Source organism: Carcharhinus amblyrhynchos, chromosome 32, assembly GCF_965287045.1.
Source record: "Carcharhinus amblyrhynchos chromosome 32, sCarAmb.v2.hapA, whole genome shotgun sequence".
In the NCBI taxonomy this organism is placed as follows: Eukaryota; Metazoa; Chordata; class Chondrichthyes; order Carcharhiniformes; family Carcharhinidae; genus Carcharhinus; species Carcharhinus amblyrhynchos.
The window spans coordinates 11,802,071-11,916,717 of NC_137355.1; the positions used below are offsets into that span (position 1 = coordinate 11,802,071).

The 114,647-nt window shown below is 43.1% G+C and overlaps 1 protein-coding gene and 1 pseudogene across 1 annotated transcript; both read right to left on the reverse strand.

Moving 5' to 3' along the window:
- Window positions 1–19,696: 19,696 nt before the first annotated feature.
- Window positions 19,697–98,778, reverse strand: ppcdc (phosphopantothenoylcysteine decarboxylase). The gene is made up of 5 exons (XM_080216182.1): window positions 98,674–98,778; window positions 85,002–85,097; window positions 83,075–83,203; window positions 50,893–51,061; window positions 19,697–20,549 (listed from the first exon to the last, which is right to left on the reverse strand). Exons 1-5 carry the CDS (start codon window positions 98,758–98,760, stop codon window positions 20,440–20,442), a joined length of 591 nt encoding a protein of 196 aa, XP_080072308.1. The 5' UTR covers window positions 98,761–98,778; the 3' UTR covers window positions 19,697–20,439.
- A 592-nt stretch (window positions 98,779–99,370) lies between these two features.
- On the reverse strand, window positions 99,371–99,812 carry LOC145360658 (histone H2B type 1-A-like; annotated as a pseudogene).
- Window positions 99,813–114,647: the final 14,835 nt, after the last annotated feature.

Genomic DNA, 114,647 nt, shown 5'->3' on the forward strand with positions numbered 1-114,647 from the left:
TTGAACCTTGCATTAATTCAATCTTTCTCTCCACCCTAGCTACATTCTGCACTCTCTCCTTCCCTTCTCTATGAATGGCATGCTTTGTGTATATAGTGCACAAGAAACAATACTTTTCACTGTATATTAATACATCTGACAATAACTCAAATTAAATCAAAATCAAAATCATATCAAAGATTCTGCTATCATATGTAGTAGATGTTACTGCAGTACAAGTTCACTTTGGCACCTATTATGTTTGAGGTCCACTTATGAGAACAACTGACATTACGAAAGCAAAGAAGGCCAAATATTATACTTGCAATGTAATGTATCCGTACTCGCAAATAATTTTTAATTTTCCTCAGAATATTCATTTATCATTAGCTGTCTGGAAATGGTCTTCACAATGTTGAGTACTTCAAGTTACAATGAAAAATCTGGTACATTTCTTAATCATTGTATCCAGTGCTACACGATGATTGCTATTGGGTTTGATATCGAAATTCATTTCAAGGATGTATTGCACTACTTAGAACTTCAGCAGCGATAACTCCCACTATGCAAATATTTAAGACTATAGCTCCCTCTAATGGAGGGCCCCCCAGAGATCGGGAAGTGTGAAGCCATGAAGCCCCACATACCTTGGACACACTCTCTTCCACCTTCTTCCATTGGAAAAAAGATGCAAGAGTCTGAGGTCATGTACCAACCGACTGAAGAACAGCTTCTTCCCTGCTGCCATCAGATTTTTGAATGGGCCTACCCCGCATTAAGTTGATCTTTTTCTACACCCTAGCTATGACTGTAACACTACATTCTGCACTCTCTCCTTTCCTTCTCCCCTATGCACTGCAGCAATTCACCAAAGATCCTTAGACAGCACCTTCCAAACACATGACCACTTCCATCTAGAAGGACAAGGGCAGCAGGTAAATGGGAACACAAGTTCTCCTCCAAGCAATTCACCATCCCAACTTGGAAATATATCGCCGTTCCTTCGCTGTCGCTGGGTCACAATCTAGGATTCCCTCCCTAACTGCATTGTGGGTCAACCCATAGAAAATGGACTGCAGCGATTCAAGAAGGCAGCTCACCATCACCTTCTCAAGGGTAACAAGGGATGGGCAATAAATGCTGGCCAGCCAGCAACGCCATGTCCCACCAATGAATGAAAAAAAACATACTCCATGGATGGTCTGTTTTGCACGCAAGAAACAATACTTTCCACTCTACATGTGACATTAATAAATCAAATCAAATCAAAATCATGAGGATGCCAATGTTTGAATTTGCTTGATTGGGAACCAGTGTAAGGCAGGGTGCACGGGTAATGATTGACCGCAATAGAATCAGAGAAGGAGAGTGTTCAAAGAGTGCAGGTTTTTGGAGGGAGGAAAGCATTGGAATAATCAAGTCTGCATTAACAAAAGCACATCTGAGGGTTCCAGGAACGGGTGGGCTAAGGAAGAGGCAGAGATGGTTTTATTACAGAGATGGAACTATGTGGCCTGGGTGATATTGAGCATATGAGATTGTAAATTCATAGTATCATAGAATCCCTACAGTGCAGAAGAAGGCCATTCGGCCCATCGAGCATAAAGTAAAGTTTATTTATTAGTCACAAGTAAGGCTTACATTAACACTGTAATGAAATTACCATGAAAATCCCCTAATTGTCACACTCCAACATCTGTTCAGGTCAATGCACTTAATCAGCACGTCTTTTGGACTATGGGAGGAAACTGGAGCATCCGGAAGAAACTCACACAGACAGTGACCCAAGCTGGGAATTGAACCCAGGTCCCTGGTGCTGTGAAGCAGCAGTGCTAACCACTGTGTCACCGTGCCGCTCGAATAGAAGCTGCACAGTGCAGGCCATTCGGCCCATCAAATCTGTACTGACGCAATAATCTTAATTTAGAAGCAGCCGAAGGAAACTCACACAGACACAGGGTGGTGATTTGGGTGGGTGAGGGGGGCGGGGGTTAATTAACTAAGTTAATCTCTTAAGTTTTTTATTTTTTTATTCATTCTTTTCATTGGGGTGGGCACGGTACAGCGGTTAGCACTGCTGCCTCACAGAGCCAGGGACCCAGGTTTGATTCCTGGCTCGGGCCACTGTCTATGCAGAGTCTGCACGTTCTCCCTGCGTCTGCATGGGTTTCCTCCGGGTGCTCCAGTTTCCTCCCAAAGTCTATAAGACGTACTGGTTAGGTGCGTTGGCTGTGCTAAATTCTCCCTCAGTGTACCCGAACAGGAGCCGGAGTGTGGTGACTAGGGGATTTTCATAGTAACTTCATTGCAGTGTTAATGTAAGCCTACTTGTCACAATGATAAATAATCTTTGCTCCACGTTCACATCTTCTCCAAGACTGCTTACTTCCATCCCTGTATTGTCTTCCACTCTCCACCTTCAGCTGCCTGTCTGCTTCTGATGCCCTCATCCAATGCTCCCCTGGCTGGCCTCTCATCATCGATCCTCCAGAGTAAAACACAAGAACATTGGAATTTGGATCTCAAGTCAGCAAATTCAGCCCTTTAAGCCTGCTCCACCATTCAATCAGATTATGGCTGATCTTTCCCTGGTCTGAAATCCACGTTCCCACCTGTACCCCATATCCCTTTATCCCTTTTTTTATTAGAAATATATCTATCTCCTTCTTGGAACCATTTAATAATTCAGACCCACCACATTATGGGCACAGAGTTCCACAAATTCACTACCCTCTGTGAGAAGTATCTCAGTTTTAAATCCACTGTCTCTCAAGCTATCCCTGTGATCTCTTGTTCTAGACTGGCTCATAAGAACATAGGGACTAGGAGCAGGAGTAGGCCATCTGGCCCCTCGGGTCTGCTCCACCATTCAACAAGAACATGGCTGATCTTCTCGTGGACTCAGCTCCACTTACCCACATGCTCACCCTTAATTCCTTTCCTGTTCAAAAATGTAACTATCCTTGCCTTAAAAACATTCAATGAGGTAGCGTCAACTGCTTCACTGAGCAGGGAATTCTATACATTCACAACCTGTTGTGTGAAGAAGTTCCTCCTCAACTCAGTCCTAAATCTGCTGCCCCTCATTTTGAGGCCATGCCCCCTAGTGCTAGTTTCACCCGCCAGTAGAAACAACTTCCCTGCTTCTATCTTACCTATTCCCTTCATAATCTTATATGGTTCTATAAAGCTTCCCTCATCCTTCTGAATTCCAATGAGAATAGCCCCAGTGTACTCAGTAAGAGGAAACATTTGGTCTACGTTTACTTTATCAATCCCTTTTAAAATTTTATATGCCTTGATCACATTCCCTCTCACCCTCCGAACTGTCCTTCTCTAACTTGGAGCCATTCAAGTGTTGTCCCTGCACTCATTCACTGGGTGCCAGTCCAGCAAATTTTAAAATTCCAATCCTTATGGTTAAATCCTTCCATGGCTGTTCCTATCTCTATAGCCTGCTCCAGCACTATAACTTTAAATTTAACTTTGTGTGGTTTTCCACATGTCCTTCTCCTTCACACTGGTGGGCATGCATTCACATACCTGAGCACTGAACTCTGGAATTTGCTTGTTAAAGCTCTGGACCTTCAATGCTGTAAGAAGCATCTTGGCCAAAGATTTGGTCACCTGTCTTCTCCTTTAGCTTGACGTTAATTTCCATCTGATTGAGGTCGAGGAAATGCCTTTGGACGTTTTGAAACTACAAAACCATACCCAGGGAAATGGCCGCATTGAATTTAAATGTGATTCGATTTGATTTATTATTGTCACATGTATTGGGATACAGTGAAAAATATTCTCGCAAATGAATCAAACAGAAAAACTGATGGGACGTTCATCCGTTGTGGGGTGAGGAAAGCTGCAGAGATGCAAGAGGCCAGAATTAGATCAACAGAAATTTTGAAGGATTCTAAAGATTAAAGAGATTGGGAAGAGTGAGTCTGTAGTTGGATGAAAATGTGGATGAGAATCCTAAACTTGAGACATTCAGGACTGGATGCCAACGAACGTAAGAGTGAATCAGACCTGATCCAATGTAGGATACAGTTCACAAAGTTTTGGTTTATCTTAGAGATTAGAAGATGGGACCCCAGCCAGAGGGAATCGGAATAATGGTGCTGCAGTATCAAAAGCATGGGCGAGGGTTCCAGCAACAGGTGGGCTGGGGCACAGAGCTTAGGTGTTGAGAGAAAGGCAAGTTAAGAAAACTCAGTCTTCCACAGGGCACAGTTGTGATGCATGATCACTCATTTCTGCTCCAGAAAGACACGAAAGTATCTTAACATTTCTGAGAGTGTAGAACTTCTTTGAAGCCAACCATTTCTGCAAAAGTTGATTCACTACCTGTGGAAGAGGAATGGCCTTGTCTTTTGTTCAGTCATTCTGGCCACTTTGTCATATGTCATGCTCCATCGATACGCACACGTCTAAAGTTACTTACGCCAACAGATGTTCCGACTTGACGTGCAGGTTAGGTGGATTGGCAATGCCAAATTGCCCCTTAGTGTCCAAAGATGTGCGAATTAGGGGGATTAGTGGGGTAAATGCGTGAGGTCACAGGAATGGGGTGGCCTGGGTAAGATGTGATGCAGAATTATTTAAGATGTGATGATGGGCCGAATGGTTTTTCTTCTGCACTGTAGGGAATCTATGAATCTATGACTTCAGGGCTCATTCACCAAGCAGCACTTTCCAAACCTTGAAATTATAAACTATCCAAGAACTATTGATTTAAAAAAATGAATACAAATATAACTGTTACCTGGACAAACTCTGTGGCTTGTTAACTTTAGCCACAGGCTATAGCTGGAGGTCTCCATTATAGGAAGCAGGCTCCAGCTTCTTTGTGTGACTGTTGAAGAACAAAAGAAGATAACCTGAGACCTTAATGGTGTGATGTTCATTCATCCTCTTACAATTTGTTGTCATGCATGCAGCCCCTTGACTCATTATTTCCCTATGCGGATGGGCACACTAGATATAGTGAAAAGTCTGACAACACCAGGTTTTAGTCCAACCAATTTATTTGATAATAGACTCACAAGCTTTCGAGGTCTCGAAAGCTTGTGAGTCTATTATCAAATAAATTGGTTGGACTAAAACCTGGTGTTGTCAGGCTTTTTACTGTGTTTACGCCAGTCCAATGCCGGCATACCCACATCATGCACACTAGATATAGTCAGAGCTTTTAGTGACTAACACTATTAATTACATTAATAGCCAGGATGTCGCAATGTTTTCCATTCCCCCTGAAACAGTGTCTTATCTCAACTTGTTGCCCTCAAAGTTGACCAAGTTTACAATTTTACTGTCTAAGGCATCATGCTAAGGATGAGTGTTGTGACTCAGTATGTCATTTTGCCATGTCTCTAAAGCTCTGAATCTTTACGATTTTCTGTTTGCCTCTGTCCCAATCATATAAGTCAACTTCAGGGATCAAGGGTGCAGTCTCACTGCTTGGCTTCTTGCCCATAAAAGGCACTTACCTGCTTCCACACTACGTTCTGGCCTCCTGGATTCTTTCCCTTTTGTTGGTGTGATGTCACGCTGCTGAGTATCAGTATTGATTTCCACTGGAGGAGACCAGGCACCATGGCCACACCAGGCACTGGGTGGAATTGGAGGCCATTGTGAAGCCCCCAGGTAGCATAGCCAGGCAGTGCCCACCTGGCACCCTGGCAGTGCCCAGTTGGGGGTGGGGTCTGAGTGAGAGTGGGGCTATGAAGGGGGTTTTACACAAAGATGGGGGTGGTTATGTGAGGAGGGTTTATGCAAGGGAGGGAGCTCAGCAAGGGGTGCTCTGCAAGAGTGGGGCTTCCAAGGGGGTGGTTGGAGAAGGGGGCATGCAGGGAGATGGTTAGCATGGGGGGGGGGGGGTGTGGGTGTCATGCAGGGGGAGACGTAGGGGACTCTTGTCTGGATTCTGATGCCCTGATGCTGGCAAATTGTGTTCATTTAGGGGGATTTATTCGATTAGATTTTTTTAAACTTTTAGACTTTTAGAAACTTATGGGAGCGGCACAGTGGCAGGCTGGTTAGCACTGCTGCCTCACAGTGCCAGGGATCTGAGTTCGATTCCTGGCTTGGGTGACTGTCTGTGCAGAGTCTGCACATTCTCCCCATGTCTGTGTGGGTTTCCTCCAGGTGCTTTGGTTTCCTCCCATAGTCCGAAAGACGTCCTGGTTAGCTGCATTGGCCATTCTAAATTCTCCCTCAGTGTACCCAAACAGGCACCGGAGTGTGGCGACTCGGGGATTTTCACAGTAACTTCATTGCAGTGTTAATGTAAGCCTACTTGTGACACTAATAATAAACTTTAAAACTGCTTTTGCCTCACAATTGTGGCACTCATAAGGTGAAACAGTTTTAAGTGACGGCTTTGCACTAGAGTGAAGACTACTAGTTGCAGGAGCACATAGATTAGAACTTCCACTAGAATTGATCGTGGTAGATAAATTGGTAGATATGCTTTTATACTGGTTCATGAGTTACATCTTTCGGGGCAGATGGTATAATAGTGGTAATGCCATGGACTAGTAATCCAGACACTAAGGTTAATGCTCCGGGGCATGAGTTCAAATCCCACCACGGCAGCTGTCTACATCAATGGGGATGAAGTGGAAATGGCTGAAAGCTTCAAGTTTTGAGGTGTCCAGATGACCCCCACGCTCATGTCCAGATGACACGAGATGTCCCCCACCCCATGCTGACGCTATAGTTAAGAAAGCTCACCAATGCCTTTACTTTCTCAGGATGCTAAGGAAATTTGGCATGTCCACTACAACCTTCACCAATCTTTCCAGATGCACCATAGAAAGTATCCTTTCTGGATGTATCACAGTTTGGAATGGCTCTTGCTCTGATCAAGAAACTACAAAGTGTTGTGAATGAAGCCCAGTCCATCAAGCAAACCAGTCTCCCATCCATTGACTCTGTCTACACTTCCTGTTGCCTTGGGAAAGCAGCCAGCATAATGAAGGACTCCACGTACCCTGGATATTCTCTCTTCCACTTCATTCCTTTGGGAAAAAGATATAAAAGTCTGAGATCACATACCAACCGACTCAAGAACAGCTTCTTCCCTGCTGCCATCAGATTTTTGAATGGACCTACATCATATATTAAATTGACCTTTCTCTGCACCCTAGCTATGACTGTAACATTATATTCTGCACCCTCTCCTTTCCTTCTCCTCTATGTACTCTCCCAATGATATGCTTTGTTTGTATGATGCACAAGAAACAATACTTTTCACTGTATACTAATACATGGGACAATAAATCAAATTTAAATTCAATGAAAAAAATCTAGAATTAAGAATCTACTGATAACTATGAAACCATTGTCAATTGTTATAAAAACCATCTGGTTCACTAATATCCTTTAGGGACAGAAATCTGTGGTCCTTACCCAGTCTGGCCTACATGTGACTCCAGAGCCACAGCCTCTCAACTGCCCTCTGAAATGACCGAGGGAGCCACTTATTTCAAGTGGCAGTGCCCACCTGGCACCATGGCAGTGCCCAGTTGGGCACCATAAGTATGCCAGGGCAGTGCCAAGAGGGTGGGGTCTGAGTGGGAGTGGGGCTATGAAGGGGGTTATACACAAAGATTTATACACAAAGATACACAATTAGGGATGGGCAACAAATGATGGCCTAATGGGCAAATTATCACTTGGCTTTTAAGTTGGAGCAAATTGTACTGATCCTTCAAGGTAGAAAGTCTCACTCCTGTAAATACAGAGGTCAATTAGAGGTGAATGTTTTGCTTGCATGGGGGTTTGCAAATTCGGAGGTGATTATATCATAGGTTAAAAGGAACCAGTACGACTGTTTTATTTTTTGTAACATCATTGATTCTTTGAAGTGTAACGGATGTATACGAGACACAAGACTATCTTGTATACATTTATCTTCCTTTCAGTTGAAAGCTATATCCATGGGAGGCTTACAGACTTCCTCTTCTGTCTTAGTTTTGGCTTTCGTGTCCGGCAGGCAAACCGTCTCTTTACTCGAGAGATATATCACAGCAACGAAGAAGCTAGGCACAGCTGGGGACATTCAGAATTCCTCCCACTTTACAGTAACTGGGAGGGTTGGGGACACTAGAATAGCAGTTTGTATGGAGCAAATTCTCTGGCATCCTGGCTGCATTTCAGATAATGAACACCCGGTCTAAGTGGTTGAGAGTCATTTATATACATATATGAGGGTCTCTTGGCCTGACTGGGATTCAATAGCAATAACAACATGAGAAATAGCAGCAGTAAACCATTTGGCCCCTCAAACCTGCTCCACCATTCAATACAATCATGCTTGATCATGGTATTAACTCTACATTCCCACCATTTCCCGTATCCCTTGATTCCTCAGAGGTGTAAAGTCTACCTATCTCAATCTCATTATTGAATAAACTCAACAGTGAAACCTAAGCGGTAGGGGAATGATGTTGGCGTTTCCACAGGTGGTTCCAGGATCAGGGCAATCCCAGAAAGTTAAATCTTACAAAACGTTTATTGAGGAAACTTGAAGGCTGTGAGGGGCAGGGTGATCCCTTCGGACCCAAGTAGGAAACCCTGGGCTTCCACTGTCCTGGATCCCGTTCTGTTTTGACCCTCAGTTAACAATGTCAGATGACACACCACACCTCCCTGAAGTTCTATCTTAGTGCCAGGGACCATCTCCTTGGTCTCCTGCCACTGATTTTAGCAACTGAGGAGCCTCTTCCCAACAACTTTCAGGCTGTTTCCATCAGGAACCAGTCATTATGACCTGGTCATTAAAATTTGCTGGGTCATCCCCTGCTGCCTCCAGTCTGGATGTTCACTAGGCTACATTCTCCTTGCGAACTTAAAACCGTCCTCCAAGGCAAACTAGCTTTACATGCCACTGAGGACACAACAACCTGCATTCACATAGAGCCTTTCATGCAGCATTGCTGCCTCACGGCATCAGGGACCGGGTTTAATGCCTGGCTTCGGTGATCGTCTGTGCAGAGTCTGCACGCTCTCCCCGTGTCTGCGTCAGTTTCCTCCAGGTGCTCCGGTTTCCTCCCACAGACATGCTGGTTGGGTGCACTGCCCATGCTAAATTCTCCCTCAGTGCACCCGAACAGGCAACCAGGGGATTTTCACAGTAACTTCATTGAATGTTAATGTAAACCTACTTGTGACAACTAATGAGTAAACTTAAAAAAATCTTAAACTTGAAAAGCTCCAAGACATTTCATTGAAATCAGACTACTTACCAAGCTACTAAGACAGGTGACCAAAATGTTGGGAAGAGTTAGGGTTATAATGAGTGGCTCAAAGGAGGAGAGGATGACTGAAATATAAAGTTTCATTTATTCATTCATGGGACATGGTGGCGTGGCTGGCCAACATTTATTGTCCATCCCTAGTTGCCCTTGAACTGAGTGGCCTGTTTGGCCATTTCAGAGTCAACCACATTGTTGTGGCTCTGCAGTCGCATGTAGGCCAGACCAAGTAAGGACAGCAGATTTCCCTCTCTAAAGGACATTAGTGAACCAGATGGATTTTCCCTGACAATCATTTCATGGTCATCATTAGACTTTTAATTGCTATCTTTTATTGAATTCAAGTTCCACCATCTGCTGTGGTGGAATTCAATCAGGGTCCCCAGAACATTAGCAGAGTTTCTGGATTAATTGTCTAGCAATAATGCCATGAGGCCATCATCTCTCTGCAGTTTCAGGCCTAGGGAAGGAAATTCAATTCAGATAGCTTCTTCCCTGCTGCCATCAGGCTTTTGAATGGACTTACCTCGCACAGAGATGATCTTTCTCTATAGCCTAGCTATGACTGTAACACCACATTCCACACTCTCTCCTTTCCTTCTTTATGAATGGCATGTTTTGTCTGTATCACGTGTAAGAAACAATACCTTTTACTGTATACTAATACACACAACGATAATAAATCAAATCAAATCGGGGATGTGCAAGAGGTGGCATGGTGGCACAGTGGTTAGCACTGCTGCCTCACAGCTCCAGGGACCTGGGTTCAATTCCCGGCTTGGGTCACTGTCTGTGTGGAGTTTGCACATTGTCCTCGTGTCTGCGTGGGTTTCCTCCGGGTGCTCCGGTTTCCTCCTGCAAACAGAAGATGTGCAGGTTAGGTTGATTGGCCACGCTAAAAATTGCCCCTTAGTGTCCTGAGATGCGTAGGTTAGAGGGATTAGTGGGTAAACGTGTGGGGATATGGGCGTGGGGCCTGGATGGGATTGTGGTCGGTGCAGACTCGATGGGCCAAATGGCCTCTTTCTGCACAGTAGAGTTTCTACGATGCTATGATGAGGATGGATTCAGAGGAGTACAGAGTTTTGAGGGGTCAGAAGAGTGAAATCTTGTTACTAATCCCGACTCATGTTTGGTCACATACCTTAAAGCATGGTGTCAATGCCCCCCCCACCAAATCCCCACATCCTTCTAACTGGTTATCTTCTAACCAGACTTCGGTTAATGTCTACGCCTTTCACTGAACCACAGGAAGATTAATCTGCAGTAAACAGTGGTAACCACACATACTCTAGTGCATGATTCTCCATCTGACCTATTTATTTAAAGGTGTGGTTTCCCTTACATTCCATTACGTGCCAGATAATCCTCTCGGAATTCTCTCTCCCATATAAAGCAGGAAAGAGTCCTGCAACTTGCTTTTAAATCTTCAGATTCTCCTGGAGTTGGTGATTTGTCTCCTTTGCGGCTTCCAAACTCTGACAACACTGCACTACTCTTTAAGCTGAGCATTATTTTCTTCTAATCCTCGTGGAAAGTTCTGGATTCTCTTCTTTCCTTTGCCCTTGTAAACAGGAGAGAATGGCACACATATGAATTCTGTTCCATTTGAAACTGGGAGCTTTAATTGTACAAGTCAAAGCCTTGTCATGTAGCATGTAAAGACACAGGTGAATTTTACCATAGGAATCGGAGGGGGCATGGGGTGGACCATAGAAAGGTCCGTTGGCGCTTGGGCAAGAATTTCCAGTTTCGGGTGAGCGAGGCCGGAAAATCCTGCCCACAACATCATGTGTAAGCTTCAGATGAAACAAGGTTAGCAACTTTCAGAACGGAGCATCCATTTTTCATGGATAATTAAACAGCAAAGCTTCCAGTGTGCCTGGCAAGCAGTTCCGCTGGTTGGAGCACTGACATTTCTTGCTAGTTCAAAGTTTAGGAAGACGGATGCAAGGCTGAGGCACCGCAGTTCAGCTGCAAAGAACAGGTTATAATTAAACCCTGGTAGGTTTTTACAGGTAGTTCCAGTTATAAATATTTACATAGGGTTTCAAAATAGAAAAACCTAACACCTAAGCTACGACAAATCAGTTAAAATAGAATGCAAATGGCTGATGTTAACAGGATCCAAGCTAGGTGGTGAAGCGGAAACCAAGACAAAGGGCTTTTCTTTGTTGAGTTTACCGAGTTGTTCATTCTCACAGCTCTCTCCCACACAATTCAGTGTCCCAGCTATCCTCTACTGAAAAGCTCTTTTATGTGACATAGATTTTGAACATAGTATCAGGAACGTGAGTGGGCAACAGTTTAATTATGTTTTCTGATTGAAGATGGAATTGTGGCTGACTTTGATAGAGAAAAGAGAGGCCCAATAAGCCTCCAAATTGTCTTAACGGATGGGTGGCTGGAACAAGTTGTGTGGCAGATAAGCTCAGGCGCTCATCCCTTGCAATTGAAGAGTGAAGGAAGAGGCAAGAAATGGGGCCCGATTTTACCAACACATTGCGGAAACTTGGTAAAGTAGGGTGTGAGGTGAGTAGCGCTGTCCGCGCCTGCCTCCGCGCCGAATCCCCCTTTACCAAGCCCGACAATGGACACGATCAACACCGTGCCCAAAACGGGTGCAACCGAAATTTAAATGCATTTGAGTGCGTTCAAATTGACTTAACGGGCTGGACGCCCAACTTACCGGCACTTCCCTATTTACCACCGCATTCGCCAATTGGTAATTGGTGCAAATCAGACATGCTCAATAAAAGTCTGATTTGGGCACTCCATCAGTGAGGAGGTAAGTGTATAGCATCCGATAGCTCTTTATTACATACAGCTGTCCTTTTGTTACAGCCATTTTCTTTCTTGGGTTCCTTGGTGGCTCTGTGAGTGTATGAACGGGTGGGGGGGTTTGCTCAGCAGGGTCTCTGATTTCCGACTTGCAGCACAGACCTGGGTCTCAGCACTGACCTCAGGTCTTGCGGTGCTGCTGCATCCTAGTGCACTGAGCTCACTTCCAGCTGAAGGATGTGCACAAAGTCCTTGCAAATTGCACTGCTGCAGCCTCTCAACTTTGCAAGGAGCTGTGATGGTGGGGAACATGTGGCTGGGGGAATTGGGGGGGCTCTGATTGTGGGGAGCATGTGGCTGGGGGAATTGGGGGCACTGTGATTGTGGGAGGATGTGGCTGGGGGAACTGGGAGGGGGGCTGTGATTGTGGGGAGGATGTGGCTGCAGGAACTTGGGGGGGCTCTGATTCTGGGGAGCTTGTGGCTGGGGGAATTGGGGGGGCTGTGATTGTGGGAAACAGTGACTGTTAATATGCTAGGGGCAAGCAGTGTCATTAACCTCAACATGTGTTCCTCTCCATTTGTCCCATTGCCCCTTTCAGAGTGACGAGGTGGCTTTTTCAATGCAACCAGTCAATCTTGCTGTTCTTTGGGTTGCTGCTAGATCTGAGGAGGAGCTGGAGGAAGAATTGTGGGCACAGGACGCCTGGGCCTCACTACTTCCAGGATCAGAGGGAGACGACTACCTGAGGCAGGAGGTAGCCACCATTCACCCAGAGCGGGAACGCAGAAGGAGGGAGCAGAGACCCCGGCAGTTCCGAGCACGAGTGTCCTTTGAGCAGATGTCAGACACTGTGTGCCGCCGACGTGTCCGACTCTGAAAGGAGACAGTGCAACACATGTACCACCTGTTGCTGGACCTGGCGCCTAGGGGCATGGGGGCACCCACTCTCAGCAGCTGTCAAATTGACGGCCGCCCTGAACTTTTAAGCGATTGGCTCCTTCCACACCCTGAGCAGAGGTGTCTGTGGCATCTCCTAATCTGCCATGCACACCTGTGTAAGGTAGGTCACTGAAGCCCTGTATGTCCCGGCTGGCCAGTTCATCAACTTCAACCTGGACAGGAATAGCCAGAAGCCTGGGCTGCAGGGTTCGCAGCCATTGCAGGTATGCCAAATGTCCAGGGGGCGATCGACTGCACACACATCGCCCTCAAAAACCCCACGACAGAATCCAGAAAGATTTGTTAATAGGAAGGGAGTCCACTCCCTGACAGTTCAGCTAGTGTGCGACCATAATATGACTATTATGCATGTCTGAGCCAGACATCCAGGCGGCGTGCATGACAACTTCATAGTCAGGGGTTCAGATATTCCAGAAGTATTTGAGGAGGAGCCCAGACTGCAGGGGTGGCTCCTGGGTGATATGGGTTACCCACTTCAGACATGGCTGATGCTGCCTGTACAGAGACCTGTGACTGAGGCGGAGACCCGCTATGATGAGGCCCTCATAGCCACCCGCACAACAGTGAAGAGGTGCATTAGGCTTCTCAAGGTGTGATTCCGGTGCCTGGACTCCTCTGGCGGGGCCCTCCAATACATCCTCCTCCTCCTCCTGCATTGAAGAGGTATGCTGTGCCTTGCACAATCTGGCTCTGCAGTGAGATAATCTCTTGGAAGAGGAGGAGGAAGAGCATGCCTTGAAACACCACCCAGCCGGCCATCACTGGGGAGGAGGACTAGCAGGAAGAGGAGGAAGAGCACACCTTGGAATACCACCCAGGTGCTCGAGGGCAAACAGCTCAAATGAGGCATGTGATGGCAGCAAGGGAGGCCCTAGTAACCAGATGGTTCACTCGCTAGGGGATGGCTTCTGTGGGTTCCATCCGCCTGCTCTCCCCCCACCACCCACCACACACACACACACACACACACACACAGACACAATGGATTCTATATATCCTGCACATTGTTACACCAGAGTGGAGGGCCTAGGTACTCTGTGTTAGTGAGATTTTTGGTACGTAGGAGGGTGATGCCAATTCGCTAAACACCATTATGATGATGCACTGGTGCAAACTAGTCTGACTCCTACTTGGGCTCCGCATGCATGCTGGCACCTGGGCCCATGTCTGTGTAGTGAGTAAGGGATCTGAAACCCCCATACAGGGCCCTGGGGGAGGTGGAGTGAGGGATGGGAGGGAATTGCTCATGGGGTCTGGGGAACCAATGACTTCCTTTTCTTGGTGACACAACATTGAGGGGCCTCCCCAACTGGCATCAACCTGGGACATCCCTCCAGCGATCATCAATGGAAGAGGAATCATTATCGAGACAAATTAGTCACAGGTGAGTGTTGAAAAAAACATTTATTTACAATAAAGGTGTTTAAATAAGCTGTCGTAACATAAAAAGTTGTGAACAGAAAACGTAAAGGTGCTTACATATCTAACTCGTGCAGCTCTTCATCCATGCCATCTCAGTGCAACTACAACTTCCTAACCTTACATAGCCAACTACTACATCTCAAGTGATTCCCCAGAATGTGCATCAAAAATGGAGGGGGCCAGCCGCCTACCTTGCTCTGTGGCCTGTGCTACACGTGGTGGGCTTCCTTTGGAGACCCTAGACCTTGAGGGCCTTGGCTGGCCTCGAGGTGTCTGGGATATTTCCATGACACCCTCTTCATCCCGCTGCCCCTGATGCCCCAGTGTCAGGAAGGACGAGTCAGAAGGTGTAGCCACAGCTATAGTCTCCTGGCAGGAAGGCCCCAGTATGGGCTCGAGCCCTTCCTCCTTCCTGGGGTTCCTGTGGGCCCCTGGGTCGCTCCATGGGACATTGGTAATTCTTCAGTGAGCCCCAGAAACTCCGCCGTAACCTGGCTGTGCCAGTCCTGAAGGACGACCTGCCTTCTACCCATGGTGATTGACCCCTCTGCGACAGCCACTTGAAGCGGGGACCATCTCCCAATGGCTGCAGCAAATGCCCTCTGAGACTGGGCCACACTCTGCAAGCTCTCAGCCGTGGCCCTCTGAAATTGGGCCACATTCTCAAGGGCTGCTGACATAGCCCAATGTGTCTCAGTGCAGTCCTGCTGAGTCTCCTGCAAGCTCTTGAGCCTCTCAAACATGGGTCGCAGAATCTCAATAAGCCTGTTCAGTCCCTCAGCCGTGGCCTGCTGCGACTCGGCCATCGCTTGGAACCTGCCACTCATGATGAGGATTTACTGTCCCAGGCTTTCCACTGCAGATGCCATCCTTGTAGTGTTGGCCTGGGAACCATGCAAGACAGGCAATAACTGGTCCGCCTGAAAGCTTTAGGACTCCTCCCAACAGCCTTGCAGTTGGTCCAGTGTGGCTGTCAGCCCCTCCTGGATTCCCTGGCTCTGTTGTTGCATCTCTTGCAGTTGAGGGAGAAGTGATCTCAGAGGACCAGAATGTAGCCTGGGGTCAGCTGAGTCCTCGCCTCCGGCAGGCCTCTGCATGCCAGAGGCCTCGGATATTCCCTCCTCCACCCAATGTACACCAGCAATGTTTCGTGCTCACCAGAGAATGACCCAGAAGTCTCACCACTAACTAGACCCACTGACATGTCTGGGATGGTGAGTTGTGAGGTGGAAGCTGAAGCCAAAGCGGTGCTACCCTCGGAGCTTCCTTCACCTATATCCTCTGAGAACTTGTCTGAGCTGTCTGGACCAGGAGGGGTGGGAGCAATAGCCGGGGTCTGTAGTCCAGAAGGCCCCGAGGCGTCCGGATCTGTCCCTGCAACACAGGACACAAGGTTAAACGCAAGGGAGGGAGAGGAATCTGGGATGCCAAACACATGATTCACATGTCTCCATTGAACATAGAACAAAGCACCAAGAAAAATGCATCACAGGAACAGGCCCTTCTGCCCTCTGCAGCAACCAGGATGCCCATCTGATTTGTAATCTCCTATCCTTCCGGGAACCACATGCCTTTATTCCTATCCCATTCACAGAGCTGTAAAAGATGCCCCTTAAAAGTCACTAACATATCTGCATCCCCAACCTCCCCCGGCAGTGAATTCCAGGCACCCATTACCCTCTCTGTACAAATAAACATGCCTCGCGCATCTTGTTTCAGCGTTGTCCCTCGCACCTGAAACTTGTGTCCCCGAGAACTTGCCTCAAAGTGATTGAAGGAATGACAAGTGTTCATATCTGGATGGCAGCCCGGCCATTCTATTGCTGACAGCCCGCATCTCCCCTTCTCTGGAGAGGTCCAGTACCCGCTCCTCAAAGTGGGTGAGGACCCAGAGATCTGGCTCACCACCCCGACTTCGCCCTCTCATGGTGTTGTGCTCAGTCTTCTTCTGTGGAGACAGAAGGTGCCATGAAATAAATGGTGGCATGACTCCTTGAGAGAATCAGGTGGTGGCCCTTAGAGGGCAAGCACAGCCGGTCTCATTGCGGGGAAAGGAAAGAGATGCATGGGGGTCAGGAACTGGAAGCATGCAGGATGCTGGGGATGGGAGGGTTTGGGGGAGATATGGGGGAAGATGCAAAATGGGGTTCTGCACTCACCCTTGCTGCACGATGAGGTCATTGACCTTTTTCCGGCACTGCTTCCCGGTTTGAGGGGACTAGTGCCCTCGCGCTGACTGGGGCGGTGACTTTCTTCTAGGCCGCATTTCTATCAAGCCCCCTTGGTTCTGCTTCCTCCTTGGGGGGGGGAGAAGAGAGAGAGAGGTGTCCCATCCAGCAGTCTCCTCAGGTTGCCCTCACAGAGTCAGAGGCCTGGTGTGTGGGCATTTTGTTCAGGAATGCCTGCCTGCCAGTCCATCCGTCCTTTTTTTTTACGGAGCTGCCCATTAGGGCAGATCAGCTGCAAACAGCTTGGCAGAGCGTTCCAGCAAATTCCAAGCAGTTTGCCTGTTAGCATTGAGGGGGGGATGGTGGTCAGTGCCTCAATGATTGGGGATAGGGGAGAGATCAGAGCCAGAGGAGATGTGGGTCTTGTGTGGAAGAGTCTGGGGTGAGAGGGAAGAATGGATCAGTCTACCTGAGGTGAGTAAGAGGGGAGAGCAGAGGCCCACTACCACTCTGCCTGAGATCAGTTGGGGAGGGGAGGGGAAAGGGATGTCCGTTGCCTGTCAGAGATCATTAGGGGAAATGAAGGGGTCCATTGCGACTCTGCTTGTGATCAGTGAGGAGGAAGGGAGGTCTAATGCCTCTCTGCTTGAAATCAGTGAGGAGTTAGGTGGGAAGGGCCAACGATCGGTCTAGACGTGGGGCGGAGGGGGGGAGGGGAGAGGATAAGGGGGTTAGTAATGTTATGGCGTAGGACAATGTCTGTAGGGGTTAGGGGAGGCAGGGAGGCATTATCTTGCCCGGGCACGATGTGGTAAGGGAGCAAGGGAGCGGCCTTCTATCATTTTTTCTGCACATGTACATTTGGAGGCACTGATCAGAGCTGCAGGATTTCACCCACAGGTTGGGGCAGCGCAATTCAGAATTGTTTTTTTTTCAGGCTGAGTGTGTATGGAGGCACCGGAGAATGAATCTAAAAGTCAGATATGGATCACTCCCAGCTTCAACACTTCAGATCAAAATGGTAAAATCAGGCCCATGATGTGAAGATGCCGGCATTGGGCTGGGGTGAGCACCGTAAGAAGTCTCACAGGTTAAAGTCCAACAAGTTTAATTCAAATCACGAGCTTTTGGAGCAGTGCCCCTTCATCAGGTAAGTCACTAACATATACTGATAAAACAATTAAGAGGGATGCTAGCCCTGATTAAATTATTAAAAGGAAACTTAACTAATTCAATCAAAAAGGTGTTCCCAGGACTGACGATGCATTCCAGCCCTCCCGCTGGGCTAACTGGCAGCATACCAGTGGATAGTTCTCCATCTCCAGGGATACTCAGTGACAAATACAGCCGCAGAGGAGCAGACAGTCAGGCTGGATGCCCCCTTGCCCACCCGCTGCCTAGATGTGGCTCTTTGGCAAGGCCTCAGGAGCAGGTTTAAGAGGCACTCCTCCTTCTTCACCCCACCCTCTCGACCCCAACCCCTTCAGCGGGGCTGATATGAATCCAGAAATTGAGGAACATCCCCTTCAAATAATGAAAAGGGGGCTGCAACCTCTGGCAAACTATATAGACATGGAACATGGATTCTTTGAGGCCACAGAAAATATAGGCGATCCCCTATTTATATGGGCCCAAAGACAATTAATACCCATCAGCTGTTTCCCTTAACTGTAACAATATAATTGACATTAATAAACCATAATAATGTAATTGATCGACACTGGCAGCTGAAGCAGATCACTTCAACTTTCTCATATTGATTGCCATCAAATGGTACACAGCTTTAGGCACCACTAGGAATAAGATAAAAAAAAATACACAATTCCCTCATCTCCACCACTGATGCTCTTGCCTTAGGCAAAACTTTTACTTCCTCCCATTCTTGGTAGGAAGTCTCACAACACCAGGTTAAAGTCCTACAGGTTTATTCGGAATCATGAGTTTTCGGAGCAGTGCTCCTTCATCAGGCCAGCAGCTCCATATCATGTCTCCCATTCTTGCCTCTTCCTTCAATTGCAAGGGAAGAGAGTTTGAGCTTATCTGCCACACAACTGTTCTAGCCATCTATCAACAGGATCCATTAAGGCTATAGAGAGGATTATTGGGCCCCGCTTTTCTCTATCAAAGTCATCCACTATTCCATCTTCAATCGTAATTAAACTTATCCACCCAACTTCCTGATACTATGTTCAAAGGCACAATCTTCAATCCCTTCCTCAAAAAACCCACCTTCAACTCCCTGATCTTGCAAACCAACACCCCAACTCAAATCCTCATAAACAAATTATTGTTTTTCCCATATTTCCCACAAGCCCCTAATTCAAAGCTCTGAAACAAATATTCCACCCCAGCATATCACTGAGAAGGTCCCAGCGAAAGATACATGGCATGTGACACGGCACCATTTTGTCCTTTGTCTTTGTCTCATTGGGGTGAACCTTGTTGTTGGCATGGACTCTGCTGGATGCCTACGAAAAGCTGAGAATAAAATCCAAAAAGATAAAAAAAAGTTTACTTCTCTTAATTGAAACATTGCCCAATACTAATTAGTTGTTAAATCAACTTGGGTTAGCATGGTGGCACAGTGGTTAGCACTGCTACCCCGCAGCGCCAGGGATTTGGGTTCGATTGCTGACTTGGGTCACTGTCTGTACGGAGTTTGCACATTCTCCCCGTGTCTGCATGGGTTTTCTCTGGGTGCTCTGGTTTCCTCCCACCATCCAAAGATGTGCAGGTTAGGTGGATTAGCTATGCTAAATTGCCATTTAGTGTCAGAGGGACTAGCTAGGGTAAATGTACAGGGTTACGGGGATAGGGCCTGGTTGGGACTGTGGTTGGTAAAGGCTCAATAGACCGAATGGCCTCCTTCTGCACTGTAGGATTCCATGATTTTAATTTCTTTGAAGTAAATGCCTCCTGACGTGCCGTCTGACATTCATGGCTTGCCACCTTGCACCCCTTCAACCATTTAGGAGAGCGAGGTGGAAGCTTTAAAAAGAGCATGGTCTTCTCCTATTTTCTTATGGACTTGGTTATCAGCCTGGATCTTTATGCCTGAGCAGCACTAGGAGGATGTATTGTAATTGGTCCACTTACATTCTGCATTGATGAAACTGATCCTATCAGTTGGAAAATCTGCCTTTTATTTAATCTACGTCTCTGATTACCTTAAAATTATTTGCATTGGATAAGTTATCACATATACAACTGCTTAAAGTAACTGCAAAATCGAGCGCCTGTTTTAAGGTAATTCAAGATAGAAACATAGTACGACATGAACAGGTTTCTGATCTAATATTATACAGCGAATGATTTCGATTATAAACATTAACATCTGTTTTCTTAAATATTAATTACAAAGAAATGTATTACTATAATTCAGATTGAATATGCTATTTTGTTGTCTGAAACTGCTGATGGCATCATTAAGTGATGTAAACCTGAGGGAATTCAGAATCAGATATGATCGAACTGTCCAACTGCCCAGGAGTTACAGCGTTCATCACTGTAACATGATCACAGTCTGGTTTGTGTATCTTTGATTGGGGTGAAGTTAAAATGCTGAACAGGGTGCCTGTAGCTACATCGCACCTTGAAAGAGAGGAAGAGTTGTAGAAGCTGCTTGGTCTTAACAGAATTCGAGTAGAATTACTGCTAAATTTTCCACAGTGCAGGCAGTTTCCACCCACCAGTTGCCTTTTTAACAACACCTCAGGTTGAATTAAAATTGTTTGGTTTTCAGTAACAGGGAATAAAATGCACAGCTCGATTGGGACTATAAACAAAAATTGATTCCAATTTTGTTGTGATTAACATAAGACATCACAGGCGAAGGTCTCGATAAAATGAAGTGAGAGATTGTGGACTTTTCACATCACAGTTGGCCCTGGCATCCATGTTGGCTTTGGTACGAAAGACAGTTCCAAGCATTCTTTGACTTTTTCCACAATTGTTGATATCTCTGCCATTGCCCCCAAACCTACAAAATAAACAAAACAAGCAGTTACACAAGTGTCTAGTCATACCACTGAACTGTGAATGAACAGTAACTTCATACAATGTAGCTCAAAAAATAACTTTTACAGAGAATAATATATGATCAGCTGAGATAATAGGCAGAATTTTCTGATTTTTTTGGCTAAGTGTCATTTCAGGAAGGAAAAGTGGGGTGGAGCCTATCGGTGGCACTGGTGGGTTTTCCCGCCATATTTTAGAGAGTCAGGAAAAAACGGTTTGCACAGGTTTCATATCCCATCCGTGGTGGGTGGTCTTTGATTGGTCCACTCTGCTATCAGTGGCACATTTTCCAACACTTGTTCCAAGCCCACCAAAGAGAGCGGCTGCAAGGAAATCTGCCCCAAGATTCAATGGGATATCCCTCACCAGAATGCTGCATGCTGTTGAGGAGGGGCACCATATCTTGAACCCACAGGCGGGGAATGGAACCTTCAGCAGGGTCACCATGAAAGGAGGTGGCAGTGCTGGTAAGCGCCAGCATCCTTCAGAGGAGGAAGGGCAATCAATGTCAGAGAGGATGAATGATCTCCTCCATTCAGCCAGAGTAAGTCACTCTTCTCATCACTCTCCACTCACTCATTCACACACCCACAGAGAGTTCACCCACTGCCATCTTAAAGGACACAATCACTCACTCACTCTCCGAGTGCAAAAAATGAGATTTCATTGGCGCCCTGGTTTCAGTGCAGCCAGCTTTATCAGTGTGTTTAGGCTCCACCCCTCAAAATGACAGCATGATATCACATTACTGGAGGTGGACTTTTCAACACGGGACGGCAGGGGGTTGCAGCATGGAATCTTGCTCATGAGATTATAATGCATGTAAATAGGGCATCTGATGAACTCCATTTTATATCATGAGCGATGGTGATGGGGGTGGGGAAAAATTGTTCTGGGAAATCTTTTTTTGACTCTCCTGAAACTTTGTGCCCATCACCATTTACACCTGCACAAACAGGGGCACAGAATCCCAGCCCAGTGTGGAACTGTTAGTTACATAAATTGCCCATCATAAATAGTTTGTTTGTTTAGTAGTATGTTTAAAGCAAGTTTCCAGTGTTGAGCCAAATGATGCCAGCCTTAGTAAAATGGGACACTACCGCTGTGGAGCTTATGACTAAGATGGGGTCATAATGCCTCACAAAGAAAGTAAAACAATTCCTGAAATTATTCCAATTCAGTTTCCACTGAACAGTGTAACGCTACTGTGCCTTTAAGAAGTCTATTTTTAATCATCATCTCTGCAGTTTGTAAGCAAACCTGCTTTTTTGTTATTGGCTCTGTGAGGTCTCTAGTGGCATCTTTTATTGTTGTTAAAGTTATATATTATAAAAGATTTTGTGTTTATTTTTAATCTGGGCCTAATGAGATGTCCTGGCATTTTACAAGCCTTTTGAATGGGGGGACGGGGGGGGCGTAGAGTGATCGACAGGTCAGGTGGGAAGCATTCTTGATTTTCAGTTTTGGCTGCTGGCTAGTTAGAAGCTGTTGGACTCCAGATTGAAAAGCAGTATTTCTGTCTCACTCCCTGGTATTAAAAATTTTGCTGGCTAGTCAGAAGTAGTCGTTCTTACTTCTCTAGAGTGAAAATTTTGCTGTAGGTAATTTGCTAGCTAGAGGCCAGCAGTGACACTCTCTACCTCAAGGTGCTGGGAGTACCAGGATGGAGAAGCCAGGGTTTCAATTCTCCATCCAAAGGACTAATTCACAGCAGGTGTTGCAGAGCATTAAACTCCAGCATCATATAGCATGCTTATTTTCTGTGCTAAACTTGGGATGGGTGTATTGTAAGAGTCTTTGGAACAGTACATTGAGCTGTAAAGGTTTATACAATATCATGGTTTTTTTCCTTGTTTGTAATTGGTAAAAGTTATTGGTAATTTTCTTTCTACATGTTAACTGTACTCTTAAATAAACTCTGTTTGATAAAAGCTCCCTCATGGGTCGTTTGAATCATATCTGGAGTGAAATATCTTGTGTTTACCCATGCCAAATTCAAAGTGCAAAATCTATGATCTAGGCTGACTTCATAAAATATCTTGGATCTTTTGACCTTGGACTGTAACAACAAGGAGAACATGTTACCACTTTCCAATGTTCTGGCTGGGGAGAGAGGCAAATTGAACTCCTTTACTTTTCTTGCTGTTTGTGCACAGTTGACTCAAGAACAACTTCTTCCCTGCTGCCATGAGACTTTTGAATGGACTTGCCTCGCATTAAATTGATTTTTCTCTACATCCTAGCTATGATTGTAACACTAAATTCTGCACTCTCTTTTCTTTCTCAATGAACAGTATGCTTTATCTGTATAGCGTGCATAAAATAATACTTCTCACTATCTACTAATACATGTGACAAAAACAAATCAAATCAAAGGCACAGGTGTTCTAATGTTTTGAAATAATCCGTAGCGTATTTCCCCAAATCCTATGTTTGTGAGATCAATTTAGAATTGACTTGCAGCAAACTTTCTTTAGGGTTAAATCAGCAGTATTGTTTGTTCATACATTCAAACACAGAAAATGGTCACTGCACCTACACAAACACACACACACAAACAAGTTTTATAGCTAGGAATACCTTAAAACAAACCCCACCCCTGCCTGATCTATGGATATTAATTCACATGAATGTCAGACTCCAGAAAGTCACAGAACAGTGAAGGTTCCTTCACGTAAGAGTTAAAGTTCAGGTACGTTCAGCTAGCTGAGAGTGGGAGTTGCTGAGTTAACGATAGTTTTGACATATTAAACAATGATGACCCAAGTTCAGGAAACCAGGCTGTAGGAGCAGTTAGGGTTGAGGTGAAAAATGATAAAGGCAAGAAGTGGGAATGATATATTGGCCCACTAATTGTAACTATATGGTGCGGCACAGGATAAAGAAAGAGACAATGGAAACCCGTCAGAAAGATAGTGATAATCATGGGGGATTTTAATCTATATACAGATTAGAAACATCAGATAGGCAAAAATATCAGACAGTAGAGAATGACAAAAAGATTAAGAAGGAGGGAAAAATTAGTTGAAGGCAGATAGTAAAGAGTTTCTACTGACATTTAAATAAGGAAAGAGTTAACAAATGGTTTGGTGGCCTAATAGAAGGCGAGTCTGGGGGAATTAGTAATGGAAAATAAAGAGATGGCAGATTAACTGAACAAGTATTTTGCATCTGTTTTCGCTATAGAAAGTATTATCCCAAAGACAGCTATAAATCAGGAAATGGGAGGGCAGAACTCCGGAAAATTATATTCATAAGAGTAGTGGTACTTAGCAAATTGTTAGACTGCAGGCTGAAAAATTCCCTGGTCCTAATGTTCTTCATCCTAGGATCTTAAAAGTGGCTAGTGAGATAATTGATACATTGGTTTTAATTTTCCAAAATTCTCTAAATTCAGCAAAGGTACTGTTAGAAAATAGAAAATGTAATTCCTTTATTTAGAAGGGAGAGAGAGAGAGAGAGAGAGACATAAAGCAAGAAACCGTATGGCAATAAGCTGAACATCTGTCACTGGCAAAATGTTGGAAGCTATTATTAAAGATGTAATAGAAGGCACTTAGAAACATTCAAGGCAATCAGACAGAATCAACATAGCTTTGTGAAAGGGAAATGATGTTTAACCAATACATTGATGTTCTTTGAAGGAGACAAGGATGCTGTGGATAAAGGGGGACCAGTGGATGTACTGTATTTAGATTGGATCTTGGGGGACCACAGATGTACTATACTTAGATTTCCAGAAGGCATTTGATAAGGCACAAAATGAAATGTTATTGCAGAAAATAAAAGGTGAGAATATATTGGCATGGATAACTATCCATGCCAATATTAACTATCAGGAAACAGACTATAGCCATCAGTAGATCTTTTTATTCATTTAAGGGATGTGGGCATCATTAAATGGGCAAGCATTTATTGCCCATTCCTAATCATCCTTGAGGAGATGGTGGTAAGCTACCTTCTTGAACCGCTGCAGTTTCCTGTGGACTGCTGGCAAGAATAAGAGGAGCCTTGTGTGGAGCACTGGCCAGTTGGGCCAAGTGGCCTGTTTACATTCTATGCAAGTTATTTTGCAACATTACTCCATGTAACAAAGCACAGTATAGTATTAGAAATTATCAGGATTCAAGCATGTTGCAGATAAATTGATCTATCTCTTGCTAATTCCATGTTTTTTTTCAATCTGTAATAGTTGTCAAAACACTGATGTTGAGTCAGTGTGACTTGTCTCTTCAGTAAGTTATGAGCAATGCCTAAAATAACAAGGTTTCACTGAGTGTACATTGGTAATTGGTGTTCAATCACCATGTATCTGAATAATTTCAATGGAAATGGATTAAGTACACAGTAATGGAACACAAAGAACCATTGCATGAATGTGGTTTGATCGAAACAATAAATCTCATCACCAGATATTCATCAACTCAGAATGCTAGGATATTTAGGCAAATTGAATTCATTTTGAACAGGCTGTATTTTACCCCACACCATCTCCCCGACTTATAATGTAAGGAATTTTATATCAAAACGGCAAAGATACTTTTTTTTGGATTTCAGCATATACATTGAAAAGTGGCATAATATCAAATGTTGCACACTTCATCTCAAACCCGGGACATCGAAGCAAGAGTCCCTCAGGGTACTGTTTTCAGCCCAATCATCCTCTACTGCTTCATCAAATACCTTTCCTTCATCATAAGGTCAGAACTGGGGATGTTTGCATAATGTTCAGCACCATTCGTGACTCCTCTGATATGAAGCAGTCCATGTCCATATATACCAAGACCTGGACAATATTCAGGTTTAGGCTGATAAGTGGCAAGTAACACGTATCACACAAGTGCCAGGCAATGACCATCTCCAATAAGACAGGATCTACCCACCTTTCCTTGGCGTTCAATGGCATTATTGGATGAACGCTGAATCCCCCAGTATCAACATCTTGGGGGCCACCATTGACCAGAAACTGAACTGGACTAGTCATATAAATACTTTGGCTACAAGAGCAAGCAAGAGGCTGGGAATTCTGTGGGGAGTAAGTCAACCACTGACTCCCTGAAAGCCTATCCACATCTACAAGGCAGAAGTCAGGAGTGTGATGGAACACTCTTCATTTGTCTGGATGAGTGCAGCTCCAACAAGCTTGACACCATCCAGGTCAAAGCCGCCAGCTTGATAACACTCCATTTAATACATTTAACATTTACTCCCTGCACATCAACGCACTGTGGCAGCAGTGTGTGCTGTATACAAGGTGCACTGCAGCAACTCACCAAGGCTCTTCCAACAGCACCTTCCTTAAGCATTCATCCAATAATCCAAAGTGACAAAGTCATAAATGTAACTGTGGAAATTGAATTCTAAAAACTGTGAATTGTTTAACATTAGTAAAGAGCTCTGTACGTCACTGGCTTTTTAATAGTAAAATGTATCGTTTAGCTACATGTACCAAGTTTCATTTTCATTGTCCAAAGAGAAATGTACAGCCAATGATATGACTTTGGAGTAAAAACCTGTCCTGTTCCCAAGTACCACACTAAACCCAGTAATGTAAAGATACCTCACAGTGTGCAGCAACATTACCTGGTTTGAAATTAACCCAATTTATAATTAAAACATGATTTATCTTTCCAAACATTATTAAACTCTCAAACTGAAGCCGCTGTTAGCTTTCTAGTAAGCTAACAGCTGATTCTCATATTCATACAAAACCAGCTGAAAACGTTTTGGCAGACAAAATTAGTCACTGAACTACAGAAAATGATAGGGCATGTGATTAAAAATTTGGTCAAATAAGTAGTTTTAAGAAGTGTTTTACAGCAGGAGAGAGAGGGAGGCAGAGAATCCCAGAGTTTAAGGTCTAGATAATCACTAACAAAGGGGCAACTGAAATAGGCATAATTATTGGACTTAAACAAAGTAACGGCAATAGAATAAATCAAGGAAAAAGGGTGTTCCTTTGTACAAAAACTGCATTATTGCACATCCGTACTATTTAGATATATTGCTACAGGCTCCCTGAAGTACGATTGCTAATTCAAAATTAAATAGCGCGAGGAAGACAAAATATAATTATTCCAACAATATAACAAAAACAATTTACTTCAGTCAAAACTGGTATAAAATTCAGAATCCGAATCAAATCCATAAATTATTACACAGAATTCATAAGGGAGAAAAAAACCCAATCCATTTGGAGCCTTCCTGTCTTGCCTGCATCCCCAGTGACTACATCACACTTGGAATATAGTGTTCAATTCTGGTTGCCACACTACTGAAGGATGTAGAGGCTTTGGAGAGGGTACAGAAAAGGTTTATCAGGATGTTGCCTGGTATGGAGGGCATTAGCTATGAGGAGAGGTTGGAAAAACTTAGTTTGTTCTCACTGGAACAACGGAGGTTGAGGGTAAACTGATAAAAGTCTACAAGACTAAGAGGGGCATGGAAGAGTGGATAGTCAGAAGTTTTCTCCCAGGGTGGAAGAGTCAATTACTCAGGGCCATAGGTTTAAGATGCAAGGGGCAAAGTTTAAAGGAGATGTATGAGGCAGGTTTTTTTTTTACATAGAGAGTGATGGGTACCTGGGAAGAGAGTGGAATCAGATACGATAGTGACTTCTAAGGAGCGTCTGGACAAATATATGACTAGGATGGGAATAGAGGATATGGTCCTCGGAAGGGTATGGGATTTTAGTTCACGGTTGGTGCAGGCTTGGAGGGCCGAAGGGCCTATTCCTGTGCTGTATTTTTCTTTGTTGTCGCTAACAGTTTGATTGCTGTGTAAGGATTTTTTCACTAGAGAGGAATCTTCAAGATTAAATGTGACAGCAAAATATCAACAAATTTCAATAGCTGCCTCATCATCAAATCTTTGTAAAATACATTCAGTAGTGACAGACTGGAAGCACAGTTGAAAAACTATAATTGAAAGCTTCCAAGTTAATGCTTCACCATATCTACTCTCCTTTAAATCACAGGATCAGATAGCCCAGAAGTAGGCCCTTCTACCCATTGTTCCTATGCTGTTCTTTAAATTAATCCCACGGCCCTGCTCTTTCCCCAAAGCCTTGCAATTTATTTTCCTTTTCAAGTATTTAGTCAATTCCCCTTTGAAAATTATTGTTGAATCTGCTTCCACACCCTTTTTGGGCAGTTCAGATTGCAATAACTCATTGCGTAATAAAACTCGCCCCATCTCGCAGGGTAAAAGCCTCAGTGCAAATATTCGAGCGCAAATATTTAAGGCACTCATGAAGTGTCCTGTCTCTCATATACCAGAGGCGTGAATCAGATTTTAATAAACAAGGTCATAATTCTGTTCAACTAATGGATCAAGGAACATCTAGCTATCATATGCAATGTTCACAAACAGCTGAGTCAGCCATTTAGACATCCACAGACTTTTCAGGCTTGTGTTGAAGCCAATTTCAATTTAAATTTTCCTTCCTTTTGTACATTTCACATTACAAAACAGTGAATTTACAGCCAAGGAAGCATCAGTTGGAATGAGTAACTGTGTCAGACAAAGCAAGGGAGCTGAACTATAGCTTATGGCTGAATTGAAGAAACGTGAAACGCTTGCCGCAAGCCAGGAATGTAACTACTGATATATGGCAGACACTCAGCTCCCCTGCACAGGCTAGCACTGCAACTCCTCCAGGCAGTCTCCTGATAACATCATCGCCATTTAATTGAGTCACATACAGCAGGAATCAATCTAAAACATTCCTAATGATTTGACTGCTGTTTCTGGATGCTTTTTCACCATGTAGAAGAATCTTGGAAGTTAAATCCGACAGCAAAATATAAGCAAATATTAAGAGCTGCCTCTTCAAATCCTTGTAAAATACCTTCAGTACTGACAGGCTACAGTTGAATAGCTATCATAGAACCTCTGCAGTGCAGAAGGAGGCCATTCGTCTCATCAAGCCTGCACCAACAACAATGCCATCCAGCCCTATCCCCATAACCCCACGTTTTTACCATGCTAATTCCTCTAACAGGGTCAATTTAACGTGGCCGATCAACTTAACCCGCACATCTTTGCAATGTGGGAGGGAACCAGAATATCCGGAAGAAACCCACGCAGACACGTGAGAACATGCAAACTCCACACAGTCACCTGAGGCCGGAATTGAAACAGGGTCCCCGGTGCTGTGAGGCAGCAGTGCTAACCACTGTGCCATCATGGTCGAGCCATTTGCCTCAGTGTAGTAGCTCCAACTTAAGCCCCAAGTGGCAACTGGAGTGCAGAAATAAACAGGTTCACAACGGCAGTGCAGTTGAGCCACTTGATTCTGCTGAGTGCGGACAAACGTCAAGGGGGATGGAACAGAATTAGCACTTTCATCAGGACCTACCAGGTGTCAAAGGTAACTACCAGAGGTACCCAAATATTGCCCTGTGGTCAATATGATGCCAATATATTTTGGACATTTTCGTAGTGCAAGACATAATCCCCCAGAGCTGGACCATTTTTTACAACAAGGACCAATTTCTGCTCCAGAATTTGCTTAAGGAAATCTTTTGTCTCATCTGGAATTCCAACACTAACTTTGGCATGGTTCCACTGAGAAGGAGGGATACTGCCTGATGACACTGAACAACTAAACGACAATTCAAATGTGACTTCAGATTATTGGTACAGTTCCGTCTAATCAAATAATGCACTGGCTTCAGAGCTTACTGTCAGAAAAGGTTGTGGTTACAACATAGCTATTAGACTGGCTCTGACAGGGTTTTAAGTCGGGTCCATCCTGTTTACATTGCCTTAGTTGTAATTTATCCAGGAATGAATTCAGTGTAATACTGGTAAATTTTAAATGTACTGAGAATGTCACCAAGAACATAAGAAATAGGAGCAGGAGTAGGCCAACTAGCCCTTCGAGCCTGCCCCGCCATTCAATAAGATCATGGCTGATCTGTCTTGGCTCAGCTCCACATTCCCGCCCTTTCCCCATAACCCTTAATCCCCTCGCTTATCAAAAACCCATCAACCCGCGTCTTAAAAATATTTAGCGAGGTAGCCTCCACCACTTCAACGGGCAGAGAATTCCAGAGATTCACCACCCTTTGAGTGAAGAAGTTCCTCCTCAACTCCGTTCTAAACCACCCCCCCCTTTATCTTGAGGCTGTGCCCCCTAGTCCTACTATCCTTTCTGAGCGGGAAGAGTCTCTCCACCTCTATCCTATCCATCCCATTCATCATCTTATACGTCTCAATGAGATCTCCCCTCATTCTTCTAAACTCTAACGAGTACAAGCCTAATTTATTCAGCCTCTCCTCATAGCTCAACCCCCTCAACTCCGGCATCAGCCTAGTAAACCTCCTCTGCACTCCCTCCAAGGCCAAAATATCCTTGCGTAAGTACGGCACCCAAAACTGCACACAGTACTCCAGCTGCGGCCTCACCAATGCCCTATACAGCCGCAGCAAGACCTCCCTACTTTTATATTCAATCCCCCTCGCGATGAAGGCCAGCATCCCATTCGCCTTCCTGACCACCTGCTGCACCTGCAAGCTGGGTTTTTGCGACTCATGCACAAGGACCCCGAGGTCCCTCTGCACCGTCGCCTGATGCAGTTTTTCTCCACGTAAGTAATAATCCTTCCTACCATTATTCCTACCAAAGTGGACCACCTCGCACTTGCCAACATTAAATTCCATTTGCCATTTCCTGGCCCATTCGCCCAGCCTATCTAGATCCTTCTGTAGACTCTCCCCACCCTCCGCACAATTTGCCTTTCCACCAATCTTGGTGTCATCAGCAAATTTTGACACCCTACACTCGGTTCCCTCCTCCAGATCATCTATATAAATGGTAAATAGCTGAGGCCGCAGCACCGAACCCTGGGGCACTCCACTAGTCACCATCCGCCAATTTGAACAGCACCCATTGACCCCCACTCTCTGCCTCCTATTTGACAACCAGTCCTCTATCCATGCTAACACCCTACCCCCAACTCCATGCCCCCTTACCTTCTGCAATAACCTCTTGTGAGGTACCTTGTCAAACGCCTTCTGAAAATCCAGAAAGACCACATCCATCGGCTCTCCTCTATCCACCGCCCTAGACACATCCTCATAGAACTCCAGTAAATTTGTCAGACACAACTTCCTTTTAACGAAACCGTGCTGCGTCTGCTCTATCAAGCAGTTCCCCTCAAGATGCCTCGCTATTTCCTCCTTGATGACGGATTCTAACATTTTACCTACAACAGACGTTAAACTAACAGGCCTATAATTCCCCGCCTTTTGCCTGGCACCCTTCTTAAACAACGGCGTAACATTAGCCGTTTTCCAATCTTCCGGCACTTCCCCGGAATCCAGAAGGACATTAAGGAAGGAAAATAAAGATACCTTGTGTTCTTAGGGAGCGGGTGTGGTGTGGAGGTAAGGCCAGCAATATTGAGGAGGTGGAAGTACCTGGTCTTGGTGACGAGTTGGACATAGGATTTGAAGCTCGGCTCTGGGTCATACAGAATGGGGAAATGTGTGTTATCTGGTAGAGCGATGGAATCAACAGCATTGTGGTTCTCATGGGCTGAAAATGAAGCAGTCTTCCAACTATTCACAGTGGGGAATTCCAACTCCACAAGCGAGTGCGATGCATGAAGTCCTGCAGCGGTTTGCAAGGCTACGTTATGGAGCAATTAACAGCCAGCTACATCGCTGCATGACTGGAGTCACATATAAGCCAGATAAGCATGTTAGGTTTCTCTTACTAAAGGCATTAGTGATTCACCAGGCGACGTCAGTCCAACAGTACAAACTGCCACGGGATTAAGGAAAGTGGCGGAGAGGTAAAATTGAGCATTGGCTACCTCTTGTGCAGTTGGATGGATTATCCACGCTGGGTTGACCCTTAATGTCAGGGGGACATGGGGTTATGGGGATAGGGTCCAGGTGGGACTGTTATCAGTGCAGGCTTGATGGGCAGGATAGCCTCTTTCCGCACTGCAGTGATTTTATTTAATCTATTTATATTCTATCTGGAAGCTCACTTCATGCCTGCAAATGGGTTGCACTGGGGTAGAAGCAGCAAGGGTGAATCTTTAGGGAAGTGACTGCTTGGGAGGTAGAAACATGCTGGTTCTGTTGGTATATAGGTAGGAGTACAAACATGCAGGGGAGTTTGTGGATCACAGAGAAGTGATGAGGGTGATGGTGTGGCAAATGACGATAAGGTGTGAGGGCACAACCTCAGGTAAAAGGGATGATTCTTTAAAGCAGAGATGAGAGGAATTTCTTCAGCCACAGAGTGGTGAATCTGTGGAACTCTTTGCCACAGAAGGGTGTGAAGGCCAGGTCATCTTGTGTCTTTAATGCGGAGATAGATAGGTTCTGGATTGATAAGACGATCAGGGGCAGGAGAATGGGATGAGAAAAAAAAATTAGCCATGATTGAATGCAGAGTAGACTCGATGGGCCGAGTGGCCCGGTTCTGCTCCTATGTCTTACGGTCACAGACAACATCACTGGCATTTCTGGTAAGGGTTGTCTCAATTTAGCAAACAGGCCACAAATCAATTGTGAAAGGAAAGCTGTGGGAGATGAGATGCAGCTTTCAAGACCCACAGACAAAGAGGGATAGCTAGAGAACTGGTACCTGCAATAAAGTGGATGGATCAAATGTCATTTCTTGGAGGGAGAGGGGTAATGATAGGGTTTTATGAGAATAATTGGCAGTGCCTGAAGTACAAGGCAGTAACAACACAATTGAGTACAGGTCATTAGCTCCAATATTAGAAATGTAAGTCCATCATACAACCCCCAGAGCAAATCCACTCACACAGTGTACATTTTTGCCTGTCTGGAGTCACATATAGGCCAGAATTGGTCAGGATAGATCACTAAGTGATTTGATCTGTAGAATTATTAAGCAGGGAGAAACCAATTTCAAATTTTCTTCACATAATGAATGCAATATGGATATTTCTAATGTAAATACATAAGAAATATCCACACCTGCAAATTTTCCTGTTCTAACTTATTTTTAATTAGTTCAATCCTGCCCAGGCAGAGCAGCAAATGAATCCAAATTCTCACTAAAAAGTACTCACTACCGACAATGAAAACCAAGTTGTTTATCATATTCAGACTTGTTCTGTGCCATGACTCTTGGTCAGTGGGTGCTTGGATAACGACAAGGTTTATGTGCCACTCCTCTCTACTTACAGGAAGGAGATAGCTACCATCCAACAATCCATCGTCAGATGCCAAATTTCTGTAAAAGCAATTAAAAGACATTTGAGACTTTGCTGATCATTGGTAGTGTGGCTTCAACTGAGGTGTTTCAATAAGACAGATAGGGTGGCAAATGGAATCAGTAAGAGTCCACGGTGGCGCAGTGGTTAGCACTGCTGCCTCAACAGTACCAGGGACCTGGGTTCAATTCCTGGCTTGGGTCACTGTCTGTGTGGAGTTTGCACGTTCTCCCTGGGTCTGCGTGGGTTTTCTCCAGGTGCTCTGATTTCCTCCCACAGTCCAAAAAGATGTGCTGGTTAGGTGCACTGGCCTTACTAAATTCTCCTTCAGTGTACCTGGACAGGTGCTGGAGTGTGGCGACTAGGGGATCTTCACAGTAGCTTCATTGCAGTGCTAATGTAAGCCTACTTGGGACACTAATAAATAAACTTTAAATGCGTACCTGCAGTAATGTTTGACATTTTCGGCTTTACTGATTGAGAGTTTACTCCTTGTTTAATCATTAGTGCAGTAAGAAATATAGCATGATAGTTATAAAAGAATTTGTGTTATTTAGGTGTCATCTCTTGGTAGCATTATCACCTGAGTCAGGGGGCTTTGGTTGCTCCACAGCCACGAGTACAAAATCTAGATTGATAATCAAGTTCATTACTACTGCAAAGACAAGGTGCTACCTTTCAGATGAGACGTTGACCTGATATTTGCATTCTTAGGCAAATGATCCCACAGCCCAATTTGGAAAGCAGAGCAGCTCTGCCAAGTGTCCGAGCCAATATTTATCCATTGATAAATACCTAAAAAGAGATTATCTGTTCATGATCATACTGCTGCTTGAGAGCTTGTTGTGTATAAATTGGCTGCTGCATTCTTTTATTACAACTGTGACTACACTTCAGAAGTACTTCATTGGTTGTAAGTTGCTCTGAAATCTCCTAAAATCACAGAAGGTGTAATGCACTAATTACTCACATTTCTTACTTTTAAGACAGCCTTTCAATTAATCATGGGATACCATTCATCTCAAACTTGGAACTCTTATCAGCTTTGTAATGCAAACATTATTAACTTGACTGATTTTATATTTTCCCCCAGACACCTCAAAATTAAATCCCCAGACTGAATGGAAAGTTACATTATCTTATCGATTTAACATATTAATCACTTGTTATCAACATGCAACCAAGAGTACATATGCTTGCTGATGACAGTTTTAGATTATTATATCAGTCCATGAGACATCAGAAATGTTATCTTCAGAATCAAATTTCCGAATACATTGTCAGTTTGACCAACAGTTAGGGTGGGAGATGATATCCCAGAATAGGGTGGCACTGCCGTACTATTCTTGCCACCAAGCGCCTTTCATGTTAGCCTCAGCCACGGTCACTTGCCAGTGTCTTATGATGGAGATCCACTTGTCCCTTTTAGATGGGTGAGAAAGATGCCATGACACATTTGAGCACAGTGATTAGGAGCAGGAGTAGCCCTCACTCCCTCAAATCTGCTCCATCATTTAATAAGATCATGGCCGATCTGATTGTAACTCCACTCCACATCCCCAACTTCAGCTCCACATTCCCACCTACCCCTGATAACATTTCACAGCTTTGCTTATCAGGTCTGTGAATGTTTCGACCTCTGCCTTAAAAATATTCAAAGATTCTGCTTCCAGTGGCTTTTGAGGAAGACAGCTCCAAACGTACACTATATATTGGATGGCACTGTGGCACAGTGGTTAGCACTGCTGCCTCGTAGTGTCATGGACCCAGGTTCAACTCTGGCTTTGTGTAACTGTGTGGCATTTGCACATTCTCTGTGTCGTATAGACTTCTTCTGGGTGCTCCAGTTTCCTCCCACAGTCCAAAGATGTGCAGGTTAGGTGGATTGGCTATGCTAAATTGCCCTTTACTGTCCCAAGAATAGATTAGCTGGATTAACCATATTAAATCGCCCTTTAGTGTTCCAAGATGCGTAGGTTAGGGGGGTTAGCGGGATAAGTATATGGGGTTACGGGGATAGAGCCAGGCTAAGATGCTCTTTCGGAAAGTTGGTATACTTGATGGGCCAAATGACCTCCTTCTGCACTGTTAGGATTCTGAGTGAAAAAAAAATCTGACTTAAATGGGTGACCCCTTACTTTTAAATAGTGACTCTTAGTTTTAGATTCTCCCATAGGAAAAACATCCTTTCCACCTCTACCCTGTCATATGTTTCAATCAAGTCATATTTGATTCTTCTAAACTGCAGCAATTACAGACCTAGCCTATCCAACCTATTCTTATAAGGCAACCCTTCCATTGCAGGTATTAAGTCTAGTAAATCTTCTCTGAACCATGTCCAAATCATTTACATCATTCCTTAAAGAGGTGCAGGATTGGAATTCTCTCCAACTGGGAAACTGATGGAATATCAAACAGAAACCCATTGACATGCTTTGACCTCATGTTTTGTATTACACAACACAGGAACCAAGCTGCAGCCAACAGCAGAGGACTGTGCAGCAAGGGGTTAATTCAGACATTAGTATAAGACAGTGGTTCATCAAAAATATTTGGACATTGTTGGATTACTATCATGGAACAATGGTACTAGGGAAATGCCATTGCCTTCCATTGACAAGTAAGATACTCTAAGGGAGAGCAATAGGGTCATTCAGACCTTCACCAGTCTTGCAGGGTCCGGGTGCTGTTACTACACTGTCTCAAAACAGCAGGAGAACCGTTTAAACAATATGTTCACTGGGGATATATTTTCCATGGAAAGACTATTATTTCAACCCACATGAGCTCATCATATTTGTCTGGGCTATGTTTCGAGTACGTGGCAATCTCCCATTTTGAGACTAAGTGCAGCGGCAGCTTAGGCAGGGCCTGTCATGCCAACCAGAAAGATGGTGTCCCAAGCAAGATTCAACACTTAGATGCTCATTAATTATACACAGCCTAGTCCTGTCCAACTCTTCTGACTGGCTGACAGCTAGTTTGTTTAACCACTCTCAGCTGGCGGGTTTGAAACTACTGGCATCATATTTAAACACCAGTCCAGTCCTGTCGTATCACTCTCTCCAGCCCACCTGTCTTCAGATCATGCAGGATGTTCAGGGCCTGAGGAAAAAGGCTTGCAGCTTCAAGAAGAAGGCAGCACCAGTTTTTTTTTAAGTTTAAAGTCCAAAGTTTATACATTAGTGTCACAAGTAGGCTTACATTAACACTGCAATGAAGTTACTGTGAAAATGTGGGCCCACTGGCATGTCCTTCATCCAGGGATAGCTGAAAGGAGCACACTAACCTCACACCTATAGCCTGGGATGCAACTGCCCAGGAAATTAGTACAGCCGTAACTAGCCCATGAAACACCATCCAGTGCCGGAAGTGAATGAATGATCTCATCTGTTGCACTAGGGTAAATCCTCTCTCAGCTCCCTCCACTATGAAACTCCCAGCATGGGAAACTTCCAGCATGTACTCAAAGGGCTACTCTCTTCACGAATCTCACATATTCAAACATGGAAAACACATATCAACACTTACTCCCTCAACAAGACCCACCACCATCCCATCTGTCTTGTTACTCCAATATCAGTCCTGCGTGGGGAGGGCTGACTACGCACAGAGGACGTATATTTCACTCAGCCTTTGCTCCATTCCCTCTAATCACAAGTTTTTCATGAAGAGAGTGGCGGGTGCCTGCAATGCACTGCCAGAGGATGTGGTGGAAGCAGGCACATCAGCAACATTTAAGAGGCATCTGGATGTGTACATGAATAAGGAGGGAATAGAGGGATATGGATTGAATAAGGGCAGACAGGTTATTTTTTAGTGAGTTTGGGCATCGTGATCGGCTCAGGCTTGGAGGGGCCGAAGGGCCTGTTTTTGTGCTGTACTTTGTTCATTTTTTTTGCTTCTATATAGGGCAAATTTGCACAGAACAACTGCGAGCAAGCCCAGACATTGGGCGGTACGGCAGAGTTCATTGCCCTCACTGAGTTTGAAGAGGCTGCTGCAGAGCTTGACGATGAGGACAGAGATCGCTCCTGTGGTGACAAAGAGGGAGAACTGTGTTGGATTATAGACAGTGTTGCAGGAAAATCCACGGTAGGCTACAAAATTTTAAATACTCAGGGGTTTAAAATATTAATGTATTACTAATCACTGAATGAATGACCTCAGATCAGACTGACAGATTAATAGGAAATTTTCTCTATGAAGACAGAACAAATAAGTAGGAGATACTTTAATTCAAACATGTATTTCAGATTTTAGAATATATGCAACTACACTTTTGCGAACTTTGGCCAAGGGCAAGCCGTCGCATGGTACAATGGGACGAAACCTGATAAAGCAGACCGCATTCCTAAAAACAATGGATTTGCATAATCAGCATATATAAGTTTCAAACAGTATAGACCTTAATGTTACTTCATGCAAACAGTTTGGTTATTTTTTGAATAGAGCATTCAAGCCATTCGAGATAAAACAGCTTCTCTCAGATACAAGAATTCCATTGTCTGGTCTGGCCATGAACACAAATGAGAGTTGATGAGATAGATTAATGAAATCCCACAATGTCAGAAAGTGGAGTGCAACTGGCTGTAGTATATGACAGGCATTACTATTGATTGATTTACAATAATAATAATAGACTCTGCTGGAAAGGTGGGAAAAATATATAAATAATTTAGCTTTTGTAATTTAGATTAGTGTTGGAAAGCTCAAGACCTTCTCTTCTGAGGGGTCTTGGACTGAACAATACTGGTCACCCACCGATTGGTTAATAAAGAGATGTCTTTGGCAAGACACTGGAGTCGTGAGTCTTTGTATTTAAGCTGAAATTTTTTTTTTTAGCAATAAATGGTCTCTGAGTTAATCCTTCATCATACTGCATAAGAGGGGGTGGAACAGCTGGGACAGAGTAGAAGGTTACTGGGACATAGGAGAGATTGTAACAAAAACATAGCAGAACTGAAGAACCAGTGGCAGGGAGGAGGAAGAAAGGTTCTTGCATTGGGACAAAAAATGTTTGGGATATATTTTTTAAAATGTAAGGATGGAGGAGAAAGGCCACATTCTAAAGTTGTTGAACACAATGTTGAGTCCCGAAAGCTCTTTTCGGACAAAGCAGCAACAGACCAAAAGTTACTTTCCTTTTAGGTTCTATTTGGTTTGAGATCTTTTAACAATTTGGTATATTGCATCATCATATTAATTTACAATTATAACTGCATTTAAATAACATATACACATTAAGATATGAGCTAAACTCTACCATCTTGTTATAATGACTGAAGTATTCATTAAATAAGAAAATTAATTTGCAAACTAAACCACATTTATTGCAAATGTATTATTATGTACTATCCCAAGCCACTGGTTAGGGGCAAAAGAAGTAATTTATTAATATTCAGTATTTGTAGCTACGATTCCATCACTGCACCCAAAGATTATTTGTCAGACCTTTGCAAAACGAATTAACCTGTCCCATGTTTCACTAATATTTAATAATCATTTTACAAAAAAATGCTGCAGATGCTAGAAATGCAAATAAACACAAGAGGCGGGATTCTCCAAATTTGTCCATACCGGCCCCATTGCCAGCAAGAATAGAGAATTTGGTGCTCAGCCAAAAGTCCACTCACTGCAGCAGCACTGGAGAATCCCAGCCGTAGACGAGATCGGAGCTTTTTGGCGAAAGTGTTGGAAATACTCAGAAGATCAGGTAGTGTCTGTGGAGTGAGAAACGGTTAACATTCAAGTCAATGACTTCATCAGATCCCAATGTACTTGTTGATAAAAAAAAAGCAACAATCTGAAATATTAACTCTGTTTCTCTTGTTACACATACTGGTCTAAGCTTGCTGAAAGTTTCCAGCTCTTTCTGTTTATGAGAGATCACTGTACTTAATCAGAACTGAGTGCTCAAAGATTGAAATCAAGAAGAACGTAAATACATTTTCCTTGCTTCCAGATGTGTTGAAGCCTTCTGCCTTTACACAATTATTTTATAATTAATTTAATTTGAATTCAAGATGCTGGCTTCAGCAATCACAGTAGGCTCTATGATATCTGACATTTAAACTTCCAGTTGGAAGCTGAGCAAATTCTTATAATGCTGCTTAACCATAATAAATGCTTAATCAAGGTATTATTCTAAAACAAAGACAGTATATGTCTTCAAATCAAACGTAGATATGTGTTATGTTCCATATTTGCACATAGCTTATGGGTGGCATGGTGGCCAGTGGTTAGCACTGCTGCCTCACAGCACTAGGGACCTGGGATCCAACTTGGGTCACTGTCTTTACAAAATCTGTAAGTTCTCCCCGTATCTGTGTGGGTTTCCTCCGGGCGCTCCGGTTTCCTCCCTCAGTCCAAAAGACGTGCTGGTTAGGAGCATTGGCCATGCTAAATTCTCCCTCAGTGTATACAGACAGGTGCCGGAGTGTGGCTCCTAGGGGATTTTCACAGTAACTTCATTGCAGTGTTAATGTAAATCTACTTGTGACGAATAAATATACTTCAATTTATTAACAAAATTATCTCTGAATGGCTAAGTACAGTTATCCACACCAGCTAAGTCTGTTTAACGTGAAGACTACGGCTGTGCTGAGTGTGCAATTCCCCAGGAGATCAACTAGTACAACAGAATGAGATCTTGTTTCTATGTACAGCAATCTTGCTTTCTTTGCTCCGTATTTAAAGGAATGTGCATACTGCAATATTCATACTGATCCTCTGTAGCATCTCAGTCAAACAGAGAAATCTAAGAACTGAGTGCAAACAGGTCTCTATGTACGCGTATTATTTGATCCGGGTATAAGACTTCCATTTATATAGCTCCAGTGATGACCTCAGGACTTTACAATCAGTGAGGTATTTTTGAAGTCCTAAGTTCTGTGGAGTCAGCTTTTCCAAAATATAAAACTCTTCCATAACTTCCTATGGTCCCCTCTTTTGTTTAAGTATAATTTAACAATCTCCCCTTGCTTACTTATGAAACCCTACAAGCTATCCATTAATGTTAATATATGGAGTTACAGGGATAGGGCCTGGGTGGGATATCAACCAGTCAGTGCAGGCTCAATGGGCCAAATGGTCTCCTGCACTGGAGGGATTCTATGGACTCTAGTGTTCAAAACAATTATTTTCCTAGTCATACTGAATACATCTTAGCCTTCAAGGGAAGTGTGGATATTCCAACTACTGAATTGCACTTTCAACAACATTCTTGATGGAATCTTGACAGTATGAGGCACTGTTCTCTTCAAAACACTGGTGGGTCAGTGAGAGAGAGATTGAAACAAAAACTGAAAATGCTGGAAAATCTCAGTAGGTCTGACAGCTTCTGTGGACAGAGAATAGAGCCAACATTTCACGCTGTTTAGCCGCTCAAATTTAAATGTTGGCTCTATTCTCTCTCCGTTAGACTTGCCGAGACTTTCCAGCATTTTCTGTTTCAGGTTTCAGCATCTGCAGTATTTTACTTTTATTAGAGAATGATTGAGGCGCCTACAACTAGAAATTTGGACAAGAGAAGTTTTGGCTTGCTCACAATAAAAATGCATTTAAAACCTAAACTATGGAGTTCCCTGAATGTGAAAGACAGTTTAATTAATTTAGTTTAGTAATACGGAGCAAAAGAACAGGTGAGAGTAGAATGGCTTGGCAGAGCTATAACTGAGCAGCAGGGTATGATAAGCCCCATCGTAAAAAATAAAGTCCACTAACATTCATTTCCTCTGGTCATGAGTGAAAAATTATTCCTTGCATTTGTTACTAAAGTATGGTGGATGCCTTTACAGAATTATACAGCTGAGGGGGCCATTTGGTCTATCTTGCCAGTGCCAACTCTTTTGGTAGAATGAACTCACTGAGTCCCGCTGCCCTGTTCTTTCAAAGTGATGTAAAAATTATCTACAAGTGTTTATCCAATTCCCTTCTGAAGCATATCGTTCAATCTGCTTCCTTCACCCTCAAATTTCCCCCAGTTCCCAGAATGAATTCAACAACAATCATTAAATTATTCTATTGCTTCACTATTTATTTCTGGCTTTATACCCTTCTCTGAGGTAAACCAAATGATAGATATTTTGCTCATTCACACATTAGCATGTCATTCTTCAGGTAGAATAATTCAATTAAGGCCACAATTAATTGCTTAGCATTTTAACAGACCCAAAAGCATCACTGAGACTGGTAAAATTTTAATGTTAAAAGCACAGAAGCAGATATGCAAAGTTTTGTTTTTCATTGGATCAGGGCGTTGCTGGCAAGACCAGCATTTGTCACCCAAATTACTTTTGAACTAACCTTGCCAAGTCATTTCAAAGGGCAGCTAAGAGTCGATCACATTACTGTGGCTGTGGAGTCACATGTAGGCCATGTTTGGATGGCTTATCTCCCTCCCGAGAGGACATAAGTAAACCAGATGGGTTTTTGCAGCAATCGATGATAGTTTCACGGTCACCATTCCTGAGACTATTGGGAGAATTTTCCTGTCCCACCCAATCGTATTGGACCATGGAAAAGTCCATTACCTTGGGCGGTATTTTGGGCTAAGTGCGGTTGGAAAATCTCAGCCTATAGCTTTTGATGCCAATTTTTTAATTGACTGGTTCAAACTCAACAGCTGCCTTGGTAGGATTTGGCATCAGCCTGGACCTCTAAGTTACTAGCCCTGTGATATTATCACTATAAGAAGTCTGACAACACCAGGCTTCTTGTCAGACTTCTTACTGTGTTTACCCCAGTCCAAAGCCGGCATCTCCACATCATATTACTACTATGCCAATGTCACCCTGATGCCAACTTAGGGAAATTTAAAGCAAGAACAGATGGCTGTCAAACACCTCATGACCCCGGGATACAGTACAAGAAAACATAGGACAAAACTACAAATGCATTTTGTTTGAAAAACAAAGGTACTTTTAAGAGATTTACATTTGTATTGGCAAACATTAGAAATAAGATATAGTTTTAAGTGAGTTTAATTTAATGTATCTGTAAAAAGAAAGGTGAAACCTAAAGTTAGACTCAGCGTTTGTATATGTGAGGGCTGGTTAAATTCCAAATGTGATCTGATTGCATTTAGAGGAGGTTGCAGCACGAAGTATAAATAAAAATATCAAGAAGAATAAGTTATTACTAAACAACAGGGGACCACAATCCAGAGGGAAGGCCGTTTCCTTTGTTCTCAGTTTTAGCTGAATTAGTTAGCAGTTGAAGAAAGACACCAGGCAGTGAATATCTCTCAACTCTGCCGGAAGAAAGACTGGGGAGATGCAAAGAGGCGGGGCTTTCCACAGAACCACTCACTGTCCAGATAACCAGGGAATTGAGACAAGAAAGAATGTCTTAAGATGAATGAAGTTAAGAGAACAGATACCAAGGTACTGTTCAGAAGAATTCAAGGGTAAACAAGCTGTTCTGAGAATAAAGCACACGCACTCGCAGAAAAAAACTGCTTTCAGTGAAAGTTAAGTGAACTGAATGAAAAATGAAGCAAACAAAGACAAGTGTTGATGGGGAGGGGAAGTGATGGTTGTGTATGGTGTGAAGGATGCATGATTAATAGGCCCACAACAGATAGTGTAGTAGTCAGTGAACGAAGTCCAGGAAACATAACATTAGACGAGATGGTATAGGAAATGGGAGTGATTCAAGAATTGTCCCTGTTAAACAAAGAAACTTTGTAAATTCATGTTAATATGAGGTTAAACTCTAACCTGATGTCAAGAATGAGGGAGAACTGGGAGTCTTGGGAGGGGGAACCCCTTCCATCAAAAACGTAAGAATAAACAGGAGTTCACTGCTTTACTTTGGTAAAGATTATGAACAGGAATCATGTTACCTCCTATGTGTGATGTCACATAACTGAAGAACTCCATTTTATTCTCCCTGTTTCTTCATCTGTTGCACCTGTTCCAATTATACAATCTTAATTAACCTACATTTGCCCAAGTTATAGAGCAATACATCCCAGAAATCCTTTGGCCCATACAGACCATGATGCCCTCCCAGCTAGTCCCAATTGCCCGCGTCTGGCCCTTATCCCTATAATCCTTTCACATCCTTGTACTGATCCAAATGCTTTTTAAATGTTGCTATTGAACCTGCCCAACCACTTTCTCTTGCAGCTCATTCCACATATAGGGTATGAAGGTTTAAGTCAACTGTAGTTCATGGCAGGTGGAGAATGGGAGGCTAGTTTATAGCTTCTCTGAAGGCAAGAAAGAAATGCATTGAGTTTTCAGTAGTTGGTGGGCTGATACAAGAGTGGAGGCAAATAGACTTGGAGAAGGAAGCAAATAATCCTTGTGATGGAGACAATATGAGCTAGAAGCACAGCTCAGCATTAAATAAGACACCAAGATCCTGAATGGTGTGAAACAACGGCTTGGAGTGGAGAATTTCTCTTGTTAAGCAACTTCTTGGTTTTAAAAGTCTCATTCTTGTTTTCAAATCCCTCCATAGTTTTATCACTCCCTATCCCTAATGTTCTCCAGCCCCACAACCCTCTGAGGTATCTACGCTCGTCCAATGCTAAAGATCCCTTAATTTAAATGCTGCACCACTGGCTGCCATGTTTTCAGCTGCAAAGGCGCAATCTCTGAAATTCCTGCCCTGAACCTCTCTTTCTTCTTTGAAAATGCTTCTTAAAACCTACTCCTTCTGCCCTATATATCCTTGTCAAATTTTGTTTCCTAACAGCTGTGAAGCACACTGGAGCATTTTACCGGATTAAAGGCAATATGTACATACAGGTCAATGTTATTGATGAATCCAAGTGATGAGTGCAAGGTCGACAGGATCATACAACACAGGAGGCCATTCAGCCCATTGTGTCTGTGACAGCTCTTTGCGAGAGGTATTCAATTTGCCCTGTCCTCCCTGCTCATTCCACACAGCCCTGCCAATCTTCCCTTTCGAACAGTGATTGTTCAAGTGACTATTAATTTTGTACTAATTGTTTCTAGAAGGTTCATCACTACTGAGGTTAAACTAATCAGCCTGCAGTTGCTGGGTTTGTCTTTATACCCTTTTTTTGAGTGAGGGTGTTAACAGTTGTAATCCTCCAGTCTTCAGTCACTGCCCTTAAATCTAAGGAAGATTGGAAACCTATGACCAGATTTCCACACTCACTTCCCTTAGTATTCTTGGATGTATCACATCTAGGCCTTATGGTTTATCAACTTTAAGTAATACCTCCTCCTTACAAACTGAAATGCTTCAAGTGACCGAACTATCTCCCCTTTCACCATGACCTGCACAGCATCTTCATTCTTGATAAAGACAGGTGCAAAGTATTCATTTAATACTCGTTGCGTTTTATGCATGGAAGCAAAGGCATGGAGTATTTAATGAATACTCTGCACCTGCCTTTATCAAGGATGAAGATGAAATTTATGAATGGAAGCAACTTCCTTTTTGTTCCCCAGTCAGTGCCATTCCTTTACTGATGTGGAGATGCTGGTGTTGGACACAGTAAGAAGTCTCACAACACCAGGTTAAAGTTCAACAGGTTTATCTGGTATCACGAGCTTTTGGAGCACTGCTCCTTCATCAGGTGAGTCTGATACCAACACCAGCATCTCCACATCATGGCTACCACCGACACTGCAAACTGGCTCAAAGTGGAGAGGATCTTCAAGAAAGACCTAACTGACGAAGGAGCAGTGCTCTGAAAGTCATGACACCAAATAAGCCTGTTGGACTTTAATCCGGTATTGTGAGACTTCTTACTGATACTTTTACTGACTCTGCCTATAGAAGACTTTAGAAGAATTCCCTTTTTGTTTGTTGCCATTCTTTTCTTTTTCTCTTTGCTTCTCTTCTTTGTTTTTTTCAATTCTCCTCACAACTTCCTGTATTCAGCTTGCTTCTCAACTGTAACATTCACCAAGCATCTGTCATAAGCACATTTTTCCAGCTTCACCTTAATTATTAGCTCTTTTGTCACCAGAGAGCTCTTGATCTGTTTTCCTGATTTTTCCGCTTCATAGGAATATACCTTGACTATGCCCAAGTTATCATTTCTTTTCAGTGTTCAGTACGACCGTTGCCTGCTAATCTTTGATTTCAATTTATCTAGGTCAGATCCATTCTTACTCCATTGAAGTTGGCTACCACCCAGTTAATTGTTCTTACACTGCATGTCTCCCTTTCTTTTCTGTAGCCAACCTAAATCTTATGATATAATAAGCACTGTCCCCTAATTACTCTCTTACTGATAACTGATATGTGATCCACCTAACCCACCTCATTCCCAAGAACCAGGTCTAACACTGCCTTCTTTCTCATTGCACTAGTAACATATTCCTGTGGAAAAGTTTCTTGAACACTCGCTAGGAACTCTTGCTCCTCTATGTCCTTTACATTATTACTATTGCAGTCTAAATTCAGATAAAGACACTCATTATAACTACTCTATAACTCCTTTCGGCCTCCTTCCCCCATTCCCCTCCATAATGCAAATTTGTTGCTTTGCATCTTTCTCACTGGTTGGTGGCCTATAGATAAAAGGTGCAATTACTTCGCTCAGTTTAATATTTACCTCTTTTTCTTATCAAACACACTCTTAGAATCCTACAGTGCAGAAAGAGGCCATTCAGCCCATACTCTGCACTGAGCACAATCCCACCCAGGCCCTATCCCCATAACCCCATGCATTTATCCTAGTTAGTCCCCCTGACACTAAGGGAGAATTGCCAATCCACCTAACCCACACATCTTTGGACTGAGAGGGGAAACTGGAGCACCTGGCGGAAACTCACGCAGACATGGGGAGAACGTGCAGACTCCGCACAGAAACTGACCCAAGCCAGGAATCGAACCCGGGTCCCTGGTGCTGTGAGGCAGCAGAATTAATCACCATGCCACTGTGCCTCTTCTTCTTTGGTAGTTTCTCAGGGTCAAGGATGACTTGCTTCCACTCCAGGGAGGTGGGTTCCGCAGTGGCTGAATAGTCCAGTCCTGATACTCTACCACAGGTTTGGCAGATGGTGTTGATGAGTGTGAGTGGGTGGAATGTTCTGGATTTTGCACTCTCTCTCTGCTGTTCAAGTTTGGGTTCCGTGTGCTCCACCCAGTGACACTCGAGATGATTGGCACCTTCATGATGCCAGTTTGTGCATTCTAAGGCAAGTGATTCCCACATGTTGATGGGGATGTTTGCATGCATTTAGGGAGACTTTCAAAGGGTCTTTGTAGCGTTCCCTCTGCTTTCCTTGTGATCTCCTGCCACTGCGGAACTCGTAGTAAAGCAGATGTTTGGGGAGTTTTTTTTGAGTCGTGCATGCAGTCAATGTGGCCAGCCCATTCAGGCTGGGAGAGGGTGCTCACATTGGTACACCTATCCTGGATTTGACACACACACGCACACAGTCCGCATACTGCAGATGATAGAAGTTGAGGTGGTCTTGGTTCTGGCCTGGAGGTGTCAGAGATTAAGCAGTTTCTTGCTATCCAAGGTTAGCTCCACTCCGGGGGGGAGCTTTAGAGTGATGGGGTGAAGTGTTGCTGCGAGGAAGATGGAGAAGAGCGTTGGTGCAATGATGCAGTCCTGTTTGAACCTAGTTTGCACACATATTGGGTCAGTGGTGGTTCCGTTGGTGAGGATCATCGCTTGCATGACATCATGGAACAGGCAGAGAATGGTGATGAATTTCTGCAGGCGGCCAAATTTGATAACGTTCCACAATTCCTCACAGTTAACAGAGCAAAGAGCTTTACGAGACTGAAAAAGGCCATGGTACAAAGGTTGATGCTGCTCCCTGCACTTCTCCTGGATTTGTCGCACACTGAAGGTCATGTCCATTATGCCTCTTGAAGGGCGTGAGGGGGATCCATATCCATATTAATAATGATGGAGGAAAATAACAGCCACATTAATAACTGTCCAGTGAATGGGTTAACAAGGACAAATCACAAAGCTTACACAATGTGTAATTACAATCTAGTCAGCAACTAGTTCCAGACACCTGACCTTCAGGTAAAGAAGGGAGAAAGATACTATGCTGGGAGTAGGCTGTTAAATCATGCATGCAACAAGGGAGTGACCCATGTTTGAGTACATAGACACAGCTGGAATGTCTAAAGGTAGAAGAAAACAATACTCAATTGAGGAAAGTGTAAACCTCACATCAATTGGATATTTTAAATAAGTTTATGGTGACTGACTGGTTTTAAAAACTATACTTTAAATGATGTTGCATTAATAAGTACTGTGATTGGATAGCGATAACTCCCATTCTATTATTGGTACATGCTAATTACTTCTAATCATAGCTGAGACTATAACTGCTTTTGTATCTCTGATTTTTTTTGACTCTAAATGGACATTCAGGGTCCGATGGCTATAGTAAAGTTCATCTTCAAACCACTCTTATTTTGTTTGACTTCTTGAGGGGAATGATAGTTTTAAATACAAGAAAATTATTGTAACTGCACTGTAACAGGGAGAAGCCATATTGGGATTCAGGGAGGAACGGTGGGGGGAAGAGAGAGAGAGAGAGAGACAGACAGAGTAGGGAAATCTTTCTGTAACTTCCGCAGTTCAGACGTGTCTCTACTTTTGAAGATGGTCACAATTTAAGGCGTCTCTGAGATCTCCTGGCACATGCTCTGTTTGACAAGGTTGATGAGACTATGGCTTCTTGTCAAGAGTGCCTCTCCACCACATTTTAGCAGGAATTCCATCTGTGCTAGAGGCTTTGTTGTTTTTCAGCTGTCACGTGACCTTTCCAACATCACAGTGAGCTGGGGTTGCGCTGAGATGAATAGCGTGTTTCAGGGTGATATCATGGGCACTTATGTCGAAGGCCACGTCTTGGTTGAGGAGGTCTTCAAACTGCTCTCTCCAATAGGCATCTACTGCCTTTCTGTCTTTGATGGGCGCTTACAGGCAACTGGAAGCCAAGGTGCAATGAAGAACTCACAACCTAGGGTGACCTGATGGCACAGTGGTTAGCACTGCTGCCTCAACACCAGGGACCTGAGTTCAATTCCAGCTTCGGCTCAGTGTGTGGAGTTTGCACATTTTCCCAGTGTCTGCATGGGTTTTCTCCGGGTGCTCCTGTTTGCTCCCACACTCCAGAGACATGCAGGTTAGGTGGATTGGCCATGCTAAGCTGCCCCTTAGTGTCAGGGGGGGATTAGTGTGGTAAATACATGGGAGTTATAGAATCATAGAAACATAGAACAGTACAGGCCCTTTGGTCCTCAATGTTGTGCTGAGCTATGTCCAAACCCAAGATCAAGCTATCCCACTCCCTATCATTCTGGTGTGCTCCATGTGCCTATCCAATAACCGCTTGAAAGTTTCTGAAGTGTCCGACTCCACTATCACAGCAGGCAGTGCATTCCACACCCCAACCACTCCCTGAGTGAAGAATCTACCTCAGGCATCCCTCCTATATCTTGCTCCATGAACCTTACAGTTATGCCCCTTAGTAACGGCTACATCCACCCGAGGAAATAGTCTCTACACGTCCACTCTATCTATCCCCCTCATCATCTTATAAACCTCTGTTAAGTCGCGTCTCATCCTCCTCCGCTCTAAAGAGAAAAGCCCCAGCTCCCTCAATCTTTCCTCATAAGACCTACCCTCCAAACCAAGCAGCATCTTGGTAAATCTCCTCTGTACTCTCTCCAATGCTTCCACATCCTTCTTAGAGTGAGGTGACCAGAACTGCACATAATATTCCAAATGTGGTCTCACCAAGGTCTGGTAATAGTTGCAGCATAACCCCACAGCTCTTAAACTCTAACCCCCTATTAATAAATGCTAACACACTATAAGCCCTCTTTACGGCTCTATTCATTTGAGTGGCAACCTTCAGGCATCTGTGGATATGAACCCCAAGATCTCTCTGTTCCTCCACATTCCTCAGACCCTGCCATTGACCTTGTAATCTGCATTCAAGTTTGTCCTACCAAAATGAATCACCTCGCATTTATCAGGGTTAAACTCCATCTGCCACTTTTCAGCCCAGCTCTGCATCCTATCAATGTCTCTTTGCAGCCTGCAAGAGCCCTCTACCTCATCCATTACTCCACCAATCTTGGCGTCATCAGCAAATTTACTAACCCACCCTTCAGCCCCCTCTTCCAAGTCATTGATAAAAATCACAAAAAGCAGAGCACCCAGCACTGATCCCTGTGGTACACTGCTAGTAACTGGCCTCCAGTCTGAAAATTTTCTATCCATCACCACCCTCTGTCTTCTATGAGACAGCCAGTTACTTATCCAATCGGCCAAATTTCCTTCTATCCCACACCATCTTACCTTCTTCATGAGCCTACCATGGGGAACCTTATCAAACGCCTTACTAAAATCCATGTATACGACATCAACTGCTCTACCTTTGTCTACATGCTTAGTTACCTCCTCAAAGAATTCAATCAAATTTGTGAGGTAGGACTTATCCCGTACGAAACCATGCTGACTATCCCAGATGAAAGTGCATCTTTCCAAAAGGTCATTAATCCCATCTCTCAGGACCCTTTCCATTAATTTACGACCACCAATATAAGACTAACTGGCCTATAATTACCAGGGTCATTCCTGTTTCCTTTCTTGAAGACAGGAACAACATTCACCACTCTCCAGTCCTCTGGCACAATCCCGTGGACAGTGAAGACCCAAAGATCAAAGCTAAAGGCTCCGCAATCTCATCCCTTGCCTCCCAAAGTATCCTAGGATGTATCTAGGATCCTAGGATTATGGTGATAGGGCCTGGGTGGGATTGTTGTTAGAGCAGACTCAATGGGCCAAATGGTCTCCTTCTGCATTATAGTGATTCTATGATTCTTTACTATGACTTTATGCTATGACTCTATGACCTATAGAATAGATGGTGGTGGAAAGAGCGCTGGAGACTCAGCAACTCACTAACAATCATGACATGCATGGGTTCTTTAGTGCAATTAAAACAATTTATGTTCCAAGTACCCAGAAACCACCTGATTGACAGCTAAAAACAGGGAACACTCACCAAAGACAGAGGGGCAGTCAATGCCTGCTGGAGAGAGCACTTCAAAGACCTCCGCAACCAAGTTGCAGTCTTCAACACAAGTGCCCTTGATACCATTTTGCACACACTAGCTGCCACCATCAAACACACACTATAACCTACATTGGACAATACTTTGCTAGTTCAGTTACTGTTGTTTGATTCTCACTGTAAGCCAGAAAAAGCAACCAACTGCTGTTTTATTGAATGGCCAGAGTAATCTTATCAAAGATAAGTTGAAAACCTAGTTGTAATAAAGATATGGAACCTTCTCTATTATTTGAGTACAAATTGCTTTCTTATACATAGTAGGCCAGACAGTGAAAGCTTTGGAGGGCAAGTGAGAAGGAATTGTTCAAAAAGGGGCAGATTGTTATATTGACACTTCAGTGCAGTTCTAAGGGAGACAAATTACACAGATATGTTAAAGATTCAACATCTTTATTCAAAAAGGAGCAAGGAGTTCTCCTACGGACCTGGCCCATATTCCTTTCTTGACTTTGACATCACATTCCAAATCCACAATCTCTACCAGCCAAAAGAACAAGGGTAGCAAGATCATGGGGATGCCACCAACTGCAAATTCCCTACCAGTTCACATATCATCCTTACCTGGAAATACATTCCTTCATCATTGGTGGATCAAAATTCTGGAATTCCCTCGCTATTAGCAATGGGGGAAGATCTATACAACACAGACTGCAACAGTTCCCATCATCTTCTCAAGGACCACAAATATTGGACTTGTCAGCAGTGCCCACATCCCACAAACGAATATTTATTTTTCAAATAGTATTAGTGAAAATAGGTCAAATGGTCATTCATTCCATTTTTTTGAATGCGATTCTACAGACTGGCTGTTTTCTTTGCCCACATACCAACAGTAAATGAACTTCATAAATAGTTCATTAGTTGCCAAGCACTTCTTTGCATAGATTTGCTGTCACATTTCCTACAATATTACATTTCAAAAACTTGTAAAACTTACTCCAATATATAAATGAAACTCAATCTGTAGCACAGCAACGTGAAGCAAGTATATTTACAATGCACATAGCTTCACAAGAGGAAGAAATTGTGGTTGCCTTACCTGTGTCTCCACAAACCAGCTCCTTTGCAATACATGGAACTTCAATATAACCAAAGCTCTTTAGCATTTGGACCTGTGTTGCTGTGATGGGATGCTTCCACATTACTGTGTTCATGGCTGGGCAAAACAGCAGCGGCTTCTTAATATCCCAAGCTCGAACAATGCAGGTCTGCAACAGATAGAAAATTATCAAGTGAAGAATATAATGAACAATATAGCATATAGATTTTTATCTACTGTATTATCTTGACTTTCTCTTTGTGCATTTTATCTCTGGAACTAGAGCAGAGGATGCCCCTATGTCTTAATGAATTCATTGTACAATACTCCATCACAAATAGGAAGATCCTATATCTTATTTCTAGTCTGTAGTAAATCAGCCAGAGCAGCAGGAGTAATTGCACTTAAAGCAAAAGGCCTTTTTTTTTACATTTTTGTGTGTGATATGAGCATTGCTGGCAAGGCCAGTATACCTTGCCCATTCCCAACTTCCCTTGACAGAGTGGCGGTGAGCTGCTTTCCTGAACCGTTGCAGTTTACCTTCTGTTGTTCAGAAGTAGGTTCCAGGTTCACAACCCAGTGACAGTGGAGGAACAGCTATATAGTTCCAAGTCAGGATGGTGAATGGCTTGGAGAGGAATTCATAAGTGGCATTCCCATGCATATGCTGCTCTTGTCCTTCCCAGTGGTACAGGTTAGGGATTTGGAAGGTGAGCGTTATAGATTGTACACACAGCTACCAAGGTGGCTGATCCAGTTCAATTTTGGTCAATAACAACAACCAGGGTGGAGGGTTCAGTCATTGAATGTCATGGGGAGATGGTTAGGTTTTCTCTTGTTGGGAATGATCATTGCCTGGCACTTGTGTAGTGCGAATGTTACTGCCCATTTTTATCACATCACTTAGGAATAGCTAGCTCAGGTGTACTGTCCTCTACATGGGTTCAGGTAAGACTAGTTCAGCACAGAGAGAATTTTTCCTGTTTTGTATGGTGTCCTGGCACATCAAAGCAGAACAAAGGACATTAAAATTGTACTTCTCCTTAACTGATAACTGAAGTCAGCTTAAGTGCAAAGGATATTTACTCCAAATGCATTGATCTGTGAATATGAAAAATTAATACTGTCCAGCCTACCGTCAATCTTATTCGAAAGACTGATATCAATGATTTGGTATTTGACACACATTAATACATTGAAATCTGTGTGCATTTAATAGAAATACATCAAAGTGGCTCATTAACTGCAGTCGGTATAAAAGAGTGCAAATATTCCCTCTAAACTGCACAAAAAGTTGGCAATAGTTGATTCTTTCTTGTAATCACAATAACAACTCAAGACAAGACAAAAGGAAAAAGTTATGTTCCAAACTTCCATCATGACACATGTCATCTTGAAGCCACAGTGATCCCAAAGGAACCTGTTCATCACTCCCAAGGAGTACAGTGACTATTTAGTCCAGGAATTTGTGTGCTCACAATGAAAATGTGTTTCCAAAATCAAAACTAGGAATAGATTGTGTTCAGGAAGACATGCTCAGGATTATAAACTTCTGCTGAATTACAATACATAATATGCTAGACATTATGCAGACTTCTGGTCACATTCTCCAGTCCTCGCTGTAAAGTGGAAAACGCAACACTAATTGACCAATCTGAATATGCTAAATCTAAGTTTCAGTTACAGGCTGAACAATACACAAGGACTGAGAGACAAAGAGCAAGCTGCTGAGAAACTTATAAACAATAATTACTTCATAAAAGGGTAGAAAATAAACATTTTTAGATATTTCTCACATAGTTTGAGATTTAATAGGGCTTTAGGATGAAACAATTTGGGGCGGCACGGTGGCACAGTGTTTAGCACTGCTGTCTCACAGCTGCCAGGGACCCAGGTTCAATTCCCAGCCTCGGGTTACTGTCTGTATGAAGTTTGCACGTTCTCCCTATGTCTGCGTGAGTTTCCTCTGGATGCTCCAGTCTCCTCCCACAGTCCAAAGATGTGCAGATTAGGTGGATTGGCCTTGCTAAATTACCCCGAGTGTCAGGGAGACTGGCGGGGGTAAATGCCTGGGGTTATGGGAATAGGGCCTGGATGGGATTGTGGTCAGTGCAGACTCAATGGGCTGAATGGCCTCTTTAGGATTCTATGAATTTTAAATACCTGGATAGTACTGATACCCAGTGAATCCATGCAGTTCAATCTTCTAGTCAGAACTGATTGTATGAGCTGTGATCTGTGCCATGGGAAAGTTTTCACATACTTGTGGTCAGTAAACAAAAATGAGAACATAGCACATTTCACACATGGGATGGATTAATGTCTAGATATTACTGCTTTGTTACAGGTCTTTCCTTTAATAATTTAGTAACCAGAATCAAACTTTTCCTTCAATGCAGCATGTGAACCATTTCAAATGTTTGAAATCTGCCTAATTGAAACCACAGTTCCATATATAGCCATATCAAGTGAAACTCACAATCATCCCGGTAACCAGCGCAACTTAACTGCAACGACAGAACTTTCAGCTGATACTGTGCATTCCTATGCTAAACCTCTTGTCCTACTGCATCTGTCCTGAACTTCAAAGCCCACCTCATTAATTGAAACTGTTTAAACATCTCCATACTCACGTCTCAGCCGCTCAGTGCAACACTCTTTCCTCTGAGTCAGAGTATTCTGGGTTCAAGACAGAGATTGGAGCACAAAAATCTAGGTTGATGCTATCAGCACAGTATTAAGGGAACACTGCACTGTCGATGCTTCTGTTCACTCATGAACTATTATTTTGTCTTCATCAAAAGATATCATCAACTGATCTTTATGGCTCTTTGCAGTGGGCTTTATAAATATTTTTTCTCTGTAGCACTGGGCTGTGTTGTTCATTCAAACAGCATTCACTATCAGAGCTTTCTTCATCGAAAATAACCACTGTCTCCAAGATTTTTCAAGGTATAAGAACATAAGAAATAGGAGCAGGAGTAGGCCAACTAGCCCTTCGAGCCTGCCCCGCCTTTCAATAAGATCATGGCTGATCTGTCTTGGCTCAGCTCCACATTCCCGCCCTCTCCCCATAACCCTTAATCCCCTCGCTTATCAAAAACCCATCAACCCGCGTCTTAAAAATATTTAGTGAGGTAGCCTCCACCACTTCAACGGGCAGAGAATTCCAGAGATTCACCACCCTTTGAGTGAAGAAGTTCCTCCTCAACTCCGTTCTAAACCGCCCCCCCTTTATCTTGAGGCTGTGCCCCCTAGTCCTACTATCCTTTCTGAGCGGGAAGAGTCTCTCCACCTCTATCCTATCCATCCCATTCATCATCTTATACATCTCAATGAGATCTCCCCTCATTCTTCGAAACTCTAACGAGTACAAGCCTAGTTTATTCAGCCTCTCCTCATAGCTCAACCCCCTCAACTCCGGCATCAGCCTAGTAAACCTCCTCTGCACTCCCTCCAAGGCCAAAATATCCTTGCGTAAGTACGGCGCCCAAAACTGCACACAGTACTCCAGCTGCGGCCTCACCAATGCCCTATACAGCCGCAGCAAGACCTCCCTACTTTTATATTCAATCCCCCTCGCGATGAAGGCCAGCATCCCATTCACCTTCCTGACCACCTGCTGCACCTGCAAGCTGGGTTTTTGCGACTCATGCACAAGGACCCCGAGGTCCCTCTGCACCGTCGCCTGATGCAGTTTTTCTCCACGTAAGTAATAATCCTTCCTACCATTATTCCTACCAAAGTGGACCACCTCGCACTTGCCAACATTAAATTCCATTTGCCATTTCCTGGCCCATTCGCCCAGCCTATCTAGATCCTTCTGTAGACTCTCCCCACCCTCCACACAATTTGCCTTTCCACCAATTTTGCTGTCATCAGCAAATTTCGACACCCTACACTCGGTTCCCTCCTCCAGATCATGTATATAAATGGTAAATAGCTGAGACCCCAGCACCGACCCCTGGGGCACTCACTAGTCACCATCCGCCAATCCGAATAGCACCCATTGACCCCCACTCTCTGCCTCCTATTTGACAACCAGTCCTCTATCCACGCTAACACCCTACCCCCAACTCCATGCCCCCTTACCTTCTGCAATAACCTCTTGTGAGGTACCTTGTCAAACGCCTTCTGAAAATCCAGAAAGACCACATCCACCGGCTCTCCTCTATCCACCGCCCTAGACACATCCTCATAGAACTCCAGTTGGAAGGACTTTCTGGAGGGCATGACAGAATGTTACTTTGAAGATTTCTGGAGGTCACTTCGGACTCTTTGCAACACCCTAAGAATTTATTGTAGTGGGAATTTTTAAGCATTTTCCAGTGACAACTGCACATTTCCTTCTTTTTCCTCTATAGAGTTCCATGTATTCATTGACTGTATTGTTAATGTTTCCATTCATGCTTGAATTGTGCTCTCTCTTCAGGTTCCTCTTCATCAACAATGATCACTGAAGTGGTTCCACCTCCACCACACTCTCAGACACAGTGTCTTAGACCCTAACCACTGACTGCGAAAATATCACCAATGCTTCTTGATTTATACAAGTTCAACATAATCGCTTTGCTCTTGTAGTCTATGCCCAGGATGTTATTTGCTTTATTACCACGATCTCATCCTGTTTTGCTATTTTCAAAGATTTATGCACCTACTTTAGACTTGTACCCATCTTGGGCATTCTGTTTCTCCAGCACTGTAATGGTCTTCTTAATCAATACTGTCAGCCTTTTCCCAGTTTTCCTTGAACATCTTATATCTAGGAATATTTAGCACCTAGCGCTGCATTTCTTTGAGCCAGGTCTCTGTTATAGCCACATCATATTTCCACATGGCATTCTATGCCTGTAACTCTCAAATCTTATTTATTCACTCAGTTATTCACATATACGTACAGTAACTTGGATTTAGACTCTCTTATCTCCTCCTTCACACTGACTTCACCTAGTAACCTACTATTCCCTATTCTAGTGCTACCTACCATTCACAATATTGTGTGTACCTTGGTATTCCTCTCTGATATTATCTCCTAATTCCCACACCCTTGCTGAGTTAGTTTAAAACTTCTGCACAGCACGAGCAAAGCTCCCTGCAAGAAACTCAGTCCCAGCTCTGTTCAGGCATAACCCATCTGGCCTGAACAGGTCCATCTCTCCAGAGCCAGTTCCAATGTCCTAAGAATATAAAGCCCCACCCTCCTGCACCACCGTCATCTGTTTTAACTTTCCATTTCTGTACTCACTTGCACATGGCATTGGGAATAATCCAGAGGTTACCACTTTTGAGAACTTGCTTGTTAATTTTCTACCGAACTCTCTAAATTCTGAATGCAGGACCACATCTCCTTTTCTACCTATATCATTGGCACCAAAAGGGACTATGACTACTGGCTGTCCATCACTCCCCCAATCCTGATCCATTTTCAGCCACACAGTGACATACTTGACCCTGGCAATACACCATCCTGAACTGACATCTGCAGCTTCAGAAATGACCATCTGTTCACTTACTACAGAATCACCTAACTTTCCACTCACAACACAATTTAGCAGTTTTATGCCTTACTAACAACCCACGACTAGCATTAAGTGATTCTATGTTTGAACATTTATAGAATCCTACAGTGCAGAAGGAGGCCATTCGACCCATCAAGTCTGCACTAACCACAATTCCACCCAGGCCCTGTCCCCATAACCCTATGTATTTACCCTGCCAGCCCTCCTAACACCAAGGAGGCAATTTAGCACGCCAATCCAGCTAACCAGCACACCTTTAGACTTTGGGAGGAGATTGGAGCATCCGGAGGAAACCCATGCAGACACAGGGAGAATGTTCAAACCCCACATAGACAGTGACCCAAGCTGGGAGTCAAACCCAGGCCCCCAGTACTGTGAGGCAGCAGTGCTAATCATTGTGCCACTTATGGTCTTTCTTAAGATCACCATGAAAACTCCTAGCCTTTTCATTAATAAGTTTTAAACTAAGAGGCACATGTTACTGAGTTTCAATCTAAATGGTTAGCAGTTCTTTCCAAGCTCTTCATAATTCCACTCTTACTATTTCTGTTTAATCTAACAGCAGCCAAAAGAGTTATTAGCTGAAAAACTCTTTCATCCATTTTCTAAACAATTGTTCTCACTATTGTTGCTGTTAAGTCCAGATTTCCAGTGATGTCCATTGTATGATCGCCTGTTACGAAGCACTTTACAATATCTAACTCACTTGTTTTTGTTGTCTTTTCTCACAACACACTTCATGATCACTGGCTCTTTCTGAACAAATTAACAAATAATCTCACAATCAAGGTAGCTAAGATGTCAATGGGAAGGAATTTTTTTTTCAATGTGCTTTACAAAATTGTGCAAACACTCCAGTGTCTACAAGGCAGTAAGTCCTTGACCAGGGTCTTGAAAATGACCAGACCACTACAGTACTGTAACGTACAGTACATTGCAAGCTGGGAACACAGTTCCCAAGGATTGTCCAAAGCCTCCCAGTTTTACCTGCTTATTTCTCCACCCAGAATCCAGCTCTCAGAGTCTCATGGGAATTACACGGGAACATCCCAAGTGTACAGCAATATTAATATGAATCAGCAGCATAAGTCCTGTTATTAATTTAAGAACTATGTTCACGCAAAGTCATGTTACAATGGATGATGTTAGCCAAAGATACATCACATGAACTTACTGACACACGCAGGCTTCATATGAAACAATTAATATTCCGCTACGTGAGAAGGATACATTATTCTGCCTCTCACTTTTTAAACCTAATTCTGCTGGGAGTGTCTTCAGAAGTTTTATATACTTATTATCTGGGTTAGCCATTTGGGAGTCTCACTTTGAGAACGAAAGGGAGTTTCAGACTTGAATTCCATTCATCCACTTTTTAAGACAACATTAGCTTATAAAAACTAACTCCCACTTCAACAAGAATGCCGATTAATGTATCCATTCAATGATCAAGCTGCCACTGCTGGATACACTGAGAAGCACTGGGAGATAATCCCAATTCCCATCAACAGATATCAGTTTTTAAGGCATGAAGAAGTATTTCCAGCTTGCATTCATGGGCCTCATTTACACTGTTCCTTACATTCTGCAGCATTCGTTTTAATGCCATTGCATACAGTAGCTTATTATTTTGAATTCTATTTTCTTGGAACTTGGGTCATATCCCATTGATGCAAAGACTTAAGATATTGTACAGACGCATGCTTAAATTGGCAAAACACATCTACAACTTGCTAGCTCCCAACATTTCCGCCAAAAATAATTGTCTACTTAGATCTTGTATTGACTTCTCACAAATAATCTGAAAACACTGAACTAAGAAGCAGCAACTGGCAAATGTCCAATTATCAACTGGGTCACTCACAAAGTTATCTTTCATTAATACTTTGAAAGAGTTAGCACTTGGAAAGTTGACATTCCCTGATTGCAGGCTCATTCTCACTCAGGATTTGAGTCCATAATCTAGGATGACATTCTGGTATAGCATATTCTTCAATAAAATGAGGCCCCGTTTGCTTTGGTGGATCAAATGGACTTTGAAGTCAACTTTTCTTGCCATGACATAACCATCAATGAAGACAAATTAAAAGATTGCATCGCTAGCTGTATGCAGAATGGCCATCATCCATCTATAAAATAGTCACAGTGCTCCATGATGATCAATTATGTGAAGAATTTTTCAAAATGCTGTAATACATTAATGCAAATGTTTATAGCTACATGGCTTTGTTGCATAATCATATTAATTGGTTAAACAGTAAGTTACATTTGCCTGGCACTGGAAGAATCCAGGTTTCATCTTGTTCTGAATGAGCATATTCAAAGCTGCACTTGGTCACATTCCATCTGAAAGGGCTACTGAAAGGGTTACAAAATTCAGTTTGGTTGGAAATCACCCAAATTGCTAGCGGTGAGCAAGCACTCAAGGACACAAACAGCAGGCCGTTAGTTCTCAGGCAGAAACATTCATGGGTGGCAGCTCTCAAAGACTGTAAAGCATTGTGGAATTGTTCAGATACATAAGATCTGGAGATAACAGCAAGGAGGCAACAATACTTACAGCTCACACAAAGTATTTTTGTCTGTTGAACATTACCTTGGAAAATTCATTAAACACCAGGAAAATCAGACATGGGAGGCTAATTGATGCACACAAGTCAGACATAAATTATGTCAAGGACAAATTGTAGCCAGTAGTTAATTAGACTAGATAGCATGTACAGGCCTTTACGTTGATTGGATATTATAATGAAGAAGATGTGCACATGTTATAATTGGTTAATTATACTCATACCCCATGCATGATGTAAACCTAGTTAATAGTCATGATTGCACATAGATAATCCATAACAAACGTACACCTTTGATTCGTATACGCTAACATCTTATAACTGAACCCAAAAGTGTAACTGTCTGTGTAATCAGAGATCAGGGCTTTCTAGTGTGCTGCCAGCTGGAGCACTACGTCTGTTGCCGCGCTTGCAATAACTTGCAATAATTTCAAAAAACTCCAAAATTTCATCAGGTCTATCGAAAGGAACGAAAGACACAATAGCTTACTAGCTCTTTTCCTCCCACATTATCAAACTGGCAAATATTAATAATTCCAGTTTAATAAAAGGTAAACAAAGAAAACTGGCCTGTACACCAGCTGGAGTTAATATGCTTTGATAAATGAGAAAATTCAGAGAAGCTTTTCTGTACCAAGTGCTAAATAAAAAAGCTCAGTCATTAGCTTGACAAGAGGTGTGATACCAATCTGAACATTGAATTCTCAGACTCTTAGAGCTGGATTTTTATCTGAAGGAGGAAATTGGGAATTGGGAACTACAAGAAGCTAAACTTCTTTGTAGACCTAATTTCAGTGGATTTCCTTGGTAATGAGAATTAAGGTATTACTTCTGGCACTGTTACCTCTTGCCCACAGCAGTTTGTGCAATTGAAATCACACCAACATGCTATTCCATTGCTGAAAAGCATGTTCAGATCGTCTTTTTACAATGAATCAACATCAAATTTTCTGACTGTGCAAGTGAGTGCAGTGAAATAGTAGAATTATATAAAGCCCAGGTGCAGTTCTATTTTCAAATTGCTCTTGCACAATGTAAAGAGTTCCATTGTTTTTGAGTTGAGATATTACAGTGAAGGATGAATGCAGCCACTGCAGGTTACAATTACTAATACTGGCCCAAAGCTTGCCCCCATCCCTCACCCAGATATTCTCATTAAATCACTGTGCAGTTTCTTGATGGGCACTCAGACTACGTCCATTTTTGTGTTGTGAAGCTCAATTTTACTCCATTCAAGACCCATCTACTTGCACTGTTAAAATAGACACATTTGGAATTTCCTGAACAAATAATTACATTATCTTAAATTTAATGTCAAATATTTCTCAATTTCAAAATCACTTCCTTTTATTAATTTCTGGGATGTGAGCATTGTTGGCAAGGTCAGCATTTATTACCCACTTGAGATAATGGTGAGCCACCTTCTTGAAACACTTAGTCCATGTGGTGTAGGTACATACAAACTGCTGTGAGGGAGAAAGTTCCAGCATTTTGACCCAGACACAGTGAAGCAATATAGTTCCAAGTCAGTATGGAGCAAAACTTCCTGACAGTGTCCCCACGCGTTTGCTGCCCTTGTCCATATAGTTGGTAGATGTCACAAGATTGGAAGGTGCTATCAAAGAAACCTTGCTGCAGTGCAATCAAAGTAGCAACACAGGGACGATTCAAAGTTTATTTATTTATTAGCTACAAGAAGGCTTACATTAACACAGCAATGAAGTTACTGTGAAAATCCCCTAGTTGTCACACTCCGACGCCTGTTCGGATACACAGAGGGAGAATTTAGCATGGCGAATTCACCTAACCTGCACATCTTTGGACTGCGGGAGGAAACCAGAGCACGCGGAAGAAACCCTCATAGATACAGGAAGAATGTGCAAACTCCACACAGACAGTGACCCAAGCCTGGAATCGAACCCAGGTCCCTGGCCTGTGAGGCAGCAGTGCTAACCACTGTGCCATCATGCCATTCCAATTAATAAGAAACGTCCTTTATATTGCACAACTTTCCACTGTAATGTGGCTTGATACCATTATCTCACTACCAGATCTGACGAGGGTCTCAAAGAGTGAAATTCTATTATTTTGAAAGATAATCAAAATTCCACTTTCACATCAAGCTTCATCACACTACAATAGCCTTACAAAGAAGAGCTCACACGTTAACATTACAAAGTGGAAGGCTGCTTACATTGATGTTCTCAATTGGCCATTCTGTAATTAGGCACAAGAAAATATGGACCGGCAGGAAAATAGCACTACACACACACCAAATATTTTCACACCATAAACAGCATCTCCAAACAAGCTTATTTTGATTTTATAATTTGTGCAAGACCATTTTATGAACATTACTACCAAGAATTTATTTTGACCCAGAATTATAATGCAAGGCGTTTTAACATTGTGCATGATTTGTTATCATCATAAGATTATGTCCGCTATTCTGCATTATAGTAAGAAGTCTCACAACACAAGTTCAATAGGTTTATTTGTTAGTAAAAGCCACTAGCTTTCGGGGATTGCCCCTTCATCAGCTGAATGGGGGTTCTGATCACAAACAGAGCATATAAAGGCACACACAGTTTACAGAGCACTGATTAGAATGCGAATCTTTACAGCTAATCAAGTCTTAAAGGTGCAGACAATGTGAGTGGAGATAGCATTAAGCATTGGTTAAAGAGATGTGTATTGTCTCCAGACAGGTCAGTAAGCGAGAGGTTGCAAGCCCAGGCAAGTCATGGGGTTACAAATAGTGTGACATGAATCCAAGATCCCGGTTGAGGCCGTCCTCATGTGTGCAGAACTTGGTTATCAGTCGCTGCTCAGCGACTCTGCGCTGTCGTGTGCCTTGAAGAACGTTTTCCCGAAGATCAGAGGCCGAATGCCTGTGACTACTGAAGCGTTCGCCAACAGGAAGAGAACAGTGTTGCCTGGTGATTGTCGAGTGGTGTTCATTCATCTGTTGTCGTAGCATCTGCATGGTCTTCCCAATGTACCATGCCTTGGAACATCCTTTCCTGTAGCGTATCAGGTAGAAAACATTGGCTGAGTTGCAAGAGAATGTGCCGTGTACCTGGTGGATGGTGTTCTTGGGTTCATGTCACACTATTTGTAACCCCCATGACTTGCCTGGGCTTGCAACAATTCACTTACTGCCCTGTCTGGAGACAATACACATCTCTTTAACCTATGCTTAATGCTATCTCCACTCACATTGTCTGCACATTTAAGACTTGATTAGCTGTAAAGACTCGCATTCTAATCAGTACTCTGTAAACTGTGTGTGTCTTTATATCCTCTGTTCGTGATCAGAACTCCCACTCACCTGATAAAGGGGCAAACCCTGAAAGCGTTTACTACCAAATAAACCTGTTGGACTTTAACCTGGTGTTGTGAGACTTCTTACTTACATTATCCCAATCCAATGCTGGCATCTCCACATCATTCTGCATTACAGGCAGGTACACACCCAACATTCTACAAGTAAAATATTGAAATTATACAGCACCTTCTTGCCTCCTTGGGATAACCCACAGTATTTCACAGTCAATGAATCACTTTTTGAAATAGTGTCGTTAGTGTTTTTTTAAGCAAATGCAGACCAAATTTATCAATAAAAAAACCCCACAAACAGCAAACAAATGAACCATAAGTAGTGAGATCTGGGAATTAGTTTCTAAGATGATGATAGTTTCTTTCTAGTTTCTACTCATTTTTCTGTTTTACATTGTAGATACACAGAATGTAAACAAATGTTTTCAGCGTCAATATAAGGATATGAGAAAGACAGGTACTTTTTACTTAATTTCGATTCCAAACTGCCAATTTGTAAGTTTATTTAGAAAGCCAATGATTCAAAGATAGAAATTTAGATAAGAACGGCTGCTTTGGAGTGCATCCATGCAGTCCAGTATTTAATTATCTGATAGAATAACACTTGCACCTCCTTGTGGGGCTGAAGCTTACAGATTAGCTAAAGAATGACTAAAAAATAGGAGAAAAGGGACTGGTATATTTTAAATATTGGAATTTTGCAGAAACCTTTGCCAAAAATCTACTGATTTGATTTAGAAAAAAATAATTCTGGAACTTAATGGTATGAAGAGAGACTCAAAGAATTGAGTTACTTCTCAGAGGAGAAATGTTGGAAAGGGGTGAGGTGATCCATACGTTTGCAATACTGAAAAGTATTCCATTGTATGCATAAGCTGAATTTTCTTATCAGAACCACGAGCGTGATATGTTAGAGAAACTTACCCAGAGCTTTGAAATATATTGAGAGTTAAAATGGAAGCAACTTTCCACTACCTAATCTCCAAATAGAGGAGAAAAGGAGGAGAACAGAGACCAAATCAAGTTTGCCTTAGATCGAAGAAAGTTAAGGAGAGATTTTGTAGGCCTTTAAGATCTTCAAACGTTTTGGTAGTTTATCTTCAGTTTCCGGTTCTAGAGGACACACGTTTAAGGTAATTAGTAAAAGAACCAAAGTCAATATGAGCAAACCATTTGTTTACTCACAACCCAAAAGCAGTGGTCCTAATACCAACTCCTGTGAAGCCCCAGTGTCAACGTTCCACAGGCCGAAAACAATCTTTCATCACTATTCTGTTTCTTGTCGTTCGGCCAACTTCATATCCATATTGCCACTATTTTTCTTATTCCTTTGGCTTCAACTTTGCGGAAGAGCCCGTTATGTGACACTTTATCCAAATGCCTTTTGGAGGCCTATGAGAACCATGTCAACAGCATTATCCTCAACACTCTTTGTTATCTCATCAAAAAACTCAAGCAAGTTAGTTAAACACAATTGCCTTTAATAAATCATTGCTGGCTTTCCTTAATTAACTTGCATTTGTCCAAATGACTATTAATTTTGACCTGAATTACTGTTTTTGAAAATTTTCCCACTATTAAGGTTAAGCTGACCGGGGGATTGGAAGATTTTGACTACGCTGCCACAATTTTAATCTTTATATTCCTCCCCAATAACCTTAGATGAATTGTATCTGACCCAGGTGGTTTATCAACTTTAAGAACAGCCAGCCCCTGCCTCCATACATACATCCCTTCTCTTGGATCTGAATCAATCAATCCCATTCCTCCCTTTATTGCCAACCCATTCTCTAATTATGTGCTATAGAAGGCTTTTGGAATCCTTTCTATATTGGCTGCTGGTCTTTTCTCACACTCTACTTCTCTTATTTCATTTCTCACTTCATCTTAAAATTAAAATTTATTTATTAGTCACAAGTAGGGTTACATTAACACCACAATGAAGTTACTGTGAAAATCCCCTAGTCACCCCACCCTGCCACCTGTTACTTTACTTTTATTCTAATTTTTGTCATGGTCTTTGCTAATACCATGTCTTGTTACAACACCACTTTTTTGCACAAATAAATTCTGACTAATAGATTTATACAATGGTGTGATGATGAAAATTTAAAATTAAAGTTTATTTATTATTGTCACAAGTAGGCTTACATTAATGCTGCAATGAAGTTACTGTGAAAATCACCTAATCACCATGGTTGGGCATACATATTTCTAACAAAAATATCCTGAGAATCCCTTCATGTGTGTTCCATTGTCAATAATGGTTAAAGACGTTTTTAAAGTTTATTTAGTGTCACAAGTAGGTTTACATTAAACAACGCAATGAAGTTTACTCCCTACATCACTGACGCACCATAGCAGCAGTATGAACCATTTGCAAGATGCAATGCAAGAACTCACCAAGACTCCTTACACAACACCTTCCAAATACACATCACTACTATCTATGCAGCAGACAAATGGGAACAACATCACCTGGAAGTTTCCCTCCAAGCCACTCTCCACCCTGACTTGGAAATATATCATTGTTCCTCACTTTCACTGGGTCAAAATCCTGAAATTCCCTCCCTACCAACACTGTGCATATATCTATACCACATGGACTGCAGCGGTTCAAGAAGACACTCACCATCACTTCCCAAGGACAATTAGGGATAGGCAAAACATGCTGGCCTCGCTAACAACATCCACGCCCGTCAAAGCATTTTAAAAATTGTTAAACTCAGCACACTAATCTTAAAATGGCAAATTTCAAATCATAGTAGATTTGATCTGCTTCAAGAAAGCATCTTTCCTCCCTAAAGAAAGCATACACAAAAATGGTTGGGGAAAGGTCCAAAGCATCGATAACTACAAAATTAAGAATAGAATTATTTGTGACGACTCACATAGTCTAAAGGTTCGTCAAACTCTGCCCAGAACAGCCAACAGTAGGCCTATTTACTCTTTCTCTGTAAAAAGAGGCTAGATAAACAACGGGTAGAACAAACAAACATAAGATAGCAAGGGAAAAAACTAATCAAACACTCCATTAACAAGGTCAGTGGCCCTTGCATCGCACTTCATGAAAAGCTGAACATGAGATGCAATGTTAGTTGGACAACCTTGAGTTTTGCCAGATTACCCTGCGGGCTGGGAAGAAATTACACGGAACATAATCTTCCCAGTGAACTAGCATTCAGAAGTTTAGTTTTAGTGTGTCTAAACTGGACAGCAGGGAGCAGGGTGGAGTAAAATAAAGCCTGGTTTCCTGATTATGTTTTAGTGACTTAACAACTGACGTTGACATTCAAGACCAACTATTTTAAAAGGGTCTTGGTCAATTAGTGAATCACTGAAGTGAATATAACTTCTAAATGAAGAATGCTCAAAAGAATGTAGTTGCAAATTTGCATCGAATATAGTAATAACCTGGAGGCTGGGAGTGTGTTTGCAAGGTACGCACAGTTCTGCCAAGTATTCCACAGAGGGTGGGAGTCTACTTTTTTCCCACCTGATTTAATAGCTACACTGGCTCCATCCACCCTTAGACTTCATGCTTAACTGCCGCATAAATACCTCAGAACTTGCCAGTGTTGTTGATCTGCAGTCACTGTGTCCAACCATTACACAGGCACAAGCACATATTTTAACACCTCGAATCAGATTATTAATGCAAACTCATGACCATTTGATAACTCCATGATTTATTTAGAAAGGATCTGTTGTCAATCCAGATTAGTAGATATGAGAAAAGATATGTGCTAAGTTCAAGGACATGTGAGGTGTACAAATATATAGAAATAATTTTTAAAGGTGCAATGAATAATGTATATGGAAAGAAGGACTTTACTAAAGACCAAAACAAGGGTGTCAGATTATTGCAGGATCTAGAGCAAGCCAAAAGCAAATTCCACTGATCTATACACATTTATGTGAGCTTTGTTTCTTGTTTTACACATGATGTGTGAAAGGTCCAGGAAGCAATGCATATTGTTAAATTTAGTCAATGTATGAATCCTGTTAAATGTGCAAGCTCTGCTGGTATATGTAAAAGCAGGGGGAATGCAGAGGTTAGGGGAGCTGCTGACCTTTCTCTGGTCAAGTTTGAAAAGGAATGCTTAGAATGAATGACTAGACATAAACAGGAGCATGGCACAAATCCTGCAGAAGCAGAGATAAGTAAGCAATGTCTGTTCAGAATGTGATCTTTGAGGTTCCTGAGGAAGGCTGTGAAACCAGGAGAAATCTACATATTAAGAGCTTGTGGATATAAACAACCTTATGGATCAACAGCAAGATAATTCCAAGAATTAGCTTGTAGTTTAGCCAAGATAGTACAGTAGCACAGTAATTAGCGCTGCTGTCTCACAGCATCAGGGACCCAGGTTCAATTCCTGGCTTGGGTCACTGCTTATGCAGAGTTTGCACATTCTCCCTATCTGCATGGGTTTTCCCTGGGTGCTCCAGTTTCCCCCCCACAGTCCAAAGATGTGCAGGTTAAGTGCATTGCCATTTTAAATTGTCCCTTAGTGCCCCAGGATGCATAGCTTAGAGGAATTAGCAAGGTAAATATGTGGGGTTATGGGAATAAGGCCTGGGTAGGATTGTTGTCAGTGCAGACTCGGTGGGCTGAACGGCTTATTTCTGCACTGTAAGGATTCTGTGATTCTAAGATTCTATGATTAAGTGATCAAGGTATTTTAATCAATTAGCCTCATCTTATATTTTGTGCAAACATTGTCACACAGGATACTACAACACTACAAGAGGCTTGACTGTGAGGCATTCCAATCTGTCAGGTGAAAATACACCAGATGACCCTAGACTTGTACAAAGGTTAAAGAACCATAATTATTTTCTTTCAAAACATATTACAAATGTAGGTACTCTTTTGTTCTGTGCCTTTAAGAGCTGAGTTCTGCAATCAGTTTTTGTAGCTATGTTTTTTTTTGACTATCATTACTTATGAACATGTATGGCACTTTATCTTATTATCTCAGCTTTAACACACTGGTTATTCATATGCACTCGTGATTTTCAGTGTGAAGTGACTTGTAATCTCTAAATCAGGTCAAAATTGTGCGTCACGTTATATCTTTTGAATGAGCTTTGTTCCAAGCACTAACAGTCACTATAAGCTAGCAATATACTGATAAGCACCAGTCTTAATGGAAATTCTATAGGTTTCCAGTACACCAAATAAACATTTGGCATGATGGGCCCAGATGTTAATCATTACTACACTGGCATCACATGCTCTTATCTCAAATAAGCAAATACCAAAAATACCTTGAGATGCCCCGTTAACTCAGAAGAAAACCAGAAAACATACAGCAATAACGGAAAAAAACTATAATGAGGGAGACACCCGACAAGTAATGGACACCAGTCAGGAGGTAACAGGAAATGACCATCACCCTTAAGAAACCAATCAGAGACTAACCATGTGCTGCCTGAACCAATAAGAGCTCAGAAACATCATGAATCATGTACACTGACTGGATCTAAAAAGTATAAAGAAAAAGTGTTTGGGACATTTCAGCGCACAGTTCAAAGATGATGAGCAGGAAGAACATAAACTACAGCCAACAGAACACAGCAAAAGATTGTGCAGCCGTCAACTGGAGGATCGCAAGCTGGTGTTAAGAGTGATCACTGGAACAGCATGCCCATATCTATCACGGTTTGGTAACTAGTCTTAACTAAGGATCCAGAACTGCCCAGGCATTCTAAATTGGCACTGCCTTGTGAAGCCTTAATGAGAAGGTGAAAAGCTGTGGACCTAAGAATCCTATGAAAGAATAACTTCAAGCACTCTCAAAGGTATATTTTACAGAGCTAACCGAATACACATGATTAATTAAACTATCACATTAAAATTCATAAATTGGAATCCAATGGAGGAAATCAGGATCCACTGGCCAGCCAATCAGACAAACCAACAGAACACCATGCATTTGAGATGGTAATAGAGCAAATGTCTACTTACAACAGAGGAGTAGCAGATGCATAAGAGCTCACAAATATGATATTTGTTTTACAGTTCCTGTGGTCTGGGGGATTAGGACCCACTCTAAATTTTTATAATACATAGATATCCTTGTGGTTAATTTCTAAAATGTTAAAAACTAGACAAAGATTCTCCTTAAAATAGCTGAAGCTATGTCTATCTGTGGCACTTAAACAATAAGACTAATGTGGCAGGTTCACAGAGTCTGACAGCTTATTATCTCTGAAGAGATCCTAATGATCTCTTCTGGACTGCAGAGACAAATTCAAATGAAACTATAAAAAATCAATCTACATTTCTAAGCCAGGCCTGGTCAACTGGAGTCCATTTGTCTGCTAGGACAAATGACCCCACAACCTCTCTTTAAGACATAATAATTCAAACATTAACATCTCAAACAACGGGATATGCACTTTTTGTTAAAATCAAAACAGAAAGATGGGAGTCATGTGACATGATCCCCTAGCTGGTAGAATCAGTACTATTGCCTTGTGGTACTAACATTACTCAGTCTGCCATTTTTATCATCTACTTGCAGCAGCACAGAAAGGAGGCTCTGTCCAGGTTAGAATGCCCAGCTACACTGGAACTCCTATATCATCACCTAGAAGACTAATTCATCTCTGCATGCCTATCCCATTGTGGAAGCCAATTCTACTGGAAAAGTAATTTATCCAGCACCAGTTTGGTCCGTCAATCTCTAAAGTAAGGAATACATCACTGGACTTTGGTTCACTCTTACCTCTGTGGTTTTTGCTCTGTAAAACTTTTTTTTAATCCCTCTCTTACTATATGAGTGCACAGGTGGCAACATAGTAATTATCCACTTCCCACATTTTGAGTATGTGTAAATAAACTAACCCTCTGAGTCTTTCCTATCTCAACTTTGCTGTGGGGTTATTAATAGAAACAGAAGGAAATAAAAAGATCTTTCGTTTACAGATAGGTCATGAGAAAAGAAAGCTGGGCTGTTCATAAGACTTCTCAATCTGGAAAAAAAAGTTAGGATTAGTGAAACACAACTATCTCTAACCGATATTGCAAACTCCCCTTGGAACAAGTGACACTAGTCTATATATATAAAAAAGGTTCCAGCATCTGGCAATGTGGGAAGCTAACAAAGTTTAAGTTCTTACAAAGTTTGAACTGTATTGGAAAAGATCAAATTCCATGTCAATTAAAATGTATGCATTTGCTGCATAATACTGCTGATACAATTGGTCCAATGAGATTGTAATAGCAACAATTCTGACATAAAATGAAATGTATGACTTGCATTAATATAGCAGGTTTCACAAACTCAGGACATATCAAAGTAATATACAGCCAATGGAGTACTGTTAAAGTATAGTCACTGTTGTTACATAGACAATGAGGCAGTCAATTTGCTCATAGCAAACTCCCACAGAAGAAATGCGATAAGAACCAGATAATCCATTTTTGGCTTGAGGATCTGTAACCCCTGTGACTTGCCTGGGTTTGCAAAACCTCACTTACTGTACTGTCTGGAGACAATACACATCTCTTTAACCTGTGATCAGTGCTCCTTCCACTCACATTATCAGCCACTTCAGGTCTTGAACAGCAGGTTAGGTGTAAGGATTCGCATTCTAATCAGTAATCTCTAAACTGTCTGTGCTTTATATGCTCTGTCTGAGGCCAGAACTCTCCATTCACCTGACAAAGGGGCTAACCCCGAAAGCTTGTGAGTATATTAACAAATAAATAGGTTGGACTAAAACCTGGTGTTGTCAGACTTTTTACTGTGATCAAATGTCAGTCAGGGCACCATTTTTCTTCTTTCCCCCATTCTTCTCCACAATAATATCAAGGATCTGTTACATCCAATTGAAAGAGCAGACAAGGCCTTAGGTTTAATGTCTTATTCAAAAAACATATTTAGAGAGGCAAACATTCAAAATTCTTACAGGGAGAGGGAGAATTGGTGCTTATATGAAGGATGACTAAAAACTAAAAGGGACCTTGAGCAAAACAAGTAAGAATAACAAATGCCCGATATCTGAGACCAAAAGAGAAAAAAACTTTGGAAAATCTCAGCAGGTCTGGCAGCATCTGTACGGAGAGGAAAGAGCTGATGTTTCAAGTCCAGACGACCCTTTGTCAAAGCTGTCTGAGGCTCTGCTCAGACTACAATTAGGTCAATAGTGGGAACTAGTCATACCAAGTAGGCTACAAAAGAGATGGTGAAAATAGTTGTCATCAGACTAACAGCACGATTTTCGGTCATGTGAAGGTTGGTATATTTGAGCATGAGTTCATATTTCGGAGTATAAACAAACTGCAACTAAGATTACCCAGCAGCTATTCAAATTTGAATAAATGTTGAAAACTTTTATCAAATTCAAGACTCCCTCTGTACTTGGGAGCTTACCTAGTCAACTGATCTCTGAGTTATCTCTGAGTTAATGTCAAAGAAAGTCTGGCCTCTTCTGGCAGAAAGTAGTTTAATAATTTTTAAAAAGTAAATTTCATTGATCAGAGATTTCAGATCAATACTTTCAGCAGCTCTTTCACCTTTAACCCAACTATTCCCTCCTCCAAGAGCAGATTCTTAAAATCTCTTTTTTAAAAATATTAATGCGTTCAACCTAATTCTTTATTCCTACAAGTGAAATGGTTCAGGTTTGAATCTGGGTGTGCGCTAGACCATCTATGTTTAGGCAGACTAAAGCCAAGGGTGCATTTACCAGGCTGGAATCAGATATTCACCAGTTTGATTAGTTCTTACAAACCAGATATCATTTGAAGAGATAAATGAATTTGGACGTACACACTGATATGCAGCCAGTATGGGCTCCCTCTATACCAAAGGTACTTTTATTTAATTTACAATACCTTGCCTTTAATTGGCTAGAATATATTGTGGTTATATTGGGGCAGAACCATGGCACAGTGGTTAGTGCTGCTGCCTCACAGCGCCAGGTACCCGAGTTCAATTCCGGCCTCGGGTCACTGTCTGTGTGGAGTTTGCCACATTAGTCTTAAGCTCCCAAGAACAGAGGGAGTCTTGAATTTGATAAAAATTTTCAACATTTATTCAAATTTGAATAGCTGCTGCGTGGGTTTCCTCTGGGTGCTCCAATTTCCTCCCACAGTCCAAAGATGTGCAGGTTAGGTGGAATGGAGTTAGGTGGATTGCTAAATTGCTCCTTAGTGTTAAGAGGCTAGCTAGGGTAGGTTGTGGGGATACGGCTTGGGAGTGATAGTGGCTGATGCAAACTCGATAGGCCAAATGGCCTCCTTCTGCACTGTAGGATTCTATGATTCTACTTATAACAATTTGCTCACTCTTGGTGCTTTTCAATTGTGAAACAAACGCTTTTGCATTGCAAGCCCAATTACTTTCAAAGATATTTGTAAGACCATGGGCCTAATTGGTAGTTCGTAGGGGCATGGCGGCCAAATTGCCTGGTTCTGTCCTATATTATTTTATGATTTTAAATGTGTGTACTTGAATAGTTAACCTTCCTGAAAAACAACTGTTTATCATTTGCCTACATTTAAGGCAGAGAAGGCCATACAACTTGAGCACATCACAGAAGTAAGTTGGTTAAGAAGTTCAGGAAGCATGTTCAGGGGCTCATGCAATTGTGTGGCCTGACTGGCATAGGCAGTACAGTGCCAAAAGAACCAAGTTCTAAAATAAGACAAGCTTACCTAGTCAACTGAGCTGTGAGTTAATGTCAAAGAAAGACTGGCCTCATCTGGCAGAAAGCAGTTTAATAATTTTTAAAAATTAAATTCTATTGATCAGAAATTTCAGATCAATACTTTCAGCAGCTGTTTCACCTTTAACCCAACGACTCCCTCCTCCAAGAGCAGATTCTTGAAATCTCTTTTTTTTAATATTAATGCATTCAATCTAATTCTTTATTCCTACAGGTGAAATGGTTCAGCTTTCACTCCGGGTGTACACTAAACCAGCTATGTTTAGGCAGACTAAAGTAAAGAGTGCATTTACCTGGCAGCCATCGAGTTCATGTAAATAATTTTCAGGTCTTGCCAAAGCTATAATTATAATGTTAACATGGCCGGAATCCAATGAGACACCAAAGCATGGACTTCCAGAAATGGGGTGTCTTGCTTCCACTTCACTTTGCACTTTATTACACACTTTGCACTACGCAGGGCCAATTTCCTCAATGGGTGCCTGACTGGTGTGCAGCAGCTTTTAAGGAATTAACTTCCTTTGTCTTTTTTTTGCTCCTCTAATATTTGCACGGTAACTGCAACGCAGGTGTGAAATAAGCAGCCTTTAAATCAACTCTACAATGACAATTCCGAAAGAATGTAACTACAGCTCTGTTCATTTTTATTAAAAATTCAACCATTTCATCTATAGATATCAATACTTGGATTTACAGGTTTAAAAATATCATAGATCTAAGGTCCAGGATTTTATTATTTTGGGGCATCTGCATGACACTGGGCGAACCATGAAGCTGAGAAGGTATCTGGAAACTTCAGCACCACTCTCAGAGCTGCAAGTGTACTCTTGGCTGCTGTGGTCGAGCAGACCCCAAGGCCCACAGAGCATCCAGGGGAATTAGAAGTGGAAATAAACCATAAATGTTTTGCTTGCCTTCAGCTGCAGGCTCTCCATATGGCAAGATTATAGGACCAGGCCACGGTAGCAGGTTTTAACAGGCACTCTTGTGCTGAGGTGTAAAAATCGCAAGAAAATTAAACAGGAGGCTAAGAAGACTCCTTCCTGCCTCATTAAAATACAAAAGTTGGGCCTGTGCTTCCTACAGAGCGCAGGTGCAGGCCCAGTTGCACACCTATGGGAAGCTCAAACGTAGTAATAAGTCTCACAACAGGTTAAAGTCCAACAGGTTTATTTGATAGTAAACTCCACAAGCTTTCAGAATGCTGTTTCTTCGTCAGGTGAGTGGAGAGTTCTGTTGGAAACAGGGCATATAAAGACTCACACAGTTTACAGAATACTGATTAGAATGCGAGCCTTTACAGCTAATCTGCTATTCAAGTCTTAAATGTGCAGACAATGCGAGTGGAGATAGCATTAAGCAAAGGTTAAAGAGATGTGTATTGTCTCCAGACAGGACAGTAAGTGAGATTCGCAAATTCAGGCAAGTCATGGAGGTTACAGGTAGTGTGACAAGAATCCAAAATCCCAGTTCAGGCCGTCCTCACGTGTGCGGAACTTAGCTATCAGTTTCTACTCAACGACTCTGCACTGTCATATGTCATGAAGGCTGCCTTGGAGAACGTTTACCAAAGATTAGAGGCCGAATGCCTGTGACCACTGAAGTGTTCACCAACAGGAAGGGAACAGTCTTGCCTGGTGATTGTCGAGCGGTGTTCATTCATCCGTTGTCATAGCGTCTGCATGGTTTCCCCAATGTACCATGCTTCGGGACATCCTTTCCTGCAGCATATTAGGTAGACAACGTTGGCCGAGTTGCAAGAGTATGTGCTACGTACCTGGTGGATGGTGTTCTCACGTGAGATGATGGCATCTGTGTCGATGATCCGGCATGCCTTACAGAGATTGCTGTGGCAGGGTTGTGTGGTGTTGTGGTCACTGTTCTCCTGAAGGCTGGGTAGTTTGCTGCGGACAGTCGTCTGTTTGAGGTTGTGCGGTTGTTTAAAGGTAAGAAATGGGGTGTGGGGATGGCCCTGGCAAGATGTTGGTCTTCATCAATGCCATGCTAAAGACTCTGGAGAAGATGTCGTAGCTCCTCCACTCTGCGGAAGTGCTGGACGACGAAGGGTACTCTGTCCACCGTGTCCCGTGTTTGTCTTCTGAGGAGGTCGATGTGGTTTTTCGCTGTGGCACGTCGGAACCGTCAAGCGATAAGTCGAGCGCCATATCCTGTTCTTATGAGGGCATCTTTCACTGTCTGGAGGTGTCTGTTGCAATCCTTCTCATCTAAGCAGATCCTGTGTATATGGAGGGGCTTGTCCGTAGGGGATGGCTTCTTTAATGTGTTTAGGGCGGAAGCGAAGTGGAGCATCATGAGGTTATCTGTGGGCTTGCGGTACAGTGAGGTGCTGAGGTGACCATCTTCGATGGAGATGCATGTGTCCAAGAATGCAACCAATTCTGGAAAATAGTCCACAGAGAGTCTGATGGTGGGATGGAACTTGTTGATGTCATCTAGTTGTTTCAGTGGTTGTTCATTATGAGTCCAAAGCAAGAAAATATCATCAATGTATCTAGTGTATAGCATCAGTTGAAGGTCCTGTGCGGTGAAGAAGTCTTGTTCGAGCCTGTGCATGAAGATGTTGGCATATTACGTTGTGAATTTGGTCCCCATAGCTGTTCCGTGTGTCTGGATAGAGAGCTGGTTGTTGAAGGTGAAGACACTGTGAGTTGTCGGCGTTGAGTACTGAGGCAGTTGCAGCAATGCCATTGTCATAGGGGATGCTGGTATAGAGTGCCGAGACATCCATTGTGACAAGGAGTACCCCTGGTTCAACTGCTCCACGTGTGCTGAGTATCTGTAGGAAGTCCGTAGTGTCGCAACAAAAGCTGGGGGTTGTTTGGGTTTCAGGATGCCCTCGCGTAGCCGGAGAGGTTCTCGCACAGGGCCCCACTGCCCGATACAATGGGATGGCCGGGTGTGTTTGTTTTGTGTATCACATGGGGGGATCATAGGCAAGACAAACATTGAGGCTGGTATTTGCTCAGGCGAGGCTCATAAAATCCCGCCCTATGCCAATGGAGAATTCTGTTCTGCAAGCTGCACTCACCCTAATTCCAGGGCAGGCGAGGCGGTAAAATCCAGCATGTGCCTCCACCTCTTCTTTCCAGACCAAGTAAGAGAATTCCACGGGTATGGGGCCAAACAAAACGTGCGCTAATGTATTTGTCATAAATACAAAAACCAAAATTGCTAAACCTGTAAAAGAGAGAGTAACTTATTCATACATTCGCACAATGCCTTTCATGATCTCAAGACATCGCAACAGGTTTAACGTAGGAAAGGTGGCTGTTAATTTGCACGCAGCAAGCTCTCACTTAGAGCAGTGCAACAGTGACGAATAATCTACTTCAGTGACTTGGTTAAGCCACAGAATCAATTACATCTACCTGAGAGAGCAGTCGGGGTTTAGCTGGGTGCCATGCAGTCGAAGGTGTTGTTCGTTCCAATAGGAACAAGCTTACAAAAATGAAGGGACCATGGCCCTTCTAATAGGGCTCCCTTAATCATTCTAAAATAATAACCTTTCTTCACATTGTCCCACTGCCAGAGGTCCCCATCTTTCTGCTGCTGACTGTCTCTCAAGCAAACCAATAAATCAAGTGCTCAGAAGATTAGGCAGCAAAGTATACTGCATCAAAAAATACAAAGATTATTCCTAGAAACAGTCCATTCTCAGTAGCAAAGTTCTGCTTCAATTGAATGGAACTTCGGTCAGGCCACACCTGGAGTACTGTAAATTACCCTTACCTTAGGGAATATTTATTGCCATACAGGGAGTGCAACAAAGGTTCACCAGACTTGTTCTGAAGATGGCAAGACTCTCCAATGGAGAGATATTGGGGAAACTAGGCCTGTATTCCCTAGAATTGCATAGAATCAGAGATGACCTCATTGAAACCTATACAATACTTAGAGAGATAGACAGGGAAGCAATGGCATAGTGGTAATTTCATTGGACAGATAATCCAGAGACCCAAGATCTGGGGCACAGCAGATAATGAAATTTCAATTCAATAAAAATCTGGAATTAAAAATTCAATGATGAGCATTAAACCATTGTTGAATGTCATAAAAACCCATCTGGTTCACTAATGTCCATGAGGGAAGGAAATCCTCCTGGTCTGGCCTACATGTGACCCCAGATCCACAACAATGTGGTTGACTCTCAAATGCTCTCTGAAATGGAGAGCAGTTTAGGGATAGACAATAAATGCTGTCCCACATCCTGTAACTGAATTTCTAAAAAGTGGATCAAAACATGAAATAATGAGAGATGTGAGAGTATAAGGAGAGAAGTCCAGTGGGATCAGTTTTGTATTGTTCTGGCAAAAAAACCCAGAAGATTAGGTTCTTTCTATGTATAAACTTGGTAGTAAATCCAAGGTTACAAAAATAAAGGGCATTGCTATTTAATGTTGAAGTCTCTGATACAATACACTCCTCAGCAACATACACCTCAGCAACAACTTGTTATTTTAGGAGATTTCCACAGTAACTTCATTGCAGTGTGAATACAAGCCTACTTGTGACGAATAATTAAATAAACCTTAATATCTTGTAAAGTAGAGCACGTCTAAAGGGTGCAGAAAGATGGAGGGAAAGAGATGAAAGAGAAATGGACATTAACTACATTGTAACTGGCCAAGGAAACTTAGTTGAAGAGAAGAGTTTTGAGAAGGTTTTTGAAAAATGAATGGAGAGCCAGAGGAGTTTAGGGAGGGAGAGCTGGCTGACAGCTCTACATCAATGGTGAGGCAAAGAGTGGAAGAATGCACAAAAGGCCAGGGTTGAAGAGGTGAACATAAGAACATAAGAAATAGGAGCAGGAGTAGGCCATCTAGCCCTTCGAGCCTGCCCTGCCATTCAATAAGATCATGGCTGATCTGTCGTGGCTCAGTTCCACATTCCCGCCCTCTCCCCATAACCCTTAATCCCTTCTCTCATCAAAAACCTATCAACCCTAGCAAGGTAGCCTCCACCACGTCAACGGGCAGAGAATTCCAGAGATTCACCACCCTTTGAGTGAAGAAGTTCTTCCTCAACTCCGTTCTAAACCGCCCCCCCTTTATATTGAGGCTGTGCCCCTTAGTCCTACTGTCCTTTCTGAGCGGGAAGAGCCTCTCCACCTCTATCCTATCCATCCCATTCATCATCTTATACGTCTCAATGAGATCTCCCCTCATTCTTCTAAACTCTAACGAGTACAAGCCTAGTTTATTCAGCCTCTCCTCATAGCTCAACCCCCTCAACTCCGGCATCAGCCTAGTAAACCTCCTCTGCACTCCCTCCAAGGCCAAAATATCCTTGCGTAAGTACGGCGCCCAAAACTGCACACAGTACTCTAGCTGCGGCCTCACCAATGCCCCATACAGCCACAGCAAGACCTCCCTACTTTTATATTCAATCCCCCTCGCTATGAAGGCCAGCATCCCATTCGCCTTCCTGACCACCTGCTGTACCTGCAAGCTGGGTTTTTACGACTCATGCACAAGGACCCCGAGGTCCCTCTGCACCGTCAACTGCTGCAGTTTTTCGCCCCGTAAGTAATAGTCCTTCCTACCATAATTCCTACCAAAGTGGACCACCTCGCACTTGCCAACATTAAATTCCATTTGCCATTTCCTGGCCCATTCGCCCAGCCTATCTAGATCCTTCTGCAGACTCTCCACACCCTCCGCGCAGTTTGCCGTTCCACCAATCTTGGTGTCATCAGTAAATTTTGACACCATACACTCGGTTCCCTCCTCCAGATCATCTATATAAATGGTAAATAGCTGAGGCCCCAGCACTGACCCCTGGGGCACTCCACTGGTTACCAACCGCCAGTCCAAATGGCACTCATTGACCCCCACTCTCTGCCTCCTATTTGACAACCAATCCTCTATCCACGCTAACACCCTACCCCCAACTCCATGCCCCCTGACCTTCTGCAATAACCTCTTGTGAGGTACCTTGTCAAACGCCTTCTGAAAATCAAGAAAGACCACATCCACCAGCTCTCCTCTATCCACCGCCCTAGACACATCCTCATAGAACTCCAATAAATTTGTCAGACACGACTTCCCCTTAACGAAACCATGCTGTGTCCGCTCTATCAAGCAATTCCCCTCAAGATGCCTCGCTATTTCCCCCTTGATGACGGATTCTAACATTTTACCTACAACAGACGTTAAACTAACTGGCCTATAATTCCCCGCCTTCTGCCTGGCACCCTTCTTAAACAACGGCGTAACATTAGCCGTTTTCCAATCTTCCGGCACTTCCCCGGAATCCAGCGACGTCTGGAAAATAACCACCAAGGCATCCACTATCACCTCCGCCATTTCTTTCAGAACCCTCGGATGCATTCCATCCGGTCCTGAGGATTTGTCCACAATCGGTCCCTCCAGTCTGTCGAGCACCGCCTCTCTAGTAACAACAATGTCATCGAGACCCTCCAATCCTACCACCTTTCCATCGCTAACACCCGGCAAATTATTCACGTCCTCCTCCGTGAAGACCGAAGAACATGGAAAACATAAAGCTGGATGGGGTTACAGAGTGTAGGTAAAGCTCTGAAGACAAGGTTAAGTTTGATGTGTTGTGTAACAGGAAACCAATATGGCTCCACAAGGGCAGAGGAATAGGGCGCAGAGATTACAATGTTTGGAATCAGTTAACATTCTAATAGGGTGGAGGATAGGAGTTATTAAGACACTGGAAAAATCATATATTCAGAGATTTGGACTTTACGTCTTAATGATTATTAAGGAAATGGTTGCTGAGCTCAGCTGTGGGTTGAACAAGGTATCAAGATCTTGTATTTTTCAACCTAACCAGTAGTCAGGAAAAGGCACAGAGTTAGAGGTAAGGGAGTGAAGTTGACAATGGGGCCTGAACGATGTGATATTAGCCTTCCCGATGTTAATTTAATTCTTATTTTAAGAATTTCAGTCTTCCATAGTTATATAGAAAGGTAATCTGAAGGGATAAAGGTGATTGTGGGGTCAAGGTGCTGGATGGGTGGAGCAGAGTGCCAATATGCATATGGAAAGTGACCTGTGTCCACAAATGCTGTCACTAAGGGGAACTTGTATGACGAAGTAGAGCAATTGGTGGGTCCTTAAGAGCACTTCACAAGATAACAACATAGGATTGGAAGAGGGATGGGCATACTGTTGGACGGATTGAAATGGTTCTCCAAGAAGGAAGTGCTACAAAGCTGGGAGACGGTGGACAGATGGCAAAGGAGATAGATACCATTAACTGCATCAAACGCAGCAAAAAGTTGAAGAAAGATTACTAAAATAATCTTTAATAGTTTTCACTTTCTATATGCGTTATTGGGGATAGGCTATAAAGTACTTGGTTTCACAGCCTATGTCACAAGTAAAACAGACAAGAATATATGCCAGGGAAATGGCAGGAAGGAAGATTAGAAAAACAGAACCAAAAGGAGTAGTAAGCAAAATTGGAAGATTACATTGCAAAGAAAAAGGAAGGAATGCAGAAAAAAAGCAAATAAATCCAAAAAAATATAAGTAGTTAGCAAAAAGAAACAAGAAGTGAAATGAGGAAGATACCAGTGAAATAAATCGGTAATCAAAAGGTAGTGAGATGTTGTCAAAAGTATATGCCATCATTTGAGATCACAATCTTAGCAACACAAGAGTTCGAATGGTGCAATCTCTTAGTATCTTTGCAAAGTTGTTTTTTCTTATTCTTCCACACGTTGTGGGCAAAGTTAGATTTTGTTGCCCATCCCTAACTGCCCTTATAAACAGCATGAGGCATTTCTCCAATGACCTTTGAGTAGAAAATATCCCATGGATATTTTGGAGGGAAACAAATAATAAATGAAGCCAGTCATTTTAAAGTGTATGCTCTTATATATGGAATAAACTCAGTTCCTGGGTGCAAAATATTGGAAAAGGGGCTAGAAACCAGTTACACTGGGTTCCACCACTTTCCAGAGCTTTCACATGGACCCCACTAGGTCGAAGGGCATTTAAGTTGGCTTACAGGCAGGCAGCTGCACTGGTTAGGAAACCCACCCAGTAGGAGCAGATAGTCAGCTTGCATCTGGCAATAGGAAGAGCTGAGAGGAGCAGGCAGCATGTCATAGGGAAGCCAAGAACAGAAGCGAACCTGTCCTTCCCTCTTGCCACAAGGTTTCTGTTCTTGAAACCTTCTGGCAGCTAATTTTGGATGATATACAGAGGATCCCAAAGCCACTGACTATTAATGCTCCAGGCATAACAGGCTGGACTTCTGCCCCAGTGTAGGCCTAAAGGCCAAACATTCCCTAGCAAAGGAAAGAAAATATTATCTTTGTGTGAATGAAGTAAAGCTTTCGTTGATCTCTAATACCCAAGCTTCTGTTGATCTCTAATACCCAAGCTTCTGGACAACAAGAATGCAAATTGCTATCAGACAAAATACGTCTGGACCTGAGTGGTAAGGACAGATAAACTACATTCTATTTCAATGTAACTAAAGCAGTGGTTGGTCCACAGCTACAGCCAAGAGGATACAAGTCAAATAGTTTAACAGTAGTGCAGACACTCATATAGATAAAGTTTCAACACCAAACTTTCGCAATTTTTCAAAAAAGCCTGTTGCCTACATTTGGTAATATTTCAATCTACATATTGTAATATTTCAGAAGTATAAATAACAAAATTGTTTTGCATACTTCTCCAGTTCTTTTCTTCCCCTGGAAGAATTACATGATGTGCAATGTTTTGTAATTAAAAGTGATTTGGATTGGGCAACAAAAAACATTTGATGCAAAATCCCGTTATTTGAAATAGAACATAGAACATAGAACATTACAGCGCAGAACAGGCCCTTCGGCCCACGATGTTGCGCCGACCAGTTACAAAAACAATGACCCACTAGCCTATACCAATCCCTTTTCGTCCATAAACCTATCCACGGATCTCTTAAACGCCCCCAAACTAGACGCATTTACAACTGCAGCAGGCAGGGCATTCCAATCCCTCACCACCCGCTGGGTAAAGAACCTACCCCTGACATCCGTCCTGTAGCTACCCCCCCTTAATTTAAAGCCATGCCCCCTCGTGCTAGCTTTCTCCATCCGAGGAAAAAGGCTATCACTATCCACCCTATCTAAACCTCTAATCATCTTATATGTTTCAATAAGATCCCCTCTTAGCCGCCTTCTTTCCAACGAAAACAACCCTAAATCCCTCAGTCTCTCCTCATAGGACCTCCCCACCATACCAGGCAACATCCTAGTAAACCTCCTCTGCACCCTCTCCAACGCCTCCACATCCTTCTTGTAATGCGGGGACCAGAACTGCACACAGTACTCCAAGTGCGGCCGCACTAGAGTAGTGTACAGTTGCAACATTACACTGCGACTCCTAAATTCAATCCCCCTACCAATAAACGGCAAGACACCGTACGCCTTCTTAACAACCTTATCTACTTGATTCCCAACTTTCAGGGATCTATGTACACACACACCTAGATCCCTCTGTTCATCCACACTATTCAAAGTCCTCCCGTTAGCCCTATACTCAACACATCTGTTGCTCCTACCAAAGTGAATTACCTCACACTTCTCCGCATTAAATTCCATCCGCCACCTCTCGGCCCAGCTCTGCAACCTATCTAAGTCTCCCTGCAGACTATGACACCCTTCCTCACAATCTACCACACCTCCAACTTTGGTGTCATCAGCAAATTTACTAATCCACCCAACTATACCCTCATCCAGATCATTAATAAAAATTACAAACAACAGTGGCCCCAAAACAGATCCCTGAGGCACACCACTCGTAACTGTACTCCATGATGAATATTTACCATCCACCACCACCCTCTGTCTCCTATCTGATAGCCAATTCCTGATCCAACTTCCTAGATTACCCACAATCCCATACATCTGCATTTTCTGCAGAAGCCTACCATGGTGAACCTTATCGAACGCCTTACTAAAATCCATGTATACCACGTCAACTGCCTTGCCCCCATCCACCTCTTTGGTCACCTTCTCAAAAAACTCAATAAGGTTAGTAAGGCACGACCTACCCGCTACAAAACCATGCTGACTATTTCTAATCAATTCATTACACTCCAAATAACTATAAATCCTATCCCTAATAATTTTTTCTAAAACCTTGCCCACAACAGAAGTAAGACTCACCGGTCTATAATTCCCGGCAAAGTCTCTGTTCCCCTTCTTAAACAATGGGACAACATTCGCTATCCTCCAATCCTCCGGGACTACACCAGAGACCAATGATGACCTGACTGAAGATCTGAAATATTATCTAAAAACAAAGGCTGTTTAGGGAAAAAGTGTTTACTGAACAGTCTCCAAAAAATGTAGAGTTGGTCAACTTGATCTCAAAAGCAAAATCTGAATCATTTGTTTTCAAGGAACTGGTTAGTGAGGAGAAAAGAGAATTGCTTTAAGCTCAGGCAACATTTATTTTACTGTCAACAAAATTTATTGCTTCCAGCAATCTGAATTGACAGGGTGTTGTCACAAAATCCACTGTCCCGAATTCTCCGCTGTTCACAGAAGCGGGATTTCTGGCCTTGCCGGCAGCGTTCTTCTGCCTGTGGGTTTCCCGGCAACATGGGGTGGCTTCAATGGTAAGCAGCAAGACCAGAGAATCCCGTTGCTAGTGAACAGCACGCTGCGGAGAAACACACGTCTGGGAGGCCAAAGAATCCTGCCCATTGTATTAGTTGCATCCTGAGATATTGAACTAATTACCTTTCTAAGGTAGATGTAAAAGATTCCATTATAGTTTTCAAGATGAGCAAAGAAGCTATCACTGGTGCCCTAGCTAATATTTATCCTTAAATCAGCATCACAAGTAAAGATTAACTAGTCAATATCACATGACTGTTAGTAGAACAGCTAACAGTAGCTGTGCACAAATTGGCTGTTGCATTTTCTACACTTCAAAAAGTACTTCACTGACCAGAAAGCCTTTTGCGCTGTCCTGAGGTTGATAAAAATGCTTCATCATTGCAAGCCTTTCTTTCTTCAAATGTGGAAAAGAAGCTTATTAACTAGATTCAGGATCAATTTCCAGGTCTACTCACCAATAAATTGTCACAGATTCCACTGGCTATTTTCCCTAGGGTATTGGCATCTAATGGTGCTATGACCATTAGATCTGCCCACCTCCGCAGGTCTATGTGTAGGACAGGGTCTGACTTCTGCTTCCACATCTAAAGGGAACAAAACAGATTACAAATGACAGCAGTACTGGATGATAGATGCCTTAGCACAATACAAAGCTGTTTGACATTCATTTTTACAATAGTCTTGCAGAGGAGGTGGTCACAGCCAAGATAAGAAACGTGAGGATGAGGGAATGTACATTGAACCATTTGGAAGGGCCCAGAAGATATGCAGGTGGGCTAGAACTGCACAGCAATTTCACACTGTTGGTCTCATCTTGAATGAAAGTATTAGCGATCATATGCAAGTTGGGGAACTCATCTTTCACACCCTTCAACATCTCTCTCAATTGCAAAATAGCAAACAGGAACCAAAATTATGAAAATAATTCACATAGCACATGCAGAAAACTAGTGGATAAAGAGCCATTTGTGGATTTTGTATATTACGAAATCAAAGAGTTTATCAATCTCTGGCATCAGAGACAGCCATGAGCCCCATAAGAAATCTTCTTTAGCTACTGGTTGAGTAGTTCTCATGGGGGTAACTAGATTGACACTCAAACATGTATACATATAAGTCAATATGTGCAAAGCATTGTTACCTACATAAGTTCCAGCAAAAGCCCAAAATGTCACCACGATTGAAGTGGGAAGGACAGGACCCGGCAGGCTATTTTTATTACCAACCCAATGCTGAAACCGTTCAGGAACATAAACAAGCCAACAGCCAGGAGGAATTCTGAGTGCTGATAGATGTGAAATAAATGTCACTCCCTGCCCCCCACCTCCTCCCATACGATGTGGAGATGCTGGCACTGGACTGGGATGGACATGGTAAAAAGTCTCACAACACCAGGTTAAAGTCCAACAGGTTTATTTGGTGGCAAGTGAAGGGGCAGCGCTTCGAAGGTTTGTGCTTCCAAATAAACCATTTGGACTTTAACCTAGTGTTGTGAGACTTCGTACTGTACTCCCCCATATACCATGGGTTAGTCAGACTGTCCCACTGTGGATAAGAGAATTGATAGGAGCGTTCCTCAGCTTCAGTTGCTAGACATGATCTATTTCAATTTAATGACTGAACAAGGGACATTTCTGCGAACTGAAGTTAATTTTTTTTTGCAGATTCCTTCGGTGGATTTTTTGAAGGTTAGTCAACTTAATGAAATCAACTTGAGGCAATATACTAAAATTACCAAATTTTATGAAGTTATTTTTCATATTTTGTTTTAAATCACTGGGTACTTAAATAAATATGTGCCTTTGATAGCAGAGGGGAAACAATGGGAGAGATTTTTCATTTCATTATTTATACTCTTCATAATAAGCGAGTCGAGCTCTACTGAAAGTGAAAGCCAAAAGAATTTCAGGAAAAGGTCACTGCTTGCAGGGAAATGCTGACATTAGCGTTTGATGAGAATGTTACAAATTCAGATTAGCCACAGGTATCTGATCGAGCTTGGTGGTTCGGTCATTGTCTTATGTTTCAGGCACTAGCTTAAAAGGGCTGAATCTCTTCATTCATGGGAGTTTTCTGAGATTTGTCCTGTATCTAATGCGATAACAACATAGCCCAGAAACATAACAATCACAGCCTCTTGCAACTTACACTGAACAGTTGCGTGTTCTTCAATCTCTCAGGCGTACATAACAAAAACTTAGTAAGACAAGATTGGATAAGAATGATCGAGTTGCTTTATCTCCCAGTCAGCTGATCAAGCTAAAAGAGTTATGATCAGACTCCTGGTTTAAATTAAATACAATGGTTTGTATGTTGGAAAGATTTGTTCTGCTCATTTTTATGTGCATAAATTTATTAAACAATGAACAAAGAATACATTACCTCCCACTCATCTGAGTCACTATATATTTTAGCTGGCACATCTTTGGAGTCATAAAAGTGCTTAGCATGCTCTGTGGTCACCACTATTACTTCAACCTTCAAACAAGAGAGAGAGTAAAAAGAGAAATTATTGTATAGTGTTGCATAACAATCAAATGGATTTAAGAGAATGGTTTCGCAGGTAGGTAACAGGGAGAATTTATCATGGCCAATGATAACCAGCACATCTTTCAGACTGTGGGAGGAAAACCAGGCAGACATGAGGAGAATGTGCAGACTCTGCACAGTGAACCAAGCTGGGAATCAAACCGAAGTCCCTGGCGCTGTGAAACAAAGGGTTACGTTTCTTTTTATCATTCATGAGATCTAGATGTCTCTTGCAAGCTTGACATCCCCCCGCCCCGTATCCCGCCCCCGTCACCACGACCAGCACCAACTGAGACAACTGAATGGCACGTTAGACTATTTCAAGGAGTTGTTGACCAAACCATGTAAGGGTGGCAAATTTTTTTCCCTAAAGTACATTAGTCAACTAGTTGGGCCTTTAGACCAAACTGGTAGTTTCATAGTCACCAAGTCTAACACTAACTTTTTATTACAGATTTTATTTTCACTTCATTTCAAGACCAATAGTGGTACCTGTCCCATCGTTGTATCTGGTACAAGTAAACCTCTGTTTCCCAAATGGTTTTTCAAAGGAAGAACATGCATCTACCACACAGATTTGAAACCTTAACTGTCTCTCTCACCACAGATGCAGCCAGACCTGCTGAGTCTTTTTTGGCATTTTCTGTTTTTATTATACATCTACTATATTTCTTTATTACAATACTCTAATTTACTGTATCAAAGCTCTCAGGGTTAATCACATTCTAAATCACTAGACCATAGTCTGGATTGACTTATTTGGCCTCCATGAAACCACAGCACTATCAAAAACAGAAGTAAATTTATATCTTAAAATAAAATCGAAATTTCACTTCAGCAACTAACTTCTGTTACAATTTGGCTTTTGCTCAAGAGAAACCTGCTTAATGGTTGGTACTGCTACTAATAATCCAAAAACAGGGAACTAATGATCTGCTGATGTCAGTTTAAATCCCGGGGAAATCTGAATTCAGTCAATTAACAAACTGAACGTGGGGGATTTAAATGTCGACCTTGCCAGAGACATCCAGATCCCGTCAATGAAAAAAGCCAACATAACCCTTTTGTAAGCCATAGCTAACTGAAGGCAGCACTGCTATCTCACAGCACCAGGGACCCGGGTTTGATTTGTGGCTTGGGTCGCTGTCTGTGCGGAGTTCTCCCCGTGTCTGCATGGGTTTCCATCTACAGTCAAAAGATGTGCTGGTTAGGTGCACTGGCCACAATAAATTCTCCCTCATTCTACACGAACAGGTACCAGACTATGACAACTAGGGGATTTTCACAGTAACTTCATTGCAGTATTAATTTAAGCCTACTCAGGACAATAATAAATATGAAAAGAAAACTGAAGATCACAAATTTTATTTTTGAAATGTAGTCACTATTATGAAAAGCAAAATTAGGTAGACAATTCACGCACATTAAGTTAGCATAAACACAAAATGGAAGAATGAGCAAATCAGATTTCTAATTGTGTTGACTGAGGAGGGCATGTTAAAGAGGACATCAGAAGTCTTCTTTGAATATGAGATCTTTTAAATCCAATTGAGAAAGGAAATGGCATTTGACTGGAAAATAGCAAAGTTACTATGTGCAATGTTCCATTATGCGTGCCATGAGAATCCATTATGAATGCAAGATAGCATGGGAAGATTAATATATTTGCCAATAAATATTGCCAGAGCCAGATGCGCACAATAGCAACGTGTGTGTGCACGTGTGTGTGTGGAGGGCGGGGAGAGAACAATCACCGTAAGGTATATTAAAGTAAGTCTGCATATAACTCATGATTTTTTTCAGGTTCATTTTCCCAATGTAAAAGCAGTCCATGTTACAAGCAAGTAAAGTAGCATTACATTTTGAGTCTAAGAAAACTCATTGAAACGAGTAAATAACAGCTTTATCAGAGATCACAGCTTTCCTTCCTTCTGCCAGTCTTTTTCCCACAGCTATTATCTTACTGATCTCCAGGTGTCATGAAACGTTGAGTTTTTCTTTCATACCACAGTATTAAAAAAACACTTCATTAAATAACTTATTGCAGCTCAAGCACATTTCCACTGTAACTGTAAGAAATTTGCCACAGGCAAAAAGCCGTTCCTACACTTCACTGCACAACAGATGAAGTACAATAGTTTCGCCCCATTGATTTACTATGAAAATGTGCCAAGTGATGTCATTCTTAATCATTTAGATAAAACGAAATAGGATTAACCGGTGCCTCAATCGTGGAGTTGGGGATGGGGTGGGATTATCAATGAGAAACTGTTAGACTGACAGCAAGGATCATCCAATCGGTTGGTCTAAGTATTCATTCTCCAGCTGACATGCAAAATGGGAGTGAAGTGAGGATGGACATGTTGGTCAACCAAGGGCAATTGTATGGAGGTGTACGGTTGGCATCAGGACATGTAATGATAGCTGCAGGTATATATGTTCAAGCAGAGTTTGCAACCTTAGCCCTATTCCAGTTTAAACTTACAAGGTAATATGACTAACGCAGTACTGAAGAATTGCCGCCTTATCAAAAAGTGGGGTTCTTTGGGCAAGGTATTAAAGAAAGTTCCTATTTCATTCTGCCTGCTTCTTAGAGTGTATTGAACACCTTATTTAAATAGTGAGGGAGTCTTCCTTTGTAAATACTTCCCTGAACCAAAATCAGGTCAACTGCTCGTTCACCTCATTGTTGTGGGCAAGAGTTACTTTTGAGCTGAGGTGAAAGAAGGGTAAAATTTAAAAAGTCAGTCTTTCTGGAATGGTACATATTTGAAATCGTGAGAGAAAAACAGTGCAAGCATTTGTGAAAGATTGAGAAAGAAGCCTCTCAGGAAAATGATATTTGGTTAAAAATACAGCTGCCTTTATCTGCATTGCAAGCAGGAGTTTAATTGCCTCATCCAATTGTAAGGATGTGAAAAGTCTAATTTGAACATAAAGCATATAATTGAGTGACTGCCACAAATTCAAACACATTTAACCCATTAAATCTTGCAGCACAGGAGGCCGTTCAGCCTACCGTGCCTATGCTAGCTCCTTAAAAGACCTATCCGTTAGTCTCACACACCTGCCTTTTCCCCATAATCCTGCATGCAGTTTCCCTTCATATTTATTCAATACCCTTTCAGAAATTATTGCAACTGTTTCCAGTGCCCTTTTAGGTGGTACATTCCAGATCTCAACAACTTGCTGTAAATAAAATTCTCATTTCTGGTTCTTTTGCCAGTCACCTTAAGTCTGTGTCCCCCAGTTGTAGACTTTTTTTAAAAAACCCACAGTCCAAAGATGTGCAGGTTAGGTGCACTGGCCATGCTAAATTGCCCCTTAGTATCCCAAGATGCATGGGTTAGAGGGATTAATAGGGTAAATATGTGGGGTTACACTACGATTGTTGTCAGTGCAGATTTGATGGGCCAAATGGCCTCTTTCTGCACTGTAGGGTTTCTATATGAAAAGCTATTGAAACTACACCATATGCCAAATAGTCCATCCAGTTTCATTCCTTTTTCAGAAGGCAAAGCACATTGCTGTGGGTGTGGACCTGGAGTCACATTTAGGCCAGACCAAGAAAGCGATTAATGAATGAGATAAGTTTTTACGACAATCATTACATAGACATCATTACACTTTTAATTCCAGATTTTTATCGATGGAATGCAAATTCCACCATGATGACAATACCATTTTAACACCACCCTTTTTTTGTCTCAATGGGAACAGTTTCTCCTTATTTACCTTATCAAAACCCTTCAGAATTCTCTATGTCTCTGTTAAATTTCCCAAAACATGCCATTCCCTCAGGAAAATAGTTTCCCTGGTCTCCATGCAACTGAAGCCCCTCAGATTTCTGGAACTATTCTGGTAAATATCTGCATTCGCTTTAAGGTCTTGACATCCAAGGTAGGTACTCAGAGCTAAAGTGAATGCTCCAACTGAGACCTAATCAGTGACTTATAAAAGTTTCTTTTGTACCCTCTGACCGGGAGCCAAAAAAGGCACGTTTTTAACAGCTTTATTAACTTGTCCTGCCATTGTCAAAAATATGTGTCCAACTTAGCTAAACATGAAACTGGTCCAGAAATGATTAAAAGGCATCAGATTTTTTTCCTTCAGTTCAGTTGTTTCAACATATTTCCCAGAGCAATAATAGCCTATTGAAGAGGCGGCACAGTGGTCAGCATTGCTGCTTCACAGAGCCAGGGAGCCAGGTTCGTTTCCCGGCTTGGGTCACTGGCTGTGTGGAATCTACACGTTCTCCCCATGCCTGCGTGGGTTTCCTCCAGATGCTCCGGTTTCCTCCCACATTCTGAAAGAGCTGTTGGTTAGGTGCATTGACCCAAACAGGCACTGAAGTGTGGTGACTAGGAGAATTTCACAGTAACTTCATTGCAGGGTTCATTGAAGCCTTAGTTGTGACTAATAAATAAACTTTAAGACATTAGTAACATCATTTTGTGTTCAGCCAAATAAACAAAATCAACAACTTAGGGGCATGTGGGCCTGGAACATAAGAGAGGGAGAAGCAACAGTTTATCCAGTCATTATCACCTTGCTGTCTGTGGAAACTTGCTGGGCATGATTGTACCACCTTGTTGTGCCTGGCAGTGGCTACCAGGCACCTCAGCGACACCAGCTGGGCACCAATGTGCCAGTTGGCCACTGTCAGTGTGATGTGGGTATGCCAGCGTTGGACTGGCGTAAACACAGTAAAAAGTCTGACAACACCAGGTTTTAGTCCAACCTATTTATAATAGGTTGGACTAAAACCTGGTGTTGGCAGACTTTACACTGTCAGTGTGCCAGGAACTGTGCTGGGAGGGGAGGGGGCATGGCCATGGGGAGGGTTGGATTGTGGAGAAGGTCAAGATGGGGCTGCATGTTGGGGGTCATGCAGGGCCATTGGGAGGTTCACGTTGAGAGGATCTGGGGGAGGGGGGATCCCAATGCACTGCAAGATCAGTACCAGAGAACAACTGACCATCTTCCAAAAGAAGAGTGTGGGGTGATTGCAGTCTTCAGACACCAATGCAATTCACCCCAATTTTCTTGCCATTATGACACTTTTTTGGGGGGGGAAAATTCCACCTACTGCGTTTGCTACATTTAATAGCGGCTACACTTCTACAATATTGCCTAACTTCGGAGCATTGAGTTTGTGAAAGATGCCATATAAATGCAAATCTTTCTTCTTTTCTTATAGAGATGTTGATGGTGGTGGAGATGTAAATCCAACTGTATATAGGAAACAGAACAGATGTGCAACAGTAAGCTCAGTACAGGGCTGTATCCAGCCAGGGTTATTCTCTGAACTGGATTTCCAGCCACATGGGTGGATGTCCATTATGCAGTTGAAGCCAGATTGTTGCCTGCCAAATTTGGCGACATTCTGCCAAATAAAACTACGATTTTAAAATTACCAGTGTAATACATCTTATGATGTGCAAATACATTTGGCTGGTTACGCTTTCCAAAGAGGGAGGACACATACCAATGAGCCTAATGTGCTAACTGATAAACAACCCATTAAAGATGGGAATATCTCACAGGAAGCAAAGCAGCACAACTGACTCCTTTTCCCTTTAAGAAGTACAGGGAGAAATGGGTGGCAGCCACCAGTTAGGAACAGATTGGACTGTCAGAGGCTGCAAAATCATTTGTCAGTCTTCCTCTTAAATTACAATCATCCAACAGATGATGAGCAGGAGAACCAGAATCCTAAACAGATGTCTTCCACTCTGCACACATCTGGTCTTCGTTTTCTTCACTGGGAAAGTAACTGCACTAAGAAAGAGCCCGTACAAGGGCACGTAGGACACTGAATCAGAGGAAAATAAAGGACCTACATTAAATTTTCCTTTAAAGTGCTTGCAATAAAGCTATGTAACTGAATGTTTTTGCTAGTTTGACCTAAATTTTCCCATCAGGTGGGACACAGACCACACAAAGGTTCACTGACCTCAGTGAGATTTTCCGGCCTTAGGGCGAGTGCAGCCAGAAAATCCCACCCCTTATGTCAATAAGAGACGTTTATTCCAAATGTGTTTTTAAGAAAAACACCAATTAGCATTGAGATAGCACTTTAATGTAGTGAAAAAGAATGAGTATTATTGGAGGTGACTTGACCAGGTACTGGGACAGGTGACCAAAGAGGTAGATTCTTGGACGTGTCTTAAAGCAGAAAAGAGAGGTGAAGATATTTAGGAAGGGAATTTCAAAGCTGATGGCCTAGACTGCAGAAGGCACACCCATCAACAAGTGCTGAAAATTGAGGTTGCTCAAGATGCCAGAACTGGAACCAATGTTGAGGAAAACATTAGTTACGATTCCTATTTTTACTTTTCCTGTTAGACATACATAATATTAGACATGTTTTTGATGAAACATATCGTCTCTTTGTAAACAGCACCCTCTAGTGATCTTTCTGCTCATTTCTGGCCGGAGGTGCACAATCACACAGCTCAGCCCTGGGACAATGGGTTTCGGGACAAAGCACAATGCCATGGAGTTGTCGGTGTCATCCCTCTTTCACAGAACCTCATCCCCTTCCTCCCAAGTGCCAGGCTGACACAAGCCCCATCACAGAGTACTCATTGCAATCTACAGAAGTGGGTTGCTATCCATGATTCTTACTGTATTTATCTCCAAGTAAAGAAAATGAAAGATTTGCATTTCTGTGGTACCTTTCATGATCCCAGAACTTCTCCAAGCACTTTACACCAATGAGGTACTTGTTGAACTGTAGTTACTGTTGTGATGCAAGAAATGTGGCAGTCAATTTTGCACAGCAAGCTCCCATGAACACCAGATGATCTGTTGTAGAAATGTTGGTTAGAAGGTAAATATTAGTCAGAATATTTGGGAGAACTCCCCTGTATTGCCTGAAACAAACTAACTTTTTTACATCTGCGTGGATAGATGAGGAGAGGCTTTGGTTTAACATCTCATCTGAAAAAGAGACCTCCGACAGTGCAGTATTCCCTCAGGCAGCATCACCCTAAACCATGTGCCCAGCTTTTTGCAGCGGGACCCACAACTCTTTGTCTCAGAGGCTTCCAGGTAACCTGTGGCTGACACTTTAATCTCAGGCACTCTGCACAGAACTAAGTTCTGAGTGTGTGCAAACTCCATGCATAACATAAAGTCATACAAAAAGCAACAGATAACAAGCAGCAATCATGCAAGTTGCTCAAGGTACACAGATGCATCTTGCTCTATGAACTTTGAGAAGAAAAAGTTGTGCCGAAAGAGTGACAATTGCCAAATCCTACTCCCCATAACAAGTAAACGAGACAAACTAGGAAATTCTGAGTTTTACAAGTCTCTGAATCCCACAAGACAGAATGAACTATTTAAAATACATGCACTAATTAGGGACAGTGTAAAGGAAAAGTAATGATCATCAAATTTAATTAAACTTTTTTCGGCAAATCGTAAGAGGTCATTTGGTTCTTTGAAACTGTCCAATTAAAACAGATTTTCTCCATAGCCCTGCAGTTTTCTTCCCTTCATGTATTTATATATGTACACAAATAATAGTCGATCTTGTGTAAGTCAGCCCCTGCTTTTTTTGGCTAAAATAAATACATTTTTCATATATCTCACACATAAGAGAACCCTTGACTTGTAGCCAGAGTATTCAAGTGCTCTATACTTGCAATCTGCTCACACTGAAGTCAAACTCACCCTAGTGCAAACCCACTCACTGATAATCATAGAATAGTGGGCCATATAAGTGGGTCACCTTCACGCTTTGAGGTATGAATGGCACACCACTGAAGTTCAGCCCCTCATGTCTGTCCATGTCAAAACAAGCTGTCAGGGTTCCACCCCAATTGTGTGTGCTGCTTTTGGAGCAAGGTTGGCAGGAATAGTCTCTGACCTTGCAACTCTGCGGTAGCAAGACAACGGAGAGGGTGATTTCAACCCCTCAAAACTATTACTCATGTAAAAATCAACTCCCTAATGTCAGACTAAAAATTTGGTCTTAAAAACTTCACATTTTATACAAATATCTGCAATATCCAATTTCCTTTTGTCTTATTCTCGCAAGACACGCATTCCAACCATTAGTTTGTAAACTGAGTTTGTTTGTATCTTTATATGCCCTGACTGTGAACACAACTCCCATTTACCTGATGAAGCTAGTGGCTCTGGTACCAAATAAACCTGCTGGACTGTAACCTGGTGTTGTGAGACTTCTTTCTCTATTTAAAGAGCCAAGCAATACTCCTGGTATTATGACCAGCATTTGCTTCTCATACAATGTAACTGAAACAAGCAATTATACCATTTATGGCAATGTAAATTGCCTGCCATTTTTCCCTACATTAGAATAGTAAAAACACTTCAAAAGTACTTCATTGTCTGGGACAGGTTTTGGGATACCTTGAGGGCATGGTGTTTAAATGACAGGCAATTTCAGAGGGCAGTTGAGAGTCAACCACATTGCTGTGGCTCTTGAGTTACATGTAAGACAGACCAAGTAAGGACGGCAGATTTTCTTCTCTGAAGGACATCAGTGAACAAGATGGGTTTTTCTGACAATCAATAATGATTTCATGGTCATCAGTAGGTTCTTAATTCCAGGTTTTTTTTTACTGAATTCAAATTCCACCATCTGCTGTGGTGGGATTCGAACCCAAGTCCACAGCGAGTTTCTGGATTAATAGTCTAGCAATAACAGCACCAGGCCATTGCCTCCTCTATGGTGCTATGTATTGAAGGTTGACGTAACAATATTTAAAGTGGATATTTATTTTTATCACACTGAGCACATTCATTGCTTTACAGTCAATGAAGTACTTTTGAAGTGCTGTCATTTGTAGGAAGTGCAACAACCAGTTTACACAATATTCTACAGTATGTTTCCAGTTCAAATAGAAAGGAGGTATTACTAGACCTGATACTTGGGAATGAGGTGGGCCAAGTGGATCGAGTGTCAGTAGGAGCATGTTTAGGAGTTAGTGATCATTAAGGTTTAGGTTGGAAATGGAAAAGGACAAGGAGCAATCCAGAGCAAGAAGAATGAACTGGGGAGGGAAGCCAACTTCAATGCAAGAATACATCAGGCCCAGATAAACTGGAATCAAACATTTTCAGACAAGACTGCAACTGAACAATGGACTATCTTCAAAGACGGGAAGTTTGGAGTAAAGTTGAAGTACAAAGGGAAAAGGTAAGTTAAACAAATCCAGAGCTCCTCAGATGATGGAAGAGATATAGATTAATAAGAAGCATATAAAGTGTGCTTGTTACAAATGACAAATGAGAACCAAGCTGGAAAGAAAAAGAGAGAGCCGAGAGAGTATAAGAGACTGGCTACTAACACAAAGGGGAATCCAAATGTATCCTATAGGCATATAAACGGTAAATGAGTGGCAAAAGGAGGAATGGGCTAGATTAGGATTAAAAAGCAGAAGGGTGAGCTACTAAATGCATCTGTCTTTACCAAGGAAGAAGTTGTTGCTACCCAGGCCATGGTGAAAGACAAACGCTTCAGACTCTTCAAGAATTTTATATTAATGCAGAGGTATTAGGTAGACTGCTTGTTGGTGAGGCACCAGGTCCAGGTGAGATTCATCCAAGGATAGAGGAAGGTGAATGGAAATTCCAGAGGCATTGACTATAATTTTCCAATGTTAAGCTTGGAGTGAGACCAGAGGATTTCAGAATTGCAAATATTGTTTGCAAAAAAGTATAAAGATAAGCCCAACAAGCCAGTCAATTTAACGTCCATGATGGGAAAACTCTTGGAAATAAAATTGATAGACACTTGACGTAATGCAGATTGATTAAGGACAAGCAGCATGGATTTTTTTTTTTACACATCAACAGTATTTAACTAACTTGATGAGGTAACAGAGAGATATGATGAGCGTATTGCTGTTTATGCGGATTTCCATTTTTGATAAAATGCCACAACTGATTTGTAGGCAGAGTTAGCACTAATGGAATAACAATGATAATGGCAACACAGATACAAAATTGGCTCAGTGACAGAAAACAGTGGGTTAAACAGTTGTTTTTCCAGACTGGAAGAAGGTTTATAGTGGCATTTCCCTGTGGTTGGTGTTAAGACCCCAGCTCTACCAGATAAATGACCAGGACCTTAATGTACCTTGTCAGCTCCCCCTCAGTAGTGACCCTCGGAGTGCGATGCTCCTTCAGTACTGAGTCTCTGATAGTGCAACGCTCCCTCAGTACTGACCACAATGTCAGTAAAACAAAGAAAGTCATTGACTTCAGGAAGCATAATGGACAACATGCCCTGTCTACATCAATGGTAACGTAGTGGAAATGGTCAAGCGTTTCAGGTTTCTAATTGTTCAGATCACCAACAACTTGTCCTGTTCCCTCCATGCTGACACTATAGTAAAGCCCACCAAAGCCTCTACTTTCTCAGAAGGCTAAGACAATACAACATATCAGCTACAACTCTTACTAATTTTTAAGAGTCGCACCACAGAAAGCATCCATTCCGGATTTATTCACAGCTTGGTCTGGCTCCTGCTTTGTACAAGACCGCAAGAAACTACAAAGGGTCATGAACGTAGCCCAATCCGTCACGTAAACCAGCCTTGCATCCACTGACTCTGTCTACACTTCCCACTGCCTCGGCAAAGCAGCCAGGGGTAGCACGGTGGCAGAGTGGTTAGCACTGCTGCCTCACAGTTCCAGATATCTAGTTTCAATTCCCAGCTTGGGTCACTGTCTGTGTGGAGTTTGCACATTCTCCCCGTGTCTGCATGGGTCTCCTCCCACAGTCCAAAGAAAGAAATTAATCCTACTGTCAGGGGGATTAGCAGAGTAAATATGTGGGGTTATAGGAATAGGGCCTGGGTGGGATTGTGATTGGTGTAGGCTCGATGGGCTGAATAGCTTCCTTCTGCACTGTAGGGATTCTATGATTCATAATTGATTCTCTCTTCCACCTTCTTCCTTCAGGAAAAAGACGCAAGAGTCTGAGGTCACGTACCAACGGACTCAAGAACAGCTTCTTTCCTGTTGCTGTCAGACTTTTAAATGGGCCTACCTTGAACTAAATGGTTCTTTCTCTACACCCTAACTATGACTGTAACACTACATTCTTTATGAATGGTAATGCTTTGTGCAGTGCGCAAGAAAGAATACTTTTCACTGTATGCTAATAAGTGATGATAATAAATCAAATCAAATGACCCTTTGATGGAAATTGGAGCTGAAGCTGGTAGCTGGGGAGAGTGTGTGGGGAGATGGCGAAGCTGAGCCAGAGGAATGAGGAAGGAAGGGAGGGGGAAGGAGGGAGGGAGGAGGGGGAAGGAGAGAGGGAAGAGGGGGAACAGAGGGGAGTATGATAGGATGAGAGCAGAGTTGGCTAATGTAGACTGGGAACGCAGACTAGTTGGTAGGACAGCTGAGGATTTTTAAGGAGATTTTTCTCAGTACTCAACAAAAGTATATTCCAGTAAAAAAGGAATGTAAGAAAAGGGATAACCAGCTGTGGATAACTAAGGAAATAAAGGAGAGCATCAAACTAAAAACTAATGCATACGCAGTGGCCAAAATTAGTGGGGAACTAGAAGATTGGGAAAGCTTTAAAAAACAACAAAGAACAACTAAGAAAGTAATAAAGAAAGGAAAGATAGATTATGAAACTAAACTAGCACAAAATATAAAAACTGATAGTAAGTTTTTACAAATATATAAAACGGGAAAGTGTGTCGAAAGTAAATGTTGGACCCTCAGAAGATGAGAAGGGGGATTTAATAATGGGAAATGAGGAAATGGCCGAGGCCTTAAACAAGTTTTTTGTGTCGGTCTTCATAGTGGAGGACACAAATAGCATACTGATAATTGACTGTCATGGGACTGTAGGGGGTAAGGACATTAAAATGATCACTATTACTAAAGTAGTAGTGCTGGGTAGGCTAATGGCACGAAAGGTAGACAAGTCCCCGGGTCCGGATAGAATGCATCCCAGGGTACTAAAAGAAATGGCAGAATAGCAGATGCGTCAGTTGCAATTTATCAAAATACGCTGGACTCTGGGGAGATGCCAGCTGATTGGAAAACAGCTAATGTAACGCCACTGTTTAAAAAGGCAAGTAGACAAAAGGCAGGTAACTACAGACTGGTTAACTTAACATCCGTAGTTGGGAAAATGCTGGAATCTATCATTAAGGAATAAATAGCAGGACACCGGGAAAAGAAAGGTTCAATCAAGCAGACGCAGCATGGATTCATGAAGGGAAAGTCATGTTTCACGAATTTACTGGGTTTTTATGACGATGTAACGAGTGTGGTTGACAGAGAGGAACCGGTGGATGTGGTGTTTTTGAATTTCCAGAAGGCATTTGATAAGGTGCCTCACAAAAGGTTGCTGCATAAAGGTACACGGAGTTGGGGGTAAAGTGTTAGCGTGGATTGAGGATTGGCTATCTAACAGGAAGCAGAGAGTTGGAATAAATGGGCGCTTTTCCGGTTGGCAGTTAGTGACTAATGGCTTGCCTCAGGAATCGGTGCTGGGGCCTCAACTGTTTACCATATGCATAGACAATCTGGAGGAGGGGACCGAGTGTAGGGTAACAAAGTTTGCATATGTCACAAAGATGAGTGGGAAAGCAAATTGCGTGGAGGACACAAAGTCTGCAGAGAGATTTGGATTGGGTAAGTGAGTGGGCAAGGATCTGGCTAATGGAGTATAATGTTGGCAAGTGTGAGGTTATCCACTTTGGAAGGAATAATAGTAAAATGGACTATTATTTAAATAGTGAACAATTACAACATGCAACTGTGCAGAGTGACCTGGGGGTCCTTATGCACGAATCACAAAAACTCAGTTTGCAGGTGATCAAGAAGGCGAATGGAATGTCGGCCTTTATAGCGAGAGGGATGCAGTATAAAAGCAGGGAGGTCTTGTTGCAATTGTACAGGGCACTGGTGAGGCTGCACCCAGACTGTGTGCAATTTTGGTCCCCTTATTTGCGAAAGGATATGTTGGCCTTGGAAGGAGTGTGCAGAAGGTTCACCAGGTTGATTCTGGAGATGAGGGGGTTAGCTTATGAGGAGAGATTGAATAGACTGGGCCTGTACTCACTGGAGTTTAGAAGGCTGAGGGGAGATCTTATAGAGACATACAAGACAGTGAGGGGGCTAGACAGGGTAGAAGCAGAGAGATTATTTCCACTTAGAAAGGAAACCAGAGCTGGAGGGCACAACCTCAAAATAAGGGGGAGTCAATTTAGAACAGAGTTGAGGAGGAACATTTTCTCCCAGAAGGCAGTGAATCTCTGCCCATTGAAGCAATGGAAGTTACCTCGCTAAATGTGTTTAAGTCACAAATAGATAGATTTCTGATCAATAAGGGAATTAAGGGTTATGTGGAGCAGGCGGGTAAGTGGAACTGATCCACTATCAGATCAGCCATGATCTTATTGAATGGCAGGACAGGCTCAAAGGGCTAGACGGCCTACTCCTGCTCCTATTTCTTATGTGAAGAGAGAAGAAGGGAAGGAGAGAAGGGGAAAAGGATAGGGAAGGGAGTCACCTGCTCCAGGCCACCGATGGCCGCCGCGAGCTCGGGCAGTTTAACGGCCGCCACGCTCCCACTAACCGCCAGCAGCACGCGCCCCATTGCCTCCCGGCTCCATCCATTCACCAACACCCCCCCCTTTACACACAATGGAGCAGTGAGAGGGGTGTCTGCATAGAATACCCCCAACCCGCTCAATTCTCCCCCACCCCTATAACACCCAAATCCAACTTCCTACAGAAATATTAAATTACACACCAAATAATGGAGGATGGCATTGCCCTCGAGGAGCCTGAGCCTTAATATCGATCAATCAGTTAGCGTCCGCCCCCTCCATGACGTTTGGTATCGCCCACCCCCCACAGCCTGCTGGGAAATGTAGTCACCCTCACGCCACCGCGGACTACAATATCCAGAATATTCCGCGCGGGGAATAGGCGCATGCGTTATCTTACGGTCACGTGGGAGGGCTACCGGCTTCTCTGCTACTCTCCCATGCAGAAGAGTGGAAACAATACAGCAACAATAACACACAGCAACACAAGTCACGGGTTTGGAGGTGTAGTGCGTGAGTGTTTGGTATTACTTCTCTCCTGTTATGACAGTGTAGGGAAATAGCTGGGAAATCAGGGTTTTAACAAGTGACAGGAGGTGGCTGGCAATGGTGCTGCGTGCTATCCCGAGATGCATTGCGTCGTGTGAAAGTCCTCTATCAAAATGAATGGGCTGCTGGAATTGCTTTATGTGTTATATATGTATTCTTTAACCTTTGTGTAGTCGAATTGGTGTACTTGGTGACACCTTGGTGCCCTTGGAGACAGCGTGTTTGACTAACTCGCCCGGTAGCATGAGGCGGACTGCGCTCTGGATCTCCCCTGCCAAGATGGTATGCCGCTTGTTGTAGTGGAACAGGTGCGATGCCTCAGAGGGGATACGCTCAAAGCTGTCAACCATGAAAGAGTTCACGATACTTATGGCCTTGGACGGTGGAGGCAGGTGGAAGGGTGGACCTGGGTCAGCACCTGGTGCACGTAAGTGGAGTAGCTCTGCTTGCAGGCCTTCCTCCGCTTCTTCGACATCTTCATGGTGACCTTGATCAGCGACTGCTTGGACGCCTTGCGGGACACGCCGCCCTTAGCCGCAAGCTCGGACATTCCAATTCCACTTCGTCCGACTTGAGTGGAAGGCTTGGATTGGCACTGTATTTTTTTTAATTTTATTTATCAGAGTCATAATTAGGCTTACATTAACAGTGCAATGAAGTTACTGTGAAAATCCCCTAGTCGCCCACACTCCGGCAACTATTCATAGAACATAGATAGAACATTACAGTGCAGTACAGGCCATTTGGCCCTCGATGTTGCACCATTCAGTGGAACCAATTTAATGACCCTCTGACCGAAACTATTCCAATATTATCCATATGCCTATCCAATGACCATTTGAATGCCCTTAAAGTTGGCGAGTCCAGTACTGCTGCAGGCAGGGCATTCCATGCCCTTACTAACCTCAGAGTAAAGAACTTACCTCTGACATCCGTCCTATATTTATCACCCCTCAATTTAAAGCTATGTCCCCTCGTGTTAGCCATCACCATCCGAGGAAAAAGGCTCTCACTGTCCACTCTATCTAATCCTCTGATCATCTTGTATGCCTCAATTAAGTCACCTCTTAACCTTTTTCTAACGAAAACAACCTCAAGTCCCTCAGCCTTTCCTCATAAGACCTTCCCACCATACCAGGCAACATCCTGGTAAATCTCCTCTGCACCCTTTCCAATGCCTCCACATCCTTCTCATAATGCGGCGACCAGAACTGTACGCAATACTCCAAGCGTGGATGATACACCCAACCAGCACATCTTTTGGACTGTGGGAGGAAACCAGAGCACTGGAGGAAACCCACACAGGGATGGGGAGAATGTGCAGACTCCACATAGACAGTGACCCAAGCTGGGAATCGAACCTGGGTCCCTGGTGCTGTGAGGCAGTAGTGCCAACCAGGTGCCACCCTGCTGCCAGTAGAGATGCCAGGATAGCATTGGAAGCAACTCAAATTATCCAGGAACAAGCAATAATTTTTCACTGTATTCCAACAATACCAATTCACAATAATAAATCAAATCAGAAACAGAAAATGCTGGAAAATCTCAGCAGGTCTGACAGCATCTGTGGAGAGAGAATGGAGTCAACATTTTGAGTCAGGATGTCCTCTCTTTGGACTCAAAACTCCGTAAAATGCCACCCAAAGGTCAACGGTCCTTTCCATGATCTGTCCCTCACCTGCTCTGATTCCCTTGGCAGGCGGGACAGTAAAATTCCAGCCATTGACTCTGTTTCTCTCTCTCCACAGACGCTGTCAGATCTGCTGAGATTTTCCAGCATTTTCTGTTTTTGTTTCAGCTTCCAGCATCTGCAGTATTTGGCTTTCATCAAATTGTCCAGTCTCTATGTAAAGAGAGACAGAAACGGACATGAAGAATGATTGAAAACAGAAAATGCTGGATAAGCTCAGACGGCTAGCAGCATCAATGGAGAGAGAGAGACAAACAGAGTTAACCTTGTCTCAATGACCTTTCTATTGAATTGAAAAGGGATATAAATACAATTAATTACATAGTTGGAGAGCCCAGTAAGAAGTCTTACAACATCAGGTTAAAGTCCAACAGGTTTATTTGGAAGCATGAGCTTTTGGAGCGCTACCCTTCATCAGGTGAGTCAGGTGAAGGGGCAGCACTCTGAAAGCTCCTGATTCCAAATAAACCTGTTGGACTTTAACCTGGTGTTGTGGGACCTCTTACTGTGCCCACCCCAGTCCATCGCCAGCATCTCCACATCATTGTTGGAGAGGGGGTGGAACAGATTGGAATGTCAATGATAGGTTGGGCCTAAGTAGAGACTGACAAAGATGCCAATCTTTTTGGGAAATCAAACAAACTAATCAAATAAACTGACAGACAAAGTAAAAGGGGCAGCCCTTAAGGCGGGAGGGTGGGAGCGCCTGAAACAAAACAACAAAGCATGAAGGAAACTGTGTGGACACCACGTGCTCTTTCTCCAGGGACACCCGAAAGTGAATGCAGCCACAGTAGAAGGGCAGACAGTCGGGTCAGAAGGCCCATCTGTCACCTTTGCCTGGACCTGTTTATGGCAAGCTTGACCAGGCCCAGGAGTAGGTTCATGAACAGACACAAAGTCACAGAGGTTTACAGCATGGAAACAGGCTCTTCAGCCCAACTTATCTATGCTGTCCTTTTTTTTAAATCCCTAAACTGGATTGTTTCCAGAGGAGCAGTTGGAGTGGAGACTCAGTGCAGAGTGCTTGAAGGTAAGAGGGATTTTTACCTTACTTTTTTTGGAGGTTTTGTTTTCTAAACTGGGAGTGTAAAACCGGAAGCAGGCCCCAGTGGCCCTTGGGAAGGTTTTTTCCCCCCAGTAAATTTGAACAGAGAGGTGTGGAATAGACTACCTACTTGTGATAGTGGAGTTGGACACTTTAGGAACTTTCAAGCGATTATTGGATAGGCACATGGAGCAGTCCAGAATTACAAGGAAGGGATAGCTTGATCTTGGGATTGGACATAGCTCAGCACAACATTGAGGGCCGAAGGGCCTGTACTGTGCTGTAATGTTCTATGTTTCTATGTAAACTAATCTCAATTGCCTGCATTTGGCCTATATCCCTCTATACCCATCTTACCCATGTAACTGTCTAAATGCTTTTTAAAAGGCAAAATTGTACCCACCTCTACTACTACCTCTGGCAGCTTATTCCACCCCCTCTGTGAAAAAATTGCCCCTCAGGACACTTTTGTATCTCCCCTGTCTTTGTGGAGTTTGTTCATTCTCCCAGTGTCTGCATGGGTTTCATCCGGGTGCTCCAATTTCCTCCCACAGTCCGAAAGACGTTCTGGTTAGGTGAATTGGCCGTGCTAAATTCTCCCTCAGTGTACCCAAACAGTTGTTGGAATGTGGTGACTAGGGGATTTTCACAGTAACTTCATTCAGTGTTAATGTAAGCCTACTTATGACTAATAAATAAACTCACTTACTTACTGTCCAGTGTCTTAATAACATCCCACCCTCCACTCTATTAGAATGCTAACTAATTCAAAACACTGTAATCTCTGTGCCCTATTCCTCGGCCCTTGTGGAGCCACATTGATCTCCTGTCACACAACACATCAAACTTAACCTTGGCTTCACAGCATTAACTGTTCTGAGACAATATTTTAACAAGGGGGCCTTGATTAACAACCAGAAACCAGTATCAACTTACCGAGAATCAGGCTGTCTGAACTCCTCTAATTATTTAATCTTTGGGCCTGAGACTCAGTCACTGTTTGACAATCCAAAGATGTGCGAGTTAGGTGGATTGGCCGTGCTAAATTGACCCTAGTGTCAGGGGGATTAGCAGAGTAAATATGTGGGGTTACGGGACTGGGGCCTGGGTGGGATTGTGATCAGTGAAGACTCAATGAGCTGGATAGCCTCCTCCTGCACTGTAGGGATTCTATGGTTCTGTGACTCCTAATAAGAACAGGACTCCAAGATATGCTGGTTAGGTACACTGAGGGAGGATTTAGCATGGATAGTGTGCCCAAACAGACACTACTAGGGGATTTCCACAGTAATTTCATTGCGGTGTTAAGCCCACTTGTGACGCTGCACTTTAAACTTTAAAAATCAAATTTAAGCCTTTGGGGGGAAAATATGCCACTATTCATAAAGGAAGAAATCAGAATTTAAAAAAAACTTTCTGCTTACAAACAGCTAGTGAGTGGAGAAATCAGGGCAGTTTAAATTACACTCCACTTCCCCACACCCCTACCGTCCATCTGTAACAGTTAAAAATTATGGACATGGATAGAATTTATACAGATATTGTATTTATATCAAATTTTAGCTTCAGGTAGAAGATTTTTTTTATTCATTCATGGGATGTGGGAGTCGCTGGCTAGGCCAGCATTTACTGCACATCCCTAATTGCCCCTGAATTGAATGTCTCGCTCAGTCATCGCAGAGGCAATTAAGGGTCATTCTTACTGTGGCTCTGGAGTCACATGTAGGCCAGATTGGATAACGATGGCAGATTTCCTTCCCTAAAAGGGGTATTAGTGAGCCAGATGGGGGGCGGGCGACAGGATGGCGCAGTGGTTAGCACTGCTGCCTCACAGTGCCAGGGACCTGGGTTCAGTGCGAAGTCTGCACATTCTTCCCATGCCTGCATGGGTTTTCTCCAGGTGCTCTGGTTTCCTCCCACAGGCTGAAAGATGTGTTGGTTGGGTGCTAAATTCTCTCTCAGTGTACCCGAACAGGCACCAGAGTGTGACAACTAGGGGGTCTTTCACAGTAACTTCATTGCAGTGTTAATGTAAGCCTACTTGTGACACTAATAAATAAAATTTAGAAGTGACAATCCATTCATTTATTTATGAGTGTCACAGGTAGGCTTACATTAACACTGCAATGAAGTTACTGTGAAAATCCCCGAGTCGCCACACTCTGGCGCCTGTTCGGGTACACTGAGGGAGAATTTAACACGGCCAATGCACCTAACAAGCATGTCTTTTGGACTGTGGGAGGAAACCGGAGCACCCGGAGGAAGCCCATGCCGACACAGGGAGAACGTGCAGACTCCACACAGACCATCACTCAAGTAGGGAATGGAATCTGGGTCTCTGGCACTGTGAGGCAGCAGCGTTAACCACCATGCTGCCCATATTGACAATGGTTTCATGGTCATCATTAGACTTTTAATTCCAAACTTTTTATTAAATTCAAATCTCTGCCGTGATATGATTTGAAGCCGGGTCTCCAGAACATCAGCTGGGTCTCTGGAATTACCAGTCCAGTGTAAATACCAATAGGCCATCACCTTCCCTAAATTAGACTCTTGTTGCAACGAGTGAAGAGGTCACTCATTAGAATGTATACCTCCTCCCTACTTTGTTAACTCAGTGTTAAATTACATTATAACATTGATTCACGTCTGGCTGATCTTTTGTGCCCTAAATGTGGGGCTCTTCTGAAACTACAAAACTGAAGGAAATAAATCTTTTTATCAAGAACTTCCATCTCACTGAGGAGGCTGCAAGCCAATCAATATCCAACAACCTGCTCTGAAAATTCTGCTCACACTTTGATAGCTGTGAAAAGTCAATGACATTCCAAATACCACAATATTCTGAAGACAAAATCAATGCGCTCGATCTCACAAAGATAACAGATCCCTCAGTACTGCACTAGAGTGTCAACCTAGTTTGTCTACTCAATGAGGTGGGACTTGAACCTTCTGCCTCAGAGATGGGAGTACTATCACAAAGCTATACTTAGGAATTGAATTGATTTACTGTTGATGTGGAGATGCTGATGTTGGACTGGGGTGGGCGCAGTAAAAAGTCTCACAATGCCAGGTTCAAGTCCAGTGACTCACCTGATGAATGTCCAGCGCTCTAAAAGCTCGCAATTCCAAATAAACCCATTGGACTTTATCCTGGTGTTGTGAGACTTCTTACTGATTTACTATTGCATTGGGATACAGTAAGAAGTATTGTTTCTTGTACATTATACAGACAAAAGCATACCATTCATAGACACTGCAGAGAAGGAAAGGATATGGGCTATAGTTACCGATAGAGTGGGGAGAAAGATCAGCTTACTGTGTGATAGGACCATTCAAAAGTTTGATGATAGCAGGAAGGAAGAGTTGATTGGGATGTGTTTTCAGACTTTTCCCAATGGAAGAAGGTAGAAGGGAGAATGTCCAGGGTGCGTGGGGTCCATTATTATGCTGGCTGCTTTGCCGAGGCAGCGGGAAGTGTAGACAGAGTCAATGGATGGGAGACTGGTTTGCGTGATGGACTGATGAACCCTTTGTAGTTTCTTGCAGTCTTGAGCAGAGCAGAAGCCATACAAAGCTGTGATGCAACCAGAAAGGATGGTGCATCTGTAAAACTTGGTGAGAGTCATAGCGGACATGCCGAATTTCCTTAATCTTCTGAGAAAGTAGAGGGGATTTCAGCCCAGTGAGCATGGAATAGGAAACTTATGAAAGGGGAGTAGAATGGAAACCCAGAAGGGAAAGAGAGAAGATTCAAATGAGTCAGGAGAGGTGGGGGGGGTAATGAAGGCGATGAATACAAAACCATTGTGCCGAAATGACGCAGTTTAGACTTAACACTTCACAATAAAATCGTGGGAGATAAATCATTCGCCAATCTCTCACTCACCAGGCTAGCATAAAGAACTTCAGTTTTGCACTTGAGTCACTTCCTTTCCCCTCACACATTCGCAGCAACACTTCCAGGCGTTGTCTGTGAGAACAATTGGTGACAATCCCGAATGCTGCCTCCCACCAAATCTCCATCTCGCCCATCTGTTCAAGGCATAAAATTAGTTTGGCATAATGGGTTTGTATTCACTGCCTTCACTTTCTCCCCCCCCTCGTCCTCTCCTGGTCCAACTGCTCTGGCTGACATTTAATTACCTCCCTCCCTGAAATACCACACCTGGAGTATTGTGTGCAGTTTTAGTGTCCTTATCTGAGGAAGGATGTCCTTGTTATAGAGGGAGCGCAGCCAAGGTTTACCAGGCTGATTCCTGGGATGGCAGGACTGTCAAATGAGGAGAGAACTAAATCAGTTAGGATTGTATTCATTGGAGTTTAGAAGTGTGAGAAGGGATCCCATAGAAGCTTAAAAAATTCTAACAGGGTTCGACAGGTTGGATTCAGAAAGAATGTTCCTGATGTTGGGGCAGTCCACAACTAATGGGTCATAGTTTGAGGATAAGGGATAAACCTTTTAGAACTGAAGTGAGGAGAAATTTCTTCACTCTGAGGGTGGTGAATGTGTGGAATTCACTACCACAGAAAGTAGTTGAGGCCAAAACATTGTGTGATTTCAAGAAGAAATTAGATCTAGCTCTTGGGACTAAAGGGATATGGGGGAGGGAGGGGGGAATCAGGATATTGAATTTGATGATCAGCCATGATCAAAATGAATGGAGGAGCAGGGCTTGATGGGCCGAATGGCCTCCTCCTGCTTCTAGTTTCTATATATTTCCATGTTGGTGTTTATTCTCCTCCCACACCCTTCTTCACCTCGTCCAATCAGCAAAACCTCCTCTACTTTGCCCACCCATCTCCCCATTCAATGCCTCTAAGCTATTTGAATTCAGTAAAACAAAATCTGGAAGTAAGCATCTACTGATGACCATGAAACCATTGTCGATTGTGGGAAAAACCCATCTAGTTCACTAATGTCTTTTGGGGAAGGAAATCTGCTATCCTTACTTAGTCTGGCCTACATGTGACTCCAGAGCCACAGCAATATGGTTGACTCTCAACTGCCCTCGGGCAAATAGGGATGGGCAATAAATCCTGTAAGAAGTCTCACAACACCAGGTTAAAGTCCAACAGGTTTATTTGGTAGCAAAAGCTACATTGTCAAGTGAGTGGGATTTCAGTTCACAAACAGGGCATATAAAGACACAAACTCAATTTACAAAAATGTGATGTCTATTTATATGCCCTGTTTGTGAACTGAAATCCCACTCACCTGACGGAGGAACAGCACACGCTTTGAAAGCTAGTGGCTTTTGCTGCCAAATAAATCTGTTGGACTTAAACCTGGTGTTGTGAGACTTCTTACTGTGTTTACCCCAGTCCAACTCTGGCATTTGCACATCATGGCTACCATTGACACTGCAAACTGCCGGCTCCAAGTGGAGAGGATCTCCAAGAAGATCGAGCATATCGACACAGACATCAAGTTTTCGTAAATTGAGTTTTGTCTTATATGCTCTGTTTGTGAACTGAAATCCCATTCATCTGATGAAGGAGCAGCGAGCGCTCCGAAAGCTGGTGGTTTTTGCTACCAAATAAACCTGTTGGATTTTAACCTGGTGTTGTGAGACTTCTCGCTGTGTTGTACCCCAGTCCAATGCCGACATCTCCACATCAATAAATGCTGGCTAGCCAGTAATTTAAAAAAGCCTCTTCTCTGCAATGGTGAGTTCCACAGTCTTCCTCCGGCAAACCTGTATCAAAATCATAAAGACCTCTATCGGCTCACCCCCTCAATCTAACTCCTTTAGAAAAGAACCCCTTCTCTACTCAATCATTCCTGATAGCTGTAAGCTGTCAGGTTTGGGATTGATCTTTTGAATCAGTTTTGCACCTTCAGCTGTGCCCGCAAATTCTTCTGGTAATGTGGAGAGCAGGTACGTGCACTGCATGCTGAGTGTAGTCTAACCAGGATTCTGTATGCACTTACAACAATAACTTGTATTTGCGTAGTGCCATCAACATAATAGACCTGGTGGTGTCTCTCCATGGCATTATGAAGCAAAATGTTACAGCAATCACTGGGCATATTAGGACAGACGATCAAAAGCTTGTGTAAAGAGATAGAGTATAAAGCATGTTTTTAAGGAGAAAAATGAGGCAGAGATGCACGGTGGCACAGTGGTTAGCATTGCTGCCTCAGGGTGCCAGGGACCAGGGTTCAATTCCGTTCCTGGGTGTCTGTCTGTGCGGAGCCCTCATCTTCTCTCTGTGTTTGTGTGGGTTTCCTCCAGATGCTCCAGTTTCCTCCCACACTCCAAAGATGTGTGAGTCAGTTGGATTGGCCATGCTAAATTGCCCCTTAGTGTCCAAAGATATGCAGGTTAGGTGGATTGGCCATGCTAAATTGCCCCTTAGTGTCCAAAGATATGCAGGTTAGGTGGATCGGCCATGCTAAATAGCACCTTAGTGTCCAAAAGATGTGTAGGTTGGGTGGATTGGCCATGTTGACACCATGTCCTGTTCCCCTGTGTGTTTCTTATGGGGATAGGACAGGAGGGGAGAGGGCCTGGTTATGATACTTTGTCAGAAAGTCAGTGCAGGCTCAATGGGCCAAATGACCTCTTCTGCGCTGTCAGGATTCAATGATTCTATGAAGGGATTGCCAGAGCTTACCCAGGCAGCTGAAGGCAGAGCCACCAATAGTGGAGTGATTAAAGTCGGGATGTTCACGAAACCAGTTAGAGTAACACAGAAATCTCAGAGGACTTTGGGAATGGAGATAGGGAGGGACAAGGCTAGAAAGAGATTGGAAAACAAAGATAAGGATTTTAAAATGACATCATTTCCCATACATAGAAACATAGAAGATAGGAGCAGAAGGAGGCCATTCAGCCCTTCGAGCCTGTTCCGCCATTCATCATGATCACGGCTGATCGATCAACTCAATAGCCTAATCCTGCTTTCTCCCTTTAACCTTTGATCCCGTTTGCCCCAAGTGCTATATCCAGCCGCCTCTTGAATACATTCAATGTTTTGGCATCAACTACTTCCTGTGGTAATAAATTCCACAGGCTCACCGCTCTTTGTGTGAAGAAATGTCTCCTCACCTCCGTCCTAAATGGTCTACCCCGAATCCTCAGACTGTGACCCCTGGTTCTGCACTCCCCCATCATTGGAAACACCCTCCCTGCGTCTACCCTGTCTAGTCCTGTTAGAATTTTATAAGACTCTAAGAGGTCCCCCGCCCCCCCCCCCCGCCCCCCCCCCACCCCCCCCCCCCCCCCCCCCTTTCACATAACCTCCAGTGAAAACCATCCTACCCTTGTCAATCTCTTCTCATAAATCAGTCCTGTTATCATCCCAGTAAACCTTTGCTGCACTCCCTCATTGGCCATGCTAAAAGTTGCCCCTTAGTGTCCTGAGATGTGTATATTAGAGGGATTAGTGGGTAAAGATGTAGGGATATGGGGTTAGGGCCTGGGTGGGATTGTGGTCAGTGCAGATTCGATGGGCCAATGTACTGTATGATTTCTATGATCGTCCATGGGATAAACTGTGGCAGCAAGTTTGCCTCAACCAGCTAACAGAAAGAGGGCTGGAGTGGGGACTGTAGACAATGGCTTTGATCTTCCCAATATTCAGTTGTGAGAACATTTCTGCGCACCCAGTACCGTTTAACATCTCTGCTTTCCAATTCCATCCCTCCAGCAATGAATCCCGACTGCTTCAGTTAGAAACCTTGCTGATGCCCTGATTTGGAGCATCTTGTTCAGCTTGAGAGAACGGAGCCTTGTCAAATTCCAGTGACACTTGGCCATGCACTGGAGAGATGCAATAATCCATTAAACCACCAGGGGAATGTGATGGGTGTTTAGCTGGAACATTGCCTCTTACTGGCTCTTTTGGCCATTAATTTAGTAAAATATCTGAAACTGTTTCCTCTTAAACTGCAAGCAGGATGCAGAAATATTGTGAACATGCAATGAGTTCAGGTTAAAATATAATTCACATTTAGTTTATCCATATTTATCCCATTGAACCATAGAATCCCTACAGTGCAGAAGGAGGTCATTCGGCCCATTGTGCCCACAAAGATCTTCTGACAGAACACCGCACCCAGGCTCTATCCCCATAACCTGACACATTTACCCTGCTAATCACCCTAACCTACACATCCTGACTCACTAAGGGACAAGGGTGGCACAGCCTCACAGTGCCAGGGACTCAGGTTCAATTCCAGCCTTGTGACACTGTCGGTGTGGCATTTGCACGTTCTCCCTGTATCTGTGTGGGTTTCCTCTGAGTGCTCAGGTTTCTTCCTGCACTCCAAAGATGTGCAGGTTAGGTTGATTGGCCATACTAAAAATTGCCCTTATGTCCTGAGATGCATAGGTTAGAGGGACTAGTAGGTAAATATGTAGGGATACGGGGGCGGGTAGGGCCTGGGTGGGATTGTGATCAGTGCAGACTTGATGGACCAAATGGTCTCTTTCTGTACTGTAGGTATTCTATGATTTCTAAATTGCCCTTTAGTGTCCAGAGATGCACAGGTTATGTGGATTGGCCATGGTAAATTGACCCTTGGTGTTCAAGGATATGTAGAATAGGGGGATTAGTGGGTAAATACATGGGGGTTATGGGAATAGGGCCACATCAGAGAGCAGGTGTAGCCGAATGGTCTGCACTGTAGCATTTCCATGGCTTCCATGAAGTTAAACATGATTTGCCTTGAACATATCCACACGAAGCTGAGTGGTTATTAATATTGTCCCAAATGATCATTTCTAAAGCCAACCTGAACTTTATGATTCCGTGATTACTAATAGTCCATGTTTACAACTGATCCACTTGGTCTATACTATTCCCAAGATCCAGGTGTAGCATTGCCTCCTATTGCACTTGACTGGAAATGTGCTGGAAAATTCTCCTGAACACATTCTTGGAACTCTTTTGCCCTTCACACCACCCACTTTCCTCCTGCTCCTTCATGACCTCCCTTCCCTCCTTCCCCCCTCCCTCCATCTAACCCTCCCCCTTCCTCCCACCACCACTGCCCCCAACCCAGCCTTCTTCCCCCTCCCCTCCTTCCTCCCCCACCTCCCCCCCGCTCTCTTCCCCTCCTTCCTTCTTTCCCCCACCCTCCCCTCCCCTCTTTCCACCCCACCTTCCCCTCCCTCCTTCACCCCATCCTCCCCTCCCCTCCCTCCTCTCCCACCACCCTCCCCTCCCCTCCTCAATTTAGATACAAATAACTGAAGTCCCCCAATCCAACAACTTGATAATTCTTGCACACCTCTGTAATTTCTTGATTAATTTCTTCTACGTCTTTCCCATTAATTAAAATGACAGAAGGAGGCCATTTGGCCCATAAGTTTCCTCCAATCCCACCCAGATTCTATCCCCATGTATTTACCCTAGGTAGTCCCTCTAACACAAATGATCAATATAGCATAGCCAATCCACCCAATCTGCACATATTTGGAATGTAGCTGGTAGCTGGAAACTGGAGCACCCGGGGGGTGGGCGGGGTGGTGGGTGGGAAACGACCTATGCAGACTCAGGGAGAATGTGCAGACTCCACACAGACAGTGACCCAAGCCAGGAATTGAACCCGGCTCCCTGGCGTTGAGGCAGCAGTACTAACCGCTGGTCTTTACATTACATCGAGCAATGCAGCTCCAACCAAATAGATTCTATCTTTGACCTCTCTGGAATATCCTTGCTCCAACACTACCATATTATCCTTAACTAATACTGCATCCCCCCTCCCCAATTTTCCATCTTTTCTTGAATTCAGGAATATTTAATTCCCTGTCCTACTTCAAACCAGGTTCATGTTTTCAACACAATTCATATTTCCATATGAGAATCTATGTCAGCAACTCACCAATCTTACTTACCACACTCTGTGCATTCACCTCCATGCATTTTAACCCTAATATCGACTCCATTACCTCCCTTCTCATGCTGAATTCACCTTTATCATTTGCTATTTCCTACTCTAGTACTTTGTCACTTGCGATATTCTTCGCACCTTGGCATCTCTTTTTCATATTACCTCCTGTTTCCCATACCTTTGCCAATTTAATCCAACCATCTCGTGCCCCTTACCACCCACTTTCCTCCCACTCCCTCATGACCTCCCTCCCCTCCATCTGACCCTCCCCTCTTCCTCCCACCACCACTCCCTCCACCCACCCTTCTTTCCTCTCCCCTCCTTCCTTCCCCCCGCCCTCCCCTCTCCTCCTCCCACCCTACCCCCCACCCTCCTCCCCTCCCCTCCTCCCAATCTTCCCCTCCACTGCTTCCTCCCTCCCCACCACTTCCTACCCTCCCCCTCCCCCCATCCTCACCCACCCTCCCTCCTTCTTACTCTCTGCTCACTCACCTTCCCTCCCCCTCCCCGCACCACATTAAATCTGACCTGCTGCAACTCCTCCCCATCTGCTTCACAGTAATTCTGATCTGCTGTGCATTCTTCCAGGTCGGCTTCAGTGATCCGAACCTACTGCACACTGTTCCCAGACTACTTCACAACGATCCTAACCTGTTCCACACTCCTTGCCGTCTTGTGTGGTGTTCTTTATATTGTACCTTTGTTACTCTATGTACTTTTGGTTTATATTTCAGTGTATTTTTGTGAAAAGCACGTGCTATATCCCAAGATCGTTTTCCATGTCCTAATTACTGGACGGATCGTTCAATCTCGCAGTTCAAGAGCTACACAAAAAGTCCTTTCGGAATCAGTCGGTCTTCCTGCTCCCTTCACAAGGGACAGATGAAATGTAGGGCAACAGGAGAACCAATTATCACAAAACAAGGCCACACAAACAGCAATGAGTCAAGTGACCAGATAATCTGTTTTTCTGATGTTGGTTAAAGGACTAGTATTGTTAACAGTTTTGGCCCCCTTATTTGAGGAAAGATGTAATATTGGAGGAGGTTCACTAGATTGATTCCAGAGATGAGGGGTTTGTTGTATGGATATTGAACAGTTTAAGTCTATACTCTCAAATTTAGAATGAGAGGAGATCAAATTGAGGTATACAAGGTGATAAGAAGTATAGATAAAGTAGACGTGGAGCAGATGCTTCCTCTTGCAGGACATTCCCGGATGAAAGGTCACAGTCTTAGGATAAGGGGTAACAAATTTAAAGCAGAGTTGAGGAGAAACAGCTTCTCCCAAAGGGTTGTGAATCTGAGGAATTCACCAAAGTGTGGTGGATGCTAGGACAGTGAGTAAATTTAAGGAGTTACAGATTTTTAATTGGTAATAGGTTGAAGGGTTATGCAGAGAAGGCAGGAAAATGGGGATGAGGAGCATATCAGCCATGATCGAATGATGGAGCAGACTCGATCGGCTGAATGGCCTAATTCTGCTTCTATAACTTATGAACTTATGCACTATAGGCGCGGGTACCTAGGAGAACTTCCTTGCTTTCCTTTGAGATAGTGCCATGGGATCCTTCATGTAAAGCTGGGAGCAGATGGGTTCACAGGTCACCATTACCCACAATGCGGCACTCCTTTCATCACTGCACTGATTGCCTAAGTTTTTTTAAAAAGCATTTGTTTAAAGTTTAGTCGTTAGTGTCACAAGTAGGTTTACATTAACACTGCAATGAAATTACTGTGAAAAGCCCCTAGTCACGATATTCCAGCACCTATTCAGGTACGCTGAGGGAGAATTTAGCACAGCCAATGTATCTAACCAATGCACCTTTGGACTGTGGGAGGAAACTGGAGCAAATGGAGAAAACCCATGCAGACACAGGAAGAATGTGCAGACTCCACACAGACAGTGATCCAAGCCAGGAATAGAACTTAGGTCCCTGGATCTGTGAGGCTGCAGCGCTAACCACTGTGGCACCTGGCCCAAGCTTCTGGAGGGGGGGTACAAACCCACAGGAATCCGTCTCAGAAGTTGAGTGTGCTGCTGAGTGAGGAGGAAAGACAACCTAAAGTGATGGATAAAGATTTTATGATGAGTTACAAACACACGTACCATTATATTTCCAATTGTCAGACACAGAGGAAAGCGTTCTGAACACGTTAGCATTTCTTCCCTTTAAGATGTCATGAACAGGTACCGGGACAGATCAAATAAGGAGACTAATTCTAGCCATCAGATGAAGAGCTTTTAGTAAAGGTTTTAGGCAATTGTGGCCTTTTTATAGAATCCCCATAGAAGGGGGCCATCCAGCCCATCAAGTCTGCACAGACACTCCAGAGTATCTTACCCAGGCCCTCTCCCCATAGTCCCACTTATTTACCCCACTAACCCACGCAACTGGGGACACTAAGGGGCAATTTAGCATGACTAATCCCCCTAACCTACACATCTTGATGCAATAAGGGGCAATTTAGCATGGCCAATCCACTAGGTTCTTTACACAGAGGGTAGTAAGGTCGTGGAATGCCCTCTGCCTGCAGCAGTTGTGGACTCGCCAACTTTAAAGGGCGTTCAAATGGTCAGTGGATAGGCATATGGATAACATTGGAATAGTTTAGGTTAGAGGGTCATTAGATTGTTGCGCCGACCAGCGGAACCATGGAGGGCCAAAGGGCCTGTACTGCGCTGTAATGTTCTATAATCTATATTTACCTAACCCACACATCTTTCAGACTGTGGAAGGAAACTGGAGCACCCGGAGGAAATCCACATAGACACAGGGAGAATGTGCAAACTTCAAACAGAT

What these genes read in the sequence shown, in the direction of transcription:
- ppcdc (XM_080216182.1), bottom strand. Translation starts at nt 98,760, where the DNA reads ATGGGGCGCGTGCTGCTGGCGGTTAGTGGGAGCGTGGCGGCCGTTAAA. An exon ending in GTGACTCAGATGAGTGGGAG is followed by an intron (nt 83,204 to 85,001) that starts GTAATGTATTCT and finishes TGTTCCCTTTAG; the next exon opens with ATGTGGAAGCAGAAGTCAGA. An exon ending in GCTGGTTTGTGGAGACACAG is followed by an intron (nt 20,550 to 50,892) that starts GTAAGGCAACCA and finishes TTTATTTTGTAG; the next exon opens with GTTTGGGGGCAATGGCAGAG.